The sequence below is a fragment of the Panthera onca genome, chromosome D4, assembly GCF_046562875.1.
Source record: "Panthera onca isolate mPanOnc1 chromosome D4, mPanOnc1 haplotype 2, whole genome shotgun sequence".
NCBI lineage: Eukaryota > Metazoa > Chordata > Mammalia > Carnivora > Felidae > Panthera > Panthera onca.
The window spans coordinates 46,544,976-46,689,154 of NC_138351.1; the positions used below are offsets into that span (position 1 = coordinate 46,544,976).

Consider the following 144,179-nt stretch of genomic DNA (forward strand, 5'->3'; position numbering starts at 1 on the left):
ATATTATGTTAACATCAGAAGTAGCAACTGACTTCCTATAAGACAAGTTGTACTTTGCCCCAAGGATATAGGACCTAACAAATACAGTTTCTTTTTTTTTGTTTTAATTTTTTTTAACATTTGTTTATTTGGGAGAGTCAGAGACAGAGCACAAGTCTGGGAGGGGCAGAGAGAGGAGATACGGAATCCGTAGCAGGCTCCAGGCTCCGAGCTGTCAGCACAGAGCCCGACGTGGGGCTCAAATTCGCAAACTGTGAGATCATGACCTGAGCCAAAGTCGGACGCTTAACGGACTAAGCCACCAAGGCGTCCCACAGATACAGTTCTAATGTCTTTATCTTTCATTTTTCTAGGGATAGATCTAAAAACAATAACCAGGAGCACCTGGGTCGCTCAGTCAGTTAAACATCTGACTCTTGATTTGGGCTCAGGTCATGATCTCACGGTTTGTGAGATGAAACCCCGTGTCGGGCTCTGGGCTGGAAGCATGGAGCCTGCTTGGGATCCTTTGTCTTCCTCTCTCTGTGCCCCTCCCCTGCTCATGCTTTCTCTCTCTCTCAAAATAAATAAATAAACATTAAAAATAATAAAAACAATAATCATACTTAATGTTATAATGAAGAAGGCAAATAAGTGAATTCTCTCACCTGGTGCTAGAACGAAGTATGTCAAGAAATAAAAATAAAAGCTGTCCATCTCTACAGTTGACTGGGAGACATCGGAGTGCAAATTACCATTGTTAGAGGACAAGTGAGCTTGCATTTTACAAGTAACGCCATGCCTAGCGGTCCATATGTGACAATGGGAAGCCAGAAACAGAGGTGGACGGGGGGTGGGGGGGGGTGGGGGAGACAGTGTAGTGTGAGAAAAAGACATAAACTGGATTCTAACGATCCTCAACCATTCAAGGGAGGAGAGAAAAGAGACACAAAGAATACACAAGTATACTGACCATTCAGTAGAAGGATAACAAGAGAGGATGGTGAGGAGCGTATTTGAGGAAATACATTGTGCTTAGAAGAGTGTCAGTGGATTCACGGACGATGTGGATTTAATTGCCTGCTGTGTCAGAAAAATAGATACCATCGGTGACCTTCATGAGAGCTGGTTTGGTGGAATTAATAAGCAGAAACCACCCCGGAGTGGATGGAAGCCTTAATAAGAGAAGTTAGTGCCTCTGAAGCGGAGAAGACAGCGTGGGATCTGGAAAATGTTGTGGGGTAGTTTTTCTGTGCGTCGTTCTGCCTTTTATGCCATATGGTTTCCTGTGGGTGATTTCATGAAATTGATGCACTGGCATGTTAATGTGTTAATTGCATTTATTTTGATTCATGATTTACTTAATTACTTTCAATGGTTTATCCTTAGTTATTACTACCTTGTATATCAGCAAGCTATTCATCTTTAAGAATTCACTAGGCAGGAATAGATAACTAATTCAATCCTTCATCAAAACATCTGTTACCACTGACACAATAATGTTTCCTGGAATTATTGGCTTTATGAATTCAGTTACTTAACTTTGATCACTGTGACATTGGTTTACTACAGCAGTTTTCTGCCATGTTTCATTTTCTAAGAGAGTTTGATATGATAAGAATTCTCTTATGTTACTCACCAGTAATTTTCCCTAATTTTGTAACTACTACAATCATTGGTGGATCCCAAAATAGCAAAATTATTATGGACATAAAGACAGACAGGTTTTCTTAAAATGAAAGTGGGAAGCTGGGTCAGGCATTCTCTTTGTTAATACTTAAGGCAAAGAAAAATTTAGTTAAAATCAGCTGAAAATACAACACCAAGAAGGAAATCCATAGAGCACAAGAGCGTCGTATATAATTCAGGAGTAATTATAGTAGAATATTATGGGGGCGCCTGGGTGGCTCAGTTGGTTAAGAGTCTGACTTCAGCTCAGATCATGATCTCCCGGTGTGTGAGTTCGAGCCCTGCATTGGGCTCTGTGCTGACAGCTCAGAGCCTGGAACCTGCTTCGGATTCTGTGTCTCCCTCTCTCTCTCTTCCCCTCCCCTGCTCACACTCTGTGTCTCTTTCTCTCTCAAAAATAAATAAACATTAAAAAAAACCCTTATGATAGTAGAATATTATGCATGAAGTCATGCACATGAAAGGCACCGAGCATTGCATCTTCCTGAGAGTAATGACTAAAAACATGGCTCGTATTTTCCTAGTTTTCTTCAGACAGCTATATATGACAATAGCGTTTGTCTCTTTCTACACAATTCTTACCAAGCTTTCCTGTCCTACCTTGCACTAACTGACCTTCAAAGGAGGCAGCCTAAAAAACCAGAATTCTATCGTGAATTCTAGAGATGGCTGACTGATTCATTCCTCATTTCGAAAAAGTGTCTTATTTATATTCAGTGATGAAACGGTGGCTTGTGTTAATATCTGAGCGTCGAGAATACACATCTAGGTGGAAGTACAGAAGGACATGATGTTTCTTTAATATTCTGGCACCTGCCCCTCCCCCAGCATTCCAGGACACTTTTCCCCTGCCCTAAGGGTTTCCTCCCTGTCCCAGACGGAAGTTCCCACACACCGTGGTCGCTCACTCCCTTGACCTGTCAGCCTATTTCTGTTCCGTTGCGGTCTCAGCTTAAAGTTTCCCTTAAGAGCAGCACATCACAAGTAGAAAGCAAAAACCAAATGAAACGTCTAGGTTTTGCAGAAACACCTGCAAGAGAGACTTTCTTTTAATTTCCACTGAATGTGATGTAATAGCAACTGAGGCTAAAAGGAAACAGAAAGCGGGATCCCGTTGAAGGGTGGGCGAATGAAGCTCCTTTCAGGGAAGACCGCCCCCTGGTGGCCATGTGCTATTGGGGCAGCGACCAAAACTGGGGGAAGGGTTTGGGATGCATGCAGAAATTCGACTTCTTCCTGAAATTGTCCCTTTAAGCTACGACTTAAAGGACTTAAAGGACTCAAATATTCAAAATATTAAATATTAAATATTCAAAAGTTTTGGAGAACTTAGCTGCAGGGCCAGAGGCACTGGCCAGGGGATTGAGCCCCCACCTGCCAACTTTCCATCCCCAGGCACTTCTGGCCAACCTGACAGGGGACACGGAGGAGACAGGGCCTGTTGCCAGGTGCCCACTGATGGGCTTGGCAAGATCACTTGCAGCAGCAGCGGAAGCAGCCAACGTTCTCCAGCTTCAGAAGTCAGAGTGTGCATCGGGCCATAGCTCCACCCTCTGCCGGCTGATTGCTGGGCTGCGGTGGTCAAGGCCCCCAGATGCCCAGTCCAGCACAGAAACACAAAACTCGGGGAACCCTGCCCACACATCTACACCCAGGCGCTCATCTGTGCCTGTGTTTGGGCATGACTGTGTTCTGATTACAGGTGCAAGAGGCTCGTTTCTTCAAAAAACCACAGCTGCACATCTGAAAACGTAAAGGTGTCGAAAGTCCGCAGCCACTGGGGAACATGGAAGGAGAAGAGAAATGTAAAAGGGTCCATGGGATCAGTGACATGTCCTCAGGGGGTGGAACAACACCAAAGGGCAGCATTGAGTCCAGGCTCTCCAGAGCCTTCAGTTCCGGACCCTGAGAAGATTCAAGTGGACATTGGGAGCACAGACTTCTCCTATGTGGACATGGCCAATAGTAGTGTCCCCAGCAGGGGTGACGATGACATCACAGCAGCCTGCAGGGTATTGGAAGGGAGGGGGGGGGGCTACTCCAGTGCCAGCTGCAAACTTCTGTCTCAATTGGCAGAAAAATCTACTGCCTTATGACTATTTAAAAGGGATTTTGTCAACTTGTCCTTAGAATGTCAAGTCAGTCCATTTAGGTGACTCATACCACAGCCCCTGTTGCCGTCCAAAGCATAGACGACAACCCTTTGGCATCTGAAGTGGAATTTGGAAACCTTGATCACCTCACCCTTCCTGCCATACTGATTTCATGCCATAGCCTTTCTGAATTCCAATGTCCATTTCTATCCTTCATTCCCTTAAGAGGTGCTTCCAGAAAAGTCATTATCTCAATTCTCCTTATGGTTTTGACCTTGGATCTTTCCTCCCATCAGGATAATTTATTCCTCTAGATTTATATTCTCTCTAAACCGTTGTATAAATGACTGTGATCCCAATGGGTCCATTGAGAAGACTGAATTCATCATTTCAAAAATCTTAGAATAGTTAGCATCCAATCAACCCCGGTGTTATCATCATAAAACATTATCATCCTTATTATTATGCAGATGAAGAGCAGAATCTTTTAGGACCATCCAATTCCCTTTCTCAGGGCAATACTGCCATTGAGTGAGTGGCTTTCTTAACGAGGTAGCGTGCTCGGGCAAGGCAAATATCTGCGATCCTGATCCTTCCACACGGGGTTAGCAGGTGGGGTCTGCTTGCCAGTCTCTTGTGAGCTGGTTGATGCGACCCCTGTCGTCTCTCCTCAGAGCTGATCATATGGGGATTAAGTGAAAGTAAAGTCAGGTGCTGGTCTTGCAGAGCTGAGGGCCGTCCATGGATCCAGGAGTTGGTCTTCTCTGAGCCTCTGGCTGACACAGCTCTTTTGCTGATTTGGGGGAACTCAGGGTGGCCTTCGTTCTTCTCTCTGCCAGAGCTCCCAGTCCCCGGTTCTGCTGCACCGAATCGCGCTCACTTACATTTTGTCAGCAGAAAGGTCACTTCTTTCACTTTCGTGACATTTGGACTTAACCTTTGTGAGGTTTTTGTTTGTTTGTTTGTTTGTTTTTGCCCATGCAGAACTGTCATGATTTGCTTTCTAGGAAAGTTGAAATGGGAAACAACACAACTGATGTTTTGAAAATGATAGAGAAAAATGGGGCAGCCCCTTGGCCTTTCTTTAACTTCCCTTTGTATTAACCTCAGGATGATGTAGAACACGACGCAGGAGGAGGAAGACAGACTGTCACCACTGTGTAAAAACTAAGTTATTAGAATTCTTTTTGTTGTTATCTTCATTTAATTTAAAATGACAGATCATGAATAAATAAAGGAAAAAAGACATATCTCTCTGACATAGTAGCCTCGGCCTCATCCCCTTCATTCTGAGCATGAGAGGGAGGAACAGACTAAGAAGCTAAACAGAAATGCCTAGACTGAATGAACACCTGAGAATCGCTAGTTTCTGGGCTGAAAGATTCCACTGAGAGGCATCATCAGTGAGTCCCCTGAGCCCAGCTCAGAAGTTTTGAGTCTAACTAGTGTTCAATGATTGAAGTAAAAGATTGAACAATAAAAGCTATGGTGGCAAAATAAAAGTATTTTCTTACTAAAGGTGAAATGATTACAGTTGGGTCACTCCCCTCCTTAGAGGAAACAAACTTTTGCCCTTGGCATCTGAGAGCTGTTGACACTTTGAGGAGGAGGTCAACACTGAGAGCTAGGGTCCCTCACAAAAACACTCCAGGGGTGGAGGGAAGGAATGAGGGGCATTAACTTTTTTGCTAACAAAGAAACCAGTGCCTCCACAGCAGGGGAATTCTAATGTCCTCGGGACAAGGTGAGCCTGCCCTTGGGGAGTGAGTCCAGGAGAGGTTGGGTTGAGGACACTCAGTCACTCCAGAGGAACATGTTAGTAGAGGTGATAACAACCTTGCGCGTGAGGGTTTGCTGAGAAAATAAAATGATCTGGGATTAGAATCTTCACAGCTACATGTCCCAGACCGGAACCGGGCTTCCTGCTGGGGACACTGGCACAGCCTGAGGAGCACTGTAGACGGGTTACGAAATGGCAGAAGGATAGTGTCTGTATTATTAGTCTTGACCCTGAGGCCCCAGTGAAGCGTAACTGCATGGACCTGCATCAATTATTTCTAGAATGAAGAGAAACATCCAAGAAACTCATTCACTTATCACCACAAGTCTCTAATGTGAATACAACAGTAGTTAAAACCCAGTCCTGGTTCTAAAGAGCTTATTTACCGTACGTGGTCTGGTCAGAACCTAGCAAGATACAAAAACCCATAGGAATGAAGGAGCCTGTCTCTGTATGAAGTAAAGAGGGTAAAAACTTAGTCCACAATCAAGGCCAGTTTCTTTCTAACACAAAGAGCAATGTTCATATATGAAAACATATATGTGAGCAGGTGTGTGTATGAGTACCTACATGCCTACATCACTCCAGTCTTTAGGACAAAGACGTTTCTCATTTGGTTGATAAGTGTCCATTGGGATGGACATATCAGAAGTTTATTGGGAAATAAAGCTTCCATTGCCAACGTAGTATTTTAGATTGATGACATCTTCTTACACAATAAGGAGAATGCATAAATGAAAACAAAAAAAGGAAGTAGAAGTGGAGAGGATGTTCAGAAAATGAAATTGTCCGCGTTCCCTATTTAAGAGCCATGCTTCGAGGCCGTGCTCAGAGAACCTCGGCCCCGAGGTCCCCCAGCCGCCCAGCTCAGCCCGGCCAGCAGCCCCCTCGGCTTCCCCATGGCTCTCCTGCGCCCTCTGCTGACCGCCCTGGCGCTGCTCACCTGCCGCCCTGGAGGCTCTCTGGGCTGTGCCCTGCCTGGGAGCCACGCGCAGGTTAGCAGGGACAACTTGGTGCTCCTGGGCCAGATGCGGAGACTGTCCCCTTTCTTGTGCCTGCGGGCCAGAAAAGACTTCCGCTTCCCCCGGGAGATGCTGGAGGGCGGCCAGCTCCGGGAGGCCCAGGCCGCCGCCGCCGCCGTCCTGCGGGAGCTGCTCCAGCAGACGTTCAACCTGTTGCACACGGAGCGCTCCTCGGCGGCCTGGAGCCCCGCGCCGCTGCACGGACTCCGCTCTGGCCTCCACCGGCAGCTGGAAGCCCTGGACGCCTGCCTGGTGCAGGCCACGGGCGAGGGAGAGCGCGCCCCGGGGATGCACGGCCCTGCCCTGGCCATCAAGAGGTACTTCCAGGACATCCGCGTCTACCTGGAGGACCAGGGATACAGTGACTGCGCCTGGGAAATTGTCAGGCTGGAAATCATGAGAGCCTTGTCCTCCTCGGCGACCTTGCAAGACAGCTTGGCCATCAAGGATGGAGACCTGGGGTCACCTTGAAGTGATTCTCATTGCCTGACGTGCCACATCATCCTGCACTATGCCTGCTCACTTCAAGAGACTCATTCCTGCTTTAGTAGAGAATTCATTGAATTTAACTCAACAAATACTTTGTGAATAGTATGAAGAAGATGTTTTAAAAAATTCAGCTTCAGGATTGTTAGTCTCTAAGAGATGACTTCTCTGATGCTTGGTTTCCCTTTTTTAAAAAAGTTATTTATTTATTTATTTATTTATTTATTTATATGTATTCTTTCTTGCATCTATCGTATTTATAGAATTCAGAAATTACAGACAGTGAAATGTTCATCTTTAAATTGCATTAAAATTTACAAAACATATTTACCCCTCCATGTTATTAAATTTGCATTTCGCTTTATATGTTATATACTTATCAAAGAGAACTTCTCGAATGTTTGTTCTAAAATCTAAACCCACATCATTGTAAATGATATTGAGGAACAGATAGTAAAATTTATTTACTCATTCATTCCATGCAGAGTATATGTCAAAACGGGAGTATCTAAATGACAAATGTGTAATTGTGGTCAAGAACTAGAGGTCACCTGGGGTGCCTGGATGGCTCAGTCAGTAGAACTACAACTCTTGATCTCAGGGTTGTGAGCTCAAGCTCCACTTTGGGCATGGACCTCACTTTTTAAAAAATGAAAGGGGCGCCTGGCTGGCTTAGTCTGTAGAGCATGCAACTCTTGATTTCCGGTTTATAAATTGGAGGTGTAGATATTACTTAAAAAGCCAAATTATGGGAAAAGCCTAAATGTCCATCAGCAGATGAATGGATAAAGAAAATGTGGTATATATATATATATATATATATATATATATATATATATATATGATGGAATACTACTTGACAATGAGAAAGAATGAAGTCATGCCATTTGCAGCAACATGGATGGAACTGGAAGGTATTATGCTGAGTGAAATAAGTCAGTCAGAGAAGGACAGATATCATGTTTTCACTCATATGTCGATCTTGAGAAACTTAACAGAAGACCATGGGGGAAGGAAAGGGGGAAAAATAGTTACAAACAGAAAGGGAGGCAGGCAAACCAAAAGGGACCCAAAATGCAGAGAACATTCTGAGGGTTGATGGGGGTGGGGGTGGGGAAGAGGGGGAAGTGGGTGACGGGCATTGAGGAGGGCACTTGTTGGGATGAGCACTGGGTGTTGTATGTAAGTGATGAACCACGGGAATCTACCCCGGAGACCAAGAGCACACTTTACACACTGTATGTTAGCCAATTTGACAATAAATTATATTTGAAAGAAGTAAAATCTTTTTAAAAAATGAAAAAAAAAATCTAGAGGTAAATAAAGCACATACAGTTTCTGCTGTGTTGAAACTCAGCCTTATAGGGAAGGAGACATAAAAAACAGTACTGATGTTTATTTTATTTCAATTATGTTAAAAATTACAAAGGGAAGCAAAGGAAAGAAAGTGATGTTCTTACACAAGAAGCTTTAGGTACAAAGGATGCTGGCAAGGAAGAATGATATTAGATATCCTTTCTAAGGTGCCTGGGAGACACGTGAGTGCTGAAGTCTTACCTGCAGTTGGGAATGTGGGTCTGGAATTTACAAAAATACCATGAGGGAGGTGTCAGTTTGGGATTCCTTACTGAGAATCTGGGGACGAGGCATGGGAATGAATGTGGTCACGTATAAGTAGAATGGACAATGAGATGTCCATTCAATGTTTAAAGGTCAGGCAGAGGAGAGTCTGGGAAGGGCATTGAGGCAGAGTGGCCAGTGCAGTTGGAAGGACACATGGGGACAAGACTTGACCATGAAGGGAATACGGGTCAGGGTGGTGCTTTGTAGGGCAGGTGTGGATGAACTGTCCCCATGGACCTGCAAACAGATGGGGCTGGTGGCCTTAGCATGGTTTTGGTTTAGTGGAATTAATGGGGCAGAGGCCAGATAGGAGCAGGTGGAAGAGAAAACACAAGAACGAGAATTAGGGATACCATGTATAGAAATTATCTTTTTTAAAAAAATTTTTTTAACGTTTATTTATTTTTGAGACAGAGAGAGACAGAGCATGAACAGGGGAGGGGCAGAGAGAGAGGGAGACACAGAATCGGAAACAGGCTCCAGGCTCTGAGCCGTCGGCACAGAGCCCGACACGGGGCTCGAACTCACGGACCGCGAGATCATGACCTGAGCCGAAGTCGGACCCTTAACCGACCGAGCCACCCAGGCGCCCCAGAAATTATCTTTATACGCTTGTTTGTGAAGTGGGGGGAGAGAAATAAGGTATTACTTCGAGGGAAACGTGGGTTACCATCTCTGTGTGTAAGAAATTGTCACAGTGGAAATCAGCAGGTGCTTCCTCTTCATTAACAAACTGGTAAAAAAAAAAATAAGGGAAAAAGGAAGAGAAGTAAGCTCTCGTAAAACAACAACAAATGATTCGTACAAGTCCAGGTGGTCATGCATTTTAGAAGTTGCTCAAAAAACTGAAAACGGAAGCTTGGAATCAGCAATAGTGGCCTTAATCAGAGAAATATGAATTCTGTTCAGCGATCAGTCTGACAGGTTTAAATTTGTTTTTATGGATTTTATTTTGTGCATGGTATTTATACTTTATAGAACAATATCTTCATTATAATGTATAACAACTTTGTTCTGTAAAAACATGGAACTTCTCAAAAGTGTTCAAAAGTGATGTGCTCAATTTCTATATCTAAGCTGATGCAAACACACACTGAAGAGAGGAGATGTTTTTTTCTAGGAGAGACCTACACTAGAAACAGGAAATACCTGTATTTCCCAGACTGATTCTGGGGTCAAATCTCAGTGAGTCATTTTTGTTCAGGACCCATAGACACATTAAGTTCCTGGGATGAGGGAGAGTCTCCAGGCACCTGACAGAAACTCTATATCAAAATATTCTAGCTCTAAGAGAGCTTTAAGTCTATTATTGTCTCTATTTGAAGATGAGGATTGAACTCACTTAAAGGCAAAAATAGATTGGGGCTCTTGGGTGGCTCAGTCAGTTGAGCATCTGACTCTTGATTTCTGCTCAGGTCATAATCCCAGGGTCTTGGGATCAAGCCCTGTGTCGGGCTCCATGCTGAGTGTGGAGCCAGCTTGAGGTTCTCTTTCTCTCTCTCTCACTCCGTCCCTCCCTCTCTCTCTCTCTCTCTCTCCTCCCCGCCCCCTCCCCTTCTCTCTCTCTCTCTCTAAAATAAATAAAATAAATAGATATTTTGACAACTCCAAGAATGTCACCACCACTTGAGAAGCTCCAAAGATGTAGCACACAGACTGGCCTCCCTTCATGCTTTGAAAACTCAGAGCACATGTGCCGACTACTAGAAAAATCTCCCAGAGTATCTTCAGCATCTACAAGTAGTGGCCTTCAAAGGCATGTCAGTTCATCTACAGTGCCTAATCACCGCCACTCTTGCCAAGATCCTGATACTCTTGATTTATTTGTAGTAAGTAATTAATTAGTTATAATAACATGCACAGGGGTGCCTGGGTGGCTCAGTTGGTTAAGCGTCCGACTTCTGCTCAAGTAATGGTCTCATGGTCTGTGGCTTTGAGCCACAGGCTCAAAGGCCAGGCTCGGGGCTGACAGCTCAGAGCCTGGAACCTGCTTCAGATTCTGTATCTCCCTCTCTCTCTGCCCCTCCCCCACTTGCACTCTGTCTCTGTCTCTGTCTCTGTCTCTGTCTCTCTCTCTCTCTTTTTTTTTTTTTTCGGTATGCATCCACATCTCAGCATTTAGTGGTCCTGAACAGAAAAGTGGAAAAACGCAGCAATTTGCCAGGAAGTCAAGACCGTCAATTTCGGGGATCCGCTGTGCACACCGAGTTCTTTTTCAATCCCTGCTGAGGACCGTGAGAAACAGCAGCACCAAAACCAAAGTATGCACCGAATTCAAGGTTCTTTTTGTTCCAGTTGCCACATTCCAAACTAGACCCAAGTGGATTGCAAGATGACCACATGAGAACCCTGTGTAAAACTTTTTCAATTTTTAAAAGCAAAAGCAATTACAGGAAAAGAAAATTCATTCAGAGGGATCGTGTGTGCTTACAAGTGTCTTCTGTGGCCTTTCTCCAAGTTTAACCACCAAGAACTTTGAGAGCTGGCAGGTGTGAGTACCCCTGGTGACTGTTCTTTTCACTTTATCAGAACCTGAGCTAAAAAACCGCATCAGCTGACGATGACAGCAGAGGGTGGCAGGGCTGGGGACCCAATATTCATTCCCAGGCTGGTGGAGAGTGAGTAAATGTGGTTCCAAAACTAAACGAGTGAAGTCAGAGACTCTTTCCAACCTTACCTGATGGCTTCTGGCCAAAGCAAGGAAGTACTGTGGAAAGTGTTGGATGGTGATGGTACAAAAAGGGAGTTGAGGAGGAGGAAGGAAAAAGCAGCAGCCCTCAATTAAGGTGGGGGAGAAGATATGGGGAGAGCCCTGAATTCCTCACCAAAGGCCAATTTCAGAGGGGAGCAGAGGGGGTTACAATCTATGCTTCGGCCAAGGGTGGCGGTGGAAAGTTAAGAAGGGACAATGGCTTGGGGGGGTGTGGTGGGGGGGCATCATTTAAGACTTAAAAAAAAGCAGGGGTGCAGGTGCAGCACCCCCACACACTCAGCAGTAGTCCCACAGGCTGTGACCTGAAACCTTCACACCTACTGTAGCAAGCCAACCCAAGCTGAAGGGCTGTTGCAGGGAGGGAAGGAGGGAGGGGAGGGAGGCAGGCAGGGAGGCAGGGGGAGGAGAAGGGGAGAAGGCAGAGACCCCAGGCCATGTTATCAGCAGCAAGGTGATTGTGTGATGTGTCTTTTCACAGTTGAGTTAGATGTGTGCCCCACCAGTTATGATGGGAATCAATTTAAATATACTTTCTTGATCCCAGAAGTTCAACCATGTGGACAGTGGTTACACTTGACAGGATGATTTGTTATAGCACAACTTATATATTTTAAATGGACAAAAAAAATTAGTATCGTTTCCAGTATCTTAAGATAAATTGCCTTTGAATGGGAGCTTCCTTTCCAGTACTTTGAGGTCTACAAGACGTATCTAGAAAACTTACTACTGTGAAAATGAAGACTGCTTAAATCGAATGGGAGGGGGGTAGGGGGAGGGCCTGTGGTTTTTCTTTTTGATTAACTGCTGTAACACTGTCCTTCGGGCGGCTGAGGGAGTTTCGTGTTTTCTTTAGACATCATTAGGTGCCAGAGCTCTTGCAGGATGACTTTGATGCTATATGAATTCTGCCATTTTGCTAGCACTGATATGGCTCTTGGGTCCACCGCTCCATTAATATTAATTTTTGTTACAAATCTTACAAAGGGGGGTGCTTCTGGGTATTTAGGTCCACATTCTATTTTAAGGCTGTATATTCAGTTTTCATAAATTGTTCTCGGAGGCCCAATTATCATCCCTGTCCATCTTGTAAGTGTCATGTCTTCGTCATCTTCTAGACCCCAGCTAACTGTGCCATCTCCTACTCCTTTCTGGCCTTCTTCCAGTTCTTCCAACAGTCGAAAATTGCGAGGGACTTTTACTCCCGAGCCCGTGGTGGCTGCCATCTTGCGTCGCTGTCGCTCCTGTCTCTGTCTCTCAAAAAAAAAAAAAAAAACATTAAAAATTATAAAATGAAATGTGTCAACATTTGGATGGACGATATAATTCAGTGAACCAATAATTTCCATATGACCAAAATCATGCAGAGGTAAAAGATTTATTGAAAGAGGGGGCACCTCGTTGGTTCTGTTGGTTAAGCATCTGACTTCGGCTCAGGTCATGATCTCACAGCTCATGAGTTCGAGCCCCGCGTCAGGTTCTATGCTGACAGCTCAGAGCCTGGAGCCTGCTTGGGATTCTGTGTCTTCCTCTCTCTTTGCCCCTTCCCCACTTGTGCACGTGCGTGCGCTCTCTCTCTCTCTCAAAACACACACACACACACACACACACACACACACACACACACACCACAAAAAACAAAACACATGCACATAAAAAAAATACGAAGGGGAAAAAAGCTTATTAGATAGCAACAGAAACACATTACTAACAGGGGAAAATTCATTCACTGTATTTCTTATCTCAGGGACTCTCTCTAAAGAAAATCCTGCATTTGTGTGATTGATTGTTTTTCCTGTGTGCTAAGGATGATATATTGTATAGAAAGGGAAGCAGAACTGGAATGGAGCTAAAGCAAACCACTGGGCTTTTATACTGGACAGGAGGGAACATTTTGGGCAAAGAGGTAGGAAGAATGGATCCAGGAGACCAAGGGCATGCTGGGCGTGCTCACCTGTGCCCTGGGCAGGAGATCCAGCACCCAAGGGTGAAGAACCCTATTTTTATCTTTTTCCTTGAACTAAAATAAGGTGACCTTCCAAGGTTGGTGTTGATACATACAGAATGTAAGATATTTCTTGAAGTAAATTTGTAATTATTAGCTCAAAGAAGGTGTATGCATGTAGGCAGAGGGGATGACAGAAAAAAATGGGGTAAACTTTAAGCCTGGTGGAAGAAGTAAAATTTGCAAGGATTGTAAATTATGAGTTAATGCTGACTTTTTTAAATTAAAATTCACACAGAGAAAATTTCTTATTGATGGCTGAATTTTGATTTAAAGAATATTTTGATTTCTGAGTCTTACACTTTCCCCATGTAATAAGATAAAGTAGATGAGTCAATAGTGATTATACTTTCCTTCTCCCCAGCCTCCTTGTCCATACTCCCAAAGCTGTTGACCGGATTTTGGCTGAAATAAGTCAAAGAATGATAAGACCCCATTTTTATTGTAACAGTTTTGGGAACACGGCCCAGTAAACAGTTGGATATGCTTTTATAGACAGGAGCTAGAAAAGGAGACTATGCATAATAAAACAGCACAGCCTGAGTCACAGACCTGGGGAGTTCTCATCTGATGTACATCGATCTTATTCTTATATTGCTTCTTATTTAAACTATTCCTTTGGTCATATCCACAAAAGAAAGATGGGAATATGTTCAGACAAGCTGAGATTTTAGGAAGCACTACGAAATAGCACATGTGTTTATAGCCACATCCATCCTAAGTGAGAAAATGCTTCGTATAGGAGAACAACCTGCAGAAAGAATGTGCTGGAGAATAGGGGATGTAGTCATGGCCATCTGACTGTGCAGATGGTCAACAAATGACCGTCTTGGCGGAAACGTGTCGAGCACTGGGAGAATCTGGGTTCACTGATCCAGAAGCTATTCTGTGTCATTCACACATGTGTGCTTGTGTATATGTGTGTGTGTGTGTGTGTGTGTGTGTGAACTAGATGAAAGCTACTGAGCTAAAGTGGCAAAGATCCTAGAGTCTTCAAGGAAATAGTGTATAAAAAGTATTTAGAATACTAAGACTTTGTCAGCTTTATTTGTGTTTGGGTATGTTACATGGTTCCTTTTTCCTGCCTTTGAAAAATGTTACTTTCTTAAGGCTTGAAGATATGGTACTCTTTAGAAAATGGCATGGAAAAGACTCTATTGAACTCCACCGTTGGTTGTGAATGCCTAAAATCGAGTTGAAATGTCGTAGTTCTGAAAACTTTTGAATGACGTAATGGGCAAAACAATGGAAATCTGAATTACAGTGAGATCAAATTATTTCTGCTCTGATTATTTGACGATGGATATACATCAAGTTTTCCAGGCTGTTTTTTTATTTTTGGTTTGTTTTCCTTTTAAGGGGAGAATTTCACAAAGTTTCTACCTTATAGCAATTTTCCCAGAATGTATGTAGGCAGGGATTTTCAATTCGAACCACTAGAGGACAGAATAGTATCAGTCACTAGAGAGGCTGCTCAGTGTGTCCATAAAAAACAAAGTAATTCTAGGTATTCATACGTCTTACTGCATCTGGTTAATTAACGTAGCACCAGGCTATGTTCATCCTTAACAACCACAGCTAATGCTTTGTTGTTGTCATTGTTGTTGTCTTTTGTTTTTACCAGCATTCAGCCATTCAAATATGCTTCTTACTTCTTAGCAAAGTGATACCAGGTGATAAAGTTATTAAAACCAGGATGGGAAAAATTACCCCAATTCCCTTAAAAGCCAATTATATTGGATGGTGTGATGCAGTCAGATTAGACAGTAAATAACAACACAGAACTGGTGTTAGCCTGACATCATCATTTTAAAGCCTGCCTTTTCCCTTTGTTTTGCATTATTTATTTATTCTAGATTCCCATACATATATTTGCTATTTAAATAAAATGACAGTTGGAACATTTTTGTACACATTGTTTATAAGCTAGTTATCACAATCAATAATGTGATCCGTAACATGGGTTTTCAAACCAACTTGTGAAAATTAATAAAAAGAAACCTCAATAAAATGGAGTCAGGAGGTTGGGCAGGGGGAACTCTCCTGCCTTGCCAGCCCTACCAATCAAAGTCAGTTGTGAATCCAACCCGAAGACATTGGCCTTGCAAGCCAATATTACTTTACTATTGGCAATAGTCCAGCCAGTGAGAGACAGTCACAATTCAGCCAATGGGAAGCCACTATACTTTGACCTCCTAGTTTACTCCAATGGACTTTTTGTTTATAACAGCTACCCTCCCCGGCAACGCCACTCTCCCACTTTTCTCTATAAAAGAACATTTCCTCTTTTTTTTTCCAAACTTGTCTACTGTTTTGCTATACCTTGCTGTGCCTGATTGCAATTCTGTGCTATTCCCAAACAAACCCATCGATTGCTGGCAAAAATTTAGCAGTTTTATTTTTAAAAATAATTTTTTTAAACATTTTATTTATTTTTGAGACAGAGAGAGACAGAGCATGAATGGGGGAGGGGCAGAGAGAGAGGGAGACACAGAATCGGAAGCAGGCTCCAGGCTCCGAGCCATCAGCCCAGAGCCCAATGCGGGGCTCGAACTCACGGACTGCGAGATCGTGACCCGAGCTGAAGTCGGACGCCCAACCAACTGAGCCACCCAGGCGCCCCTAACAGTTTTATTTTTTAAGGCTAACAAACTACTGGCAAAAATTCAGAACAATCTATTCCTATTTAACATGAGTCTGGATGCAGGTGAATATTCTTTACCCAAGTGAATTTAATGGCTATTACAGTATTCTATAAAATGGAGGGCCCATTGTTTATTTATCTAATCCTTTATAATAGCACATTATTATGGCTATTCTTTCTGCAGGTTGTTCTCCTATACGAAGCATTTTCTCACTTAGGATGGATGTGGCTATAAACACATGTGCTATTTCGTAGTGTTTCCTAAAATCTCAGCTTGTCTGAACATATTTCCATTTTTCTTTTGTGGATATGACCAAAGGAATAGTTTAAATAAGAAGCAATATCAGAATAACATCGATGTACATCAGATGAGAGCAATCATCTTTTATATAAATAATGCTGCAATAAAAAATTGGGCACACATTTGGACAGGTGTAGTTCTGTAATATAAATATCTAGAACTGCATTTTCTGGGTTCAGTGGTTCAAAAATTTTGGTAGATTTTACCAAATTAATCACCCATGTTTGAGAATTATACACCTCTACTGTGTATAGGTATGTGCTCTTACCCCAATCATCACCAAACCATCTTGTTTATCCGATTTTTCATTTATATAAATGATCGCCAGGGAGGCTGGTTTTTTGATATATGTATATTATCTACTTGTAGCTCTATCTGTTTTTCTAATTGGCACTGAGTTGTTAAACTTTTCTGAGTCCTTTTTATATTGAAAATGTTAGCATCAATCATATGTTTCAAGATTTGTTTTCGTACATCTTTAAATTTCTTGATAGTTCTTTATCGGGCCGACTTAAAAAAAAATCACATATTAAACTGTGTTGCTCTTTTCTTTTCTGGCCTTCGGTTTTCATATCACTCAGAAGAACTCTCCCATCTGGAGATTAAAAACTGTTTTCAAATTTTATTTTGATTTTATTATTTTTTTAATTTGAGGCAAGGAGGGGCAGAGGGAGAGGGAGAGAGAGAATCTTAAGTGGGGCTTGATCTCACAACTGTGAGATCATGACGTGAGCCGAAATCAAGAGTCAGACGCCTAACTGACTAAGCCACCTGGGCACCCCTAAAGCTTTTTACATACATGGTTTTTTCCCTCGTATTTAACAGGGTTTTTTCTCCTTTCTTATATTTCTATCCATAACGTTCAGTGATTTAGCAACTTTTATTGTACTCACGTAACAGCTGGGTGGTCTTAGAGAGGCAGTGACATGCTCCTGGCCACAGAGCCCTGTATGTCAAAGCTGCTATCGAAACCCAGATGATCTCCCTTTACAGCCAACCTGCTCATTTCCTTTTATCCCTTAAACATCAAATTTCATTTTGCGTATTATGGGAGATTTGAAATCTCATTTTTTTTGTCCCAAAGAGACTATTTTCCCAACAACGTTAATTGAATCAGTCAACCTTCCCTTATTTATTTCGAAAACAACCATTATTCTATTATCAGTCCTCACTTATACGTATCTGCTAGGGATCGTAAAGCAATTTTATTTGTTTTTGTTCCAGTATCAACTTTAAAAATTCCAATTTCTAAAATTCTTTTTAAGTAGAGGTTACATATGTGTCAACAAAAAAAATACCCTTTTTTGCCAAGATATATGAAAATTCAATTCAAATTATTATCGGAAAGCATAACTCCTTCCCAGGCTCTTCCATCTGGATTCTGCTCACCCATCCTGCACCCTATTCCCCCAGCCTCTGCACCGTGGAACCCCTTAGGATTCTCCTTTTACCTCTCTTTCTAAATCTAAATTTGAAGAGGGGATCTCTCCTCAAATCGTCTCTAACTACATGGAATGTTTGCCTTTTTTCTGATCCCTGCTCCTGCTCTGCTGGATCCATTCTTCTATCCATCTCACAATTATTTTCTTCCTATATATTATAAAAATTGCTTTCTATTGTTTTCTGGAGATCATTCCACTTCTGCATCACTTTCTACACTTTTATATGTGCATACAATGGAGCATGACAAAAGACCCCCAGACCAAGCAGAGAGAGGCACAATCTTCCTTACAGGGTACCTGAGAGGAAGAAGCTGTGAATACACATGCATTTGCTTTTTGTTTTGCTCCTATGAATATTTCAATGCGTGTGACGATAGCTTGTATAATATATTTAAATACAAAACCAAATCAGGACTTAAGAGTTGTTGAGGGAGGAGGGTGTAGGGGGTCTCCTGATGATTCTGACCCACAGGCACCATGGAATGGCACTGCTCAGGATGCTTGAGGAAAGATAGCAACATCTTGGTTCCCTTGTGTTCAGAGGACGTGGCATGGGCCCCAGTTTCTGTGGCTCGATCTCTGCTCTTGAGAACAGATCCTCTGAGTGTTAGATCCTCTGAGTTAGCATTAATAAGTATCATTTTTCAACCCAGGGGCTACCAAACCATATCGCTTGTGTGGGCACCAGATATGTTCAACATTTCCACATGGAGAGACGCTGCGTCTCCTTCTTCGTTTCCTCAATTTTCCTTATTCTCTTAAATTTTCAACAGGTTTTTTCATGGAAAGATAGCACCTGCTGATTTCACCCTGACATCCTCCCAGGCCAGGGGCTGTATTCTTTTGCTTTCAACAGAGAGGCTTATTCCTTGGGAAATTCTCTTAATTCCCACTGTTAGTGCCTCACTGCTCAGGAGGGGAACTTCTTTTTTCTCCTCCTCCGCCCCTACTACGTCCACCTGCTGATGAAGCCAGGGGAGGAGTTGCTCCATCCGGGTCTCGTCCCGAATAACAGGAGATCCTCTGTGCCGCGAGGCTGAAAACCTGCTGGCACCTCACATGAAGGATACGATGGCTTGGTCTTTTGTCAGTGCCTGGCTCTCTTCCGTCAGCTACTGAGGGACTCTGAAGGTCCCTCCTATTCTCTGGGAGTGACAGAAGCAAAATTCTCATTTGGTACAGAAGTGTTAAGATCCCCTTCCTGTCCAAATTCTACCCTCAAGTCTGAACCCCGCCCAGGAAGCAAGTGGGGCTGGAGCAGAGTTAGGACCCAGGTAGGGGTGTATCTATCTCTCGAAAAACATGTTTTTATTAGGTCTGAGTTTCACAGTTTATTGGATGTATATCCAGCATTTGATTCATCATCTGAATTGCCTCAACATATGTACATACTGTATTATATTTTACATTTTTTCTTAAGTAGGGAAGATACCTACTAATTTGAGCCTCAAATAGCACTGCCTTTGGATTCACACCAGCAGGGGTTTATGTCAGGGGTCTTAGAGTGGGCTCACATTTACATTAGATGACAAGGAACATCCTAAGAACCCATTCTGAGGAAGAAGAAAGTTAATTCACAACCTGGTGCAATTCTCATTACCCATCTTGGGAATAGAAAGTCAATTCTGATAAAGCCATGATGATGACACCAGGATCACCCTTGGCCTGACCCTTAAAATGCTGTATCTAAATGATGTGAAAGAGAAGGACAGTTGGCGTTTTATTGTTCTTGTTGTATTCGTTTATTTTTAATATGTCAGGCATTTGTTGCACACAGCAACCTGAGAGAGATGCTTTAGGGAAAGAAATCTTTCCTCCAGAACTGAGCCCTCTACCCATGTGTGTATAATGCGCATGTAGTTTTTGATGTCTAAGGCCTCAGATATGGGCCCAAGTGCTCCAAGGAACTTTGTGTCTAGAACTTAGAGATGAATCTGCTGGGGAGATCTCTAACATCCTTTCTGCCCAGGACCCTTGATTGTGTATCTTCTGAGACAATCTCCCTGTAGAAGGCTACGGCTGAAACCCTGAAATATCCGAACACCTTTCTTTGCCCTTCTAATTTCAACTCATGGTAGAAATCCGCCCAGCCAGGGGCGCCTGGGTGGCTCAGTCGGTGAGCGTCCGACTTCAGCTCAGGTCATGAGCTCACGGTCCGTGAGTTCGAGCCCCGCGTCGGGCTCTGTGCTGACAGCTCAGAGCCTGGAGCCTGTTTCGGATTCTGTGTCTCCCTCTCTCTCTGCCCCCTCCCCTGTTCATGCTCTGTCTCTCTCTGTCTCAAAAATAAATAGACGTTAAAAAAAAAAAAAAAAAGAAATCCGCCCAGCCAGAGGGATTTTGAGGACAATTTTGTTGGTTTATTTATTTCAGTTCCTGAAACCCACCCACCCACAGAGAATGCATCCTCTTTCTCCCCCAACCCTCCGTAGGCACAAATGGGTCCTTCAAGGTATTTCTCGTGTAATCCCATAATTTGCTCTGGAAATATGCTTATTTTCTTCCCAGTTCCATTGAGCATCTTTCCTTCCTCCCAAGGAATGAGAATAAATGAGGAGCTGTTACTACAAAAAGTCCATTATACTGAATAATATACTAGCTAAGAATCCAATTTTTAGCACTCTCAAACTAACTCCCTTTTGATCATAAATATTTTTATCCACATTGGTAACCACTTTGTTCATCTGGCATGAGCCCAAATGAATTTCTGTTATTTGGAATAATTCAAGTTTCTCCCAGGGAAATATTTTATTTATTACAAGGCGAATATGGAAACTTGGAATAAATTTCACTACAACAAGGTACACTTAGATCTCTTATGTAGAAAAAGTCACATGATTTATGGGTCAAGGGTAACCTTGTTCTTTGTTCTCCTCAAACCTTGCTCCACCCTTCCCAACCGGTACACATCTCCACCTTCAGTGGCTAAAACGTGTCTGACCAGGTTTCTATACTTCCAAGAAGATGGATTCTTCTCGCATTGAAGGTAAAACCATGGGACCGTTTTTGTGTTATGATCATTTCCCTGCATCACTGTAATGTGACTCTGGCTACTTGTCTCTAGATACTACATGCTGGCTATCTTCTGCTTACCCATAATATTTCAAGTGTACAAGCCAAAGAAATAAGGACATTTTCCATCAAATCTCTACTAATAGTGGGTGGAAAAACTAATTCAGCGGCCACCCACTTTGGACAGTAACAAGACAAGCGCTTTTTGGATACAACAATGGGAGGAGTGTTACACACCATACAACTATAAAAGTGAGCCATTTACACTATTTTCATGTATTGTTTTATGTCTATCTGCTATATTAAGTGTTTCTTAAACTGCACCAAAAATAGGAAACACTCAAGTTGGTGTCAGTGGTTTCTATATTACTCGGCGGTCGAAAGCGTGACTAATGGTCACCAGCAGACAGCGACTGAAGGGCCATGAAGAGCGGGTTCAGGAAAGGATTTTCTCGGGTGAGCAGAACAATTAGTTGGGAGAGGGGCTCCCACTGGCACTTCTGTCCTACATGTCATGTCTTATTGTGCTCTTACCATACAAGGATAAAAAACACCCTGTCATTAGAGAAAGAAAGATACTTCATTTTTTAGTGCAAGAAGTCGCTTACCCAAGTTGTCCATCCAGGAAGAGTAGAGAAACTGAAAAACAAAAGTAAGAATATGACCTCTTAGCAGACACGTTAACAAGACTTCCTCATCTGTAGGTAGAGTGTCTTCTTACGTGTATAACTGGCCATGACGATATGGTACTTATCTCTCTCTCTCTCTCTCTCTCTCTCTTTCTCTGTTAATGCTGCATTTAAAAAAATTTACTTATTTATTTTTATTTGAGAGAGAGAGAGCACACACAAGCAGGGGAGAGGGGCAGAGGGAGAGACAGAGATAATCCCAAGCAGGTCCTGCACTGAGCGCAGAGCCTGATGAAGGGCTCCATCCCATGACCCTGGGGTCATGACCTGAGCCAAAATCAAGAGTCAGACACTCAACCAACTGAGCCACCTTGGTGCCCCCCTCTGTTAATGCTGCACTTTAAATTTCCTTATTCATTCAGTATTTAGATTGTCCCTTTATGTGTTCAGGAATGTGCTAGGCAAAGAGTTCAGAAGCCATTTCCCCACCATGAAGTAGGTCATACCTTAGTTGAGAGAGAACTAACCCATCATTGTACAGTGTGGTCTGGGACGTGATAAAAGTTGTACTCTGGAGGGGCAGATAGATTTAGACAGATCGGACTCTGAGGGCTTTCTGTGAAAAATTTTAAGGAGTCCTAAAGAGCCAGAATGAGATTATTAGCACATATTAGGAAGCGAATCTGTACCTGGCCAAGGCAACAGCATGTGAGTTTGGGTTTTCTGTGGCCCCAGATGGAAGGTCTGTGTGTTATGCTTTCGGAGGTCAGGTGCTGAGAAAGCGGACTCTGAGACAAAAAGTGCCATGTGAGGAGTTTAGTAGGGAGTGCTACGGGCTCAACGCATGTGAGAAGAGCAGGCAGGATGAGGAACGGAGGAAAAGCCGAGGGGCTGTGAAGTCACAGTGTGGCTTCGGTCAAAACCGGGGTGGGGGAAGGGGCTCTGAGACTGCGATGACCCTTCAGGGGTGGAGTGAGGGGTCTGAGCCTTTATCCCTCCACATCCAGTCCTTGGATAGAGGGGAGAAAACTGGGGCTAAATGACTCATTTCAGCCAAAGGCAATTCCAAGAATGACTCCCAAGTCTCTGTATTTACCAAACATCTACATTTCTCAACAGAAGAGATTACTGAACCGTCTGCCATCTTCCACCTTGGAATCCTCTGTCTTTCACAAGTTTGATTTCCCTGTGTTCACACCATATTCTTCATCCAATAGGATATTGTTATGGTTGCAGTTTTGATGTCACACGATCATAGGCATGAGGAACAGACACGGTTACAGAAACAAAACTTGGGTTGGATCATCTTCCTGAAGAGACAGTTACTGTCACCTGGCGTATTAGAGTCTTTACATCCAGCTTCTTTAAGGAGGAGAAAGACCATTGAATCCGCTGCTGTGAAAAGGCAGTGATAGAAAAAAGAAAAAAAAAAAACTATCCTTACCAACTATCTCCCACCTGAGAGGCTCACTTCTCTCTAGGTATTATGGGAAAATATGAGATCAGTAACCTCAAAGAGACCATGTCTTCAGCTGTTAACAGTCTACCAAGGCTATCAAGAAACAGAGGCATGGGCTGTAATGTGGAGTCCGAGGACCAAAAGCATCAAAATCATCTAGAAATTGTTAGCAATGCAAATACTCAGTCCCCACTATAAGACTTAGTGGATCAGAAACACTGGGGTGAAGCCATGCCCCCTGTATTTTAACAAGCCCTCCAGATGATTCTGATACACACTGGAGATGGGGCTTCATTTAGTGCAGGTGATAAGTATCTTAAGCCAAATCTCTACAAGAAGCCATATTTAGGGGAGCCTGGGTGGTGCAGTCGGCGGGGCGCCCGACTTCAGCTCAGGTCATGATCTCACGGTTTGTGAGTTCAAGTCCCGCGTTGGGCTCTGGGCTGACCATGTGGAGCCTGCTTGGGATTCTCTCTCTCCCCCTCTCCCTCTGCCCCTCTCCTGCTCATGTGTGCTCTCTCTCTCAAAATAAGTAAAGTTTAATAAAAGAAAATAATATTCAAAAATACGAGAATGGAAATTCTATTACCCAGATAGTACTGCTGTGAACATTTTAGTGCAATTCTTTTCAGACATTTTACAGGCATTTTTATTTATAGAAATTATGATGGTACTAGTTATTTTGTAACCTGCTTTTTGATTTAATAATCTGTTTAGCTCATACATGTATATGTGACAAGGATAACTCAGATGACCCAGCCTATGAGTACAAATGAGCTTATCTTTACTCTGAGCCCCCAACCTTGTCTCTTCAAAATCAATGTACAGAAATCAGTTGCATTCTTATACACTAATAATGAAGCAACAGAAAGACAAATAAAGAAACTGATCCCATTCACAATTGCACCAAGAAGCATAAAATACCTAGGAATAAACCTAACCAAAGATGTAAAAGATCTGTATGCTGAAAGCTATAGAAAGCTTATGAAGGAAATTGAAGAAGATATAAGGAAATGGAAAAACATTCCATGCTCATGGATTGGAAGAATAAATACTGTTAAAATGTCAATACTACCCAAAGCTATCTACAAATTCAATCCCAATCAAAATTGCACCAGCATTCTTCTCGAAGCTAGAACAAGCAATCCTAAAATTTGTATGGAACCACAAAAGGCCCCAAATAGCCAAAGTAATTTTGAAGAAGACCAAAGCAAGAGGCATCACAATCGCAGACTTTAGCCTCTACTATAAAGCTGTAATCATCAAGACAGCACGGTATTGGCACAAAAACAGACACATAGACCAATGGAATAGAATAGAAACCCCAGAACTAGACCCACAAACATATGGCCAACTAATCTTTGACAAAGCAGGAAAGAACATCCAATGGAAAAAAGACAGTCTCTTTAACAAATGGTGCTGGGAGAACTGGACAGCAACATGCAGAAGGTTGAAACTAGACCACTTTCTCACACCATTCACAAAAACAAACTCAAAATGGATAAAGGAGCTGAATGTGAGACAGGAAACCATCAAAACCCTAGAGGAGAAAGCAGGAAAAGACCTCTCTGACCTCAGCCGCAGAAATTTCTTACTTGACACGTCCCCAAAGGCAAGGGAATTAAGAGCAAAAATGAACTATTGGGACCTCATGAAGATAAAAAGCTTCTGCACTGCAAAGGAAACAATCAACCAAACTAAAAGGCAACCAACGGAATGGGAAAAGATATTTGCAAATGACATATCGGACAAAGGGCTAGTATCCAAAATCTATAAAGAGCTCACCAAACTCCACACCTGAAAAACAAATAATCCAGTGAAGAAATGGGCAGAAAACATGAATAGACACTTCTCTAAAGACGACATCCAGATGGCCAACAGGCACATGAAAAGATGTTCAACGTCGCTCCTCATCAGGGAAATACAAATCAAAACCACAGTGAGATACCACCTTGTGCCAGAAAGAGTAGCTAAAATGAACAAATCACGAGACTATAGATGCTGGCGAGGATGTGGAGAAACGGGAACCCTCTTGCACTGTTGATGGGAATGCAAACTGGTGCAGCCGCTCTGGAAAACAGTGTGGAGGTTCCTCAAAAAATTAAAAATAGACCTACCCTATGACCCAGCAATAGCACTGCTAAGAATTTACCCAAGGGATACACGAGTGCTGATGCACAGGGGCACTTGTACCCCAATGTTTATAGCAGCACTCTCAACAATAGCCAGATTATGGAAAGAGCCTAAATGTCCATCAACTGATGAATGGATAAAGAAATTGTGGTTTATATATACAATGGAGTACTACGTGGCAATGAGAAAGAATGAAATATGGCCCTTTGTAGCAACGTGGATGGAACTGGAGAGTGTTATGCTAAGTGAAATAAGCCATACAGAGAAAGACAGATACTGTTTTCACTCTTATGTGGATCCTGAGAAACTTAACAGAAACCCATGGGGGAGGGTAAGGAAAAAAAAAGAGGTTAGAGTGGGAGAGAGCCAAAGCGTAAGAGACTCTTAAAAACTGAGAACAAACTGAGGGTTGATGGAGGGTGGGAGGGAAGGGAGGGTGGATGATGGGTATTGAGGAGGGCACCTTTTGGTGCACTGGGTGTCGTATGGACACCAATTTGACAATAAATTTCATATATTGAAAAAAAAGAAAAAAACTGAGAACAAACTGAGGGTTGATGGGGGGGTGGGAGAGAGGGGAGGGTGGGTGATGGGTATTGAGGAGGGCACCTTTTGGGATGAGCACTGGGTGTTGTATGGGAACCAATTTGACAATAAATTTCATATTTAAAAAATAGAAAATAAAAAATAAATAAAAGCTCACACAAAAAAAATAAAAAAATAAAGTATGTACCTTCCTCAATATCTCCAAGTTTAGAACTCTGGTTTTAAAGTTTTAAGAGAGCACACATATTTAAAAGCAAGCAATTTTTATTTTGTATGAAGCAGTTAAGACAGTAATACAAGTAGGATGTCAACCTAATAAAGCTAAATGTTTGGGGAAACATTAGCATGTACAGTATTGCTTTTAGCTTCTAGATAGGAGTACATATTAACTACTGTAAATTTCTACTTGGCCTCTTCTCCATTCTGTTCTCTTCAGTTCTTAGGAAAGAAATATCCAGGGGGAGAAAATGTTCTTTCTCTAATTCAAGACTGCGGACAGTATGTGAACTTGAATAAGGAAAGCCAGGAGCAAATTGTCGTCATGCTTGTTATCATTATTATTTCGCAGAGATCTCCCACAATGCCATTCGGGTTTGTGGGGTCTAGAACAGAGTGCACTCTTTTGAGTCAGACAGATCTGGTGGAGAATCTCTGCTCTGGCATTTACTGGCTCCGTGACTTGCTACATTACTTTGAGCAAGTTACTTCACCTTTAAAGTCTTGTTATTCTCATTTCAGAAAAGAAGATAATACAGAAACTATCTTGCTAGGTTAACTTGAGAATCGAATAATGTGTTAAATGAAGGATTTGCTTCTGAAAACTTCCTGGTTTAAAGAAAACAAAAATTCTACTGATCATGTGAAGCAAATGACCTGTATTTGCAGTCAAGTGTGGTAAATGCCTCTCCTCTCTCCACCTCCCTACCTCTAGGTGAACTTGAAGGTACACAGGGGTTGAAAGGTCACGTGGACCAAGACTGCCTCTGCTTCTCTGCCCTTTTCCTCTCTGGCAGTTGGCCCTGCCTCAGACTCAGGAGCCTATTCAGCTCATCCTCCTTCCTCTGAAGCCAAATCCGAAAGCACAGGCCAACAACGAATACACTTACTAACACTAATTAAACCGAAATGAAATGTGTTTTGTTCTTCAGCAAGTTTTCACATTAAGTGATAGATTTCATCTCGAATTATACAATGAGTCAAAAACAGAGCATGACGTAAAGTGGCAGAACTAGCCCCAGAATTTTGGACCATGGCTCTGCTTCTTACATTGGGTGAAGGTCACCGTGGCCGTGGGAAAGCCACCAAGTCTCAACTGAACTTCAGTTTCTCTGGCCCCGCATTTGTTCCATCATGGTTTCGGGGAGCTCCCGGCTGGAAGAGCTGGAATCCCTTCATCCCTAGCAGCTCTCATGAGTGGAAACCCCCTCCCTTGGTTGGCACGAGTGCCCTTCTGTGCAGCCTTCCTCCTTCTCCTGGCCACTCCCCTCCCCTCCAGGGGAAGGCTGGAGCAGTCCTGTTTCTTCTACCCTTCATCTAACACTTCCTTTTGCCAGCAAGACTCCTTCATGCGTATTTCTAAGAACTCTGACTTGTTAGGTACATTTTCATTTATTGTTTTAATTTGTAATGTTCACACGATTAAAAATACAAAAATATGCTGGAAAACCTCCCTCCCCCTGCTTCTTCCCCTAGCCTCGTTTCCCCAAAACACAGGTCATCATTGTAGTTTATTCTTATATATTCTTTATTTGTTCATGCACAAGTTAGGTCAAATAGAAAATTTGTTTTACATTTTATTAAAAAAAATTTTTTAATGTTTATTTATTTCTGAGAGACAGACAGAGACAGAGTGCGAGCAGGGAAGGGGCAGACAGAGAGGGAGACACAGAATCCGAAGCAGGCTCCAGGCTCCGAGCTGTCAGCACAGAGCCCGATGTGGGGCTCGAACTCACGAACCGCAAGATCATGACCTGAGCCGAAGTTGGATGCCTAACCGAGTGAGCCACCCAGGCACCTCTTGTTTTACATTTTAATGTCAAATACAGCACTTTATACACACTGTTCTTCATCTTGCCTATTTTTTTACTCTTTTCTTTCAGTATAGGAAGAGCATCCTCACTCTGTTGTCCAGCCAGGTGGTGTTCTTTTGCGTGACCATACTTCAACTGTCTCAAACTAAAAGAATTTGAGTGGTTTCCTGTCTTTTGATATTATAAATAATGCTTCAGTGAACAGTATTGTATGCACACCATCAGACACATATGCAAGCATTTTTATAAGATCAATTTCAAATTTATGGATCAAAGATGGTAATTTTAACAGATATCAATATATTGCCTCTACAGTGATCCTACCAATTTCCAGCGCTCTGGCAAATTATAGGAGCATCCCTCTCCAAAATCTCCACGAAAGTGTAGGCCTTCAGCTGTTATGAATGGCATGCTGTTCACTTTTAATTTGTATTTTTTATCATTATAAGTGAGGTTGAACCTGTTTTCATGCATTTGTTTTCCCTCTGCAATCTGCTGTTCGTGACCTTTGGCCATATTTCTATTGTGTCACCTGTAACAGATATTCAGTGTGTATTGACATTTTCAAGTCTGGCAATGCACATTATTCCTTGTACTTCTTAATGTTTCTACCAATTTCTGGAAAAGAAATCATTGGATGTGCTAAGTTAAGAAATTAGTACAGTGGAAACGTACCTCATTTACTCTGAGGAAAATAAACCCACTTGAAGAACCAAGTATGAAATACTGATGAATCTATTTTATCTCATGAAAATTTAAGATGAATGGAAAATACAAAGTGACATTACAAAACAAAGACCATTGTAGTCACTACGCATAATCTTAAAGGACAGGTAAATATACATATATCTACACACACGAAACCAAAGCAATTAATGACAAGAAGAAATAATAGTCTCTAGAACAGTCCTCCCGCCCCTCCACCTACCCTATGCTTCTAAAGTCTGCCCTCGGCTCATGCTCCACATTCTTCGAGGAATGCATTCCTCGTTTGCTTATCTTTCTTATCAGCTGGAGTGCAAAGAAGAGACACCGGTTGATTTCTCCTCGAACAATGGTCCAGGCACAGCTGCTGTACTCTTGGCTTTCCAGGTAATCGTGGATCCTTTGGAAGTACATTTTAATCGGTAACCTAACGTTCTCACTCCCCAAGATGCTGCTGTCCTGCTCTGCTTCCAGGCCTGTGAGTGTTTCTAGGTATTCCAGCTGTTGATGAAGCTCAGTGAGGAACTTCTCCACGTGGCTTTCCTCCCACCCACCCGAAGAAGTATTTGCCCTGAAGAGGCTGAAGATCTGCTGAAGCATCTCGTGAAGAATGGCCAGTGCTTGTCCTTTCTGGTACTGGCGAGGATTCACAGACCGCTGGGGAAGCAGGAAGTTTTTCCTGTGTGGCAGACACTGCTGAATTGATGAGCTTTGCAATGTACTCAAGAGTTTTAAACTCTCTCTGTTTACTCTTTGTTGGAAGAGAGCCAGTTTCAACTCTAGGGAGAAGATAGTAGAAGAGGCCAACAGCACCGACACAATTTCAAAGAAATGCTTGTTAATCATGGTGAAGGTCAAACATGCCACTTATCTCTGGGCAGACTTAGGAAAGCTCCAACTTTAGTGAATGTTTGCCTTTCATGCAGCTCAGATTGTTCTGGAAGGTGTTCTCTTTTGTTGGTTTTGTTTTCTGATGCTGTCATTACTCCAAGATTACATACTGGGTTTTCTGGTTCCCTTTTCATAGTGTTTATGGGACATTTCCTCCACTTTCCCCATTGTGTTGGCTGTTTAACGAAGTAACCAAAAGAACTTGATTCATTGTATGTGTTCCTTGGATAATTACAGACTAGTCACCCAATATGATTTTCTATTACTCTCATTATGTATTAGATACAAAGTTTCACTCAACACAATATGCTTTCTAAATATTTAGTCAAGCTTATTAAAGTTCTTTTATTGAGAGTATTTTTTTAAAGGAGTACTCTTTCATGGAGTAATATTTATCAGAGGCTTAGCAGCACCTATAGGGTACTTGGACAGGGGGTGGGGGGACAGGGAATTAAAATCTATACAGACTACTAAATTTAAAAACTCAAGTAGAACTGTAAATTTGTGCAAACGCTTGAGCAAATTAACCTTAAAATATGTATGAGCAATCTAAAATTGTTTTTTAATGTTTATTCATTATTTATTTTTGAGAGAGAGTGAGAGAGAGAGCAGGTGAGGAGCAGAGAGAGAATCCCAAGCAGGCTCCTCACTGTCAGCACAGAGCCTGACATGGGGCTCCAACTCCCAAACCATGAAATCATGACCTGAGCAGAAACCAAGAGTTGGACGCTCAACAGACTGAGGCACCCAGGCATCCCAAATTGTTTTATATCTTACTAAAGTAGTTCAATATCTAAGTTTCTAACCTATGAAAGTAATGTGAATGAGAAAAAAATTAGCAAAAGAAGGTCATTATAAAGTTATTACAACTGCAGAATATTAGAAATGGCTTATAGGTCCAATAATAGGGAAATGGTTAAATAAATGTTGGTATATCCATATAATTAAATGCCATGTAATCATTATAAATGATAAAGTTATATGTGAAAAGGTTGGGCAGTTGGCTGATGTACATTCCCTCGGGTACCACTAACTATGGTAAAGCAAAGCTACTATCTTTACATTAATAATGCCTCTTGAATTACAAATACCCAGTTCCACATTTTAAGTCCTCCCAAATATGCCTTCGATCTACCTTTCCAATCTTATCTCCCATTGTTGCTCCAAATATAAGGTAAGGGAAACTGAATTCTAGATAAAGTTAATGACTCACTATTTCCTTAATACACCTAGCAGAGGTGTGTGTGTGTGTGTGTGTGTGTGTGTGTGTGTGTCTTCTCTCTCAGAAATATCACCCATGGTGTTACCTCCTTCACCTCTAATATGTGTCTGTGCAAGGACTAAGGGTTACTTCTTTAGGATGTAGATTTCTTTTACGAAGCTATAATCTGTCTTCTGAATCCTCACAGCATTGTATACCTTTTTAAAAACACTTTTCTTGTTCTGTCTTATGCATGGCTATATATTTTTGTCACATTTACATTTATGTGAGTATGTAAGTATGATTGTCATATAGCAGGGTTACATCTAACCATGTTGCTATTTGTTTTCTAATTGTTCATATGGTTTTTTTCCTTCTTTTGGATTGATTACAAAACATGATTCCATTTTATCTCCACTATTGGTTTATTAGCTTTACCACTTTATTTTTATAGTACTTTCTCTAGGGTGTAAAATATATGTCTTTGGGGTGCCCGGGTGGCTCAGTCGGTTAAGCATCTGACTCTTGATTTCAGCTCAGGTCATGGTCAGTTTGTGGGATCGAGCACCATGTGGGACTTTGTGCTGACAGTGTGGACCCTGCTTGGGATTCTCTCTCCCTCTCTCTCTGCCCCTCCCATGCTCGTGTGCTTTCTGTCTTTCTCAAAGTAAATTTAAAAACTTAAAAAATATTAAAATATATATCTTTATTTAGCATATTACAATTTACTTTCAAATAATATTACACATGGCTTAAAGGATATCACAATATACTCTTCTCCATCCACTCATCCTTTGTGCTCTAGTTGCTAAACATTTTCATGTGTTTTAAACCCCACAAACATTGATACTATATTTATTTTAAATAGTCAATTATATATTTTAAAGAGATTTTTTAAATGAGGAAGCCTTTCTTCTATATTTACTCATTATCATACATTTACCAACATACCATTTCTGGTGCTGTTCATTTCCTTTCAGTAGATCTAAATTTCTATTTGCTATCATTTTTCTTGAATAACTATTATTATTCTTAAATCCTTTAATAATTCTTGTATCTCAGTTCTGCTGGTGACATATTCTCTTGGCTTTTTGTTTGTCTGAAAAAGCATTTTGCCTTCAGTTTGAACATACGTTTTTGCTGAGTATAGAATTCTAAGTTGAGATAGTTTTTCCCTCAGTACTGTAAAGATGTTGTTCCATTGTCTTTTGGCTTGCACGATTTCTGAAGAGAAGACTGCTGTCATCTTAATTTTATTTCTTTTGCATAATATGTCTTCTCTTTCGCCAACTGCTTTTAAGGTTTTCTCTGTACCATTATATTTCAGCAATTCGATGATAATGCACCTTGATGCAATTTTCTTCTTGTGTCTTCTATTACGAGTTTCCTAAGCTTTTTGAATCTGTGAGTTTATAATTTTTTTTAATTTACTTATTTTTGAGAGGGAGACACAGAGCATGAGCAGGGAGGAGGCAGAAACAGAGAGACACAGATCCAAAGCAGGCTCTAGGCTCTGAGCTGTCAGCACAGAGCCCGATGCAGGGCTCAAACTCACGAACTGCGAGATCATGACCTGAGCTGAAGTTGGGCGCTTAACCAACTGAGCCACCCAGGCGCCCCGATAATTTTAATTAAATTGGGAAAAGTTTCAGACCTTATTTTTTTCAACATTTTTTATCTCCTTCTGGGACTTTAAGTACAGATATATCAGACCATCAGTATGATCATACAGGCCACTGATGTTTTGTTCGTTTAGCTTTTTCTCTTTTATTTTTGATCATTTCTATGGCAATGTCTTCAGGTTCAGTGATAATTTCTTCTGCTTTATCTTATCTGAATGTTAATCCCATCTAGTATATTTATCACTTTAGGTAGTATATTTCTCATCTCTAGAAGTTTATTTTGTTCCTTTTTGATATCTTTCATTTCCTTCCTCATCACGTTCATCTTTTCTCCTATCTTCCTGAGCTTATGTGGTTTATATATGATAGGTGTTTAAGCTTCCTTCTCTGCAAATTCTGTCATTTGTGTCATTTCTGGGCCTTGTTTCATGATTATCTTTTCTACTGCTTATGGGTCCTATTTTCCTATTTCTTTGTATGCCTGATGGCTTTTGGCTGGATTCAGAACATTCTAAGTTCTACATCATGGGTACTAGATTTGTTAAGCCCTACATATACGGCTGGGCTTTGTTGTAGGACATAGTTGAATTACTTGGAATCTGTTTGATTTGTTTGGGGCTTGTTTTTCAACTTTGGTAGCATGGATGGAGCAGACTTTGTAGTCTAGGGTAATGTCATCTCACTACCAAGGGACCATCCTTATAAGGACTCTACTCACTGTTCCCTGTACTAGGAAGTCTTTGCACTCTGGCTGATGGAAGCAGGAGATGTTCCCAGCCTTGTGTCCACCTTGGGGATAGTTGGCCCATTCCTTTTTTAAAAATATTTATTTATTTTGGGGACAGCACAAGCAGGGGAGGGTCAGTGAGAGGGGGACAGAGGATCCAAAGTGGGTTCTACGCTGAAAGGTTGACGGCAGTGAGCCTGACGTGGAGCTCGAACTCAGGAACAGTGAGATCATGACCTGAGCCAAAGTCTGACGCTCAGCCCACTGAGCCACCCAAGCACCCACGCCGATTCCTTCCTGAGTATTCTTTCCCCAGTCTTGAGATTCTAAGTGACATGGACACTAGGTATTCTTAACAAAAAGTTGTGTGTGCAGGGCACGTGGGTCGCTCAGTTGGTTAAGTGTCTGACTTTGGCTCAGGTCGTGATCTCGCGGTTCGTGAGGTCGAGCCCCGCGTTGGGCTCTGTGCTGACAGCTCAGAGCCTGGAGCCTGCTTCAGATTCTGTGTCTCCCTCTTTCTCTGCTCCTCCCCCACTCACATTCTGTCTCTTTCTCTCTCAAAAATAAGTAAAAACAACAACAAAAAAAAAGAGTCGTGTGTGTGCATGTGTATGTGTACATGCACTTGAGTGTGTGCCTGTACACAAGCATGTGCATGTAGAGGGTCACGAACGACATATGAAGCCCATGAAATGGCAAAGCCTAGTGTGTGGGTCCCTTTTGTCTAAATCTAAGGATGGTATTAAGGGAATCTACTGCCAGCTTATAATACTTCAGAGAAAAACAGTGGAAAAGTATGACAATGAAAAAAAAGTGCTAAGTCTTAAGTATCACTGATTCAGACAAAGTCTTTGAAAAAAATAGAATAGGGGCGCCTGGGTGGCTCATTGGGTTAAGCATCCAACTTTGGCTCAGGTCATGATCTCACAGTCCATGAGTTTGAGCCCCACGTCAGGCTCTGTGCTGACAGCTTGGAGCCTGGAGCCTGCTTCAGATTCTGTGTCTTCCGCTCTCTGACCCTCCCCTGTTCATGCTCTGTCTCTCTCTGTCTCAAAAATAAATAAACATAAAGAAAATTTTAAAAAAAGAAAGAAAAAATAGAATAAACTACCAGTGGCAATCTATCTTTCACTAGAATGGACTTTGTAAGTGGTTTTTAAATTTGCTCAAATATACATTTTTATCTATTCACCTTTTTCCCCACAAATTTATTTAACACTATTGTCAATCTAAAAAACATTAATGCTGCAAAAAAAACCTCGCGATTACCTCTCTGTGTTCAAAACATACCACAATAGCTCATTAGTAAGAAAGGCATTAAATTTTTTTTTAATGTTTATTTATTTTTGAGAGATAGAGACAGAGCAGAAGCAGGGGAGGGGCAGAGAGAGAAGGAGACACAGAATCTGAAGCAGGCTCCAGGCTCCAAGCTGTCAGCATAGAACCCGATGCAGGGCTCGAGCCCACTAACCGTGAGATCATGACCTGAACTTAAGTCCAGAACGCTTAACCAACTGAGCCACCCAGGCGCCCCTGTAAGAAAAGCATTTTACATTTAACCAAAAGATGGCAGCATAACATCAATTACTTAGAGCCTGGTATCATCTTGCACTGTTGGCAAGAGAAATCCAAAAGTTCATGGCACCTAGTGGTCTAATAATGTGTGGTCAGCAGCACATTATTACTTTGACAAAATGAATAGTTCCCATAATGCATAAGATCATTAATTACTCTAAGTCATATGAAGATACTTGCTGGTTAGTATTGTGAAGTCTTTCCCTTTTCTTGCCTTGATCGCTTTAATGGACACTTGTTGCTTCCTGACTATTCACAGACATCACTTCTCCCTTTCCTAAGGGCTGTTGGTCAGCACAACCTGACTTCTCTGCATGCTCTCGGGTCTTGTGCTTCTGGCCAGAGTCCCCATCTGATACATCTAGCCCTCATCCAGGCTACTCACTACCTCACTTTCCTTGGACTCAGTGATTATTTTGAGCATGGTCATTTGTCACAATGATCTCAACACACCTCTGCCCCCTTTTTCTGAGCATCTATTTACAAAAATTTAACCATATTAATTTATCTGTCATCAGACGCTGTTAGTTAGAAGTGATCTTAAATGACATATAATCTCTGCTTCGTATACCTTTTCTGAAAAATCCAGTCCTAAAACCACTATTTGGGCAGAAAAAAGGTAAGAATTGTGCCAGCAGAGGTGGGGATGCATGGTAGTTCAGAGGGATGCCAGGGCTCAAAGAGGATGAGGCGAGCCTCCATATGGACAGCTGACCTAGCATGGGGTGTTGGAGCCTGAGAAGAGTAGAGTATCTGTGGGGGTACAGTTTCTGGAAAGAGTCATAGCCTAAGGTGAGTGACTTATGGAGGAAGGCAAAGTTCTTATGGAGAAAGTTTCAAAGTACAGCCATAGAAAATACTCAACAACTTTATTCTCTGTTTATTTATAAAAGTTGTATATATTTAAGGTAAACAATATGATATTTTGGTATACATGTACATTGTGAAATGATCACTATAATCAAGCTAATCAATGTATCTATTACCTCAACGGGGGCGCCTGGGTGACTCAGTAGGTTAAACAACTAATTTCTGCTCACGTCATGATTTCATGGTTTGTGAGTTCGAGCCTTGCATTGGGCTCTCTGCTGTCATTACAGAGCCCACTTTGGATCCTCTGTCCCTCCCTTTCTCTGCTCCTGCCCATTCACATGTGTGCTCTCCCTCTCTCTCTCACAAAAATAAACATTAAATATATATACCTCATATAGTTCGTATAGCTTACGTAAGTACTTACTAGTGTTAATGAGCTAAATAGAGGAATAGCCAGGCAGCCACATCAAAATGCCTAGATGCCATACTTACTCAGAGGATCAAAGTGAGCCCCATCAGTAATGGGACAAATTGAAATCATGCACCATCCCATAAGATGCAAATCAAAATAACAACATCCCTTCTGCGCTATTTCCACCAATGTAAATAACTTGGATTTAATCATGAGGAAATATCACTTAAACCAAAATTGAGGAACATTCTACAAAATAATTGCCCTGTAACAGTTCAAGGCTGTGAAAGTCAAAGAAAGACCAAGGAAACGTTCCAGATTAAAGGAGACTAAAGGGACCTCCGGTTTCCAGTTCTGCAAATGAGGAGCTTAGAAGGCATCACTCTGTCCTATTAAGTAAAAAGCTAAACACACTGAAAAATCAATCACTCTTTTTGGATCCATAAGACAGAGGAAGACACAGGGCAAACCAACGCCCCCCAAATTGGAGAGAGAGAGGCCGGAGAATCCAGGGACTAACAGTTTACTGAAACAGAGACTCATGAGCAGAAACCATTGTGGGAAACAGTGCGGGGGCAGGAAGCCTGAACTGTAATTGGCAGATTGCTAGAGGTTCCGTGAGACTAGAGAATATGCCAACTGAACACAGTGTGATTCTCAACAGTGTCCATTTGCTATTAAGGATATTACTGGTACAACTGGACAAATCTAAACATGAAGGCTGAGTATTACATTCTTCTAATGTAATGATGTTAATTTCTTAATTTTGATGATGACGTTATGGTTATGCAGGAGAAATGTTCCTGCTTATAGGAAATACACATTAAAGTTCGTGAGAATATTGGGGCATCAGACTGGCAGTTACTCTGAAATGTTTCAAAACCAAGATTCTCTCTCTTATATTGGCAACTTTTGTGACTAGTTCAAAAGGGGGAAGAAGTGTGTGTTTGCATGTGCATGTATTTTTTTAGTGAAATTATTCATTTTTGAGATGTGATCACTGAGGCCTCATAGGGCAGAGTACCCTTCTTTCTCCATACTATCATCGCCTATGCTGGTTTTCTGTCCCCTCTTCACAGTTTAATTGAGGCCAAGAATGGCAAAAATACAGGGAAAGAAAAGGCCACCACTCTGCATTATGAGTGTAGCATGATGCTTAAGCTCATGGGCTCTAAAGTGTGACAGCCCAGCTTTACTATCTGTTTGCTGTGTGCTCTTAACCAAGCGATGAACATCTCTGCGTCTCCATTACATCAATGTAAAGACAAGGGTAACAACAGTATCTCATGCAGCTGTTGTGACTTCTGGTTGAAACAATGTGCTTATCACAGTGTTTGGCAGATGCTCCACACTCAATACATGATATTAGTATGTTATTTGTATGAGGTATGACAGTATCAATAGATTGAAACACTCTTTTCCATTGACCCCCGGACAAGTACATTCAACATAGCTCTCCCAAGCTCAGTCCCCGCTCAGTCCCCTATTAATCAGCCACAGCTGAAAATAAGATGAAGCCTATCTTCCATCAGTGTTTTTTTTTTCCCAGTAAATGTCAATTAATCCAAAGAAAGAAGGATCAAGAGGGTGCATGCTCTAAAAGCACTTAGACAACATGTAGTGGTCCTCATGACATTAATTCAGTCAACAAATTTTTATTAATTGCTTATTATCTTCTTATCACTGTTTAGGCCTGTTCAGTGAGCCAGTGATAAAGATCCCAGGAATGAAGCTTAACTGGATTAGGTAGGGTGAGAAGGGAAAAACAGTGAAGTATAATCAAATTGTATAGCATGACATAAAAGTAGATCAGAATAAGATCAGTTGGGAGCATCTTCTCTTTCTACTTATGGACTGCCTGGTTGTAGAACTTCCATATACAGAACAAGAAAATCAGGTAGCCTAAGATCACCCCCTGAGGCACACCAGGATCTAAGGAATGAGTGGACGAGGATACCACAAAGGGAAATAGAGTGTCTGGATCAGTAGAAGGGAAAGCGGCTTTCAAGAAAGAAGGGTAGTCTAGCAGTGTCCCATGCTGCCGAGTGGATAAGCAAAGAAAGTACTTGAAAGCACACATTGGTGTTAATGACATGGAAGTCATTAGTGACTTTCGTAAACAGAATTTTCAACAGAGCAGTCTGGGTGGGAGCCAGATTTCACTGCTTTTAAGATGAAATGGAAAAAACAATGTAGGTGATGCCAACAAAAGTCTGATCACTACATGGAGGAGAAAAACCAAAAGAAAGCAATAATGGAATATTCAATCTTGGAGGGCTTTGATATTTTATTTTGGTTTTTGAGGTGGTAATGACAACCTGTTGACTAGATGAGGCCAGTGGAGAGAGGAGAAAGAGATGGAACTCATGGCAGGCTTGGTCTTTAGCAGGAAGGATGGAAGAAAGACTAGGTGTCAATATAAAATTATATTGACATATATATATATTTCATATTTAACATATATGCATGTATTACTTGACTAATATACCTGGTTAGTCACCAGATATATAGTGCATAGTTGCTTAGTCACCCCTAAGGTAATAATGACATCAATTTACCTTGCTTTGAACAGAAGCAGAGAAGGTCCACAGTCCATCCAGGATTGGGACTTTGCCAGGTGGTATTCAACTGAATGACAATGAAACAAGGGACTCTAAGATACGAGAAAGAGAGCAGTGGAAGTGTTGAATTCTGGAACTGATAACAGGAGAGTCTGGATTATACCTAAATGATCAAGTTCAGGGCAATATAGTCCACCTACACCCCTCTGATCATACTTCACAATTGACTTCCTATTTTCTCTAGTCTTCGTATTTATACTTGGTTAGATAACAATGCTACTTGTGTATCCACTCACATGGCAATATCCACTTACTTAATATATACTACATATGAAATACTTCTCGTAAAGCTTTATGTATTTGTAATTTATTACCTCCTCTTTTCTTCCCCTCACCCCCAACCCTCAGCAGGATTCTTCGGTAAAATACTGTAAAGCAACAGAGACTCTTAGCACATCAAACATATCAAAGTCATAAGAAGTGGTCCAGATAACAAGAGAAAGATTTTTGCTACATAGGATCCTTTCTGACAAAATTAAAAGACCTAAGCTTTTCGGAGATCAACAGGAAAAGATACACCAAAGCTCTTCAAAGATGCAGGCAAATATGGGCATCATGATTTTGAGAATATTTCATCACGCAGCCAGGAGTGAACTGGGTAACTGGGCAGGGAGGGGACAAGAAGTTTAAGACAGAGGGAAAATGAAGGGCAGAAGAGAGAGACGGAACCCTGTACAACCATGAAAGATGGTCTCTATAAACTGAAAAGCATCTCAGTGGGAAAAGTTAAGAAATTGTTTGCATGTCCTCTGAACTCCAAGTATGTTTGCTGTTGGTTAGTGGTAGAATTGTTTTCTTTCTAGTAGCAGACAACATCCCCATGATTGTCTAAAATTTTTATTTAACTACCATTATCGCACGACATGCTAACTAACTTGGATGGAAATTAAATAAAATTTTTATTTAACCAACACCTACAACTCTATGTGTAAGGCATTACTTTTGGCAAACTCTAAATATGAATTCATTTCATTGTTCTATGATTTAAGTGCTCTTACAGCTCCCATTGCACAAAAAAGGAAACCAAGACATGGGCATATTAAATCCAAATGTTGTGCAGTACTAAGAGAATATATTGATATTATTTATAATCTTTATAATAGGCTTGAGAGGTAGGTCTTATTATCTCCACTTTAAAATGAAAAGAAAAAAAACCCACCTGTGATTTAGAGAAGTTAAATAACATTTCCAACCACAGGGACTTTCACTTCTGATCATGAGGGACTTACAGGTCAAGAATTAACCTCCCAGAGTAAACAGCTAGAAAACTAGACAAAATATAGGCAACAGCTATTTGTAGTCACTGGATGAAAGGCAGCGGAAGACTGTGGTTCCTGAGAGATGGGAAGCAAATGAGGCTTTCTAATTGGAGGCAATTTCTAGACCGGGCACCAGGAAGGAGGATCCTCCCTAGACAATCTCTCTGAGTTGAAGAAACAGAGATTAGAGTTTGGGGAGGCCAAAGCCAGCCAGAACTTGCAGAGCAGAGCACCCAAAAGGAGGGAGCTAGTTATGGAGAGAGAGTTCCAGAAATTTTCAGGGGGTACTCTTGAGTCCTTGGTGAATACTGACCTGTGCACACATCAGGTGAAGCCCAGTAAGGCTCAACAAGTATAACATTCAGAGGAAGAAAACAAACATCATGGAGCTTGAAGCCAAAGAATACATTCAGGGTTGGAAATCATTCCAAGTCCCACCAGCCACCTAGGAGAGACATTCTTGAATCCATAGGGCATTCAATGAAGAACCCCCAAAAAGTCACTCTTAAATATGAGGCTAAATTAGTCCTAAAGTAAAGCCTAATCAAGACCTGTCTTGAAAGAGCTTAAGAACAAGACCAGAAAAAAACCAACTCATCTACAACCAATGACTGCCTACAGAACAAAACCCAAAATTCTTTAAAGAAATAAACCAAAATCCAGCACATTAAAACATAAAACTACAATGTCTGACATTCCATATAAACTATTAAACCTATAAGGATATAGGAAAATGTGTTTCCCGTATTCAGGAAAAAAAAATGAGTCAACAGAAATGGACTGAGAGATGATGGAATTAGCAGAGATATTAAAGCAGCTACTCTAAATAAAATCCACAGGGAAAATGAACATAAATACAATGAGAAGGGAAATGGAAAACAGAACAAAAAACTGAACCAAAGAGACACTCAAGACTTGAAACACACAGTATCTGAAAATGTCACTAGATGGGATTAACAACCCAAAACAAAGACACAGCAAAGATAGTTAGGTCATAAGTAGAATTCAAACCCAGCTCCACGTGACTCTAAGGTATTATCATGTTCCCTTGGTGCTTCTTATTTTACAGTGCCTTCAAAAAAAAAAAAAAAAAAAACCCACAGCTAACAACAAAAGTAGAAATATCATCCAAGGAGAGGTTTTGTGGGTAGAAGGGCAAATGTAAACATGTCACAAGGAAGAGAACAATTTGAGCATCAAGACAGACACAGGCTCATATTCTAGCTCTGTCATTTAGCTAGGTGAACTTGTACAAACCTCTACAGCTTTGAATTCATTGCCTCATCTGTAAAATCGGGATAGAAAGATAGCCTGATATATAACAATATATACCAATTATTGAGATAACATGTGAGAAGTTATTTATCATCCACTTGGCACACAGAGACATAACTGTTTTTCAATCGCTAGTAGGGGAGAACCCTGAAATTCTTACCTGGGCTTAAGAAAGTACATAAAAATCAATGATTGAAAGGTCTGAACAAGGCTCAGGAAAAGCTCTGTTCTCTCTCTCTCTCTCTCTCTCTCTCTCTCTCTCTCTGTGTGTGTGTGTGTGTGTGTGTTTAAGGGAGTGGTCCTGGGTGCCAAGAGGTCCTGGATCCTTTTGCACCAAACTTTTGCCGCATCTAAATCTAATGCACCAGATAATGTGAGCAAACATATTTCTTCCAGAATAGTATACAATGTCTTAATGGATGCTGCTCTTTTGACCTGAAAAAGTTAACAGGGATTCTACGTGGAAATCATTACAGAAAAAGATCTGCCAAAATATATATTTTAGGAAACGCGCCAGTCAACTTCACATTGTTGTAATGAATGCTGTCTTGTTTCCTTGGAACAAAATGTATTTGAAAGAGTCTGTGTCTTACGCTGAGATAGTCCTGGCTCTGAAATAGCACGCGAGCTGCACAGTACTTGGAGAGCCAGTCAACTGCAGTAAGCCGCCATTTTGGTAAATTAGGTATGTAACAGTAACACCGTAGACTAGTTACAAGGATTAAATAAAGTAACATATATGAATTGCCTAGTATTAGTAATATAAATTAGTTTGCTGTCCTTCTGGAGTCCTTTTTCCCCCCCCCTCCAATTCCTATTTATTTTATTTGATATGAAATCTTCCTGATACGGGAACTGAACTAAGGTTCCAAACCACTGGTCCCTGGTGTCAACCCTCTCAGGTTAGATTTGTCACTTCTTCCTTTCCTGAAGAAACATTTGATAGACCAAAAGAGACAAACACCAGAGAAGCCACTGTAACCACATGGGGCTCTGTCACATTTGGAATTCGTTACTCTCTGAGTTTTGAGAAGAACTCAACCGGCTTCAGTCCTTGGCAGAGCAAAGAGAAAAATAAATCAAAAGTCTATAAAATAGTAAAGAGCTATAAACTTTGCCCTTTGCCTTCTTACTCTAGCGGCCTTTTTTCAAGGCTGTAAGCAATTATCAAGTGACACGGTTGTCTAAAATCAATACAGCTACCTGTGTAACGACCAGAAAGCAGATATGAACAAGGGTGCCTGAGCTGGTCCAGGGATTAATGAGTTTGCTGAGTAACTTAGTCTGACTACCTGGTCACATATTTCTCTTGGCACAGTGAACAACTAGGACCAGAGGGATCCCTAGCGGGAAGGCTATGGCCTAAAAGCCTTCCCACTAGTGGGAAGTTTCCAGGGAACTCTTAGATTGAAGCATTATCAAAAGATGAGTGAGATGGGAGAATATCATGTGATCTATGGACTGCCATGCCAGGAATCCAAGTTCACCTCCGTTCCAGATAAAGATACTCTTGTGGCCTGAGATAAGAATTATTGCCTCAAATAAATAAGATGTTCTTCTAAATAAATAAATAAACTAAAAACTAAGATAAGGTATCGCTGCTTAAAAAAAAATCTTATTAAAGGTGCAGTAGATTTGTAAGGTTCCTTATAACGAGTAAACACCTATGCCTGGAGCTCAAAAAGGGAGGAGTATTTAACAGACTTAAATTCAATTTCAATTTTTTTGAACATAATTACACTTATTAACAGTGAGTCGATTTATCTGCATGCTCAACTTCCTGAGGGCACCTTAGTTTGACCCCATCTATCAGTGTCAAACTTCACTCCGACTAACCTGGGAAGCCAGGAAACCCAATCTGTGTGTTATATTCCTTGGGTCATGTGTGAATGCAAGATGAAGAGAGTCATTCTAAAGATAGAAAACTGGGAGACAGCTGCCCAGAGTGGCCCCTATTGAAATTCAAGAGAAGACGGCTTCGAAATGGACACACACTCAACAACAGGCAGCAACTGGGGCACGGGTGGAGCACGCTGGAAGGATGGCAGTGTCTATGATAAGCGTCCTGTGTGGTGACAGTTCTCCTTTTTGGGGGTAGGAATAAAGGTTTTTTAAAAGAAGTCTTTAGACACAGGAACAAATGTTCTCTTTGTCACTATGACTTTGCAGCAGATACAGTCAGGTCACATAATGAAGCCATTCATTAGCGTTGGGAATATAAACTGAGCCTCTTCCTATTCATCTCACCCTTCCTGAAGGTCAGAACAAGATTAAGATCACCCTGAAATGAACGGACTGCCTGGCCGGTGGTGTAATGACACTTTCAAGACCGTTTCATTAAATCAGTTTCTGAGGCCCTCAGAATGGTTTTTCTTTTTGAAACATCAGCAGGCATGATCTTTATGTACAGAGAAGAAAAGAACATTAAAACAATTTTTTAATGTTTATTATTTATTTTTGAGAGAGAGAGAGAGAGAGAGAACAGGGGAGGGGCAGAGAGCGAGGGAGAGACAGAATCTGAAGCAGGCTCCAGGCTCCAAGCTGTCAGCACAGAGCCTGATATGGGGCGCTAACTCACGAGCCGTGAGATCATGATCTGAGCTGAAGTTGGACACTTAACCAACTGAGCCACCCAGGAGCCCCAGAAAAGAACATTTTAAAAGAAAACACCTTATATCGTAGAAGGGGGAAAATGGACACTATGAAACGTTGCCAGTCAGCTGTTGTTTGGGATTGAGTGATGAATACAAAGCATTGTAGTACTGTAAGTCTTTGAGGTTATTTGTTGGCATTTCAGAGACCAAGGAGATCATTTTATATTCATCAGGTGGGCTTTAAAAAAAATGTGCGATTTTGAATAGTAGCTCCTGGCCATATCCTCTGTATGTTCACATTACCATCCCAGAAATTTAAGGACAGTGATTTCTTATTAAAGAAAAGTATGAACTACAATGCTTAATTTTAGATTTTAGCAAAATTGAACTTTTCCCTTTGTAGTTCATGTCTATTTAGCCATAATTAGAAGATCACATACTGGGGGTGCCTGGGTGAGTCAATCAGTTGAGTGTCCGACTTTGGCTCAGGTCATGGTCTCATGGTTCATGGGTTCAAGCCCTGCATAGGGCTCTGTGCTGACAGCTCGAGCCTGGAGCCTGCTTCACATTCTGTGTCTCCCTCTCTCTCTCTCGCCCCTCTCCTGCTTGTGCTTGGTCTCTCTCTCTCTCTCTCTCTCAAAAATAAATAAACATTAAAAAAAAAAGATCACACACTGATGTGAACAGAAAAAGCGCATAGATATATGGTGGGGAAGGAGAATGGTAGAAAGCAGAGGGCATTAAAAGACAGGCAATAGAAACAAAACATTTTGTAATTTATTGAGATAAGTACAGGCACAACTACGTTTTTTAAATAAGAAAAGCAGTGATAAATTTTCTGACTCTCAAAAATTTACATCAGATTTTATATTAGACTGACATGTTATTTTTCATTTTATTAAGAGTTTAATAGTGAAGACCATTGGTTCTCAGACTCAGTGGAACAAAGGTTTTGCAAGTGGAAGCTAGATGATCTGCTGTTAAAATCAAATACTAGCAAGCATTTCCCAATTCATATACAAATAAGTTAATGGAAGCACTTTCTAAATTGTAAGCATTTTCCTCATAAATTGGTCTTAAACCACTCATGTGGCAATGATTTACCTTGACTTCTCAAAATGGCATCTGATTTGCTCATAGCATACAATTAAAATAGTCATAGCAGTAATTCATGGTGTTCTTTTAATACCACCATGACTCCTAGATGTTTTGTCCTTTAAAGATGTTAGAAAACGATAGACTAAGACCATTGATCTATTGGTAGATAAGCAAATTTAAGCTTAAAGAAATAAAGAGAGGGGCGCCTGGGTGGCGTCCGACTTCAGCTCAGGTCACGATCTCGCGGTCCGTGAGTTCGAGCCCCGTGTCGGGCTCTGGGCTGATGGCTCAGAGCCTGGAGCCTGCTTCCGATTCTGTGTCTCCTTCTCTCTCTGCCCCTCCCCCCTTCATGCTCTGTCTCTCTCTGTCTCAAAAATAAATAAAAATGTTAAAACATGTAAAAAAAAAAAAGAACTAAAGAGAAAGGAATCCAGGTGTGTTTATGGGCCCCAAACAAAAATGGGAACTCTGCATATGGTCTGTGGAAAAGTGGGTCACTGCATGTAAGGCAATGTGGATATCTTTGTCAGTCTTTACAAAGGATAAAGTTTCAGCAAGCGCGACACAGTTAATTTTGAGACTTTTCTGGAAGGCAGTGCCTTCATTAATTACTCTTTATGTTCCTCCAAAAGGAAACTTGATCTTTAAGGACTTGTTACTCCTTTAAAATCTAGATTACGAGGGTTTGAAACGATCATAAACTTCATTTATTTAATAATGGAAATCGTTAGTCATTTTTACAAGTATTTACTGAGTACCTATCAAAACTAGCAGTGAAACCTAGAGATTCCTCATGTGATTCCTAAAGATAGGTTTTGAATGTTACATCTTTTTCCAAATGATCACTCCTCTTGTCCTTTCAGAGAGAAAGAACATGTTGTTAGCTTTTAGATTCTCTTGTAATTTTCCTGTAAGAAGAGGTGGAGAACAAACCTACATACCAAAACACATTAACAGGGAATTACAAAGGTTAGCTAAAACTCAACACCCAAAAAACCAAATAATCCAGTGAAGAAGTGGGCAAAAGGCATGAATAGACACTTCTCCAAAGAAGACATCCAGATGGCCAACCGACACATGAAAAGATGCTCAACATCACTCATCATCAGGGAAATACAAATCAAAACCACACTGAGATACCACCTCACACCCGTCAGAATGGCTAACATTAACAACTCAGGCAACGACAAATGTTGGTGAGGATGTGGAGAAAGAGGATCTCTTTTGTACTGCTGGTGGGAATGCAAACTGGTTCAGCCACTCTGGAAAACAGTATGGAGGTTCCTCAAAAAATTAAAAATAGAACCACCCTACAACCCAGCAATTGCACCAGTAGGTATTTATCCAAGGGATACAGGTGTGCTGTTTCGAAGGGGCACACGCACCCCCATGTTTATAGCAGGGCTATCAACAATAGCCAAAGTATGGAAAGAGCCCAAATGTCCATCGATGGATGAATGGATAAAGAAAATGTGGTATATATATATACAATGGATTATTACTGGGCAATCAAGAAGCATGAAATCTTACCATTTGCAACTATGTGGATGGAACTAGAGGATATTTTGCTAAGCAAAATTAGTCAGTCAGAGAAAGACAAATATCATGACTTCACTCATATGAAGACTTTGAAATGAAACAGATGAACACAAGGTAAGGGAAGCAAAAATAATACAAAAACAAGGGGACAAAACATAAGAGACTCTTAAATATGGAGAACAAACAGGGTTACTGGAGGGGTGGTGGGAGGGAGGATGGGCTAAAAGGGTAAGGAGCATTAAGGAATATACTCCTGAAATCATTGTTGCACTATATGCTAACTAACTTGGATGTAAATTTAAAAATAAAAAACAACAACAACAAAGATTAGCTAAAGGCAAGAGAAATGCCAGGGAAGACTGCAAATCAGCACACTGCCTTATTACTATTTTTAAAAACTCATCCATTCATGTTTAAAAAAATTAAAGACGGCCAAAATAAAGAAATGCTTTACTCTGATGCTGGCTACCACCAAAAAGGACGTTTTCAAGAGCACCCAAGGAAAACCCTAAGATTAAATTGGAAATGTGGGCTATTTATGCTATGGTCATAATGTCTTTCACGGAGATATTCTGGATTACATAACTTCAGAATTAAAGCAAAGTTGAAAGATCTGGGAAATTAAACAAGATATCAGACTTGATTCCTTGAATCTAGAAAGTCCTTCTTTTTTCTCATGATTTCTCTAACTCAGCAAATCACTGGACATCAAATTTATTTGTGGGGTAAATGTCAAAAGAACCAGGCCTGAAGTAGAACATGAAATGAGGAGACCCAGCCTCACGTATTCTCCAGAGTTTATCCAAAATTCTTGGAAGCAGTAAGATAAGGGATGGAAAAAGAGAGGGCAAACACCAAAAACTGGGAACTTACGTGGGCTCTATTATGAAATGATGAGGAAGAGGAGAGACAAGGAATCTCTAAGGTTTAATCCTTTCTGGGAACATCAGCATACTTTAAATCTTATGTGTGTGTGAGAAAGTCCTATAAAGGAATGCTTTGAAGAACAAAGCACATCATGAAAAAGAGGAGAAACAGAAGCGACAAATAAGAATTGGGGTTATGGTTTTTAACCAATACAATTACTTTAGTGTTTGATCAGGATATATGAGAGTAGGAAAATAATTCTGAATTTGTAAGTGTATGTAGATATTCAGTGATGACATTTGGTGAGCTTAGGTAAAAACTGCTCACACTCTTTACAAAGAGGGACCCTTGTCCTATGACCTAGGCAACGATGTTTTGTAGCAGGCTAGAAGGTGACTGGACCAGAGGTGGCACAAGACCTAAGGACTGCCCGTGGTAGAACCCTAGGACATGGTTTGGCACAGGACAGCTGGGCCATCAGCTTCTCAATGTTGGTAATTTGAGCTGGAATACATGGAGAAGTTAAATGTGAGGGGTGAAGATGAGACAGAGACTGAGTCCACAGAAGTGGGTGGTGGTACTTTTAAGAGCCCCTTCTAAGCCAAGGCTCTGAGAAAGAGAAAAATGAATGAAAATACAAAGTTGACCCGAAGAAGAAAATGGAGTTGCCTCTCAGAAGGGAGTAGGGAACCAACGAGCAATAGATATACAGGGAGTGACAGGTGGAGAGAAGAGGCTTTCCTCAGAGCTGTTTTAGTTCTTGACATCTTTTAGTTCCAGCCATGAATTCCTACACTGGACCCTTCTTCCAGAGGTAAGTGGGGCAAGACTCTGATCCTTGAAATCAGAGTTTAATCACAGCAGCTTTTATAGTAAGGTGCTTCTGAAGAGTTTATGCTGGGAAAGGAGTCCTCACTAAGGAAAAGGAACCGCAGCATTTCATACGTGCGTGTGTGTGTGTGTGAATTCAAGTTAATAAAAGCCAATCTCTTTGAAGTACTTTGTATATCAAACAACACTTGATAATTATAACAGATATCATCAGATGTATGTGCAAGGTGTTGTCCTGGGTATCATGACGATATACAAAGAAGTAAGACAGGTACTCTCCCTCCGACAAAACACTCTTAGGAGGACCTAAGTAAACTTAAAACACATCTTCCTTGGAATGGTTTTCCTTCACCATTTCCTGCCTCAATTAGATTGCCTTGTTATGTTTCCACACACACAAAAGTACTTCCCAGTCATAATCACACTTACAATGGCTTATCTCTTTTCTTAGACTGCAAGCCACAGGAAGGTACTGTTCCTGGAACATGGCACGTGCCTAATAAATACTGTATGATGAATAAATAACTGAAAAAAACTAAGCCATGACAGAGAAAGTTGGGTAAAGGACTTCGGTAATTCTCAAAAAACTGACAAAGCTTTTATGCTGTAACAATGCAAGTAAGAGTCATGTAATTCAAAATAATTGTAAGCACTGTACAATTATTTTGAATGTATTAAATTTAGAAAAAGTATTCATTGAAAGACTCTATAATCATTTGTATTTTACAAGGTGGGGTTTCTCTCCTTTTTCACTTTGTGGCCTTGTCACTAGTTACATTTGTTTCCTTTGTAAAAACAGGAAAGGTAAAAACCTTTTCTTCATTCTCAAGTGCTGGTCTTTCTTTCCGTATTAGATCTTGATCTGCCCAAGGTGATCTTTCTCTTTCTCTTTTCCTCCTTCGCCACTCACTCCCCACCTCCACAATCCAGCAATACACAACCTAATTTTTTTTTTTTTTTTTTTTTGACGAGTCTTCAAAGTCCAGTACAGTTTTAGAAATCAGGAAAGGTTTGCAAGTGAAAAGGCAGATCAGGAAATACGAGCAGTTATTTTCGGTCACCCAATTTCCATGAGTGCTCTCCTATAAATTACCTTAATGATGAGGTAATGAATTTGGAATCAGCAAGTCAAATCACTCATTTTTTCTGGAAAGTTAAGCATTTAGATATGTATGCAAACTACGAGGGTGGCCTGCTTCCCAGTAACTAACTACATCATCTTCCTGTAATACCCTCCCAGTTTTGTTTCCCCATGCACGCTTGATGACTCCTCTCTGCACAGATCTTTCGGGACTTTCAGATTTTGAATTTCAAATTTAGCAAATTGTCTTTGCTGACGTTTTTCTAATTTGCATTTCTCATGGCATTGTAGAGGCGCTATAAGGCAAATCTCCCACTGTTATTCTCTGCTATGAGACTTTGAAGGTTCTTTAGACTATTTAAGAAAAGGTGTCTGCTTTTGTTGCCATATACAGATTACATTCCTGATCTGTCAATGGAAAATGCCACAGTTCGGCACTGAGAGCCCTCTTACTGCCACAAAAGGCCACACATCTATCCTCAAATACTTGCTCAGATTGGCTAATCAACTTATGAATGAATACACTTTCTCATTTGCCAATGGGGCTTTGCTTTCAAAGACATATGATGGCAAGGTCTTTATATTAGGGAAATACTAGTAATTCTCCATAGCAACTAAATATATGATCATATATGCAATGCACAGGTAAAGCCCACTCATTTTCACTTTATGAAAACAAAAATTTTCTGCATCCAAGAATAATACATGAACTTCTCAATTTGAACTGTACATTGGAAAAACTTTAGGAAACATCTATCCCATTCCACAGAGCTCTCCTTCCTTCTCCCACAGCAAGATCTTGCTCACCCAAACTCCTGTTTCCCAAAGTTTGACTATCTTAAATTCCTTAACATTTTATTTAGGTTGATTAACTTCTAAAATATTACAACAAATTTATTCTTTTAAATGTATATGTATTTTTGAGAGACAGAGACAGAGCACAAGCCAGGGAGGGGCAGAGAGAGCGGGAGACACAGAATCTGAAGCAGGCTCCAGGCTCTGAGCTGTGAGCACAGAGCCTGACCTGGGGCTCAACCCACAAAGCACAAGGTCATGACCTTAGCCGAAGTCTGACACTTAACCGACTGAGCCACCCAGGCGCCCCATAACAAATTTCCTTTCAAAAGTAAACTATAATGTATATTTTTCTAGCACACATTAAATAAGTACACAAAATATTTATATGGGAATAAACACATTATGTTAGTTTCAGCGAAACTACAAATAATAGTCCTCTGGTTTGAATACGGGTTCGAACTGCAGCTGATGGAATAAGTACTCCCCTTCAATGGAAGCTCCAGGCCCCCACTTTTTTGCTTCTGTGTTCCTAGATGACAGAACTAAAAGACGATGGGCCCCAACATACAAGCTCCTGTCCATTTAGCTGCTATAAATATAAGGGTAAATGACTAGAATCCTATGAATTGAAACTTTATAGCCAGTTTAGAATAAAATACTTTCAATCACTTCAAAAGTAAACTTTTGTAGGGGTGAAGGGAGCGAGGGAGGGTTGGAAGGACTTAATAAACAGTATCCAAGGACTTTGTATAACTTCTAACCATTTCAAAGCAGTGTCATGTACGTTACCTAATTTGAATCTCATAAGCCAAATGAGATAGAAAAAAGGTGTAGGAGTTACAGAATCATTATTTGAAGGCCTAGAAGCTATTTCTGGACTTTAAACAGCCTAAGAGAAGCCAGACCTTTCCTCCACATAACACTAAAATATCACATTCCTTCTCTTTTGACTGGGATTAGCTAGCAAATGAATGGTTCATGCTGGATGAGAACAAAGTTCTGCCTTTTAACCAGAACTCAGTATTTTTTACTCATATTTAAATTAGACAATAACAACACAAAGCAATAAAAGACTATAAACATTTTAAAATAAAATTAATGACTAGTCAAGATCTCCCAACTATTTTCTTCTTGTAGAGTCCCTTCCAGTTTGCCTGCATGATGTTTTCACAGCTATATTTTGCTTTCCCCTTTTTTCTTTCTAATTTATCGTATAGTCTCTCTTGCTATTACTTCCAAATAGGATGACAGATTAAATGCTCTGCCCAAATTCATGTACGGTGTTAGAAAATGACAGGTCTGGGAGTAGAGCCTAGATGTTTTTGTTTTTGCATTTTATTCTGAAGCTGTTTTTACTACACTGTCTCACAAAGGAAGAGACGTCCCCATTTTTAAAAATCCACAAAAATCTAAACTTCAGAAACAGATCAATTAAGATGTGACCCTTTAGTTTGTGGAAAGATTTGCCACCGTAGCAGTCCTGTAAGTGTTGAAAATTCCCCTTCTGCATAATTAGACTTGGTCTCTAGCCTTGAGGAGTTCATAGATCACTTACAATTTGACATAAATTCTAAACAAGTATGTATATTGAGAGGGAAAGGATTTGGGTCAATATCAAGTCAATCAGAAAAGAAAAGACAACATCTTAGAAATTGTAACGTGAGCCAGTGGGGAAAAAATGATTGAATTAAAAACAACTCCACAGAAGCACATGGGCAGCGTATGGTGCTCCAGTGTGCAGTGATATGGGCTGTTTACGTAAGAAACCCCAGAGTAAAAAGAAAACACAATTACAAAATGCTGTTCCAGTTTTCCGTTAAGCACAGCTACAGTAGAAAGCAGGCTGCTTCCAAGACCATGCCCGAATTCCATCTTGGGAACTGTATGCGATGTTAAAAAATTTGCCCTGTGATGTGAGATTGAAGACAGGTGTTCTCAAAGTGTAGTACGTTGTCAAACTATCAAGATGCTTGTTAGTGAAGATCCTTCAGTCTCAGTCAAGACCCATTAAATCAGAATGTCTAAGGGGTTAGTTTGGGATCTGCATTTCTTCACAAGCTCTCTAGGCAGCTGATAATGAACGCTGAAGTTGAAAACCCCAGAAGTTACTGGATATAACAGTAAAACTTTGGATTGCGAGTAACTTGTTCTGCGAGTGTTCTGCAAGTCGAGCAAACATTTCTAATAAATTTTAACTTGATAAATGAGCAATGTCTTGTAATAGGAACAGTACACGATGCTGAACATCACATGATCACAACTGAGCCAATGGTTCTCTCTCTGAGGGATTGTGGGTGACCATCTCCCATGCTTGGTTGCCTGGTCTCAGGTCATGGTGTTTGGCAGAAATCAGTGATTTTTCAGAAGGTTGGAAGGTGCCCACACTGGCACTAGTGTATTTTTTGTCACTTCAAAGCACCTATGGATAGTCCTCTGCTTTTCCATAGAAAAGTTAGCTTAGGAATGCTTTGCTTCATTTTAGGTCAGGCTGCCTGCAGATATAGACCCTTTTCTCTGCTGCCTTATTGTCAGTTACACTAAATATGACAAGAGTTTATTAATACTGTACTGTAGTCAACATCTGTGCGAGCATATACAATTGCCCCCATGCAGCAAAAAGGTTGAAAGTTAAGGCGGTAAGAAGGAGATGATTATGGTGGAAGTTAAGAAAGAAACCATCAAGAAGTATGAACGAGGTATGCGAGTAGCTAAAATCACAAGATTTTAAAACAAGTCTACGTCTGCAACTCGTCTGCAGAGGAGGAGGAGAAAAAGGGTGGAGGAATCCCTCACTTCAAATGAGATTAGGGCGATGTGTAAAATGCGGGAAACACTGCAGAATTTTGTAGAAAAGCACCACAGGAATAAGGCTGTAACGGTATGAGCGATGAATCTGTTTGACGACAATGCAATGTCACGTTTCTGCGAAATCCTCAGAAGGAGGCAAAAGCAAGTGTCATTGGATAGGTTCCTTGTTAAAGTTCCACGAAAAGAAGAAGACTCCATTGAGTCAATAGATAGCAGGGATTCCATTAGTGATAGTGAAAGTCGTCCCAGACAGTAACCTTCCTCTCTCTGGTCCCTCTCACACCAGCCACGAAGATTTTCAAAGGTAAATGCAGGTTAGTTTATTTTTTGTACTTTTTAAAAATTATTTTGTATTATATTACAGTAGTGTAAGCATTTTTACATGAATATTTTAGGGTTGGGAATGAATCATCTGAGTTTCCATTATTTCTTATGGCGAAATTCACTTTGATGTACAAGGGCTTTGGATTACAAGCATGTTTCTGGAACGGTTTATGCTCACAAACCAAGGTTTTACTGTATTCGAATAGTAATTTCTTAGTCTGCTGCTCTGCTCTTCCTATGTCCTAAGTACTCTCCACCCCCAGGACCACTTGAAATCAAAACAGCAGGTTCAGGTATTTAGCAAATGACAGTAAAACATGAGGAGGATTGACTGACGTGAGCTCTGTGTTCATTTCCACACTTGGGTCGAGCTCACCCTGAACTGAGGTCAAGGGGCTGTGGATATCTCTGTTCATTGATGTAGATGAGGGTAAATGGAACTCTGAAAAAAGGGGAAAGAAGTCCAAACAAGCTCATGAAACCAGTTTAGAACAAAATTGTAGGTAAAAACAACAACAAAAAACTATTAAATAACAAGTTATGTTTTTAATGAAAATTTTAAAAGTTTATTTATTTTGAGAGAGAGAGAGAGTGGGGGGTGGGTAACAGGCAGAGAGAGAGGGACAGAGAGAATCCCAAGCAGGCTCCACACTCAGCACAGAGCCCGATGTAGGGCTCGATCCCATGAACAGTGAATCATGATCTGAGCCGAAATCAAGAGTCGTATGCCTAACTGACTGAACCACCCAGGTGCCCCAAAATAACAATAGTTCTTAAAATAAGCAGCATGTCCTAGTCCCTTCATTCTGCACCATTGCTTTTGCTAGCAAGACAGAGAAGGAATAAGGCACTGCGGATATCAAATTTCAGCGACAGCTATTGTGCAGGCAGTGACCCTCCGGGGCTGGTGCTCTGTGTGTTTATTTCTTCAAGAATTGAAAGAACAAAGCAAGGTAGTGAATACACAAACCATCAAGATGGGAACAATAAATCTGTAGATACTTCAGACCAGAAAAGAACTGTAATATTGCTCAAGGTACATAATTATCATATTGAGTTTTAAATGATGTCTTTAAACAGAATGCTTATAAAACTTGTGGACTAAAATTGCCATACTTTCATGCTACATGCTTTTGTTAAATTCATAGCTCAGATTAATATACTCTCAGAGGCTTGACCTAAAGGCATAGTGAACACTTTCTGAGGGTCAGACTTATAATTCCATGAGTAGCAATAAATGATGAGAGCCAAGGGTACTAATAGTTATTTTATTTCTTGAAAAGGCACAAAAATTAAAATAAAAATTCAATTATGAAAAATAAAACATTTTGCTAAAACTTCAATGCTTAAAATAAGAATAAATAGTATTTATTAAATATTCTCACTCTATCAATTGAATCTATAAAAGTTGCTTTTAAAAGAGATCCAAAGGGGGGAGGGAGGGGGAAGGAAAACAATTAAAAAAAAAATAGATCCAAAGACCAGGAACTCCAGGAATAAAGGAAAGTAGAGGAGTGAGAACTAACCAGGAGAGGAGAAGAATTTGAGATACTTGGACAATTAACTCCTTGGTCTCTCAAGAGCTCTTGTGTCTTAACATAGAATTCCACATATGCTATAGTTCTGGCATAGCACTCCACAGACTTCTGCCAGATTACCTGTGTCTAACTAAAGAAAAATTAACTTTTTTCTCCTTGGTAGTAAACTAATTAAAACTTGTTGGGTGCCTACTCGTAAGCGCGTATCAGGAATTTTACAGGCACTAACTTTTCAGACGTGAAGTAAGAATCATTTGGCTAAAAGATCTTAGCTCTTAGTCTCAAGAAGCCTTTGGGATTAGTGTTATTATCCTCATTTTACAATTGAGAGAAACATGGCTCAAAGGTCAAATGATTTGTCCAAGAACACACAGACAGGCAGCTCCAGTGTGAGAGTCTCACAGAGGTTTTATTTTGAAGCCCAGGCTTTTCTCATTATGATATACCGACTTCCATGAAACTGTGGACCCAATGATACCATATACATATATAGACTACTTAAGGAGTGAGGTTTGCAGGTCCAGAACTAAATAATAGTTTACTTCTTCATATTGGTACTTGTTACTTGTAGTATTGTAACAATACTACACGCTGTTAGTCCCAGTTTCACCTGTCATTTGTAAAGGGGAAAATATTATGATGTGACCTCTCTCTTGCACCGTAAAAATCAGGGTGGAGTTTCAACAGCATGTCCTGAGGGTCTACTGTGTGTCAGGCTCCAGGGGTACAGTGGTTGAACAAGACAAAGAAGGTCCCTACCCCTCGAGGAGCTCACGTTCTCATGCAAGGGATAAAGGTACTTAAATCAATGAGTATGTTCCAGGGAGTGAACCAATATTTTGCAAAAATAAAGCAGAGTACAGGGGTGCAGGGCACGTGGGGTATGTGACAGCTATTTTAGACGGTGCGGTCAAGGAAGGTTTCTCTGAGGAGTTCATGCCCTCCGTGAGACCCAAATGATGAGAAAGAGGCAGGCACGCTAAGAGGCAGGAACACCCGGAAAGGCCAGTGTGGCTAAAAGGGAGCGACACGGAGCACTGGCAGAAGAGAGGTCAGAGAGGTGAGCAGGGCCAGGTCATGGAAACCCACATCTCCAAGGAAAGGTACACATCCGTAGCAATACGTGAGGAGTGGCACACGGTGGCCATGGCTGCGGTCAGACAAGAGAGATGGCAATATGTTGGCATAGCAGGTTCTCAGGTCAACAGCTATGCCAGCATCTTGCCTCCTCTCCAGTTCTAAGTTACAGGAACAATACCGTGCTTCTTCGGTGGTTTACTTTTCCAAAATCTTCCCTTCCACCTGAGGGAAGGAAAACATACTCATTAATTAAAAATGCAAGTTTATTTCTGAACATCACAACAGTCTTCTTAGAGTGGTCAATTTTGAAGAAGTAGTTAAGCACAGGAAGGTTGTGGCTAGTTTCTTTGTTCGTGGCCTTTGATCTAAAATGAACCCTGAGAATGTTAACTCACCCCTTGTGAAACGACGAGGGAAAATTTCTGACATAAATTTTAAGCCCGTAAAGTCGAAAGTTGATGGGAGATAATTACAGGCTATTACCACCATATTTACAGGGCACTGTACATCCCAGTGACTCTTAGTACAGTTTAATTTTTGCTCTAATCACTCTATTGGTCAGTTTCTGTCACTCAGATGTACTTAAAATAACAAACTGCCATCCTGTAGGGTGTGGTTCACTGCTCCGTGTGCCCTTAAAAATCGTGCTCTTTTGAGCCAACGATTCGCAGCTAGGAACTTATTCCTAGTACATTTGCAAAAGCACCACGAAGTTATATTTGCCAAGGAAGTCACATTTGCCAAGGATGTTTGCTGCAACACTGTTTTTAAATAGCCAACGAACTGGAAATAACCTGAATGCCTATCAGTATGATTGATACTGGCTAAATTATAACTCTAAGTGATGATATGATCTCACACAGGATATTTTATCATCCTTACCAAAGCTTAAGGCATAAGAATAATGACACTGCGTAGGAGCAGTTCTGTGTACAGGGGACTGCTGAACAACATGGGCTTGACTTGCAAGGGTCCACTTATATGCAATTTTTTTTCAGTATATACATTATAGTACTGTGAATGTATGTTCTCTGTCTTATGACTTTCTTTAAACAAATTTTAAGTTGAAGCACAATTAAGATACAATTTTATATTTGTCTCAGGCATACAACATATTGATCTGACGATTCTATACGTTACTCAATGCTTACCACGATAAGTGTAGTCACTGTTTGTCACTATACGACACTATTCCTGTATCGCTGACTATGTATATTCCCTATGCTGTACTTTTCATCTCTGTGCCTTATATATTTTACAGCTGGAAGTTTATACCTCTTAAACCCTTTGATCCATCTATCTTCTTTGGCAACCACAAGTTTGTTCTCTGTATTGAAGAGTCTGGTTTTTGTTTTCTTGTTTGTTCATTTGTTGTTTAGCTTTCAGATATAAGTAAAATCATATGGTATTCATTTTTCTCTGATTTATTTCACTTAGCCTAATACCCTCTAGGTCCATCCATGTTGTCACAAATGTCAAGATCTCATTTTTTTTATGGCTGAGTAATATTCCATCATAAGTATATACAACAACTTCTTTACTCATCTACTGATGTACATTTGGGTTGCTTTCATATCTTGGCTATTGTAAACAATTCTGCAATAAACACAGGGGTGCTTATTTCTTTTTGAATTCGTGTTTTCATTTTCTTTGGGTAAATACCCAGTGGTGGAATTACTGAATCATACGGAATTTCTATTTTTAACTTTTTGAGGAACTTCCATCCAGTCTTCCACAGTGGCTTCACCAATTTACATTCCCAGCAACAGTGCACAAGGGTTCCCTTTTGTCCACATCCTTGCCAACACTCATTATTTCTTATTATTTTGATACTAGTCAATCTGGTTGGTATGAAGTGATATCTCATTGAAGTTTTGATTTGCATTTCCCTGATTAGTGATGTTGAACATCTTTTCACGTGTTGATTGGCCATCTGTATGTCTTCTCTGGAAAAATGGCTATTTAGGTCCTCTGCCCATTTTTTTATCAGATTTGTTGACTGCTTTGTGTTTTTTTGGTGTTGAGTTGTAGAAGTTCTTCATATATTTCGGATATTAACTCCTTGTTGGATAGATCATTTGTAAATATCTTCTCCCATCCTCTAAGTTGCCTTTGTTTTGTTGATTGTTTCCTTTGATGTGCAAAAGCTTTTTATTTTGGTGTAGTTCTAATAGTTTATTTTTTTGCTTTTGTCTCCCTTGCCTGAAGAGACATATCCATAATTATATTACTAGGATCAAAGTCCATTCCTTATAATTTTCTTAATAACATTTCCTCTTCTCTAGCATACTTTATTGTAAGAAGAAAGTACACAAAATATGTCTTTTTTTTTTAAGATTTTATTTTTAAGCCATCTCTACACCCAACATGGAGCACAAACACATAATCTTGAGATCAAGAGTTGCATGTCTATCAGCTGAGCCACCCAGGCACCCTACATATACAAAGTATGTCTTGACTTTTTATGTTATTGGTAATGCTTCCAGTCAACAGTAGGCTATTAGCAGTTAAGTTCTGGGGGAATCAAAAGTTATATGCACATAGTCGACTACATGGGCGGTGGGGGGGATGGTCGGCACCTTCAAACCCCACATTGCTTAAGGGTCAACTGTGAGTATGAAAGTATGTATACACACACACACGTTCTGAAGTATACATATACATTTTTCTTGAAGGATACAAGAGTGATTTATTATTTTAAATAGTAAAAATAAACAGATGACAGTATTATAAATTCTACTCGTTTTCTTCTTTAAATGTCTCCAATAAGAATACTGATAAGTGGTATTTACCCCAAAAATGAGTCTAAGATCTACCTATGAAGTATAAAACATTTAGTCATGTAGCATTATCAAGGTACAGATTAGAAGGAAGCACAAACATGGCTAAGTATCAATCGTATTTCCCAGAAGCAAAAGTTCAGTGTTTCTCCTAAGTCTGGAACTAGGTTTATACACACACAGTCATTCACTTACACGCATGCCATAGGTGGTGTATATTTCTTGTGGGAGGAGAGGAGGAAATAAGGATTCTATTGCACAAGACCCTGTAAAAACTTGTGCTGGGGCAAGGTGACTGGTGGAAGAGGCACTAACTGACCTCCCAGAATACAGTTCAACTTGATAACATGATTTATTAATGTAAAGGTATTTAGGAATTATTGGCTCATCAGGTATGGAACACTGGATCAAAATTAAAGGCAAACACAATATAGATTACAAATACAGGTTTAAAAAATCACTGAATCAAGAAGATTGAATTGAATCAAATTTCTCCCCAAAATTCATGTTCTTGTATTTCTAATATTCATAATTGAGAGGGAGATGTAGGTTATATCATTTTAGAAGGTATATACTACATATTTGAAAACAATAATTTCCTGTGATTTTTTTAAGGCTCATAATGCAAAAGAAAACTATATGCTAGCAATGATCTCATTTACCAGTCAGATCCAGCAGATCCAACAGATCCCTGAGAGGGCTATTTCATTATGCGGATCACTGAAGGGATCAAAGATAGGATGCACTACATTCCTCTTCCTATTTACTTGCACATTTTTAAAACGGAAGAAACCTACTTTGTAAGTTATCAAATAATTTCTCAATGTATAATTGAAAAGTCTAGAAGACCATACCATTCCTCTATTAAAGATGTTGTTGAAACTTGGGTTCTTTCCATCGATTTCTTTGATGTATCTAGTGGCTTCTCACAGGTCACTGGTAAAATGCACCTCCTCACTACATACACCTCAGACAAATCTGCAAAAATACAACCCATCTATGAATTATGTTACAGCTGGAAACCAGAAAAATATTATGGGTACCTAATTACAGCCTTTAGCAGTTAAATTTTGAAAAACACTCAGTAAAATGTCCTGGAGATCACAGGGCCTATTTATAATTAAAAAAAATTTTTTTTAATGTTTACTTATTTTTGAAAGAGAGACAGAGTGTGAGCAAGGGAGAGACAGAGAGAGAGTGGGAGGCACAGAATCCGAAGCAGGCTTCAGGCTCTGAGCTATCAGCACAGAGCCCGACACGGGGCTTGAACCCACAAACCATGAGGTCATGACCTGAGCTGAAGTCGGACACTTAACTGGTTGAGCCACTCAGGTGCCCCTATAATTTTTTCCTAAAAGAAAAATTTAAAATTTTTAAAAAGCATCTCAAACCTTTTTAATTTTTTTTTTTAACGTTTATTTATTTTTGAGACAGAGAGAGACAGAGCATGAACGGGGGAGGGGCAGAGAGAGAGGGAGACACAGAATCGGAAGCAGGCTCCAGGCTCTGAGCCATCAGCCCAGAGCCCGACGCGGGGCTCGAACTCACGGACCGTGAGATTGTGACCTGAGCTGAAGTCAGATGCTCAACCAACGGAGCCACCCAGGCTCCCCACATCTCAAACCTTTAAGGGTACAATTAACAAAATAAAGTTCAAGTCCAGAATTTTTCAAAGTATTTTAACTAACTTTAAATTCATTAAAAATCAATAATCTGATTTCATTTTGTGAATAACTGGCTTAAAACCATCCTGACAGAAAATCCAGTATGTCCTAGACATGTGGGGGACAGGAAGTAGTTGACTATATCAGCCCCAATTACTACACAGACACAAAGAATGAGAACAACTCAATCACGGCAACTAAAAAAATAATGTAACTAATACTCAATGTGTTTTTTCCAGAGCTGGAATTCAATTTAGTTAATGCCTTATTAAAAAAAAAGTTTTTTTAAAACACGCTGGAGGTAGGAGGCTGATTACGTATAAAGAGCTAGAATGTCCTATTTTTCAACTACAGTATTATGGAAAAATTTGTGGTCCAATCAAGAACATAACTGTGGGGAAAAAATAACATCCACTGAATGTGTTGGTATTGCTTTTGGGAACAGACAATTTGACAGAATGTGCTTAAAAGCTACTCACTAACTGATAGAAGCCAGATGTGTATTTGCCTTACATCTGGGGGGTTATAAGAGAAAGGAGTCAAGTTATAGATGTTAATTTATTTTCATTTGTATATAACTTACATATGTTAATTTACACATAGCAACATATAATTAAATATATAACTATATGTAAAAACTAAATATAAAAATATAAATAAAATAAATATATATAACTAAATATAAAGTGAAATTATGTATTTTTTAATTTAGGAATTTTAATGAAGCACAATTGAATATCTAGATCAGGCATCAGAAACAACCCCTAAACTACAACCACTAAAGCAAAGAGGAACTGGCAAAAAGGGTTAGTTTTTTATTCCTTGTTCTCTCCAGTGACCCCATCACTCCTGCTGGAAGGCCTCATACTCCCCTTTGTCTGTTCGGTGCACTGCACCCCCCCTTCTGCCCCCTGCCCCTGACATATACTGTGGTACCTACCAGACTTGTTCTCCCTCAAGTAGCCCCACTACCCAAAATTACACTCCTCTCCCCATTCTAAGCTCCTTTTTCCTCTTTGCATATGTTCTCTATGGGAATGAGAAAGAAGACACCTGCCTCTTTATTATAGGAACTTAAGACAAACAGCAAATGGGTTCATAGCTTTAAGCCTTCATGGGGACCTAAATTTTTTAGGGTATGGGCATTATACAAAAGTATTTGTTAGTTAGAAGATATGGAAGATATATATATATATTTTTTAATGTTTATTTCTTTTTGAGACAGAGACAGTGCGTGAGTGGGGGAGGGGCAGAGAGAGAAGGAAACAGAGAGTCTGAAACAGGCTCCAGACTCTGAGCTGTCAGCACAGAACTCAATGTGGGGCTCGAACCCATGAACCATGAGATCATGACCTGAGCCAAAGTCAGACGCTTAACCGACTGAGCCCCCCAGGTGCCCCTGAAAGATATTTTCAATAGGTGAATCTCTATCCTATAAACTCTTGGCCTAAAACAGGCTAAGATTAAGTCCTCTACTATTTTCTTAATGAGAAAGGAAGGTGGGAAGAGGGGAGAGTAGCACCTTTCTCTTTTGAGCAAACAGAATGTACTTTTACATTTCCCTCCCTATTTAATCCTCAGAAGAGTGGTTGCAGTTGGTATTATTATCCCTTATTTACAAATGATCAAGCTGAGGCTGAGTACGTTTAATTACCTCAAATAAACAGTCCAAGGTCACCAGCCTGCTAATAATTCTGCTAGTTTGACATCTGTTGGGCATCTATTTGATGCCAAGCATTGTGCTGAAGACTGGATCTCTGTCCATAGTGGGTTTCCCAAGTCGGGCATTGAAGAAATTCTGTATTTCCACTTAATTTGGTAAGTCCTATGATCAAGTTACAAAGTAGAATAAGCGAAAACATGGCATTGTGATGGATTATAATTACGACCTCACTTCTCCCTGAATCCGCTCCTGGCCACATAGCTTTGATGTATCCATTCTGGCTCTGGAGTTAGCGGCGTCATTCACTTTAGTCAACTTGTGATGTTAGCAAGATATGATGCGAGCAGAACTTCAAAAGCACTTGTGAGACCAGGCTTATCTGCTCTCTCTTGAACCTTAGCCGTCACTATGAGAACATATCCAGGCTACTCTACTGAAAAATAAGACACATATAGCACAGCAAAGTCTCCCTGGGCATCCCAGCCAAGGCCAGTGTTGGTCAGTTGACAGCCAGCCGACCCTGATGTGTGAGTAAGCCCAACCAAGATTAACAGAGCTGCTTAGCTGACCACTCCAATGTGTAAGCAGATAAACAGTGATGAACTCCTTTGGGTTTTCCGGTTGTTTGCTATGCAGCATTACTGTAGAAAGATGACTGGCATAAGTATAATCATTAAGACTATGTGCCCCGGATTTAGGCTGACTGGGTCAAAAGTATCCTTAGAGCAGCATAGGCTATGTTTGTTCAAGCCATCCATTTCACTAAGAGGCATAACACAGTCAACTGTTACCTAAGTTCATTCTGCAACTATGCTGGTAAATTACAGGATTTCTGTGAATATTTGTGAACACACAAGTAAACTTTGATCAAGTACTGTTTTGCTCAATTGTGAGCTCCCTGAGGGTTGGAGACAAGACTGATTTATCGCTCATCCCCAGGACACAGTGTGATGAAAAAGGCTTTTAGCAGAAAGGCCCATCAGTATCCATTGAATGAAAAAAGAATAAGATTTGGTTTATTTTACCAAGAATGGGAAGCCACTAGAGGGCTATAAGGCAGCAACATAAGACGTGTGTGCGTGTGTGTGTGTGTGCGTGTGTGTGAGATGTGAGTGTGTGTGTTTTAAGTTTCAACAATTGTTATCGCTTTGTGTTTAGACGGGACTGTTCTCTAGTGGTGAACAGATGGAAGGGACTGGAGCAGATGCACAGAGACCAACTAGGAGCCACCAAGGCTGTCCATTTAGAGAGGGTGTCAGTTTGGTTGAGAAGAAAAAGCACACAGATTCAAGATATATTTGAGGCAAAACAAAAAAATCTTGCTCGAGGACTTGAGGGCCTAAGGAAATGGAGGAACCAAGAAAAAAAAAAAAGTTTGCTGATCTGTGCTCCTGGATGGGCAGAGACTTTCACTGATACAGGGAAGTTGGGAAGAGACAAATATTTTAAAAATGTAGACTCCTGATTAGAGAGATCTTGAGTTAATCCTCATCTAAAGCCACCACCTGGAACTTCAATTTAAAGAATCTGTGGCATCAATTTACTTGCAGATTGATGTTCCTTGAACACTGAATTGTACCCCGTGACACCGGAAAAGTTCATTTGCCTTATGGGGCTGAAGTGGTTTGAATGAGGGCTGTGCTGAATCTTTGTAAGAGGGCAAAATACAGCCCCACCACGAAGACTTCTTGAGCTGTGTTAAACCTTGAAAGGAAATTAAGCTTAAGACGGAAAAGAGTGTAAAATCAGTTTTAGAGACTAAGGATGAATCCTTTCCTCCTTAAAAAATTATCTATGGACGTGAAGATTAAACTAGACTTTAGAACATTTCACTCACGGAAATATGAACTCTTATTTTGCTCCCTTATGCTCATCAAACTCCATATTCCTAGATTTTCATGTAATGCCATTACTTTTTAAAAATCCAATTGTTTAAGGTTATGATTCAATTATCTTTTTGAAGACTGCTTACAGCTGCCACATTATGGTCTATGTCAGTGTAAAAGCATTGGCTTGGATGGATGACTGGCATCTTTTCCTAAAGATTTTAGCCCTTAATCAAGCCCTTAAAATATGTGCTTTATTAAACTGAAATGTTTATTCTGCAATAGGGTCATGATTTGATTTATGAGTCATCCTTCTTTCTCTGGACTTCATGGCCATGGACTGTGTCTCCAATCATAGCTAGTCACCTAAAAAATGCGTGCTGTTGGCCTTACAGGGGCCAGGGTTGTGAGAGACTGGGGACAGATGTGTGCAAACCTGTCAACACTTCTGGAAAGAGACCGAAGCACTCTGATGGTGGGTGAGCGATACTTTCATGTGTGAAATGTGGAGAATGTGGTGCTACTGTGACTTATCAGCAATCTATGGTGGCTCCAAAGCCCAGCCAAGCACACGGGTACCCCTTTAACCACTGGAGAGCCACCACCCTTAAAGATCTGGTTCAGTGCATGTCTTAAAAAATGTTGGTAATGACTGAGTTTTCCACCGAATTCGTATTCTAGATCCTCCAAAGCCTAAACCAAAGGGAGGATGAATTTAGAATATATTAAGTGTCAAACACTTTACATCTATTTTGTTATTAAATCCTAACTCCACACTGAAGAGCTGTTGAGGAAAATTATCTCCATTTTATACACGAGGAAACTAAACCGCAGAAAGGTTAAGTGGTGAATTTATAATTACACTGCCAGTAAATGTCAGAGTCAAAATTCAGCATATTGTCCCTGAGCTCTGCACCATCTATGCCCCCATACTAACTTCCAGTCTCACCAGCCTTATTTTCGACTTATCAACATGGCCCTCCCTCTGGGGCTAGATTTACCTCCTCACCATATCCATCCCATGCCAGATGCAGGCCCAGCTGTAGTTTGTTCATACCTTTTCTCCTGTCCCTCAAATATCCCTCTACATGATCATTCTGCTTCATGATTCCAAAAGGATCCATCCCAAAGGAAGCATTTTCCTATTTGTCAATAATCTTTGGAGTACTGTCTAAACATAGAATTAAAATATAAAACATTTTGGAGTGTTTGGGTGGATCAGTCAGTTAAGCATCCAACTCTTGGTTTCGGCTTAGGTCATGATCTCACCATTCGTTGAGTTCAAGCCTCAGGTCAGGCTTCCATGCTGCCGGTGCGAAGCCTGCTTGGGATTCTCTCTCTCTCTCTCTCTCTCTCTCTCTCTCTCTGCCCCTCCCCTGCTCTCTCTCTCTCTCTCTCTCTCTCTCTCTCTCAAAATAAATAAACTTAAAAGTTTTTATTTTTTTTTAAATTTTTTTTATTAAAATTTTTTTTTAACATTTATTTATTTTTGAGACAGAGAGAGACAGAGCATGAACAGGGGAGGAGCAGAGAGAGGGAGACACAGAATCTGAAACAGGCTCCAGGCTCTGAGCTGTCAGCACAGAGCCCGACACGGGGCTCGAACTCACGGACCGCAAGATCATGACCTGAGCCGAAGTCGGCCGCTCAACCGACTGAGCCACCCAGGCGCCCCAACTTAAAAGTTTTTAAACCAAACATTTTTATTATCAGACTAGATGGTTACCTGTGAGTCAAATACCACTTTTCAGACATAAAGCACACACGGTAGGGGAAATCTCCCAAGTACTCCAAAAACCAAGGGCTCCCAAGTATTTCCGTCACCTGAAGTGGCATTCTCTTAGGAGGCAAAGTCCCTAGTCCTTTGCAAGTGTTGTTTCCTGTCTATAACGCCCTCCTAACATGCCCCTTGCTCTACCTGGGAAAGCAGAATTCATCTTCAAAGCCCTGCTCAGGCAGTGCCATGATGACGATGGTGATAATGATGACCAATGACGATGATGACAAATGCCCAATTCCAACCAAGGAACAGACTGAGGCATGCTAAGTTGTATTTACTGGAGCCTGTGTGTTTGGTTTTTGCTTTTCGAATTCTCCGTTGCAGGTAATTTTGGTGCTGCTGATGAAGGCACATTGGCCAATTGGGCTCGATGTCCGTAGGCTTTTGCCAAGGCTTTTGTCCTAATTAAAATCTAATGCCTTGAGCAACTAATGATGACAGGGCAGTTTTCTGATCCAGAGACTATAAGGCTCCGAGAAGATCTAGAATCCAGAAGGAGGCTTTAGGAAGGAATATGGCCTGACCACTTCAAGGAGACTGGAGTCAAGGTCATCGTGCGCAAGCTACCTGGGGTTAAGGGTGGAGAGGTAGACAGTCTGCCGGAGAGGACAATGGCTGTCACTTGCTTCTACTTTAGGCTTAGAGAGGGAGACAGAGAATCCAAAACAGGCTCCAGGCTCTGAGCCATCAGTACAGTGCCCAATACAGGGCTCGAATTCCCGAACCACGAGATCATAACCTGAGCCGAAGTTGGCTCCTAACCAACTGAGCCACCCAGGCGCCCCTCCATTTACATATTTTTAATTATATTTCTACCTGTATTGACAGGAATTATCTTTTACTAAAAGCCCCATGTGTTGATTACTAATGTCAGCCTGAGAACATTCACTCTGAAATGCAAGAAGCACACAATCAAAATAATTTCAATTCTTGATGACAGCCATTAATGGATTTAATTAAGACATGGCATTTTAAGACAAACACAAGCTACACTTTTAAGACAGAGATATAAGAAAAATCCTTTCCTTATTAATTTGCAGTTAGTTTTCTAGAGTCATAACTCCATTCCATAAAAAGGAATGGAGAATATTTTAACTAGGTTCAACTTTGTATCTATCATGTTGATATCCAGAAGAAAGTGCAAACTGTCCCACTTACTATATTGCAAAGTATCTGCTACTCCAAGGATGATGACTTTTTATAGACCTGGAACGAAAAACTGGCCCAGGTTATACTTGGAAAAAGCAAATAGGCGACAAGGTGCTTTCCAAACACAATGGAATGGTTACGATAGAACCGAGGATATTCGGATTTTTTAAGATGTTGGCAAAAAGAAAATGCAAACCAAAAAAATACAACTCACTGCTCTTCATTTAAAACAGTAGGTAACAGATAATGTAAATATCTTCAATAATAGATTACTGTCTTACATTTAAACCTTCACAATATTTATTACAAGGGAGGAATGTAGATTTTTAGAAATACTATTGCTTGAAATTATGTCTAGAAATGCTACTAAAAATTTACCTCGAAACATAATTCTCCTGACTCATTTGGAAACATTAAAAATATGACCACCTCTACTTAAAATGTATACTTTCCCCCAAAACCTGAATGTTAAAAACAACATTTATATTTCATATATGCAAAAAATAGCCACTTAAGGTGTATGATGGGATACCAATGAATGAATCTTGGGAAAATAGAACTCTTTCTTATAAGCACAGATATTTGCTTCTCACTAGTTTTATTACTCAGTTTATTTCTGATTTACAAAATTCCTTTTTAAATTTTTTTAACATTTATTTATTTCTGAGAGACAAAGTAAGACAGAGCATAAGTGGGGGAGGGGCAGAGAGCGAGAATCCAAAGCAGGCTCCAGGCTCTGAGCTGTCAGCACAGAGCCCACGCGGGGCTTGAACTCACAGACCACGAGATCATGACCTGAGCCAAAGTCAGACGCTTAACCAACTGAGCCACCCAGGCACCCCTGATTTACAAAATTTCTTAAAAGCAGTATAATTATGAGCACTTTCGTCCCAATTTCCAGGCCAGAGACTCATACTCCAATCTTCCTCCAGATCAGAAGCTGACTTTTCATTTCCTGCCAACTTCGTGATCAGTGACCAGAGGGATGGGTAGAGATGGTGGGCGGGCAAGCTGATGCCAGAGGCGGGAGCAGAGCAAACTCCTGTCCCTCCTGGGAATTTTAACGTCTACTGAGCCTCCAGCAGAGCAGAAGTCTTCAGTCCTTGCCGTTCACTAGAATCCTCTGAACTTTTTAAAACTACTGATGCCTGAACCCTTGCAGCACGGTGAAGAAACCAGAATCTCCAGATAGGGCCTGAGCACCGGTATGTTTATAAAAGCTCCTCACAGGATTATCATGTGCAGCCAGGGTAGAGAATCGCAGGTAAGAGGCTTTGAGACAGGCGGTCACATCATGATACGGTTATTATTGTTAACAAGCTGGTGAGTGTTGAGTGGAGGAAAAACGAAGCTCCGTGGTAAACTGGTAGTATCTGGAGAAGGCTCTATCTGTGGACACAAGAGAATGGACGCTGCACACCCTTTGGGTCCATTCAGATTTACTGTAAATACAATCGGCTCACATCCACATTATAGCCTACACCTGACGCCCTAAAACATTTTTTCTGGCAACAGACCTTCATATGGAATGAAGAGGCTATACGTGTGCCAACTCTCTTCTAGGTTTACCACTCCAAATGAACTCCCTACCCTTCTTCACCCGGGGAGCTGACCTATAAAGGGCTGTATAAACAGACTCCCCTGTCCTTTGACTCCTGTTGGGGCCAGTATTGAGAGGTCCTGACAGGAGATGTGAGGGAAGGATGAGAAGGAAATTGGGAGTGTGTACTCCCTGGGTTTGCTCCCTGTGGGAGCTCAGCGTAAAGTCACAGCCCCTCTCAAGGTGTCTCTCTGGCAGGTCCCTGTAACCACGCCTACCCGCTCCTGCATGCCCAGGGTGCAAACTGTCTCTGCACTTACGAGCTCGGCTCCTTCTCTGTCCTCTCCCTTGTGAACAGTTCTTTTACCGAACCCTATACAAATCATCCTAATTTGAGTGATCTGTTTCCTGATCCCTGACGGGTTCCTGACACGTATTTGTTGGCCAAGAGACGTGGGGCACCTGGTTGGTTCAGTTGGAAGAGGATGTGGCTCTTGATCTCAGGGTTATGAGTTTGAGCCCCATGTCAGGTGTAGGGATTACTTAAATAAAAAAAAATAACGAGAGACGTATGCAAAGATTCAGGGGTGTCATTAACTAGTTTGAAGAGATATACCATAGTCTCTCTCTATGAGAGACTATGTCCTCATAGAGATGCCACCTATGTCCTAGAGGCCTGTTACTCTGCTAAGTTGAAACCCACTAACTGTTGGATCATCAGGAGTCCAGGAAGAGGGGTGGAGGGAGGACACTGAGGGCACCTGGGGTGATGTCTAGTTTCCAATCAGTATAGAAATATTTCAGTATTTTAGTATAGCTGCAAACAAACAAACTGGAAAAATTTTGTATCATCAATAATAATTTGTAGTCGGTCTGTGTTTTAGAAGAATATTTGCAAATCTGTGAAGATAATTACAAACTACTTGGCAAAAAGCAGTTACAAAATAGCATAGCATCCCCATTTTGTTTCAATACACACCTAGACATGTATTTATATCCTTAAAGTAAAAAAGACTGAAGAAGCATATCAAAGTGTTAATATTGTTCAATTTCTGAGTAGTAAAATAATAAGCGATTTTAATTTTCTAATTATAAAAATGTGTATGTTTTTGGGGGCACTTGGGTGCCTCAGTCAGTTAAGCACCTGACTTCGGCTCAGGTTATGATCTCATGGTTCCTGAGTTCAAGCCCCACATCAGGCTCCAGGCTAACAGCTCGGAGTCTGGAGCCTGCTTCCGATTCTGTGTCTCCCTCTCTCTCTCAAAAATAAATAAACATAAAAAAAATTTTTTAAGTAAATAAAAATGTATGTGTTTTCCAAAATTCCTGCAATAATATTGATTTAATTTTTACAGCAAAAATAAGGTAACATTATTTTTTAAGATGGGGCACAGTAAAAAAAAGTCGTTACATTTAAAATGAATCTTAAAGACCTTTTAGTGTTTGTGGTGAGCATTTTCACCTAATCTCAACAAAGATTTATTGCTTAATCCTTATATACCAGGGAATAAAAAACAGAGACAAGCCCAATGCAGTTCAGCACTAATGGGCTAACAACCAAGTGGAGAGGGTGGAAAGATTAAAGACTAACGCATCATTATGATACAGACAAGAACAGAAATATCTAAAGATTCTAAAACACGGGGAAAAGATAGATGAATTTTGTCCGGAAGGAAGTCATAAAAAGTTTCACGGAGGAACTAAAGACTGAGCAGGATTCTGAAGACTGTGGAAAAACCAGATAAGACAGGATAGAACTTTGCTAAGAGAGAAGAAGTCCATGCAAATGATCTCACGCATGAAGCAGCCAAGACCTAACAGAATTAGCTCTGCTTTCTCCGAAAATAGAAACTTGTAAGAACCTTGACTTTGAGGGCAGGGAGTGCGCACTTATGAAAAACACACTGTATGACAAGGACTGTGCTAGTTTTTTTTTTCTTAATGTTTATTTTTGAGAGAGACAGAAAGAGAGTGAGCGAGCACACGAGCGGGGGAGGGAGAGAGAGAAAGGGAGACAGAATCTGCAGCGGGCTCCAGGCTCTGAGCTGTCAGCACAGAGCCCAATGCAGGGCTCAAACTCACGAACATGAGCCGAAGTCGGACACTTAACCAACTGAGCCACCCAGGTGCCCGTTTTGTGTTTTAAACTGCAACCATATTACAAATAAGAAAAACTGAGGCTCAGGTAGGTAAGGGCTACTTTAGCTATCCCAGGAACTACACCTCCATGGGTAGTTAATATTATTCTTCTGTTTATGTGGAATCTCTTAAAATACATATTATATCCTATCAGTTGCTCTCATTACATGGAAAGGATTATGACGAACTGCTGGTGTCCAGGGTTTTGGATTTACCCACCAGAGTACTTCCTCATGGCCACAAGAGTTAAATATTAACTCTCTGCTGATACCTGTCCGTGGTGTGTGTGTATGTAGGGGGCAGGAAGGAATGGAACATGTCATAAATGTAAATAGTTTGGGGAGCAACTAATCAGGAAATAATGTGTTCCATATTGGAATAATCACCTTAAAAGAGAAACCTTTAATAAAAGCAAATCTTTCAGAAGTTCAATATAGGAATTAAATTATGTTAAAACTACAGGATGTTCTGAACTCTGGATCTGGTAGAGTTTGTCAAAACTATTGATAAATACTTGCATTCGTTGTTTTGAAAGTATTTTTCAATGCTCACAATTTTAGGTCACTCGTTTTGTTTAGAATGGGTTAATTCTGGGCTTATTAATTTTTTGCTACTTCTCAATATGGAAAACAATTCTTTAATAAATGCCTACATGGACGAAAATCTGTGAGTATTTAATGTAGATATCAGACCAAGTGGCAGTCCCCTCCTGAATAGTGCAGAAATCAAATTAAACCCAGTCCATTTCTCACTATTAAGGGATTTTATTTGGGCATGAATTTATTTGGCCGAGACAAATTTAGTTTTTCTTCAGCATAAACCAAATTACTTTCTCAGATGTGTGCTATTTTACTCTACTTAGATCTCCGTTCTTTGAAGCCCAGGCATCCCCATTAAGAATCTTTTAATAATTCTATTATAGCTCAATTATAGTTCAATCCTAGACCACCTGACTTCAATGGGATATTCTCCATGAAAAAGCAAGCTTACTGGAGTTCCTTTAAAGTTTTAAAAAGTTAATTAGTATCTGCCAAGTACTTTGAAGATAAAGTGTGGCGAGAGTAATAATTATTTAAAAAATAAAGTCACAGGGACCTACCCTTCTATAAATCTTTTGTGTATCTTTATTATTTATTTATTTAGAGAGAACATGGATGAGGGGCAGAGAGGGAGAGAGGAAGGGAGGGAGGGAGGGGGAGGGGGGGAGAGAGAGAGAGAAAGAGAGAAAGAGAGAAAGAGAGAGAGAAAGAGAGAGAGAGAGAGAGAGAGAGAGAGAGAGAGAGAGAGAGAATCTTAAGCAGGCTCCATACCTGGCGTGGAGCCTGAAACAGGGCTGGATCCCATAACCCTGGGGTCATGATATCATATGGGGTCATGAAATCAAGAGTTGGGACATTCAACTAACTGAGCCACCCAGGCGCCCCTCTTTCTTACTGTTTTAATCCACACTTCCACATCCCCCCATATCAGGAGGCACTGCACATAAAAGCATGTAGTCTGTATTCTCTTTTAAGTTAATGCAAAGTCAGGCCAAAAAAAATGTACTTTTCACACCAGTTTGCTCTCCACAACTTTCAGACACTAAGCACACTTGAAAGCACTATGGTGCATCAAAGCCGTGCATCAAAATGCCATGAGAAGGAAACTGACCAGCTTTAAGTCCCAACTCTGATTCTGAAGACCCTGTGATCATGGCCTCGATTCTCGTAACTACCAAACCAGCAGAGGTGGATTATATCCTCTGCACAGACACCCTCCACTCAGCCTCAGCATTGCATCTGCACTATCCCAAATCACGACGCAGTGGAAATCAGCCTGTTTATTCTATGTATCAAATTGTCAAACATCATGATTGCAACTACCTGAGGAATTTGATCAATTCCATAATTATTAACATTTTAAAAGGCTTTTAAGAACATCATCTCTCAAAAAGCGCACATCTAGAGAGAGGATCCAATAGTGAGAACCTGTCTAAAAATCTAGAAGAACCCGATGATTTCCTTGTAGGAAATTATAAACTGTGGTGAAACTGGGGTCAGATGTCCACCCACCTGCCATTACCTCTGCATATTAAGCCTTCACACTTGCATACAGCTCTGTGTGTGTGTGTGTGTGTGTGTGTGTGTGTGTGTGTGTGTACTACATTAATTGAGTCCATGGTGGCTGTCTATGAAGGTCCAGGGCATTTGCAGAAGTGGGAAACACTGTTGAGTCCTAACACACCAGAAAACTCTTGCCTCTAGAAAACTATTGGGGTGGGGGGGGCTTGGCTATTGGAGAAAATGGTTCATTGAATTCAGCTTGTCAAACCCTTGACAGTCTTCCAACTACTAACTTGATTAGCATAAAATGATACTGGCAAAAGCAGAAAACTTAAATGCTTAAAGTTTCTCTCACTTTGATGATGAGTGTCAAAAATTTTTTTAAAGATTTTAAAGAAGGACCACCTTCTTTAAAGTAAATTGAAACATCTTAAATTCTCAGGTTTATTTAAAAAACGTTGATTTTCACATATTAGCATTTAATTAGCCTTTGTCTGTACCTAGCAGGCATTTCCAAAAATTATAACCAAGTATTCAAGAATTCAGTGAAAAACACATTGCTTGTAATGATCTGAGATACATAATATTAAGAGTACAAGGGCAGAACAGAGCTGTCTAAATGAGTAAAATTTTAGAGAGCATCTACTCCTTTAGGGCTCATAATTGCAGTATTTTGCCAGTGAATCTCTAATAATTTCAAAACGTCTCTATTAAAGATCATGCTTCTGAACTAGTAAATCTTAAAAGGAAAATTAAGCTAATTAATAAATTTCAATAATTTGGAACAATGCAGATTTGAAATTAATGTATTCCTAAATCCAGGAAAATGATGCAAAAGCTGTCTTGTGTCACCAGGATAACATTTGTTAACTTCCTCAAGCAGTACCTGCTAGAATTTTAACTGTGGTGACGAACTATTCTATAGTTTGCAGGGTGGCAATTTCAAAACCTTCCCATAAAGTCAGTATTCCTACATCTTTTGAACTCCTAACAAAGCAGAACATTTCCATATAAAAAGTCCAATAAAGCCATGAGTGGTCGGACACATTAATGCCAATTACAAAGGAGCCAGTAGAAAAGAAAACACCCACCAAAGTCATTCATGGATAGAGGAGGTCAGAGAACTCTTGGAAGGGTGAGAGAAATCATGGTGGAGCATATTTTGCCTGGGTGAGCACAGCTGGCTCTGGGTTGGTCCTTCTCAGTAAGCCAAGTCAATGCTCACTTTTAAAAGTGCCCGTTCTGGGCACCGGGATGCATTTTTTTTCCAGGAATTTTTATAAAGTGCACGCATATCTGTTTTGACAGATACACCATCCGTTTGTGCTCACGTGCAAATACGGCTTGTCACTTGGCACTTTGTGAATTTCTTCTTGAAAAGGAAGTTCTGCGTTGAGCAAATATTGTGATATACAAACAAGGGCTTTTAGGAGGTAGGGGTTGGAAGACTCACGAAAGAACAGTCACTTTGGCTAATGTTCTAATCATAGGTACAGTTACTGCCCAGGCCAAGAGAAAGCTGAAATGTCTTCAAGACACTAAACTAGAAGAAAAAATAGCAGAGATACTGTGGATCACAATTCAAATGGGTGGAGAATCACAGAATCTTAAGATGGGAAGGCTTAGATGACTAGATTGACTAGTCTAATTGCCTTACCTGACCAATTCGGAGATGTAAAAACAAGTTGTCTGTGAGACCTCTTAACCTACAAGGAATACCAAATCCACATTAAATGTGTATGATGCACCATTTGTTTATTCGGCTTATGGTATGAAATGCAATGGCGAGTAAGCCAGTAGGTGTAAGGGGTGGCCTTGGTGCACTCTTTTCCCTCTGTTCCTGGCACCAACGCAAAGCCAGTAGCCACAGGTACATAGGTAAAGTGTGAAAACTTAATTATTTTTCAATTAAAGATCCTTTGAGAAAGTTTTACTGTATGCGCTCACTGATCTTGTCCATAATGCTTTCACATGTGTTCATGTGGAGATTGCTTACGTTTTAAATAATACACTCCAGATCTTTCTCCAGTAGGGTAGGAGATTGGGGAGAATTTTTGGTGGCCATTCATCACGTGTTAGGGATTTTACACACAAGCTCTCAGTTAATCTTGATCATTGCCCTGTGAGATGCGATTTCACCTGAGACACAAATGAAGTTCCAAGAGGTGAAGTGATTGGCCAAGGATTCCAACCCAGTTCTGTCTTCCTCCAAACTCAAGGTGCTTTCATTTTATCATGTTTTAAACGCATGTTTAGGGGCGCCTGGGTGGCTCAGTTGGCAAGGTGTCTGACTCTTGATTTTGCTTCAGGTCATGATCTCGCAGTTCATGAGATCAAGCCCCGCATCCGGCTCTGTGCTGACACCAAGAAGCCTGCTTGGGATTCTCTCACTCGCTCTCTCTGTGCACCTTCCTCTCAAAATAAATAAATACACATTGAAAGAAAAAGCATGTTTAAAATATCTAATTCTTATCTAAGGAACAGTCAGGCAAGCCATGCCTCAGGGTTTTCTCTAATTATATAGCATCACTGCAGGACTTTTAAATGACCACTTTATGCCTGAAACACAGATTCAGAATAGAGGCAAAGTGTTGTCTTTCCTATTATCCCTTTTTTTTTTTTTTAAGAAAGACATTTGGATGTGTTTGTGGAGTCTTAGAAGCTTGCCTATCCTACATTCTCCTACAAAAGGACCTTGAGAGCTTGTTGTTCTAGCAGGGGAGCACAGCTACTCGTATACCCTTGACCGAAGACCGATCCTCTTCTATCGGGGAAGGTCGTCCTCTTCAACTGAGCATGCAACATCGGGAGGGACACACGTGGAGTGGTGAGGGAGGAAGGGGACATCCGCCTAGCCAGCCAGATCAGCCAAATCAACCCTGGCGATCAATGGGGTGACAGATGTCATGGCCAGATTGCCCTCACTTCCTATTATCCTGCTTCTTACCCTCTTGTTCCCTATCCTCTTTCCTCATGGTTCCCAAATAGTCTTCTCCTTCTATGGACACTTCTCTTATTACAGCTTCATTTCTCTTGTGACTTTTGGAATTAACCAGGACCATCAGCTGTTGGATCAAGTACTAAAATGGTGTTGGTCTCTCCTAATCATTCACAGTGGACATGCTCTCAAAACGCAACATGTAGCAAGCAGCATTTTTACTTCCCATGTTTCACTTGGATGCTGTTTCTACAAAATCTTGCCGTGTGATATGACAAGCTGCCCACACAACAGGAGAGCATGTATCTACATTGCTCTAAGGAGTAACCAGACAATTCTGAATCAAGATCTTCTGTGTGAGTGTGTGTGTAAAAATGAACATGTGTGATGGTCACAAAATGCAAGTTTTCAGTAGCTTCTCTAGGTCACCCAGCTCTAAAGTGGCATGGTCTATATTTTTTTAAATTTTTTAACGTTTATTTATTTTTCAGAGAGAGAGACAGAGCATGAGCAGGGGAGAAGCAGATAGAGGGAGACACAGAATCCGAAGCAGGCTCCAGGCTCCAAGCCGTCAGCAAAGAGCCCAACAGGGACTCGAACTCACAAATGACAAGATCGTGACCTGAGCTGAAGTTGGACACTCAACCGAGCTACCCAGGTGCCCCCGGCATGGTCTGTATTATAAAGCAAGCTTCACTCTAGTGCCTGTGCTTCTAACTACGTGGCTCCTTCTACCTCTCCCCTCAGAACTGACTATAAATAAAATTGTCAATGACCGCAGAGAAAATATAAAAACCCTAATGAAAGCAGACTCAAAGGATAAATGTATCATGTGTTGAAGAATGACTCCTAGAATGTATGAATTGCTCTGGTTTTCATTAATCAGGCACAAACGATCAATGTAGTTTCAGAAAACAAAAAGTGTGAATGTAGAGAAAGAGTAGGAGCTCATCGAACCACCAGAATCACATCTGTTACAGGACCCATTATAGGAAATCCATTTTACATCATGACTTATTACCCAATATGTATATAGCTAAAACAAAAGTTTTACAAAGCTATAACTATCATTCCTACATGCAAACACACTCTGCTGTTTTTCTATTTCCTTTCTTAAACAATGCTCATGGTGATCCACATAACTGGTGTCATCACACACTAATGGGTCAGACCCACACTGGCGGAGGGCTGTCAAATCCTGGGTAGCGGCTGCCTTTATCTCTTGTCCAAGGCAGACAGTATTGATGGATCACAGCATTCTTTCTGATGAGTTCGGCCAACCCTAAGGACCCTTGTGAAACTAGCATTGTAGGCAGCGACTGTCAGTTGGAATTGGGACAAAGACCTGACATGGTCGCTATCTTAAGTTCCAAAGGGACAGGTGCAGGGATAGACTGGTTATTTTTGTTACTTGCGCTCTTTGTATCCCTCATGCCTGTTTAGTGTCCAGGACACAAGAGACACTCAAATATCCAATGAAAGGTTGAACCAGCAAATGGTCACCAAGGGTAGAGGATAAACTTTGGCTCCTAAAATTCCTCTGTGAGTCCTTTCGCTCCCTCCCTTTGCTTTGTTGCTGTCTTAAAATGTAAAGCTTTCCAGGATTCAATGGTTTGGGGTAATGCCGTCCGAGCCCATCTTATAACAAGAGTTATCTGCACTCGTCTGCTTCATAATATCTGTTACTTTCAAAGACCATCGTTTACACTTAAAGAATTGCTGAAAAGGATCATGAGGTTCAAACCATGGTACAGTTCCTTGAAAAACAGGTACTGGAAGGACCAGGGCTGGATACTGGGCATATATTCTCTCCTTTCAACCTTTCAAAAATATGTTTCATACTATTAACCCAACCCTTAGAAAAGACGAGGTGAGGTCACTCGATTAGTAAATGTTTGGCAGAGCCAGGATTTAAACCTAGGTATTTCACTGTTGTTTTTATTAATCCTCAGCTGCTCCCAAAAATGGTGCATTAAATTACAAAGAAACAATGACCAGAAGCCTCGAGTCCATTTGTAGTGTGTGAATTTAACAGGTTATCACATTGCAAAAATAAAACCCAATACCTTTGTAGCATACTTCGTCATATAACCTGACTTTTTCTTCACCAAATCTGGGTGTTACTCATTGTTGGTATGTTTTCCTTGGCAGCAGTTAATCTTGGCTCAGACATAAATTCTTACTGTAGAGTAATTCAAATGTGTTAAGTCCTCTACTACACAGAGAAAAAACAAGACTGTGTGTGTGTGTGTGTGTGTGTGTGTGTGTGTGTGTGTGTGTCTGTGGGGGTCAAGTCCAAGGGGAAGTGTAAAATGGAAACAATATATGAATTGGGTGTGTATACAGGGCAATTATAAGAAGTTGCACACAAAACATTGGCCTCTTGGCTCTCTCTTACCAGAAGCAGTGTACAGAAAGGGAGTGGAAGAGAGCAGCATGGGTCCATTTCAACTTGCATCCTCCCCCATGCAAGTATGCACAACCTGACATCATCACAGAACCTGCAAGGTGTAATTTGCCCAATCGTGATGATGAGTCGCTGTAAAAGCAACTAAGAAGGTTGGCTGGGAAAGTATGTTTCTGCTGTAAGTTTACAGCAGTTGTTTTCAACTGGGAGCAATTTAGGGGACGTTTGGCAAATGTCTGTAGACATTTTTGGCTGACACAAGTTGGTACAGGCCAAGGATGTTGCCGCTAAACACTCTGTAACGCATAGGGAAGCCTCCCTGCACGGGACAAATCAAAGGGTCAAAATGTCAGTGGTGACAAGGTTGAGAAACCCAGGTTTATAGCACGAAGCAACCGCCTAAGTGATATAAACACTTCCAGCCGCCTCTCTGGCTTCAGTCACCTCATGTGCAAAATGGCAATGAGCAGAGTACCTGCTTCACTCGGTGGTTGGGAGGGTTAAGTGATTAGTTATATAGCACTTAGAACAGTACCTATGACACAGTAGTAAGTGCTCAATAAATGTTATCACCATCACCACCACCACCCCCAAAGCTTACCACTGTGCAGGGTAATATTTCCCAAAGTATTATCCCTTACTAGGTAGATCTGGGTGGGGGGAGGGGCAGAAAAGGGATTCTGTGGTCAAGTAAACTTAGAAAATAGTAGATTAACATCAGCCAAGTTTCTTCACTGCAGAACTTCTCGGAATCTTTAAAAGGTAAAAATATATGGCATGCAGAATTTTCAAAACTAACCAATTCAAGAGTCTTACCCAGAATCTTACAGGATCGAGCACAGTTTAGGGACAGGCCAGTGTGGTGATAGGGTGGTGGGTTGAGAATCTACAGACAGGATTTATTCCATGAGTCTACCACTTACCCATTCTGAATCCTGGGTAAGTCCCATGACTTTTCTGGGCCTCAGTGATCATCAACACAGAAGAGAATTTGGGCCCTTCTGATTTGCTGATGTGCCTGCACAATGAGCATCACTAGGAGATCTCAAAGTCACGCAGTATCAGATGACAGAGACATCAAAGTCAAAATCAAGAGCTGTGACAAACCCAGGACGATCATGTCTATCAAATTCTTGTTTTTGAAGAAGCTCAAATATCCAATACAAGAAATCAAGATGAATAGGCAAATGCAGCCTAATTTTTTAAGCAGAAAACAGAGCTGGCAGGGAAAATACAGATACAATAAAAAAAGGTCTTAACCATTCAAAGTATACACCAGTATAATTTATTATCTCTTATTAGGTACTAAATAAAATCAACAGAAAATATGACAACACAGGATTGCCATCTAAAGAAACTAAAACTCTATTTGAGGAGGAAGATGCAAATATACTAGGCATTCCATGAGTATTCTGACATTTAAACAAAGACCATGGGAGCAGAGTAATCTTAATTATTGCCATTTTTTTATGTCAAATGGACAATTGCAAAAGCACAAAATAAAATTTAAAAATGAAATGTAAACATTTATCTTGTTTGGGTTTCTAGCTGCACATTCTTATTCCATCCTTATGGAACAAGAATAATAACGTTCTTATTCTATTGTTTAGACATCACCTACAGATGTTAGGAGACATCTAAACTGGAGGGTACGTACGTGGCTTGTCATGCCCTGTGATCTTCACCCCTCTGAGTGCACTGCAGAGTCTGGCCTGAATCCACCATGCATGAGAGAGGTGACACCAGATGAAGAGATCTGTGCCTCGTATTGTCCAGGGCACTGTTTCGTTATATTGTAACGTTAAGCTATTTTAACTTGAATAACTGGATTTTCTCACCATGGAGTACACTATCAGATGTGGCTATGTGAGTAGCTAGTGTACCAGTAATCCTTTTAATATCAGTATCTGGTAAAGCCGGTAGGCCCTCTGTCAGAATAAAAACTTCAAAAAAAGTTTTTGCATCTATGGACCCCTTCTCACGTGAAATGCATAAAACACAGCATACTAGGTTACAAAGGAAACCAATTACATTGAAATATCTAAATATTAAAATGCACATATAGTATAGTCATACACGGGACTCTTAACATATTAAATAACAAGATCTAGCAGATGTCTTGTAACTAACGTTATGGCAAAGCTGGGTCACCCGTAGACAGTATTTCTAGATGTCAGCAACAACTGTAATATAATATAAATTACTTGTAATTTTTAGCGGTGATAAAATCACAGGTCCTGCTAAAATACTACTGCAACTTGTCACCTCCACTCAAAATTGAAGGAAATGCTAAATTCCAATTAGTGGTTAGCACGAATAGAATGCAAACACATTTTTTTTTTTGCATCCAAGTTCATGATCCCCTGAATTCTCTCTGTGGGTCACTTGTGATCCATGGACAACAGATTAGGAAGCTCTATATTCAGGTGAGGTCATAAAGGCTCAAGAGCTTTGGTGACTGAAGAGAACAAAAAAATGAATTCATCGCATTCTTTAATTTCTTCTTCTCTTTGGAAGTAATTCCAAAACGATCTCTCCCCTGTCACTAAAAACATTCAGGTATGCTTACAAAATACTTCCACATATGTAAAGCTCATTTGATTCTCCCAACAGCCCTGTGAAGAAGGTACTAGATTAACATTAATAATCTCATTTAACAAATGTGGAAAGTGAGGTGGAGAGCTTTTAGAAGATGTGCCCATGTCACATGACCAGAAGTTAAGTGCTCAGCTGGGCCTCAAACACAGAACTTCCCATATTAAAGTCTACACCTAGTCCATAACTCCTGTGAGGCACCTATAATGTTGGGGTCAGGGAAGACAAAAAAAGTGAAATGTTAAGAGTCTTCTATCCACAGCAACCTACTTAACTTCGTTACCGCTAGACTGAGCAGGCCCTGGTAACTGGTAAGCAATGTTAGCTCATTTCTCCCTGTTAACTCTCAAACACGACTGTGCATAAACTAGTGTCATTTTCTAGAATGCCACAGGTTCCAGCAATTATATCGGGTCCCTCTGACCCAAACAGAATGCAGAATTTGCTATAGTTCTTTTCTAGTTATCATGTTGTTTCTATTTTATTAGCCCTTTGATTCCAATGAGTTTTTTGGAAACATTTCTGATGACAAATTCTTTTGCTTTTTTTTTCTTTAAATGCTTTAAATTTCAGGCGACTTTCAATCTGTGTAGTCCTTGCTTTCCACTTCAGGCACAAAAAAGAGCGAAAGGCTTCCTATTTTCAAGTAACTTTAGAATACTCTTTTGTCAAATACCTCCCTTTCAAAATCCTTAGATTTGGATTTGGTGGTGTCCCAGAATGTTGTTCTCTATCACCTTCCTCTTAACCTCTTTCCCCATACACATAAAATTGCTTTCCTGGAATATAACTACTCTGTTCCAATGGGCCTCAAAAGAGGAACTATGATGGAAAAAACCTTAAGCTTTAATTGCTTTTGCTATTTAAAAGTCATTTTTCCATTATGAAATTTGTTTTTTACAGTTTCATTTTCTTCTCATGTAAATTTGTCTAATTTTGTCCTTAACATTTATGCTTTGACCTTTGCACCCATCTTAACTCTGTGTGTGTGTGTGTGTGTGTGTGTGTGTGTGTGTGTGTTTCTTTGCTATTAAAGTTCCTTCTATTTCTCTGCATTTTAATCCTGGTTTTGTCCAGCCTGCAAACTGACTTGGTTGCCTCTTTAGCCTTCTGCTTTTGCTCTTTCACTGTGTACCTACACAGGACTTCAAAAGCTGTAAAATGTTAGCCCTGAAAGGGGTCTTTGCTATTATCCTGCATAGCACTGTAGGGTCTTTAACCTCTACAAAATAAAAACTGCCGGCTGCCTCCTTTGCCATCAGAGAGAGCAGTGAAAGAGTTTGGGGGGAGGGGAGAAGGGAGGATAGTGATAAGGAGAAGGTTCAGGTCCAAGAAGTGCTAACCTGGATCTGGAAGGTGAGGCTGTATGTCTGCAACGCTAACATCTTCCTACAGGGAGTTCCCTTAAGTCCCCTAGAGGAGGTACAGTGACAGCAGACACTTAAAACTTTGTAGGCAGAGCTTTAAGATGGACCATGCTCAAGCGACTCTTAGGTAGCCCTGAAGTGTGCTCTCAGTTTACACATCAACAGCCCAGGCAACTTGTCTAAAGCCACGGTCAACACTAGGGATTCAGCACAGGAATACAGGCCCCTTCCTCTGCTATTCTCTGTCTGGGCTTGTACCCTTACTCCAGAACCAGCAAAGCACCACCTTCATCTTCTTCCTTGGCCTTGACTCTTTCTCTGGTGGGTTTAGTTACACGAACTCCTATCTCAACTCATGGCTTCATTGTGGCTTGCTCTGACAATTTCCCTTCAGTCCTCACTACTCCGACAGGCTTTATACCCACATAAAAGGTCAGGTGTGAGAACAAAGAAAAGGCAATTATTTATTTAATCTTCACAACTTATTGAGGAAGATGTAGTTATATTCATTTCACAAAAGAGGAAACTGAGGTTCAAGAGGGTGCAGTAACTTGTCCAAGGCTGCATAGTCAGTGGTAAGATACCCGCCCTCGGTACTACCCTTGAACACACAGTGTGTATTAGAACTTTCACAGGCAAAGAAATGCTATCGTTTTATTCATTCCTTGTTTTAAAAAATATCTGAACAGCTACTGCGGGTTGGGTGTAAATCTGGATTCCAATTCCAGTGTCATGGTTCCAAAAACACACAACAAAAAAATTGTCTACATGATTCTTTTGGAAAGATCTCCAGAGAAAATTTCCAATCCGTTCTGAATTATCAGGCTCGGTATCTTAAAGACACTACCTGTTTCTTTGGGGCACAAACATTATTACCTATATCATCTATGTCTTTTGCCAGACTTGGGCACGAAAGACTTTGAGCTAGTTCTAAAAATCAAAGAAAAAGATGTGCAATAACTGAGGACAAAAGACTCCCAAACAGCTTGTTAGACGAGATCCCCAAATATTCTGCTCAATTACTGTGAAGTATAGTAAAGTAAGCAAGTATAGAGAGGTGGGAACAGGCAAAACTTAGGTTTGAGTCTGGGAGCCACACTATTTCCTAGCTGTTTGATCCCTTTAATCTTGCCAGGCCACAGTTTTCTTGTCTGTAAAACAGGACCAATCATGGTGCCAAGACTGTGAGGTTACTGCAAAGATCATCGGAGGTAATACAAACAACGCATGTGGTAAAGCACAGGCACACAGAAAATAATCAATAGAGTGATAATTATCATTATTATTGTTCTGGCGGTTAGGGGAGTTGGACACATTTTATTTTAATATTTGCTTTTGAAAAAAGATCTTGACAAAGTCAAAACTCCAGAAATTTAGGACAATCATTCTGTGCTGGTTCTAGATAATATTTGGACAGGTGCTCTGAAATTACAAGTGGACAATAATAAATTCTGCTATTCCATTTATATTTTAATATTCCTAATATAAATCACGTTTTTAGGTTAGCGAGTACAACTGACACACAGTAATTTATCTATTATTCTGAAATATGCAGTTGTCTTATCATTTCTACTTCAATATATTTTGCAAAAGAAAATTTCGCTGACACTTATGATTAGTACAATGAACTCCACCTTCAGAAGGAAGATTTACTTTTCAAACAAATCTGCTTTTCAAATTATTCTTAATTGATACATAATTGGCTTTATGATTTCATTGGTTTATTTGTGAAAATGTGCTAATTAACTAAAGGAAACACAGAACATTAGCTTTTTCCAACTACTAAATACATTTATTTTGAAGGGAAACTAAATTTTGTTAAATCTTTTGATCATCTTTGTCATTTTGTATGATTTATTGCCATTTCTCCAGAATTTGAAAAACTATAGGCACCAAGAATAAAAATTATAATAAAAATTTAGTTTCTTTAAAAAAAATAAACCCAGTTTGTTAGTCTTTTGTTTTATATTTCTTTTCATATATTCTTTTGTCTATAAAGGTATTTTTAGTACCTTTGGCTGAAAAAACACAAATCACTGAAAGAAAATCTTTTGGTTAATCTATCTTAATATTTAACAAGATTAAGATGTCTTATTATATTTTCCCCTTTTATATGAATCTGGAAAACTTTTCAGACGTTAAAATATGATAAAATTTCAACTGTTTAATTATTAGGAGCACTAAGAATGTAACTTACCAGACAGACATCAGTCCAGGTACTAACTTGTAATTTTTTTACTTAGAACTATAATTCAAACTACTGTTTGTCACAACTAACAGTGAATATGCATATGGATAGTCATCTAAAAGGGATATTAATGTTACTCTTTTCATTAAAAAAAAAAATCCTAATCCCCATTCCAAAAACAAAAATAAATAATGAAGCAACCTAGAATCTTTTCAGGTGTTAGCAAATATGCAGCAGTGTTCTATATTAAAATCAGACTGTAAGCTGTAAGTTGTTTGTTTTGTTTTTGATTTATTATAGTTCCACTCTTACCCATAAAAAGGAAATCAGTTTTGAGTTATGGCACAGAATATGAAAAGGAAATGTCAAGTGACAATATTACCGGTTAGTTACCTAAAAAGCCACTCTAGTTAAAAGCCAGTTAAATCCTAATTTTAAAAGACTTCATGCACTATAGGTAGATTTTACCACAGAGCTCTCACACTTTATTCCTTGAGCCTACTGTTTCTTATCTGAGACTTTTTTTTAAATTAATGAAGTGGAGATAACAGGTAAAAGGTCAGGTTTAAAGAAAGAAAAGAATTATTCCATGGGGTTATTCAATAATGATTTTATGACTTGAATTTCCACTTGGGTATGCGCTGTAAGTCAAAAATCTCAGGTGATTTTAGTAAGATCTTATCAGTTTGGCTTTTTTGGGGAATGAATCCTTTCCTACATTTGGACTCCAAAACAATTTCACCTCATATGTATAATAATATTGGTCTTACATGTTACATTTAGATTAATTACAAAAGCACACATACCACAAGTTTCTGGAGCAGGCCTTTCTGAGCTGATTTGTTAAAAATCTTCTTTAATACATATCCAATTTACTAACAGGGCCAAAGTTCACCCGAAATTTGACAGAGCTAATTGAAGACATCGGTTGTCGGATGGCACTGGTTTTTAGGCAAAGTTCTTTTCCTTCTCTGCTCCCCTTCTCAAAACTGAGATTACTTCTAAGCAAAAAAAAAAAAAAAAAAAAAAAAACCAACCCTAAATTTACAATACATGGAAGTAAATCCAGCGGGGCATTACCTCTGTTACAGACGTGCTGGCGTAGTGGAAGAACTTTTACATGACCAACCCGATGCCATCTTGGTCACTTTAAAGTTTACCATTTTGGTACTTTTTGCCTATTCCAAATTGTAGAAGCTGAAGAAAAGGACACTGACACGCTGACACAGACACACACACACACACACACACACACACACACACACACAAACCCGAGAATGCAATGCAAACTATAACTAATTCAAAATAAGTGAAAAACCTAAAAGCATTCTTGAGCCATAGTCTCCTACGTGCTACCCAACCCGGAGGACTTCTAATCAAGTCATAGTCTCTTTTTTTTTTTTTTCCCCAATTAGGTTGAAAGCAGTTTGAATAAGGCTACTGCCTCTACACAAATGGCACTAATTTTCCCATTTGGGTATAAGTCTTTTAACTTCAGCTGTTATGCCCCTGGCAAGGAAGTGGAACTGAAATGGACAAGACTAAAAGATTTCCTGGGTTTGATTTGCTGTGGATCAAGCAGTCGGCTTTGCAAATGGCAGAGACAACAACTCTTCTCTGCCACTGCTAACTCTCAGAAATCGATGTAAAAGGGCTGGGGAAACAGACTGTCAGAATTTCTCTTCTGGTTCTGAATTCAGGTGGACATAGGTTTCTGAGCAGAACTATGATCAACTCATGTAGCTTCTTTTATTAACTTTCTCCTCACAGTCTTTCCTCCCGCAGTACCCAATCCGTGGTCAGAGGCAGCACAGATACAGAAATGGAAACTGGGCCACAAACTACTTAGCATACATGCCCCCCAGGCCAATAAAAATTGCATTTTCCCTTTGCTAAAAGTATAATTTGTAATTAATTCTTATTTTACTCAAAGGATAGTGCTATTTGTAATGTTAAAAATAACCTCTCAGAAGGAGCAGTTCTCTTAAAATGAAAATTACTTCTTTAATTAACGTTTATAATATATTTAGTTTGTAAATTGTCTCAAATGTTGAATAGCTTGAATGTTGATAGGTAGACAATATAGAGTAGTCTGTATATTTGATAAAGCCAAGATTATAGATTCTCAAATGAGATTTATTTTTTTCTGATGTCTGCTGTATTAAAACACGGAATAACTACATATTAGCTAAAAAGTCAATTACGCAATAAAGTAGAAAATGCTAGGGAATCTGATTAACGTGGATAAATTTTGATCCTAAACTCTTCTTTTTCACTCTTTCACTGTTGCAAAACAACATACATATATACCATAATCATGCGTGGATTTTTTTCACTTCATCTCAATCTTATCCAAAATTATTTTGATAATTTTCTGGACCCCACTGCTTATATAAGATGTGGGGGAAAAAAGTCTCAATAATCATTATCAAAGCATTAGGGCACTTATATTTTGCCAATGAAATATATGATTTACTTTCTATACTACTTATGTGTTTAAAGAGAGGACACAGTTTAAAAGTCCTCAGTGAAAACACATTTCACAATACAAAGATCAAATTTCATTGTTTCTTATTATTTAAGACTGGCCTACTCTAAATTCATAAACTTTTTTTTTTCTAGTCTACAGAAATACATCTGAACAGAAAATAAACTCTTGCTCTTACACAAATTTCTGAAATACTTGGGAGATTACTATTAAGGAAACAGTCTGTTAAATACATCAAGAAACTGTTAAAACATAATTATTGATTCTTTTGTTAATTTACTTTATGATTTCAAAGAATAGGAAAAGAACTATCAAAAACAGTCTCCCAGAATCATACCCTTATATGTATTCTAAAATGTCCTCAAAAAGGCATTTTTATTTGAAAGTAGATTTCCATCCTTGAAATGTTAATAATCAGGGATTTAATCTATTGCTTTTTTACAATTTAAGTTTGTTAAGAGACCCTATGGTGTTTATATGCTAAAACCACCAAATTCATCAAGTGAAGAAAAACTGTGGCAACTCTATGAAAAATTTAAGGATACCTGTCACTAAATGTGCCAAGCAAAAGACATCTTACCAACCTTTGTATTATCCCATATAGGTACCAACAAAATTTAACTATAACTTCAATTTTAAGACAAACCAAAATAAATATGTATTTTTTTAATCTGAGAAAAAATGATATGCAAGAAAATTCTTCTATTTGATCCACTTTAATACTGCTCACTTGAGTATTTGAGACTTACAAGTATGCATTCTCCTTAAAATTCTAACAGTACAATACATAATTTTATGCTACCTTTTTATTTTATTCCCTCAAGCATTTTTATAGCCTCTAGAATAGCTGTCTAGTTATTACATTGTACAAAAATGATATTCTTAACTTTTTTCCACTTGCATTTTCAAAAACTATGCCCAAATATGAAGTATAAAACCTCCCTTCTTAATCCATTTAAAATTTCAAAAAGAGAACAGTCAATGTTATCAGTTAAGAGCTTTGTCTCTGATACGTGCTTTTCAGGACTATAAAATTTCACCCAGAGAATAAGTCTGTATCTTTTAAAGGGCCTTCTGACTTTTCCCCACATCTGCCAATTACCGAAGAAATATCCACATGTAAAGTCCTAATATGACATAAATAAAAAAATAAACATCATCATAAGCTGACAATTCCATAAAGTCTGAGAATTCTATTGGATTAACGCAAATGAACATTTTTCATTTGGAGGCCTAAAATTCAACTTAAGAGGTTTTTTACATCCCAAGCTCGATTTTCATGAGGCTCTGTCACAGGTTAAGAAAAAAAGGAGGGGGGCAGGCTACAGTTCTTATGAGTGGGCTTAACCCAGTTATATTTTCATTTATTCCTTAAAATGCCTTCACTGAAGGATTAACATCTGCAAACAATGAAAAGTAATCAATATTAGCCTTGAAAAATGACTTAAAAGTCACTCCCTCCCTCAAACACAAAACTCCACAACAAACAAACCTAAATTTGGCTGTCCATTTTAAATCCTTTTTTTTTTTTTAACCAATTCAAGTAAAAGGTCTTTAAAACAAAGTATAAAATAGAAGATTGTTTACATTTCTGCCCGTGAGAGACACATTTTAATGCAGAGGTAATAAACTCCAGGGCAAAAAGGAGGATCATTTTCCTCATTTCACTTCAAAGCTGCCATGATTTCAGTGAAGGAAGCAAAAAGGCCCAATTCGAGAGTCCCGGGGCGGTGAGGGGTGTCGGGCCCCAGCCTCAGCTCCAAACCAAGCGTAGGTCTTGAGCTGTCATTTCCAGTCCTAACACCACTTGCACCAGAACAAAACGGTCCCGCAAGAAGCCTATTCAGGGGTCGCTTATGCTTAAGTTTTCCTTAACTTCTCCCCTGCCAACGCGGCGCTAGGTGAACACTTCTGTTGTGTGTTTCACGACTGCCATTGTCTCGCTGCAGGATGGGAGGCTCTTTTAAGTGAAACGCTGTTGGAAAAACCAGGATTTTACGGAGCATCATTTCCCACCTGTATACGGCGCAAATAAACTCTAATTCTACCAGGTGGGGATTTAAAAGTCGCCTGACTTCTCCCTCGAAGAGGGGAGAGAGCAGAGAAGTTGCAAAGTGAGAGGCATTTTAACTCGGGAACGGGCTCTCATCAAACATCGCTGGTTGAAAGCGCTCGCCCTCAACGCGCTCCCGGACACACACAGTTCCTCCTTCGCCGTTTAGAGGAAGAGAGCGGACCTGCGACTTCCGAGGTCAGGCTAGGGAAACAACCTATTTGGGCAGGAGGTGGAGAAGGTTCTGCGCAGAGCCAGGGCCGCCGTGGCTCGGGATGCGCCAGACCTGGCCGCAGCATCCACGCCCGGGGGCCCGCGGCGAAGTCTGCCGAGCGCCGGGCCCCGAGGCCCCCCTCTTAACTCGGCGAGGGACGCGCCCCCGCCCTGCTGCCTGCGCTTTCCTCGCTTACCGGCCGGTCTACGCGGAGGGCGGAGGCGCCGCCCACCCTCCAGCCCCGGCCGCCCCCCGGCCGCCCCCCGGCCGCCGCCTCACCGTTGGGGTCCGCGCGGGCGCCGCGGCCGGGGACGCGCGCCTTTCTCCTCCCGGCGCCGGACGTGGAACCTGCGCGCCCGGGCCGCGCCCCAAGTTGTGCGCAGGTCGAAGCAGCTCTCGGAGCTCCTCCGGGGAGGCGCTCCCCGCCCCCAAGCCCGGGCCCCGGGCGAGCGCGGGCGGGAGTGGACAACCCCGCACCTCAGTCTCCTCCGCACCTCCGCCGCGCCCATCCACACCTGCCGCCGCGGGGCCGCGGCGGTCGCGGCTCCTCCCTGTCTCCGCCCCTCGCCCGCTCCCCCCTCCCCTCTCCGCTGCCTCCGCCGCAGCCGCCGCCGCCGCCGCGGGGAAAAAGGGGGAGGAAAGAGGCTCCCCGACCCGGGAGCGCGAGCGGAGGCGCTGCGCCTTCTCCTCCGGGCTGGGGCGGGACTCAGGTCTCTCCACTGCAGCGCGCCTCCTGAGCGCCAGAATTTGGTGGGGGAAGCGGCAGTCACGGCAGCCTCTGTGGCCACCGCAGCCTTTGGCGGGCGGGAGCGTCTCGCATAGAGTCTAAGCTAAGGCGGAGAGAGGGTCCCACCTGCGTGAGCCGTAGACTCCCCCATGCACTCTCGGAATCCAAACTTAGCAAACTGCACAACGGAAGTGCCTCCTAGGTCGGACCCTTGCATTTGGAGGGGGGCTTCTAAAATCGTGCCCGGTAGCGTGGGCCCCGCGGTTTAACTGGCTTTAGAGCGAGGTAGGGGGTCCTTCCATCTGGGGTGACCGCGCCGGCATTCGCAACCCTGTGGGTGCTTCGAGGCCTTTCTCAGATGCCATCTCCACCACGAATTTTTTCCAGGTGCTCACCCGCGGCCCAGATTTGATTTCGCCCTGTTTTGGAGAGCCAGGGCTCTCTGAACCTTTCTACCGGCCCCTCCTTTGGATGGGAGCGCTTTGTGAAATGCGGTGGGCCATCTCTAAACACGTTAGTTTTTGTTTTTTGTTTTGTTTTTTTTTTTTTCTGTGTGGACTCCTGTTCAGTACGAGCAGAGAGATGTATGCATTCCTAATGCATTCCTAATCCTTTCCACTTGGGTTTAAATTCTTTGAAGGCAGAGGCTACAATAAGTTGCTCGTCTCTGAAGTTTTCAAGTAAATACTGAAAGGTACTTGGCAGGGTGGTCGCACCACGTGACCTAGCCAGAAATTCTGGCGGTCCTCCTTATCTGTATCCTCCGAGAGCCCAGCGTGGCGCCTTGCACCTGGGTGGCGGGGTGTGGGTGCGGGTAGAGGGTAGTTGTGTTTCGGTGTGGGAATGTATTTGGTTTTGGCCAAGGTCGGTCTAACTACCGCAAGGAAAAATTCCACGGGGGGTGAGGGGGGCGTGGCGTAGCAAAATTCATAGTGGTATTTATTGATGGTGGAATATGTCTCTATGTAAAAAATCATTCATTCAAGCACAATGAAAAAATTCATCAGATGCTTCCCAATGAGTTGGTATTTCCTAAAGGCTCCTTTTCTTAGGCTCCTTTTCTTCTACCTATATAAATCCAATGCAGTTGGTGTATTACGTAAATTATATTTGCATGAGTATTTGAGAGAAGGACTGTATGAAAGATTCAAGTTTTACATTTCCTGTATAAAATACAGTTGAATGAAATGTTCATGTACGACTTATCATTTCCTACACTTAAGTGTATGTTTTGAGTTATGAAGTCAGTCGTATTTAATGATTACTACTGTTATGTAAACAGAGTCATAGAAAGTCACGTACGCTTCAGCTTAAAACAGGTTGAATTAAAGAACTCTCTTTTAAAGAACTGAGAAATCTCAAGCCAGCTTGACTATCTTGACCAGGAAATAAGCAACAAAAATTAACAAGGTTATTGCTATTAAAATATTCCTGATACTTTTGAAAAATGAGTTTTCAAAATGTTTAGTCCCAGCGTAAAGGAAAAAGAAAGTATTTTACAAATCATGAAAAATGTGCCATATGATGTAAAGACTATGAAACTTAGAGCTAAGTGTTCTTAAATATACATATAAAATATGTAGATATATTTATAAATATATGTATGGTTAGCGAAACCCGTTTGAAGAAAACTCAAAAAAGCTTTTGGCATTCTTTGAAGTGAAAAAATACTACTCTAACTTTATCATGGAAAATATAGTATTATTAAACTCAAATAGCTGTTTTAAACAAAATATGTAAGAAGAAAAAAAAAGATTTCATAACAAATGAGTTCCATTACACAAGACTGTGTCCAAAGTCCAATAGGAAAGATATTGAATATGCAAGCATAAGCATTTTGTTTGTGGAAAACATTTTTCAACTTTTATACAGAAGTCCAGAATAATGGTATAGAAAAGATTATACAATTGCTTAACCAAAATTATATATTATAATGAATAGAAAAGAGCCAACAGAGGGATAATTCACCGCAAACAGTAAATATCAATCCAAACAAAAACTATTTTAAGCCCATAGAAAGAGAAAGAATTATCTTTTAGACTTTGATTTGAGACAAACAAGATGTTTGCCCCAAGACAAATACACATAATATCACACAGTAAACCCAGAGTTAATAGAACATAGCCATAAATGGCCCACACGGCAAAACACGTAAACATCTTCAATTTTATACCAAAAGGGCTGGCCCAGGGTACATCACATAAAACATTTTGTTCACAGTTTACTCCATAATAATTACAGCATTGTCTGAAATTTGGGAATTTCCACTTTAATGTTTACCTGCAAGGGAAAGATGAACTGTGATTTAGTTTCTAGCTGTATCTAAAGATGAGCACCAAGGCCGTATTTTCACCCACCATGTAAATAATCTCTAAATATATTACTTACAAAAGTTAATTTATTGTTTCAGTTATTAATAATTTTTGTATTTAAAACTGTTCTGTGTTACTTATCACATCTTTCCAAATCTGTTGACTATCAGGGACTTTCAGAAGAGGGTGGAATAGAATCTTTACCTCATTTAAGGTTTTTTAAAAGTTAACACAAAGTTATCCATGCCCATAAGTATATTTCACACACACCTACCCCTCACCTCCTCACACAAATCAAGTATAGGACATATGGGAGTAGAAGAATTAAGATATCTTTTAAAAATATTTTTTTACAATAATTATGAAACACATCATTAACAGAAAGTCTACAAAATGTACTTTCTATTCCATTTTTAATTAATTTATTTAGGAAAAAATCTCCCCTATAAGCAAACCCAAATTCTAGTGATTACTATTGGTATTATTTTTGAACATTGACACGGTACAAGAATCATGGGGAAAGAATTTTCTTTTAGAGGCCTCTCTGTCAACCTTTAAAAGTTTTAAAAGGAAGTTAGCAGATAATTTCAGTTGAAGTGGTTCACCCGTCTGACAACAATGACAAAGCTTTTAATGTTTTCTTTTTACTGAAGAAAAATCTTTCTCAAAAGACAACAGAGGCGCCTAGATGGGTCAGTGGGTTAAGCCTCCAACTCTTGATTTCGGCTCATGTCATGATTTCACAGTTCGTGGATATAGCCTAGCGCAGGGCTTCAGGCTGAGAGCGAGAGCGCAGAGCCTGCTTGGGATTCTCTCTGTCCCTCTCTCTCCCTTCCCCCTCTCAAAATAAATAAACTTTTTTTTTTTTTAAAGACAACAGAACAGAGGCTCCTCGGTGGCTCAGTTGGTTAAGTGTCCGACTTCAGCTCAGGTCATGATCTCACGGTTCGTGGGTTCGAGCCCCGTGTCAGGCTGTGTGCTGACAGCTTGGAGCCTGGAGCCTGCCTGGGATTCTATGTCTCCCTCTCTCTCTGCCCCTCCCCTGCTCGCTCTCTCTCAAAAATAAATAAAAACATTAAAAAATATTTTTTAAAAAAGACAACAGAGTAGATATCTATACAAAATATTCATGTTGGTTGAAACTAAATGGTGAGAGGGACACCTGGGTGGCTCAGTCAGTTAAGCATCTGACTTCAGCTCAGGTCATGATCTCACGTTCATGGGTTTGAGCCCCACCTCAAGCTCTCTGCTATCAGCTCAGAGTCTGGAGCCAGCTTCAGATTCTGTATCTCCCTCTCTCTCTGCCCCTCGCTGACTCCTGCTCTGTCTCTCAAAAATAAATAAACATAAAAAAATTTTTAAAAACCTAAATGGTGGGTATACAGATCTCTGACGTTTTGAAATGTTTCATAATTAAGAATAAAAATGGAAATAAATAAGAAAATATAATATTGAAGTAATTTAAAAATTACTTGTGATTTTCCATTTGTCCTTACACAATTTTTAACCCTTTAGTTATCTTTCATTGGTAGACATTTTTTGCTGGCTGTAATCTCATGCCTGCTGTTTTCTGAATAAGAGTTCTAACTGTGGAGAGAGGTGGGAAAGAATCGTTTTCGTGCATGTAGAAAGTAGAAAGTGAATATTTTTAAAAGAAACAATGCCACGCTTTTTAAAGTAAATTTTGTAGTTAAAATAGGAGCAAGCTGAAAATGTTTTGTGACATTATATCTTTTGTTCCATGTTGAGTATGGAATGTTATTTTGCATGGTGGCATTAGTCTCTCTAAACAAGTAATCAAAAGACATACTTCATTTTACCTAATTTCTATAAAGTAGAAACAGTGAAAGAAATATTTATATTATTGAAAGAAGCTGAATATGAAAAAAGCCATGTCCAATTTCATTCTTTATATGGTGTTTTATGAGAATATTTATAGAAAGACATGGTTTTCATTCCCTTAAACACCAAATGACATATTCTTGGCTTGTATAATTGTCATTAGGTATACATGCAATTTTTAAATGCTAAATCAGTGTTCATAAATTTTCAGCATTGCCTGTTCGACCTCCATTTTAGGAACTGTCATGAAACTTCTTTTCATTGAAAATGCAATCAATGACACCAGCAGCTAAAAAAAAAATTTCATGAGTTGCTAACACATAGAAAGTTAATCTTTGGCTCGGAAATAAATCTTTCCGATCAGTGGCCTTATTCATCTTCGACTCGGCCATATTTTGAAGAATCAAAAGATGGCAGTGGTCTGTATAAGGAAGAACAGTGGTTCTCCAACCCACACGTGGATGATACGGGTGTATCTGTGGGCTTGGCATCAATTATCAGGTTTTGACAGCCTAATTCTCAGTACTTGCTAACTCCGATTCCGTCTCTTGCTCCTCTCTTGAAAGCAAGCGAAAACAACGTTTTTAAAGGGATAATCTTAAATTTGCTCTAACTTAAAAAGATAAGCCATTCACAGACATGAATTGTAATCCACCTGAGATCTTACAGAGACACGCCAACATGGTAAGTGCCACCAATAAGATAGAGAACTATATGTAATGCAAAACTCAGATCACGGAATCTTCTTCTAAGGAAAAAAGTCAGTTGACTCTCTTACCGAACGCCCCGGTGATATCTTCCTCTTCCAGTAGGTTTAGGCTCTGAGTGGTGAGATGAAGTAGCTCTAGGATATATGAGCAAACAGTGGGAGGAGCTGTTCTGAAGTGCTCTGCGGTAGCGGTGTATATGGACCCACTTCTAGAGTCTTACTACTCAGTTCATTCCCCAGACTGACAGTATCAGCGTCATCTGGAAATTTGTTAGAAATGCAGGATCCTGGATCCTACCCCAGGTCTTCTGAATCAGAATCTGCGTTTTAAGAAGATACCAGTTGATGTGGGTGTGTACTAACATTTGGGAAACACTTTAGCATGAGCATTAGAGAAATGCATGGTTGACATAAACATTTCCTGTTCTGTGGTTTGGGTCTCCTGGCTTTTCTTGCTGGAGAAAAGGCAGAAATCTTCAGGTCACTAACACTCCTGAAATTTTTGTTAAGGTCTCAAATAGGAAGCATGACTCTCAGGGTGAGGATTTTAGAAGAACATTTAAAAAGTGGGCCACTGGAATCGTAGATTAATAGAGACACGGGGTACCTTGAGAAATCATGTTTTTTGCCCTTCTTCATTCTGGGCAATTTTCTTTTCTTTTCTTTTTTTTTTCAATATCTTTAACACCACATCAAAGCCTCCTAGTGGGGTCAGTAGGTGAGTGTCAGAGGCTGAGAAACCTACTGAATATAAAATGTGACTGTAGATTTCAATTTTTCCAAAAAGAGAGTTCTTAGTGTTCATCAAATTCACAGAGGGTCTGCCCTTAACCGTTTAAGAACGACTGATATATCATACCCTCCTCTAAATCCTATTTCATTGGGTTTTTCCTCTGATGTCGTTTTTTTTTTTTAATATCACTTGAAAACATTGCCTATTTGAATTTACCTTTCATTCTTTCTGTTTAATTATCTGTAGCATATCGTCAGTACCCTTAAAAAACCTTAGGACTAGTGCTTTGCCTTTCCATCAGCCATTATTCTAGACAAGGTATTTTCAGTTGTGAAACTATTTCTAAAGTGGAAGAAATACTTAAGAATCATCTTAAACTAGCTAACACTTCTGGAAATCCTGTCTCTGAATTTGTGTGTCTCTCCCAAGAGTGACAGGGCAATCATCAAAGAGTTCTGAGTATACCCTAAATTCTAGCCATCCTTTCCTTATTTAATAAAGAGAATTGGGGGCATCTGGGTGGCTCAGTCGGTTAAGCATCTGACTCTTGATTTCAGCTCAGGTCATGATCTCACTGTTCATGGGATCAAGCCCCGTATCAAGCTCTGCACTGGCAGCTGGGAGCCTGCTTGGGAGTCTCTTTTTTCCTCTCTGCCCCTCCCCAGCTCACACAAAGGCTCTCTCTCTTTCTCTCAGAATACATAAATAAACATTAAAAAAAAAACAAACTGGACTAATTCCTACAAGGAATGTATTTATTAGAAAAGAAGAAAGAAGTGAAGGAATAATGGACTCTGTTTCGAACCATTTTGAAAAACTTAAGTAACTTTTCTCTCCATTGGGAAAAGAAGGCACAGTACATTCTATCTGAAGTAAGGACTACTGTCATCAGCTTAGCATTATTGGAATTATTTTAGGGTAGTAAATATTATATTTTAGTCTTCCCCTTATTCAGGCGCTCTAAGTGGGTGCAGTAGAAGTGTATTTAGGCTTCAGAATGAAAAGAATCTCCCGTTTTACTCCTCACTCTGCCTCTTACTGTGGATAAATGCCCAACAGCTTTGTTCCTCAGTTTGCACCCCAGTGAAAATGATGAAACTACTGTAATATCTACCTCATATAGTATTTATAAAAATTAAACAAAATAATACATGTGAATTAATTAGCAGAGTGGAGGGTATACCACCTTTCTTTATTAGAGAGAGAGAACAATAAGTAAAATAGAACGTTCTATTTCCCTTACATTGGTCTATAATGGTGGGGCTGCACACCTACTGTGTTAGGTGCTATGTAGAATGCATCAAAGACATTCAGATGTCTTTGGGCTGTTGGTTTTAAGGCTGAGAAAGCCAGCAATGTTTGGAACCACATCAAGGATTCCAACCCATTCCCATTCCCCATCCACTAAATAACTAGTTAATAAAGGCCATGCCAGTATGCATGTTGGATGCAAGAAAAAACAAGTCCACAGCCAGGGAAACCTGGCACATTCCTTAAATCCCTGTCCAGCCATGGCAAGAGAGCTAGCAGATACCAATTAAGACCGAAATCATTAGTGTATACGTGTGTTAAAGAAAACAAAATGCAATTACCTTTATGGCCACTACTCACCCTCCATGAAACTATCTGAAATGAGAGCTAGCTGTCTTCAGGGAGACATGTTGGCATACCCAATGTCCTGAGGTAGGAGGAATTTATGTTGTTAGGATATATCTTAAATTTTTTTTAATGTTTATTTATTTATTTGAGAAAGAGAGAGAGCACGCACACATAAGAGAGAGAGAATGAGAATCCCAAGCAGGCTCTGCAGTGTTAGCACAGAGCCTGATGCGGGGCTCGAAGCTACAAACTGTGAGATCGTGACCTGAGCCGAAATCAAGAGTCAGATGTTTAACCAACTGAGCCACCCAGGTGCCCCTTAAATGGTTTTAATTGAGGATGTTTGAGAGGGTCTTCCCCCCTACCCCGTTGGCTATTTTATAAATCTCTAGTACCTGACATTCGCATGAACATATTCTTACAGTGAGACCTTCTCACCAGGGAAGCTTTCCCAGATATGGTCTTAACCTCTGTTCTTTTCTGTTCAGTTGCTTGGTCTTCTGTTTTCCCACAGTTAAAAAATAAAACAAAACAACTCTGTAATATGATTTGCACCACATCTCCTCGGCTAGCCTTTCAGGAACAAGCAGTGTGCATTATTTGTCTTTGTTTTGCCAGCCTGGCCCATTTCCAAACACATGGCAGGTGCCCTATAAATGCAAGAATGAATACCCTGACCCAGCATTTCCCATTTCTAAAACTTGGTATCCCGCATTAGGAGTTTCATGAAAAAATTGAGAGAAAGAGAGAGAGGCCAAAAGAGAGAGAGACAGGCAGAGAGAGAGAGAGAGAGAGAGGAAGACAGTCAATTAAATTTGAGAAACCTTGAGTTTTAAAAAGTTAAGCTTTTTTTTTTTTTTTTTTTTTTAATACATGACTTCTCAGAGCCTTTAATATTCTAACATGCATTGTATTTCCCAAACATTTTTGGCCACCAAACCCATTTTCACTCTTCCAGAATTTAGCAGGGCACAGTTTGCAAAACTGAGCTCTAATCCAAACAAAAGCAATTCACCCATTCAGCAATGGTTCTTGAATGCTTTCTAAATTACAGTACGTAATACCCTTTCGTCAAAACACCAAAAGATTCCCAAGTACCAGATTTTCAACGACATCTAATACAATGGAATCCCAACACAATGAAGCGATGCAGACACCAGCCGTGGAGTACGTTGTAACAGGATTTCACCTGGGTTGGATATGAATCTGACTGGTGCGATTTTACCCAAAATAAGCCAGCCCAAAGGGCAAAAGAAAGAAAACGTCCAGCACGATATTTTTGTCAGACAATGGTGTCAGCACAGCAAACACCGTAATCATGGTCCTGGTTCTAGACGTCTACCACGTACTCTTCAAAGAGCTTTCACTCACCATCCTGGGAAGACAGAATTGGTGGAACGCACATGAGAAAGGTGGTCGCGTGGAACAAGTCCCTGCAGGTGGTGATCCGCCGATGCCATCTTTTCCTCCTCTTGCTCCTCCATCTTTCCTACCCCTCCTACCTTCCCTCGGTTGGTTTTCATGTCTCCCCCACTCTACTCTCTTCCGCTCCTCAGAATACGGCATGTTCCCCGCCTTCTGTTGCATCAGGGCTGCTGGATTTTGTGAAATCAACACATAGACGATCGCTTTCATCGAAGGTATTATTAAAAATATATCCCGACTAGTCTAACATGAGCGCCAGCCAACCAGGGCTGAAGGTGGCCAGAGCTCTGGAGGCTAGAAAGCTCCCCCATCTGTCGGGACTTACCCCACTAATTGCTGAATGAAGGGACGGGAAGATGTCCCCAGGAAAGAGGCCAGGGATGCAGAAGGGGCATGGGATGGGCCACGGGGTACTGGCTGTTTACGTCTAGTACAGAACTACATCAGGGTTTAACAAACCGAGTCATCCCAGTGCATGCTACATGTGCGTCAGTCCCACATTCAATAACCTTTTCTTCTGAGTGCTTACCATATACTGGGCATTATGCTGGGCCCTGCGGATAGGGCCAGGAGCAAGATTTTTATTCTAATTTTTTTTTTAGTGTTTATTTATTTTGAATATGGAAAGAGAGAGACAGACAGACAGAGCATGCTTGGGGGAGGGACAGAGAGGAGACAGAATCCGAAGCAGGCTCCAGGCTCTGAGCTGTCAGCACAGAGCCCTAAGAGGGGCTTGAACGCACAAACTGTGAGATGGTGAACTGAGCCAAAGTTGGACGCTTAACCGACTGAACCACCCAGGCGCCCCGAAAAAATTGGTTTTTAAGTCAAAAAAAGAAAACTAACAGTACATGAGACATGAGAGTGTCTTTCATTCCTGATGAAAAAGAAAATGAATTTGTATCCTTTTTACTCCAAAGTTATGAAGACATGGTTATTGCTTATATAAAATATAATGATGATCCCTTAAAAAGTCTGTTTTTATCATCTGACGTACACATTGAAATTTATTCCACTGTGTCTCTGGCTGGTTTGAAGAAGAAAAACAAATCACTGAATGGTTTCCCCCAGGCAAAGTTCAATATCCACTCACATCTGACCCTCGCTATAATGCTTTAAGGTGGAATCACAGTCCCTATTACCATGGAGAAGCTAGGCTTAACTAGCTTAACTAGCTTGGTTAAGATGACACAGAGGAAGTGGCAAAGTCAGCGTTGGAGCTCAGAAGGCTCCAGGTTCCAGGAACTACTGACCAGTTCATCTTTGTTAACAAAAATTAATCACATTTCCTTAAAGTCTCTGAAATCAACACTCAGGACCATCTTACATCACCACTAATTGAACACATCAACATAAGAAAAAAATTGAAATGGAATATACACATAAACAATTTACCATATAACTAATTATGTCACTGGACCCTGTTCACCTGAATTGACCTTGAAGTTGAAATGGGTTCTAACATGTATAAAACACATGCCAAGGCTGGTATAATTCATTGTATGCCTGTTGAATTTCTAACATCAGAATGAACTTTATTGTCTAATGTGAGTTGGAAGCAATCTAGGCATTTTCATCCAAAACAATACACCCCCAGACAGATGTATGTACCACCCCATTTTGACTTGACTCCATTTTGTTTGTCTGCTGCTACTTTTCCTTAAGAACTGAAACTCGATCTATGGACATGCATATAAGTATTTGCTCTTGTTAAAAATTGGACTGTCCTCACAGAGCACATTTATTTTCTGTTTTCTCCGGTGGATAGTTTGTTCACCTTTTTCCTTCTACAGATCACTCTTAACACAGAATAAGAATGCAACATGAAACAGAACAGGAAATGAAAGCAGGATATAGAGGAAAAACAGAAAATGAAAACTTTTATGAGAATGAGAGAGTATTTTTAAAATGTGTGTGTGTGTGAGTGAGAAAGAGAGAGAGAGAGAGAGAGAGAGAGAGAGACAACAGGGGGTATACAGGCATACAGTTTATATAATAGGCATACAGTTTTCACTCTGGTGTAAAAAGATCTAAGACAATGAGAGGAGAGGATAGTAGAATCAGCAAGACGACTGATAGTTCTAAAACAACAAAGGGTATGGACTCGTTCTCTGAATTCCAGAATTCATGAAACTTGAGAAAGGACCAAAAAAAATGCTATTGTGGGTAAAGTCAGGAATAAGTATACAGGATGGTGATAATTATTATAATATGTAGAAGTCACCAGTTTTCAAAAAAAAAAAAGAATGATGTGTTTATTTTAACCATTGTTTGTTATCTCTTTTCAAATGCTAAATGCTATGGAGGTGTCATTATGACAGCTGAATGTTTCGATACCCTGCTCTGTTGTTAATGAGTTCTGGTTAACAGAACGCTAAATAAATGCAAATTGCCAGGTACCAGGTAAACCAGCTTTTATTGTAGTTTTTAAGATGGAAAGATATTTTTCTTTATATTGTAAACTTTTGGAAGTTTAAAAACTTCAGTAAGTGCAGCCTGAAAAATAAGGTAGATTCAAAAGTGATTTACTTGGATTTATAAATGTAAAGTGGGTTATATAATGGAATCTAGAGATATTTGGGGAGATTTCTAGTTTTAAGAACAACAACAGATAACCACCAAGAGAGGCAAAGCAAAGGGGCTGAAAGTATCCACTAGTTTGTCATAGCATTTCCTTTTTTCTTATATTTAAGCTCTTGAAATTGATGTATACTAATTCGATTATGTATAAATACCCATCATACTTCCAAAAGAATCAAGGAGAAAGGTGGGTATATACTGATTAAATTATATGCATTTTCTATAGGAACAATTTTTTGCCTTGGCCCATAGTTAAATATGCAAAGAAAAAGTGAGTTTCTGAAATCAAATTCTCCTAACCAAAGTAGTTTTAATTTTCTCATTTTATTTAAGTGCATCTGAGCAATAAAAAATGAGGTAATTATTGATATAGAATGGATTTAGTGATTTTTTTGGTAACTTTTTATCCAGTATCTTGGAATTAGTATGTCAAAGCTTTGCTCAAATTATATTAAATCACTGACAATATCAGTTAACCAACTCGATACATTCCTTACTTGTTAAGATATTGCTATCTTTGGCATTCAGGAAAGTACAGCTTGCTAAATGATATGACATCATTCTTTTCCTGTACTGGCACATGACTGCTGGTTTGCTAGCTGAGTGTCTTCTCAGAAATCTGTTCTTCCCATAATTTTTGCCTTGTCAGTTTATTTTAAATAAAATCTTTTAAGCCACATTTACAGTACAAGTTCAGTGTGAAAGAGCTCGAATCCTCTAATCATGGACAATTGGAGATGGAAAGGGTCCAATCAGGCTATCCAAAAGCTAAACCCTTACCAAAATGGGATTGCTCTATAGATAATGCCATTTGTCTCTATTTCTTCATGTTTAAATCTTTTGGAAATTATCCAAGATTCCAACAGCTCTCATCATCGGGGATGTTTTTCCATTTTCTTTTCTATTCTGGCATAACTTTTATCATATGTAGTCAAAACATGTCTTCCTATTTGTACACATGTGTACTTTCGTCTGCTTTGTTTGTAGATATGAGAAGATTGCCTAGCTTTTCAATGACAAAGTAAGAGAACAGAAGAAAGCCTGAGGGGCACCTGGAAATGGGACTTCGAAGCAAATCTGCTTAACTAGTGTTGCGTTTCACGTTATGCTGCTCAGCATTTATGTCTTTGCCACCAACAGCACTCAAGCCACCTCTCCTCCCGAAATCTGGAAAATAAAATTGTTTTCCTTCAGCAAATCAGAATTAGAAAGTCAGGAGCTAGCACGACACTGCCATCAACAGAAGTGGACTACTCCCGAGGAACATAAAAGAGGATGGTCAAGACAAGAGTAAGGAACTTTCCTTAGCCAACTTTACATAAGGTAAAAGGTGAAGGAGAAGGAAACAGAACAAAAGTTCAGGGGGAAGTAGATAGAATGGGTGCTCAATTGGTAGACCAAATGGAATCCCACAGATGAGAACAATCCATTGGTAATTAATTACTCATTGGGCATCTGACGTCACTACTCTGTACTCAGCACTGGTTAAGAACACAGAAATATAAGCTAGGACCCCTCAATAACTTCAATAACTTACTTCATTTCTAGGTGGGGGACACACTTAACCTAGGTAAACAATGGTTGACAGTTTTATTTTTTGTTAAAGATCTCGAGGGTGAGAGGAGTTTAGTGAAGTGAGCAATCAAAGAAGACTAGTGGCCTTTGGGAGCCAAAGTGGGTTAGATTTCCACTTGGCTTTGTTCCCAGACACTTCTTTCTGTCACCAGTGATAACACTTATTTACTATTGGGCCCTTGTCATCACAGCCAAATATGCAAAGAGTGATTTCTCTGGAATAGCTTAGATTTTAAAGGATGATTTCAAGGAGAAAAAAATCAATGTAGGTTACAGCACAATTAGATTGCTAGCTGCTACAAAATTCTCTTTGTAATTTCTTTTCTAACTTTTCTCTTTATTCACTGTAGAAGGAAAAAGTACAGAGAGAAATGCTTTGAATCCAAAACTATACCATTGTATAAAACTATTTGCCAATGAACTTGGCTTACTTAATTATTTGGAATAGAATCAGAGAAAATTGGACTGAGGAAATCATAGAAATAATTTGATTTAATCTCCTCATTTTACAAATGAGAAAATAAAGACTGATGAAATTCAATGAGTTACCACGGTCACAGAGCTAGAAACTGATAAGACCCCATGTCTCCCAGTCAGGGTCCACCATACTGTCTCTAGTTGCAGTATTTTTGTGCTTAAAATGATACACCTCACATGTTAATAACCTACAAATTTGGAAATTTCAGTTTATGTTATGGTAGACAGTGCTTAACTTGTAGCCAAACAGCCCTGAGCTGGAATCCTGTTCAGCTCAACTCTAATTAGCTATCGGACCTTGACAAGTTCATTTACTCACTTGCCAGATGGCTGTTGGGTACTTTCTCTATCTCTCAGCCACTTTTTTACATCCTGGGGATAAGTAGCAAACAGAAACTTCTATTCCGGTTAAGGGAGAGTAACTACAAATGGATAGACATTTATGATATCAAGGGGGATATGAATCAGAGAGGAAAAATAAAGCTGGCTAAGGGGTCAGAGAATGACAGAAAGTTTTATAAACGGTATTAGGAAAGGCTTCTCTGCTAATAATAGTTAATACAGAGTTCTCAGTATGTGCTGAGTGCTTTATGTAGAATGGTCATTAAATGCTCACATTTATGCTCTGAAGTTGGGCCTATTAATATCTCCTCTTTATAGATGAGGAAATGAAGTCCCATAGGGGTTAAGTAAGTAGTTCAAGGCTGTCCAGCTAGTAAGAAATAAAGCCAGAATTTTAGTCCAGTTCCTCTGTCCCCAGAATGTCCTTTGACCACTACCCTTTGCTGCCTTTCTAATAGGTTAACAATAGAGCACAGTTCTGAGTTGTACTTTCCCAGCCTATATTAGACTTGTTTGAGAACCATAAGATGTAGTATTTAGTTAAAGCTTAGCCCTGTGTCTGTCACAAAGTAAGTTTATCAGTCAGAATTCTTCGGCTTTTGGCCAGCCTCCTGTTCCTTGGGCCTCCTCTCTGCCCCACGACAAGACTCTTAAGGCTTTGCACCTGTGTTCAGAAACCCAACAAAAGGTATCCTAAGAAAAACGAAGAATGTATTGTTTCGTGTCAGCAAATTGCACGGGCAGGGGTAGAAGGAACCTCAGTGATAACGAGGGTCAAGGACTCAAATGCTCAAATGGAGACTTTCTCTTTCCCTCTCCTTCTATCTCTGTCCAGGGGTTCGCTTTATTCTTTCCTACTCGAGAATGACTTTCTCCTTGATGGAAAAATACGGCCACAGATGGCAAACTTATATCCCGTTAGATTTTAAGAGCAAATTAATGGGCCCTTGCCATAGCTAAGAGCTTTACCTGTGCTGATTCACAACAAGTAAGCCTCACAACAACTCTGTGCGGTAGGCACAACTGTTAGGCCCAGTCTCAGATGAGGAAATGGAGGCATGCATACTTAAGTAGCTGATTTGCAGCCACTGGCTAGAAAGGGACACAAACTTAGGCCATCTGTTCCAAGGCCAGGCCCTTAAGTCAACATATTCTGCCTGACCTGAGTTTTAAATTTAAATTAAGAAAAAAAAAAAAAAGGTATGTATATACTGGGGACAGAATTCATACCACTGGCTCCAACCAGACCATTCTTGGGATCTAAGACCTTTGATTGATGCCATGTGAGCTATTGCCATTTACTTGGCCAGCCCCCTGTTGCCTGCCCCCCCCCCCCCCCCCCGCCCCATAGGACTCTTCAGGCTCTGCACTTGTGTTCTTGCTGACAGCTCAGAACTCAGGGACTGGAAGATCATGACCTGAGCCGAAGTCGGACGCTTTATGTACTGAGCCACTCAAGTGCCCCGAATCATTCTTTTGAGGTTGGTGCCTCAAGATATCAGGAATTGACCAAGGCTTCTTATGTGTAATCTCAATCAGTGCGTTTCACATTTTACTCTTGAATATTAAAAAAAAAAAAGTGCACAGGAGAGGTAAATGAAGCCATCTTCTTGAGCTGGAGGAAGGAGAAATTGAACTGTGATGGCTCTAAAACCTTCGGGGAAGGCACCTGGGGATGGTGGAGACCAGTTACATCCAAAGAGCTGGTGGTTGATTCCCTAGGAATCTTCTCTGAGACTTGCACAGTAAGTAGGTTTAGTTCTCTGTTCTTCTTTTTATGGAGCTTCATCTTGAATTGCCTTCAATTTTGCATTTGCTAAAAATGTGGACTATGGTCCAATTTGGCAAAGTACTTTTATGACAGCACAACCAAGAAGGGCTCAGAAATAGGTGTTGGGAGGAAAGAGGAGTAATTGATTTTTACAGGAATTCTGCAGAACTGGAGTCCATATCTGTAATTGGAAACCTTCCTTTACTTCATGCCTGGTAGGTCTAGAACAGTTCTAATTTAAAATTCTTTGTTACTCTTCCAGTCCTGCCTAAGAGCCTACAACACTGAGTTTGCTTTTCCTTATAACATGAACTGTCAACAATTACTTTTGTGACAATCATGACTATTAGTAGACTAAGTGGAAAATTTTTAAAAATAGCTGACCAGATATCCAATTCAGGAGAATGTAACTCATCCAGGGTTGATCAATAGTATAGACTGTTATGGTTTTTTGTCTGTAACATGCCTATGAAGCAAGAACAGACCAGGCAAGTAGCTCTCTAGCAAGTCACATACAGGCAATACACAGGAAGCTGGAAGATCATGGAGAGCTTCTCTGAGATCCATTAGATCCTGAGCTCCATGAGATCTGTATTCTCAGTGCTCACCATAGTGCCTACCACTGAGTAGGTTATTCTCTGTGTGGCTTGTTGAATGACTTGTCTTTGCTGAGACACAGTAAAGACAAATAAAAAGAGGGTGGTCCAAGTTCAAATGAGAGAACGTGAATTGGTGGGTGGGTGAAAAGAAAAGGCCAGAAAGTGATAGGAAATGAGACTTGGAGTTGGTGGTCTAGACAAGTTAGGAGAGCTAAGGGAGCAAGGTGGGCGTTATGAGGTACATGAGGACCTTGGCTGAGAAAGGGCCAGAAGTTTCCTCCTCTGCAGAGGCCAGTGGTGGATGCTGGATTGGAGGCAGCCGTGCAAAGGGGCTGGACACTAGCTCAGGACAGTAGGTTACTTGGGGGTTTATTTTCACCAGCGCTAAGCAGGTGGCTTTAAAATAACTTCTCATGGAAAGGACCATTTGACAATATAAAAAAAGGAATTTGGAGAAAGAATTGTATAAGGTCACTGAAATCCAGCCATTATCCTAATTCTTGATTTCTATCGTTCCTGTATCTTGAACAATGACAGGATCAATTTTTACCCTGAAGCCAGTCACTATCAGGGTAACCATAATGATGATGATGACAACAATGACAATGGCTGACATTTATTGAGGACTTAAATACCTGACACTCTTCCGTGTCATTTAACGCGTGTTATTTCATTTAATAACTCTACAAGGAAGATACTATTCATATTCCTCTTTTACCCATAATGAAACTAAGGTGCAGAGAGATGAGCTTGTCCAAGGTTGCCCAGCTAATAAGTAATAAAAGATTCCAGAGTCCATGCACTTAACCTTCAAGTTTTAATTTAAGCTCAGATCCAGGTGGGGCCTGGGAGTAGCATTGATGACTTAGGGTAAGCTCCCAGAATGCCTGGGGTAAACCCAGGTCAAGTAGGTACTGATCCCACTTCACTCTGCTTCCAAATCCCTCCCACATCTGCTTTGTTTGTAGAAGCAAGTTTTCTTACAACCTATTATCATCATCACGAGTAATTTAATGTTACAATTATGAAAAAATTAATGGCAAAATTGGAGACAATCTGGGAAATCTGAATATAGACTGGGTATGAGATGTTTAAAAAATTGTTCTTTATTTTAAGAGTGATAATAGTATGTAAGGAAATGTCTTTAATTTTTAGAGATGCATACTGAAACATTTAGAGGCTAAAGTTCGTGGTATCTGAGGCTTCCTTTAAAATAATGGGCAAAGAGAAAATAGTGAAGGAAATATGGTAAAATGTGGGGTGACTGATATGTAGGACTTTATTATAAAGGACTTTGTAGTATGTTAAAGCTGTTAATAATAAAGTTAAAATAAATGTAATAGTATGTTTCCTGATTTGGATACTATCACACGTTTTCAATTCTTATTGTAATAGAGAGCACATAGTTTCCACATACAGGGACTATAATTGCATCTGCTTCTAGACTGTTCTTAGAACTCTGGAGATAACATATACAAATCACTCAGCACATTGCCTGAAACACAGCACACAGTACGTATTAAATATTTTTAGCAGCAGTCATGTCAAAATTTAAAAAAAAAATTGTGCTCATCTTCATGAGGAGTCTCCACACTGTAGTAGGGAAAAGTTACCATCTAATGCAAGGTTACACAGTATAGCTTCATTTTCATCTTTCACACCTCAGGCAGAGGCATCTTGTGGGTCTTTCTCTCAAACCAAATGGAAGTTGGTTTTTCTTTCCACAACAACCTTCATTCTTTTGATTCGAGAGTCAGAAGGCCATTGGACAATTTCTCAATTGTGACTAAGCAAATACAAAGGAGATAATAAAAGCTGGGTTTGTTGAGCAGGCCTTGCTCATTCCAGAATGATGCCTCACGTTTGGGTTAAGGATAGTGAAGGCCCGAAAGAAGTTGCACTGACATTTTCATCACATTTCTTTAGCCATGGTCTTTCATGCCCAGACTTCTGGATTTGGGGAAGTGCCTTCTCTCTACGGAGAATGTTCGTTTCCGAGGTGTGCCTTTAAGGGAATTGAAAAGGACCCTGAAGAGAAAGCCTGCCTTTGACACCCCCTCTCTCCCTCCTCCGTGAGTCTAAAGGCTGGGCTTTCTCATCTCCCAGCTTAGGTCCCCTTTCACTTGTGATGCCCTGTTAGGTTGCTTTGTTTTGGTTTCTCTGGGAGGCCTGCCAACCCCATTCTCAGAGAAGGTTTGAAGTGATTGAGATCAAACGTTTTAAGACAGTGTTACATTTCCTTTTCTTCCCCAAGCTTTTCTTTGTTTAGCTTCATGCCCCGTTTTTGTCTTAAATCTTCTCTTCTGTAGTGCTCTGCATCCAAAGAGATTGCTAGGTTACAGAATCACATACTTTCAAAACTTTTTTATTTTAGAGAGAGAGAGGGAGAGAGCATGGAAGTTGGGCAGTGGGGCAGAAGGAGAGAGAGAGAGAGAGAGAGAGAGAATGAGAATTTCAATCTGCTCCATGCTTAGTGCAGAGCCTGATGCAGGGCTCAATCCCAAAACCCTGCGATTATAACCTGAGCTGAAATCAAGAGTCTGACACTCAACTGAATGAGCCACCCAGGCACCCCCAGTATTATATACTTTTAAGTGATCCTAAAAGTCATCAAATCAAACCAGCTAATATAGGAATCTCTTTTACAACAACTCCAGCCCACGCTTATATTCAAATGAGACTAGCACGCACTTCATAAAATGGAATTCATTACCACACAGGGTGCTAATTTAATTTTTAAGAAATTCTTCCTTTTGATTTTGGAACTGTAACTAGTCTTAGTTCTCTATAGAGATGCACAGAATGTCTATGTGATGGGAAGCTATCGTATCCCCTTCTCTCCTACTTGTTTTCTCTTTTTTCAAATTAATAATTCCCTTTTCTAAGCATGAAGGAGACATTGAGATGTGAAAGTAGAGGGTAGCCATAAAGACATATAGACAGATGGGCTTCACTGAATGAATGAATGAATGAATGTATTTATTCACTCATTCACTCATTCAATGAATAGCCCAAGGCACTGTACTAAATCCTGGGAATATATTATGCTATATACTGAATGTTTGTGTTCCCCTTGAAGTTCATATGTTGAAGTCCTAACCGCCAATGTTGATAGTCTTAGGAGATGGGGACTCTGTGAGGTGATTAGATCATGAGGGTGGAGCCCTCATGAATGGAATTAGTGCCCAAAAAAGAGAGACTCCAGAGAGCTCTCTCAGCCTTTCAGCCACGTGGAGACACAGCAAGGAGATTAGCCATGTTCCAACCAGGAAAGGGGTTCTCACCAGACACCGAATCTTTAAGCACCTTGATCTTGGACTTCCCAGCCTCCATAACTTAAGAAACGAGTTGTTTATTTATTTCTGAGATTTTATTCTGTTGTTTCTAAGCCACCCAGTCTATGGTATTTTGGTTAGAGCAGCCCAGATGAACTAAGACACACAGCACTGTCCTCACAGAGTTTGCTACCTTGCAAGAAATAGAGACGGAAGAAAGATAATTAACCAAAAGCAACTGTAGGGTAAAATAAAAGTATGTAATGGGCATTTTTCCTAGGTGGGTGGTCAGAAAGTATTCCTGAGAAAAGAACTGTTTGATGGGAGATCTGAAAAAAGGGCAAGAATTGGCCAGGCAAGAAAGTATGTTTGTGGAGGAGACAGGGCTGGGGTGGAGGGGGAGGAAGGCAGAGTCAGCCTGGGCTGGGGAAGTAGAACTCGCCATAGATCTGACGTGGGGAGAGCTGGATGCACCAGAGGGATGGGAGTGTGTGACTAGAACTTTGTGAGGAGAGGAGAAAAATCTTAGAAGATGAGGCAGGGTTTTGGACTTTATTCTGAGAGTAATAAGAAACCAGGAGATAATTTTAAGCTGAGAAGTCATAGGATTTCCAGACATTTTACCATTGTGGCCTCCCTCTTCTGGCCAGACTCCAGTTATTTACCATTCTGCTTCAGATGTGGTGCACAGCGTTAACCACATGCTCCAGACAGGGTCTGGTGAGTTCAGAGTGGACTGAGCCACCCACCTCCTTTGTTCTGGACATTGGACTCATGCATCCTGAGAGTGCATTTGTTTGGACCGTCACCGTGTCATGGTGTTATGTTACATAGACCCTGTGGTTGACAAAACCGATACCTGGTTTGGGTTGGATTTTTGACCCTAGACGGCCTGCGAAGGAATCTCAGGTCAAGGGAGATGTCCAGGATTAAATTCCTCCACTCATTCTGCATCTTATTCAGCCTATATATGTTAAAATTTTTTTTTTACATTTATTTATTTTTTGAGAGACAGAGAGAGACAGAGCACAAGTGGGGGAGGGGCAGAGAGAGAAGAAGACACAGAATCCGAAGCAGGCTCCAGGCTCTGAGCTGTCAGCACAGAGCCCGACGCGGGGCTCGAACCCACAGATCACGAGATCATGACCTGAGCCGAAGTCAGACGCTCAACCGACTGAGCCACCCAGGCGCTCCTGTTTTTCCCTCTTTTCTTCTATCATTTTTTCAAATTATAGAAATAAACTTATAAATACAGAAAACTATAGCAAAACCAATAGAGTAATAATACAGAGATAACCACTGTTGTCACTGCTATTTATATATCTCAATATAATTCTCTATACTTTCTATGCTTGAGCTCAAACTGTAATGTAATATTATAACCTGTTTTTTTTCTCATTATTATTAAGTCACAATAATTTAGTTTCCAATGTCATTAAGTGGTCTTCATATGTTCTTCTTGCTCAAGGACATTTAAGGTTTCTGTTTTTTTTTTTTTTTTTTTACATATAAAAGTATATCTTTATATTTAAATATTTGCTTGCATTTCAGAGTTAGAACACTAGAAGCATATTTAAAGCTCCTTTGATAAATATTTACAAATTGTTTCCCAACATTTTTGGCTAATTTAAATTTGTACTTCTATTTACATTATGAATTCTTAAGAAAAAAAATGCTGATTAATAGGAGAAAATAGAATTGAACTATTCTTTTAATTTTCATTTTTAATTACCAGCAATGTTAAAGACTTAAGAATGTTCAACTCACTGATGTTTCCTTTCATGTAAAATGTAATTATCCTTTTTCTATGTATGTGTGCATGGCGGTCTTACTGCTTTTCTTAGAAATTTGTGTAATCCTTTTTCACATAAGAATTTAAATCCCCAATTTGCCATAACACTTATAAGTATTCATCTCAATCTATTTGGAACTTTAAATTGTTTTTGCGATGGGGTGCCTGGGTGGTTCAGTTGGTTCAATGTCCGACTTCAGCTCAGGTCATGATCTCGCGGTTGGTGAGTTCAAGCCCCACAACAGGCTCTGTGCTGACAACTCAGAGCCTGGAGCCTGCTTCAGATTCTGTCTCCCGCTTTCTCTGCCTTTCCCCCACTTGTGTTCTGTCTCTCCCTCTCAAAAATAAATAAACATTATTAAAAAAATAGTTTTTTTGTAATTAAAAAATACAGATTAATCTTTAAAAAATGCATCCCAATCTTTATGCATAGCATTTAAGTGGTACTATAGTAAAAAAAACATACAGAGGTTTTCTTACCTGATTTACTTTCCCTTTCAGTTTGACATGACTTAAAAAAAAAGTCAAGTGAAAAAGAAGCTTTCATGGGCTTCACTCTAAATAAATCTTATATAAATCCTTTCAAATGCAGTTAGAAGTAAGTCAGGAAGAGTCTTATTTCTCTAATAAAACTAAGGATTTAAAAATATAATTGAGGGTATGAGTTGGGACCTGCAAAGACTGAATTCCAAGACTTGCTTTAATACTTTAGTGTGTGTGTGTTTCATCAAACAGAGAAGAAATTAATAAGATTCATATGATTCTTTCGTCTCTGGTACATGGTGGTAACTTCTCAACCACCATCAAAGGATGTTAACTTATTATTTGTTTCAACTTTTGTTCAAATTCTATTTTTAGCCCAGTTTTCCTTAGGAAGGATTTTGGAATCCCATCATTCTAAACCTATTTTCCCATCTGTAAAATGGGGATACAAATGCTCTTATTGCAATGCTTCTGTCAAACTAAACACCAAAGTGTATGTAACGTACTGAGCCTCGAGCCAGCACCTGGGAGCTGTTGGGTTAATGCTGTTCTCTGCCTCTCTTCCTGTCTCAAGCTAAGGACTCTGTAGTTCCCAAGAAAGAACGTATGTGCCTCTTTGTCCAGGCATCTCACATTGACATTAACCCCAATAGCATGCCAGAATATCTGAATGCAAAAATAAGTAATGGTTGAATTTTGCATACTATTCATTGATTCAACAAACATTCTTAAGAATCAAATGTGTGGCTAGTCTTGTCTAAGGTACTGGTCTTACAGAGAGTAATAAAACTCTCTTTCTGCATTGATAAGGCACTATTGGAACATCACGAGTAAACACGGAGAAATAATCATCTACTTAATTTTACCTCTAGCTCTACTACCTATTCAGCTGCTCTAACCCCAGATTTCCCTGGAAACAAGAAATAATCACACTGACCTCTTGGCACTGACGTACGGGTGAGATCATCTTTGCAAGTGTACCATGTGATAATCCAGAAGAATCAGGGAAAATAATGTATGTGTTAAGTCAACTAAGTATAGAGACGGCTTATGATAGCACACCGTGGTACTGTTTATTGCCAGAAGAAATGGTTTACTTGTGTATGATGCTGACAAGATATTCCAAAAAAGAAAATACAAATAACAAGAGTAAACCATTTGGTCCCAGAAGAATTGCTGACTCATCTTTCTTGCACAGGGAGGGCAAATTATTGACCACGTAACCCTGTGAAATATTCATAACATCAAGTTTCTTGGAACAACACTGCTTTTAATAGTAAGTAAAATAAACTCTTATGAATTTGTTAATGGTCTCGAGATTCACATGTTTTCTTGTATAACTACTTTCTATTTTCAAGATGTCTATTCTTAAAGCTTCGCAAAACTGAGAAATTACATTTTAGAGAAGAATGGCAAGAGAGGAGATTATCTGTCACCAACCTGATTTATTTTACTTAATAGAATAAGAACCTATGTTTTATGATCTACAAAATGCTAATTGCCAACATACAGGCCACTGAATCTTTTTTAAAAAGGGGGAATTATTTTCTCAAACTAGGATAAAATTTTAATTTGAAGAGTACTTATAAAATAAATAGAGACCTGATTTTCGTTTCTCTTAATTTGTGCATTCCTAATCTTTCTCCAGAACCTTGGGTCAAATAGATTTCAGAACATTTTTGTTCATTATTTCCCAAAGTAGACCTGACTCAGACACATGAAATAATTTCAGTGGAGTTTCTTTCTTCCTGAAGAAATTAACCACTTACACATCAGGTGAGTGTTTGATACTTCCAAAAGATATTATCACTATTCAATTAAAAGCTACATCTTAAGTGAACTGTAGCTGTGCTTTCGTTACCATTATGCTTTAGACCCTCTGGCTCTCCTCCCCCAGTGTACATGACCATTCTGGAAGCTGTTTGTGCTATCTGATGCATAGACTATCATTAGTAAAAAGCTCATTTATAAATCTTGATATTTAGGAGGTCAGGCAGAATAGGAAAATGAAGAAGAAAAAAAAGTAAGGAACAAAACAGAAAAGAAAGGAAAAGGAAAAAGAAAGGAGGAGACAAAAAGAAAGGAAAAACAAGGAAAAGAAAAAGGAAAAAAATCTTAGAGTGATCTAGATGTGTTTTGATTAATTTGTATGTTTTCTGAATCTTCTGCAAAGTACTCCATCACTGCCCGCAGCAAATGTGTTTTTTTCTCAAGGCCAGGTTGAAGGACATTTGAAAAAGCAACCCATAAAATGATAGAAATCTTTTGTCCTGGCATTTTCTAAGCGTGGGCAGTCCATGCCCTTTGTTAGGTATTTGCTGGATCATTGTCCTGTTATAACTAAAAACCAAAGTAAACATTTGCACAAATAGCATTACTAACCACCCTGGTCACATCTTTAAGGTAATAACCTCTTTGTGCATCAAGGCAGGAACCATTATCATTTCCTACCCCCACTGATTTTGCTCCCTCGTATAACTTGCAACATACACACATGTAATGTGTAATACAGGTGTAAATAGAATTGCGTGGTACAATCAGAATTTGGCACAGTGACTACGTCTGAGGGAAAAATGATTCCAAATGATCTAGAAAGAATGCTATGTAATTTGAAACTGATTTTAACATGTTCTAAAGAGTAGCTGTAATTTGATTCACACATATATTTTTGCTTTCTGTAGTTTATTAAATATTTATTTTGACCTTTCTCCCTTTGTTCTCTTAGTTGCAACTTCTTTCTGAAAAATCGAAAAGTAGTGCTGATTATTCTTCCCTTTAATTCACATCTTTCCCTCACAATTCGTAATTTGTAATATTGACAGGTGTTTTTAACAGTTAAGAGTAAAAATAAAGTGAAGGCTAGGAAAGGTTGAAAAAATGTTGGAGGAACTAAGTTTTATTTTATGTTTTTAGTATTTTTTAATGTTTATTTATTTATTTTGAGACAGAGAGAGAGAGAGAGATGAGATGAGATGAGAGAGAGAGAGAGCACGCACATGAGCAAACAGGGGAAGGCAGAGAGAGAGAGAGAGGAGAGAGAGAATCCAAGGAGTCTCTGAGCTGTCAGTGCAGAGCCCCATGTGGGCCTCCATCTCACGAACTGTGAGATCAGGACCTGAGCAGAAATCGCGAGGCAGATGCTTAACCGACTAAGCCCCCAGGCACCCCGGAGGAACTAAATTTTTAAAAACTAAGCCAGTCTACATTGTTTATCTGCTAACATTATGAGAAGACTTCCCATCATGTTCAGAGCATTGGTTTTTGTTTTCTTTCGTTTTGCAGAAGGTCATAGGAAGAGATCTCTAAGACTATCTTTGATCCGATTAAGTATATCTTGGTTCCTTCTTACTACATTAGTATACTTACCATAATGTACCAAATAAGCCAAAAGTATATTTTATTTCGTTATTTGGACCGTGTGTGTATGTGGTTTCAGTTGCTGCTGTTTTATAAGGGGTTTCAACTATGCATGAGGGATAAGAGAATAGCTTTTAGTTACAGGTCATGATGGACCAGCCACCAGAAATTGTCAGTGCATTTTGAAAGGTTAGACTTTACCAGGGACCTTCTTGAATGCTGGACAATAAGAGGAAAGAATGATCTATAAATGCAAATAAAACTCTGGATGTCATAAAGGCATGATAAAAACCTTTAGGAAATGTTCTTCTGTTTCATTTATTTTTCATTCAGTTTGAAGTTAGCTTCATTTTGTTTTATACTCATGAGACTTTCTTAAATCAACCTGGGCTTGCTTTCTTTGTTTCTCCCTTTCCCAGTGACCACGGTGTGTCTCAAATAGAAAGACAAACTCTAGAGACGTGAGATAAAAGGAATAGCTTCTTCTGTGCACGTGCACAAGTACATTTGAAAAAAAAATGTTTTAACAAGTCCACATAACCCGAGCCAAAAATGAATGAAGGAAAGAAGAACGCAGGCAGAACAAAAAAGTTCAAGGTCAATTACACACACACATACACACACACACAGTTGGGTCTCTGGAAGTTCTTTGGTTACCTTCTTACTGAGAAAATTATGTTGGCATTGCTTTTTGTGAAAACCACATCATACCACAGCTCTGATGCTTGTGATGTCAAATGTCGACATTTGTACACGGGACACTGCATGCATTTTAAGGATTCATGGTCTGCGGTGCTGTACTGAGAACTTTTAAATTCCCTTCCTGGGGCGCCTGGGTGGCTCAGTCGGTCGGGCGTCCGACTTCAGCCCAGGTCACGATCTCACGGTCCGTGAGTTCGAGCCCCGCGTCGGGCTCTGGGCTGATGGCTCGGAGCCTGGAGCCTGCTTCCGATTCTTTGTCTCCCTCTCTCTCTGCCCCTCCCCCGTTCATGCTCTGTCTCTGTCTTAAAAGTAAAATAAACGTTAAAAAAAAAATTCCCTTCCTGATTGTATACGCATCGTAACAGCAACTGTAATGGCCACGTCAATAGTCCATTGCAACTGAGAGTTGTTTCTTTTTGTGTGTAAAATCCATACACGTATCTACTCTCCAGCGGACAGCGTGAAATAGTCGTGAAGAATTCAGATTCTGGATGTACGCTGCTTGGGTTTAAATCCTGACTTTGCCCTTGGAGGCTCAATGGCCTTAAGCAAGTGGCTTACCTCTCTTTACAGCAGATCTCCCATCTGTAGAACAGACATTTGAAATAGTAACAATTTCATAGGGTGGTTGTGAGGATTACATGAATTAATACCTGTAAGATGTGTAAAACTGTGCCTGGTCCATAGATATGTCCAATAAAAGTTTATTATTACTGGCCAAGCAATCACGCAGCACTTGGGCACTCAAACTCGATATCGTTGTTGTTCTTGTCTTCTAATACCTTTTTTTCCCCCTGAATATAGTTGACACACGGGATGTTGTTTCTTGTTAGGGAAATAACGGCTGTGTATTACCATGTATTCTAATTTTCTACTTCACCTACGTCTTCGTTGTTTATGAGTCTCAGTCTGGCCCGATGGCTGAGGAAAATGTTAGCCTTGTGCAGTTGGATCCTCTGTGTTGTTGCTGTCCCAGATCTGGTCTTCTGCTTCCCTGACTCGCCTGGCCCTCTTTAATTCTTGCAGGCTGATTCCTCATGTTTGACTTGGATTTTTAACCACATACATTGGTAAGCCATTTGGCACCTGCAGCCTCCTCTTTTTAACTATTCGTCTGCCAGAACTATGATCTCCAGCGTGTTCTGAGCCTCGTGTTTGACCTGTTAAATGACTCCAGCACCCCTGTGTGCACGAACTTTGATGCCAATTTCGTCCTTCAGCCTTGCCTCCACTTCCTCAAGCTCCTTGCTCCAGGCTGAGAGCAGAAGGAGGCCTTAGAAAATATGAGTTTAGTAGCTTAAACTTCAAACACGAAGAGAGGCCCTCCATGATTCATAAAGGCGGGCAGTGATTCATACATTTTAGTGGACACCTGAGTCATTTGTGGGTGTGTTGAAAATGCAGATTCCCAGACCCTTTTCCAAAGATCCTGATTAAGTCTGAGCTGGGGATGATGAATCTGCACTTTACTCCACTTGCGAGGTGATGCTGATGCAGGCAGTCCAAGAATCTTAATTTGAGAGGCACTTAACTTGGATAAATCTCTGCCCTTGAATATACAGTGTGTTGCATTGATCTCTTTTATGAACTTTTTTTTTTTTTTGTATCCTAGACAGTATTGTGCATTGGGTCCACTAATTGTGTTTAAAAATAAATTTACAGTGAAAAGGAAAAGATAACAGTGTCCCCAGGGCTAGAAATTTTTTAGACTCTGAATTCTTACGGCACCCAGCTAGGTGGCCAGTGATGTTTTTGTCAATATCTTACCTGTCAGGAGACAGAAATGAGCCCAGACTTTCCCCCAAATTAACTCTTCTATATTATTTTTATAATATTATTATTATTTTAAGCTTATTTATTTATTTTGAGAGAGACAAAGACAGCGCAAATGGGGGAGGAGCAGAGAGAGAGGAGAGAGAGAATCCCAAGCAGACTCTACTCTGCCAGCACGGAGCCCAACTGGAGCGCAAACCCACGAAGCCAGGAGATTACGACCTCGGCCAAAATCAAGAGTTGGACTCTTCACCGACTGAGCCACCCAGGCACCCTCCTTCTACATTGTTTTCAGGGAATTATCTGCTTGTCTCTTTAGAATTTCAGATAATTTCAGAATTAGCCCTTACCTGCACGCCTGACTTCAAGCCTCATGCTCCTACCACTAACCTCAAGCCAGGGCTGGGAGAGAAGAATGGGGCTTTCTTTCTTCACTGCACAAGGCTGAGACCTACCTTCCCCGGGGCTTAGTGTGCCACCGTGGCCCAGCCAACCCTGGCCTGTTCTGGAAGTGGTCCAGCCCCAGCCTCCTGCCTGTGGGACCTAAGTGCCCAATCCTTGCCAAAGCCCCACACTCTGGCTGTGAAGAATTTAAACTGCCGAGGCAACGTTCAAATCCATTCTTCGTTCCTGGCTTCTCCAGAAGAGAAAGGCAAGGTCTCTGCTCTCTAGGAGTTCATCAGCTAGCCAGGAAGTCAGAAAAGTAAATGACAAAAAGGCAGCACGACTTACTTGTGCCATGGCTGAGGATGGTCGTGCATGGAGGTGCTCGTCTGCACCAACTGTGAACAGACAGCATCCTTAGAACCTGTGAGACTTTCTTAAAGTTCTCTGTCTTCATGGGGCGCCTGGCTGGCTCAGTGGGTTGAGCGTCCCACTTCAGCTCAGGTCATGATCTCACAGTTTGTGAGTTCGAGCCCTGAACTGGGCTCCGCACTGACAGTGTGGAGCCTGCCGGGGATTCTCTCTCTGTCTGTCTCTCTCTGCCTCTTCCTGCTCATGTTCTCTCTGTCTTTCTCAAAATAAATAGATAAATTTTTTAAACAGTTAGAAATAAAAGTTCTCTGTCTTCATGATTGAGACTCTAGGTCACCAGTGCATTTCCAGAGTCTGACCTAATAGCAACATCTCCTGAGCAGTTTCTTTACAATTTACCAAATATTAAAAAAAAAACAAAAAACCTTTAATGTTTATTCATTTTTTTGATAGAGACAGAGCGTGAGTGGGGGAGGGGCAGACAGAGAGGGAGACGCAGAATCGAAGCAGGCTCCAGGCTCTGAACTGACAGCATAGAGCCTGACGCGGGGCTTGAACTCACAAACCGTGAGATCATGACCTGAGCCAAAGTCGGATGCTTAACCGACTGAGTCACCCAGGCGCCCTGTCAATTTACCAAATATTTAAAGGCTCTTCCGTCTCTCCTCAATGGAAAACAATTACTCCTTCGTTTATATCTCAGAATACTCTACCTCTACATCCCGTGGTGCTTAGTAAAGTTAAGTTTGCATCATGGCTACTTAAATACATGTTTTCTCTCCCTTCCAGATTAGGGATGCCCTGATAATATGAACTGCTCATCTCAGTGCCTTGCACCGAGCACCATACATAATTGATGCTTAATATATATTTGAAGAAACGACTCAACAAAGAAACACCTTCTGATGAGAAGTCCTGAATCTGAGGCATCAGAGATTGCCTTGATCCGAATCATTTCCTGTTGTTTTACATAATGTAATCCTCCACCTCTGGCCTTAAAATAAAAAAGAAAAACAACCTAGCGCGCCTGGGTGGCTCGGTTGGTTGAGCGTCCCACTTCCGCTCAGGTCATGATCTCATGGTTTGTGAGTTCGAGCCCCACATCGGGCTTTGTGCTGACAGCTCAGAGCCTGGAGCCTGCTTCGCATTCTGTGTGTGTCTCTTTCTCTCTCTGCTTCTTCCTTGCTCACATGCTGTCTCTCTCTCTCTCTCTCTCAAAAACAACAACAACAACAACAACAACAACAACAACAACAAATCCTCTAAATTCTGGAAAGATTTTAGCAGATTTGAGAAGTTTTTATTTACACATAGTATGTTGAAAGACAAATACCAAAGATTTTAATCATTTCATGCATATATTTTAGTGAATGTTCTGTTCACAAAAATCCGCTGGGTAAATCTGAAGGCTGAGTTTTATCATTTGTTGAAGAAAAGACACAATAAAAACTGGCAGCGGTCCTTTCTCCAAAACTGCTTCATTAAAGTACTTTACCTTGACCTCGAAGACGAAATAAAAATACACGTGAAAAATATCAAATACATAATATTTACTTAATTGTTAAGATCACAGGTTAAAAAAAAAATGAAAGCAAAGACAATTGGACTTTGTCTTTGGACTTTTGGACAATTGGACTTTCCATGAACTGCTCACAAATTGCTTTATGTGGATGATCTGTTTAATACTTAACAGCTGCTGGGTGACATTGGCGTTATGAACTCTATTTTCCAGATCAGAATCTAGGGCTCAGGGGACCTAAGACCCATGGTCAAGATCACTTGTTAAATATGTGGAGGAGCCAGGCTACGGGTCCAGTTTTATCTAACTCCATGTTCCATCCTCTTTAATTATGCTGGTTATGTAGCAAGATGTAGCTGGGCCACCAAAATGAGGTATCAGGAGTGTCTCATTTTAATACATTTTTAATGCAGTATAAGTAAAGTTAATAATTTATGCATCCTGCAGACGTACTCTTTTAGTGGCTACATTATTGTTCAAAGCTCTTACATGTTATGCAGGTTTGGAATGAAGATGCATAATTGCACTAAATGGCCTTGAAAATGCAATATAGAACAGATTAGATTTAGGACCTCTGAAAATCCTCAGAGAAGTTCTAATCCAATTGAAAAGCACTAAGGTCACGGTTTGGAATCTTCTGAAAAGGGTGTGCTAAGCTACTGGGACCTGTCCTACACAATAGGGGTTGGAGTTGATGAGATGGGGCAGGGAGGCATTTAGATTATTTGGTAACTTATGTTTTTCTTTCTAACATTCATCTTTTTTATTCATAAAATGGGAAAAGATAGTATGTGCTTTGGGCAGATGTAAAATAAGGTGATGTACATAAAGTGCTCATCAGAATATCTGCATACATCGTATCTATTTTAATTATGGTTCTTAAAGCACAAATGTAACATTCATTCAGCAAACATCTTTCAAACATCTGAAATGTCAGGCACTATTATAGGCAGATAAATGCAACTGTGACAAGACAGACAAGACTGTTGGCTGATGAAAATGTAAGCAACTGTATCTATCTATCTATCATCTGTCCATCCATCTATCTATCTATTGAGTGGGAGAGGGGCAGAGAGAGTGAGAGAGAGAGAATCTCCATGTTCAGCGTGGAGCCTGATGCAGGGCTCGATCTTACAACCTTCAGATCATGATCTGGGTGGAAATCAAGAGTCAGATGCTTAACTGACTGAACCACCCAGGCGCCCTATAAGCAACCATATTTTTTTGAAGAGTAATTGTATTGCCATTAATGCCAAGTATGTTGCCTATCAATCAGACAAGTTAGAATTATTATCTCCATGTATGGATGAAGAAACTGAGGCTCGGAAATAATAAATAACTTGGCCAAGGTCAAATAGCTACTGACTAAGGGACCTGCAATTTATACCAGGGCTTTCAGTTCCAAAGTCTATGTTCATTTTACTGTTCTTTAGACATTCTTCTAACTAGGTCCTTAGCTCAGGCATTTCCAGCTATTACTCCCTGTATTTGCAGAATGAGTTTTTGGAACATAGTGATTTGGAAACTAATGGCTTATATAGCCTGTTACAATTAGCTGGGGTAAAGGTAAAAACATAGCATGCATGCCACCAGTCTCTCTCTCTCTCATTCATCAACCCATTCATTCATTCATCCATTCACTTATTTAACGAATGTTTACTAGTTATATTTCATCTTCTAGGCTCTACTCTAGACTCTAGGGATATAATGTTGAACAAGTCAGACATAGTCTCTATCCTCAAGAAACTTACATTCTCTTGGGAACAATTGACGAAAAGAATAAATGAGCACATAAAATAATTACAAGTTGTTATAAACTTATGTATAAACCTTGTAAAGGACACAAGCAATGAGCTGATATCTAGAACAATAAGGAGGGACTACCTAATAAGATAGCATGGTCTGAATAGCCTCACTGAGTAGGTGATAATCAAAGCCCAGACCTGAGGTTGAAAAGGAGATAGCGACGAGAAGGAATAAGAGAGTGAGCTTTGTTATAGGATGTGGAAGTGTCATGTTCCAAGGATTCAGTAAGACTTTGGATTCCGGGAACCAAAAGATGGCCCATAAATCCAGAACTGCCAATGTAATATCCTGAGAGATATTTCTTAGTCTAGTCGATTTATATGCTCAAGCTTATCACTTTCTTTTTTCCAGCACTTTTCCCTGTCCCAGGGATCGACTATCCCATTTTTCCCAGATGCTGCCTCTCATTCTTCCCTCTGGAGGTCTCTTCTCTCAAATCTCATGTAGGATGGGGTATAGTATTTTGACTTCTGGTCATGTCTTCCATTCCCAGATGTGTCACTCAGGATCCCAGTAGGAAGAGACTTCCTCTCAGCTGTTTTAATTGAAATGATTTAATAAAAGGATTATTTACAGAGGGGTAGAGACAAGAGTAGGAGGAGACATTAAGAAATTAAACAAGCAACATTGAGAAGGTATTCCAATGGAGAGGAAGTAGTGTTATGGGAGCCTAAGAGAACTAGAGCCGTAGAAGAGGGACTGTCTGACTAGAGCTGTTATCATGGAGGAAGGATGCTATCACCATAGCATGAAAGGGAGGGAACAAGGAAGAAACAGCACTGCCTGGGTCTCCTCCTGGTATCCCCTCACTGACTGAACCTAACTGGAAGACAAGAGGCAATGGCATTCAAGTGACACAGTCTACAGAGGTCAGTTTTCCAAGACCCACAGCAGGGCAGAGAGGAGTAGAAAAATTTCTAAAGAGATACAGTCAAAATTCAAAGATCCCAAATAGTTTAAAGTGAACAACACCCAGCCAAACACACCCATGGCAGTCACACCAAAACTGCAGCATCTAACGGTGGGAGCCTGGGGAAGAAATACCCTGATCTCTCTCCCTCCTCCTTCCAGTCTGCAGCCGGCACCTCCCATCAGCTAAACACAATTGTTTTGACTGCTATCAGCTATCTCATCTATTAGGTCCGCAGAGTTAAAAGAGGGGAAATTCCAAACTTTTAAGAACATTCAGCCATCTTAAATAATAACCACCATGAATGTTCACGAGAATGAAAGAGAAATGAAGTCTGATCTTTCTTAGCTTGTCTTTATCTTAATTTATTTTTAGAGCTACCCATGCCTAATAGCTCTCGTTCCCTGTTCCAAAAAGAGATGAGGCATTTGGGCTTCTCGTTAGCCCAGTGCCCAGAGATCCTAATGATTGGAATTTAGCTTAAGCCCAGGACTAATTGTGAAAACCTGTCATCTCAGCGGAAACTGGAGACTCCATCGGTTGCTCTAGTTACAAATGTCTTCTTTTGGAAAAAAAAAAAAAAAAAAGTGGAAGAGACTTATGGAGGTGGCTCTATGGCAAAGATGTAGTTTTCTTATTTCCCAGTTTGCTTTATTTTTTTAGTGGTGCCAAATACCTTACGTGCAGTAAAGATGGTCTCTGATGTTCCCTCTTTAGCCTTTAAGGGATTTCCTGATGCCAGATTAAACGAATCACAGGGTAGTGATCAATGTTTCATGAAGAGCTGCTGAAATCAAGCCACACGGACTGCTCTGCCATGCAGGTAAGGGTGGCTTGAGACGGGGGCATAGCTTGGCATATTTTGAGTGTTGATTAAATCCAACACTTTAATAAACAATGTGGAAGAGATGTGGGATCTCGGTCATGCTGGCGTTTGTAACAAGTTGAAGATTGGACTAATCTAGAAAGCTAGTATTTGTAAAGTATCTGTTATGTCTGACACGTTTTTAAGCTTCATTAATTCTGATACCAGTTCTATACCTTTAGGTTCTGTTTCTCTTTACTTCCCAGATAAGAAAGCAGAGGCCACAAGAATTTTGCTATTGTTTTTTGTTCTTTAATTGCTAAACTTTCTTGAAACACTCACTTTCTCTGTTCACCATGTACTCAGTCTGTACTTGCAGTCTCCCTTCTGCTGTCACCAAGGTACAAAATTTTGTTCAATCTTCTTGGGAGTTGATGGACCTGAACATGTGCTCTCTCTTGAAACCCTCTTTTGCCAGATTTCTCTGATGCCTGACTTTCCTGATTTAATTTCTATGGCATGGGTATAAATTTTATATACCATGTACCTTAAACAAAGTTGACATTTTATTTCATTCTAACCACACCTACTCACTTTCATGTTCATTAATGATGAAAAACTTGAATTTATCAGATCATGATCTTTGAGGGTTTTCTGTCTTTTTAGTTTTTTGGGGGTTTTTTTTGAGGGTTTTCTGTTTTTAAAGCACAAATCTCTTTGATTCCTGCCTTCTGCATTCTCTTTTCCTTCTCCCCAGACTGATCTAAGCTCAGAGGGGCTTATCTTTGCTTCTCATCTGGGAGAGAGAGTTTTTGCTGGAATTTTCCTTTGATGGCATTCCTGTTCTCTTGCTCTGCAAGTGCATGGTGACTGCTTCTGGAAACTTGGTGGTCTGCTTCTGCTGACTCACCCCTACCTCATAATACTTGGCACTGTGACCCTTTCAGAGTTACCCGTGTCTTCCTTTCATTCATGCTGTGGCTGGCCACACTTCAGCTTCTGCTAACAGCTCTCCTGGCCTTTGACCTGTTATCTTTTGTGGTAACCCCTTTCAGAAAGCCTACTTCTCAGCTGCCAGCTCTTTTTTTTTTTTTTTTTTTTTTTTTTTTTTTTTTTTTTTTTTTTTTTTTAGCTGCCAGCTCTTTTGATGTTTCACAAGACACACACAATGTTTTGGGATCTCTTCTATATCTCAAAGAAATCCGAAGAGATTGAGAGGTGGTTGGAGAGAGTGGGGAGGGGCTATCGCAATCCACACTCTGCCTAGACTTGTCCAGAAAAAAAATTTCCACCTTTTTCTGGCTATTCCATATTGACAGAAGACCCTTGGGAAATCTGTCTCCTTCCAGGGTTTGAAAGACGAGCTTACATTCCCTTGTTTTTCAATCTCCAAACTCATCTGGGCATCTCTATCTCTCCCTGAGATTTTGACCCTGAGATAAGAGCTCACACTAGTATCCAAACTCTCTTGCTCTCCTTCCCTATTCCTCTCCAGACCTCCTCTTTCTTCATCTCCGAAAGGATTCCTACTTTTCTTTCTACGGTGCAAACCTGCTCTTCAGTGAATCATAAGTTCTCACAGATTCTGTAGTTTATTATTTTTTTTAATTTTTTTTAACGTTTATTTATTTTTGAGACAGAGAGAGACACAGCATGAACGGGGGAGGGGCAGAGAGAGAAGGAAACACAGAATCGGAAGCAGGCTCCAGGCTCCGAGCCATCAGCCCAGAGCCCAACACGGGGCTCGAACTCATGGACCGCGAGATCATGACCTGAGCCGAAGTCGGATGCTTAACCGACTGAGCCACCCAGGCGCCCCACAGATTCTGTAGTTTAATGAAGAAAGTATTCTGAGTCCACCAGACTCTTAGCTGTGTGTTAGGGGGTGGAGAGTTAAAAAAAACAACAACAATAGTCTTTCTCTTTCAAAGACAGTGTCTCTATCATTGGCTTTCAAGAACTTCTTTTGGAACTCAAAAAAGAATAATCTCTCTTTCTTGCTGAGATCCACCTCCCCCACCCCTTTATTCTTTGTTTTCTTAACACATTAAGCCTCAGCCTCGGGGTTTATAGTCAACTGTGCATAAAAGGAATTGGCAAGAAGGAAAAATTCAATAACGTAAGGTAATGTTTCAAAATCTTATTCTGTTAGGTTGTCTGCTTCTTTTCTGGCTTCTCTGCCTTCTCTCGTACCGTCTACATTGATGTCAATCAAGGCGTTGAACTAGTTCTTTCCATATATTTTCTTTTAATGCCTAAATACAGCTTTGTACTTGTAATTTTTCACTTCTTTGGGGTCATGTGCCCTTTTGAGATTCTGTTAAAAGCCAGGGACTCCCCCCCCCCCCCAAAAAAAATACACTTAAGCATATGCATATTGTCCTAGTCCATTTGGGCTGTTATAATGAAAAAACCCAAACAACAAAAAACGGACTGGGTGGCTTAAATAGCATACTTATTTCCCACAGTTTAGGAGGCTCACAGTTCAACATCAAGGTATTGGTACATTCTGTGTCTGATGGGGACCTGCTTCCTGGTTCATAGACCACTGTCTTCACGGAGTCATCACTTGGTGGAAGGGGCAGAAATGTTCTCTTATAAGGGCACTAATTCCATTTATGAGAGCTCCACACTCATGAATTAATCCCCTCATAAAGATCCCACTTCCTAATAAAATTACATTAAGGATTAGTATTTCAACATATGAATGGGGGGGGGGGGCACAAACATTCATTCCATAGCCCATATGAATTTTTTCATTATTTGAAGAGATTCATAGTTTCTTAAGCCTATTCATAAAACCATGGAGGACACAATTACCTGGGTTAGGACCACTTGTCTCTTCATTGCTAGAACCCCAACGTCTAAAAGAGCACTTGCCACAGAGAACGTACTCAGGATCAATTTTTCAATTAAATAAATGAAAAAATTACTATCTCCAACTCTTAGCTCTCTCCTGAATTCTAGCCCACGTTACTAACTTCCATTCAGATGTCACATCAGAATCTCAATTTCCCAAACAGAACCATTACCCTTCATTTTTGTCCCCTATTTGAATCAATGGCCCTGCTCTCCTCTGATTATTGTGACTCTACCTTTAATATGTTTGACTCTTTTCCTCTCCCTTTACATTCAATTGACTTCCAAGGCCTTTTGATTCTCTCTCCACAATATCTTTCAATTTCCCGCAATGTACTGCCACTCTATGAAGAAGGTATTTGGGGAGCCAGCTCAGCACGACCCATGACCTTCAATCCTTCACTCACAGGATGAGTTTCAGGAAGTTGTGGTCATTGCCTGTCCCCATGTCCAAAGTTTATTGGACGCTGATCAAAACTGTGCCAATCACATTCTGTCTTTTAGGAATTTGGAGTTAGTACTGAGAAGTTTGAATTCCTTTTAGATGAATTCCTTGCACATAGAATATGTAAAAACTAGAGTTCTGAGACATTCCATTTCAATTAGGTGGAGTAATTAGCAGAAAAACAGGATACACTGAAAGAAAAGGATAAAGGTCAGAGAGAAGCAGGAACCAGTAACTCAGATTCCAGGGCAAGTATCACTGCTTCCTGACTTCCTAGCACCAAGTTCCTTTCTATTCCTGAAGTCTGGCTGTATCTCTCTCCTGTAGGGTACACTTTTTTATACAAATAAAAACCTTTAAGAAAATCTCGTGATTTTTTGTGTGCTTTCTCTGTGGGGTTGTGTGTTAAAATGGAGTTTGTCTTGTCTCTGTTTTAGCCAAGGCAAGATAATAGATGCTATATTTCATTGTGAGTTGAGAGAGGAACCTATCATATCTGTAAACTTTTGACACAACTCTTGAGCTTCCTTGCTCACATGAGGCTATAAAAAAGCTGAAAGAGTAGAGAGCAAGAGAGGATTTGTGAAAGGCTTTCCTTCTAAGCATTCCGACCTCCCAACATTGGGGCTCATGATTTCTAACGAGCCTCAATGAAAACTGGCTATGTGTTCATTTGAAGAAAGATCCCGTCCATGAGAGAATGCCTGCAGGGCGTTGTAAGAGACCCAGGGAAGGTCAAGAGCAGCCAGGCAGAGAAAAGGCACAACCATGTTAGGACCTTGCAGCTTAGTTGCAGCTCAAGCACACATTTTGTGCTTGAGAGCTCACAATTACTGGCCTCTGTGTTCTACCTGTTCTGCTCTGTCTTTCTCAACATAATATCTGATGGTCACTGAAACAGCAGATGTAGATGTGAAGGCAGCTCACCCTGCCAATGGGTTGACTCCCACCGTCTGGCCAAGATATCCTAGTGGGAGGTACTTAAGAAAGAGAGGAGAGACAGTCCAGTCTTCTCTTCTGTAAAAGCAACTCCTGGCCAGAACTTAGTTGCCTGGTGACATCTATCTCAAGAGGGGCTAGGATATATTGATGTTAGCTGGGATGCTATTTGATCAGCTAATACTCTGTAGTTCTTTCGCTGATAAAAGGAGGTGAGAACAAATACCAAGACCAATTGGTCATCTCATCCATGATTCTCTTACTAATTCAATTGACCCTACATACTGATTACTCTCCTTGAAGTACAGTTTGATCATTTCACATCCCCAAAAAGTTTCAACAATCTCCAAGTCTCTACTGAATAAAGTTCAAACTCAGTTCCCCTTAAACATAATTCTTAGTGTTTTGTTAGACAAATACACCATAGATGTAATTATTCATTGTTCTAGTCTTAAACATTTATATATTTTCCTTTCTTTTGGTATTATGAACAACGTTGCCTTAATATCCTTATAGTTACGTGACTGTGTTACATCTAAAAGGACATTTAAAAAAATTTTACTCATAGTCCATACAGCACTTAACATGTAGCACAAGATACATGTTTATTAAATGCTTGCTCAATGAGTAACAAATGAACTAATTCTGCATGGAAAAGTGAGCTAAGAGCCGCAACATCTCAGATTTATGAATTGACTTCAAATAACTCAGCAAATCCTAACTGAGAGCATCAAAAGTGAAACAAGAAAGAAAGAAGCCAGACCACTAAAGAGACTGAATACCTTAATTCAATTGTGTTAGTTCAGGGAATTCCAGCTGCTGTAAGGAATAAACCCCAAAATATCAATGGCTTAACACAAAATAAAACATTCTTACTCAGGTAATAGTTTAATACTGATCTTCATGTTTGGAGAGAGGAAGAAGGTGAGAGAGTGGTAGTTTATTCAGAAGCCAAGCTGAGAGAGGGTCTGCTGTCTTCGACAAGTGACTTTCAAGGTCATTCTGGGTGATACTATCGAGCTAGAAGAGAGGGAAGGACGGATGGTGAAAAAAGGCACACCTGTCTCCTAATGGCCTTAGCCTGAAATTAACTAATTACATGGCTCTGTTTAGATGAAAGGGGGGCTGGAATGAGTAGTCCGCAGAGGGGCAACTTTGTCCCAACAGCAACACTACACCAAGAAAGGGAGCACAATATAAATCTTTGGAGGGTAGCCATCTGTCTCTCCCATATGAGCATTAGATGAGTAATCAAAAAATGTCTTGAAATCAGAAAAGATCACATATATGTGGGGGGAAGGGGAATTGCAGGGAGTGGACTTGCCCGTCTTTCCCATTCTACTTCCCTCTCACCGAGAAGCGCTCATATTTTCTCTATTTCCTTTAAAATTTACTAAGAATCTCAAAGACAGCCTCTTTCTTCTACTTAATGCTTAGATTGGAAACAAATGCAAGAGCAGATAACCTCTGCCTTTAAATTTTCTGAATTCGAGAGCTATCGTAAAGTGAAAAGAGCCTGGGCTTTTGAATCACACGGATTTGGGCTTAAATCGCAGCTAGCTCACTGCTAAAGAGGTATTTTTGGTAAAAATAGTTCAACATCTCTCAACCTCAAGTTGCCCATCTGTAAAATAGGGATGAGGCTTTGACTGGCATAAGACAATAAATTTAAAATGCTTGCTTTCAGAGTGGTTTGCTTTTTTTAAGGACTTGATCCCACCCAGAATGGATGGGCCAGGCAATCTTTTCAACGTTGAAGAATTTATTTTCCTATTTCACCCTCTCGTATGTATTCCATAACTGGTTCCTTGTTCTAGTCTTTCTCCTCCCCTGGCAACTGATGCAGTCATTCATTCTACTGTTTTCACCATATCCCTTTAGTTCAATGCCAAATCTAACTTCTCTCTGCTAACAAAAGCTTCATCATCTGAGTTTGTTTTTACCTCTCTTTTAGCCAGATTCACTCATGGTCTCTGCTGAGTAATGCATTTCTCAACTTAATCTGGGCCCTGGAAATCCCTTTCTTATAAATCCCTTTCTTGAATTTCCCTATTGGATTTATAAAACAAATCAATATATACTTACTCCCTTCCCCTGATTCAATCCCAAACCCCCTAACACTATTGTCCTGAGCTCTGCCCCCATCCCATTCCGAGCCTTCTCTTACAGTCTACAAAGAATTACTTGCTAGACTGCACACATCAGACTCATACTCTGCTAAGGATGTCTTGCGGGGAATTCATTGAAAGTCCTTCTCGCATGTTGTTCTAAGAAATACGGTTCTTACTCAGATCATCCTGTCGTCAGCTCGGCCTCAAAAAGGGCTGCTGTAATTTCGACTTTGCCACCATCATCTTTTCTGATTGTTCTACGCTGATAAACAAGTAAACACAGGCATTGCTGTCACGGGTGCAGGGACAAGTCCTAGCCTACAGCAAGCTTTTCCCTCCTCTCTTTTTTCCTTCGTTTCATTTACTAGCTGCAGAGGGCAGAGAATAGGCCTCAGAATGTGGACCACACTGACAAATATCCTGGGCTTGGCGGGGCACTCCTAGCATCCCTGCCTCGAACCATCCGTTTCCAGTGAGAATGGTGTGCTTTATCTGGAACTCCAAAGTGTGGTCACTGCAGGTTAAAATGCATAGAGCAAACCCTTGTTTATTTCTGGGTAGCCAGCAATCACAGCCACATTTCATTTTGGTGAAGGCCACTGTATGTGCTTCGTGAGAGGTAGGCACACAGGCCTAGGTGTTTCTTTTTTAAACAACCACTTGACAGCTAGAGCATGTGACTAATCAGATGCTCCCACCTGGGACTTGGGATCCTGACAGATGACATAAAGGCTCCACGATACTCACTAGGATTGTGATCGGTGACATTAATAGAACAGCAGTGACAATAGCTGTTGCTCGCCACGAGGGTCCAGGCTGCAAGTGCTAACGCCAGTGCCCTCGCCAGTCTCTTCCTTTGGCTTGACCGTGACTGTCTCCGTTAGTATTTTCTGACATAAATCCTTCAGTGTTCCTGTCCACACAGTAAGCTACTTGATAGCCTTCCATTAAATTTCACTTCTGTTCACACTAGCCAAAGCAAGTGTTTATGTTTATTTATTTTTAAAGTTTATTTATTTCTTTTGAGAGAGAGAGAGACAGTGCCAGCAGGGGAGGGGAAGAGAGAGGGGGAGAGGATACTGAGCAGGCTCCAAGCTACCAGTGTGGAGCCTGATACAGGGCTCGAACTCACAAACTGTGAGATCACGACCTGAGCTGAAACCAACAGTCTGATGCTGGACTGACTGAGCCACCCAGGCGCCCCAAGTTTCTGTGTTTATAACCAAGAACTCTAACTGTTCAGTGTATGGTGTCTGATGTAGAAGATCTCATGACACAGCTAAAGAGAGCACAGACTTCTAGTTACATAATCTGGGCTGTCATCCGGGCTCTGTTACTTAACTAGCTATGTATGTTAGGGCAAGTCACTTAATGTGCCTCCTTCTTCATTTATAAAATAGAACTAACAAACCTTTTCTGGATGTCTGCACTGGTAGGCTTTCTTTAATGTTCCTTCGCCTTGACTCATGTAAGAATTCTCTGAAAAAGGACGCTATTATAAGCTGTGTTCAAAGATTTTGCTCCAAAATGCCGCACTTCTCCCTCTGTTGGTATTCTGTTATTCAACATTTGGTAGTTAACTGCACTCTCTCTTCTGTGAACTTTCCTCTCCAATACCTTCCATTTCCAATACCCAAATGCTTGCTTCTGCTTCTCGCCCTGTGACTTAGACTCCAAAGTGTTATTCATACTCTCTGAGAAAAATACTCCCAAGCATGGAGTTACCAGCAATAAATGATCTATTGGTTTGGAAAACCACTGGATCCCCTTTTTCGTCTCCTGCTTTCATTGATGAGAATCCCAGACTTCCACTGCACAGAGCACAGTGAGCGTCAGTGAAGGTGATTCAAGTGGAAAAGCCTACTGATCTACAAAATAGTATGTGGTAACTATCCCTCAACAGAGGGTTCTCAAAGAACTTCAACTCCCAACTTCGATCTCCTCACCAAAAGGTGACTGGCCCTGTGTAACCAATAGAATGTGACAGAAATGATGCTGTGTGAATTTTGAGGCTAGGTCATAAGAAGTCTTGAGGCTCCCACTGTGCACTGTTGGAATGCTTAATCAGGGTGAGTCAGTCACCATGAGAGAAGGTTGCTCATCCTGGGACTGCCATGCTGTAAGGACGCCCAGGCTAACCACCTAGGGAAACTGCCAGGAGAGAGAGATTCTTATCTGTTCCTGTTGCACGTTTCATCCTGGCAGTCACCCTGTGGAGAAGAACTGAGGAGCTCAGATGACAGCATAAACCCCCAGTGGAGCCATTCCAGCCTCTAGCTGAGACCCCAAACATCCCAGAGCAGAGACGAGCTATCGTCTCTGTGCCCAGCCTGAATATTTGACCCAGAGAATTATGAGCATAATAAAATGGGTATTGTTTTATGCTATTAAGATTTGTCGTGGTTTGTCGTGTAGCGATAGATAACTGAAACACACTGTGCGTTTGTGATTAGATGAATGAATGAAGTCTTCACTTGAGCAGAGTTCTCTGGTGACAATTAATGGTGAATGAAAAAGACTCCACTTTGCAAGATCCAGTAACGTGGCTCAGGGTGTGGTTAGCAGACACATGGCTCATGCCACCATAGCCACTGAAGACTGCTAAGAGATCCCAGTAGCTGATGTCCCACTGGGAGCCTTGTCATGGGAGGGATGCTGTCATGGCAGGGAACTATGCAGCCAATGCTGTGGGCACACGTGTTGGAGTCTATCTACCTTCCCTGTCTCAGAGCTTCACCCTTTCTTCCTGTTCTTTAGGAGACCTCTGAATTAAAAACAAATGCAAACTAATAATACTATATATTCAAGATTAGGCCGTGTCTTTTTCTTTTGGGGACTTAATTTTACGTCAATCTTTCATCTAAAAAGATGCAATGAATTAAGAATATTTTTTAAAAAATAAATGGGTGATTGAATGAAAAAGTAGGTTATAAAAATGTGTGTAATAAGAAGCCTACTGAATACATATAAATATACATAACATACATACATATAACGATAACATAAACAAGTATTGTGGGACTACAAATAATTAAAACTTTTCGTGTTATGCTTTTCCATTTTTTCCCCACTTTCCTGAAGTGCATACAAATCATTTATAATCATAATATAAAAATGTAACCATAGATATCTGGCCAATCTAAAAAAATCTAGCAGGAAGTACAAAATGGGCACTCACCAATCTGGTGCATACCTGGTGGGTATTACAACCTTGATCATATAAATTGCTATGACTTCAAAAAAAATTTTTTTAATGTTGATTTTTGAGAGAGAGAGAAAGAGAGAGAGAGCAGGGGAGGGGCAGAGAGAGAGGGAGACACAGAATTCAAAGCAAGTTCCAGGCTCCCAGCTGTCAGCACAGAGCCCGATGCCAGTCGGGCATGAGATCATGATCTGAGCCGAAGTCGAATGCTTAACTGACTGAGCCCCCCAGACGCCCCAAATTGCTATTACTTCAAAGATGTCCAGAGACAGGTTATTTTCTAGATAATGACTTTGCTAGTACCCGTAAGAAATCAGGAACTGAAGGTATTAATGAAATACACTATACGTTTATTCTAAGGGAACACCAACTCCTCAATTTATGGAAATTTGGGGGTGCCCTGAAGCCATCTTGTATTTACCACTGTGCCAGCAAGATTCCTGGAAACAGAAAACAGACCCATGAAATCTTATTACTCTAGTTTTGGGAACTGCAAAGGCAGAAAAGGAGAGCTGGGGTATTTCAAAAGTGATGGCTGCAGGAAGGAGCTCCGCACTGAAGGTCCAGGTTGGGATTATTAGAAGTTAGCAACTTAGAGGAAGGGCCCTCTAAGACCCAAACCTCTGAGGAGAAGACTGTGTGACTGGTGCTGGTGTCTCAGGAGTCCAAGGGGGACCCTCACAGCTCTTAGACTCATGTGTCTGAGGAGGTAGCACCAGCACGCTCATGCTGGTACCTCCGAGGGGGTGAAGGCCAGGTCTAGGAAGGGGGGACATTTACAAACTGGAACCAAATGTGTCTATGGAACCAGCCGCTGCTTCGAGGTGGAGAATCCGTTACAGGAGCAGTAAACACCCAGGGAGGAGCCAGTCCCTTCCTCCTCCTCCAGCCTTTCCCTGTCCCTCTGGGGCTTCCTGTTGTCAGAGCTGGGGAAGGAGAACGGAGGTTTGCAGGCACCTGGTCCCAGCAATGAAAACAGAATATAGAAGGGTGAGAAACGCTAACCTCCCACTGCTCTGTCTCTAACGATGAGCTAAGAGCGCCCATTTCAGATATGCTATATTTAACCAACATTATGTCTAACAGTGTGCTGCAGACATCCATTGATGGATCACTCTATGTGTATCATAAGCCATCTTTGTCCTGACCGCGTCAACCAATAGGTAATTGTAAACAAACCCTTGCATGGTGCCTAAAAGCTTTCAGACTTGAGTTTAACTAGAAAACACTGGCTTGAGTCTTCATTGCCAAGGGAGGATCAAACTTTCCACCCTTAATTTTCTGGGCTTCCCCCCACCTTTCTTCTCAAAAACATAAAATAAAATAAAATAAAATAAAATAAAATAAAATAAAATAAAATAAAACAACAACAAACAAACCAAAAACTGTAGCTAACTTAAAAATCTCTGAAATTCTCTTTTTAGCAAGCTGACCCTCAACAGGATCCCATCAGTCTAGATTGGGTGTCTTTATAAGAAAGAGCTTCAGGGCGCCTGGGTGGCTCAGTCGGTTGGGCGTCCGACTTCGGCTCAGGTCATGATCTCGCGGTCCGTGAGTTCGAGCCCCGCGTCGGGCTCCGGGCTGATGGCTCAGAGCCTGGAGCCTGCTTCCGATTCTGTGTCTCCCTCTCTCTGGCCCTCCCCCACTCACGCTTTGTCTCACTCTCTCTCTCAGAAATAAATAAACATTAAAAAAAAAAAAAAAAAAGAAAGAAAGAGCTTCTGCCTCTTTGTTGTCAGAAATGTATTTTCCACATCATACCTCGGCTTCTTTACAACACTCCTGGGAGAAATTCTTGCCCGATTTCACCACCAAGAACAGATGTAATTCTTCTGAGCAGTCAGTCTGTTTTTACCTTACGGACTCTGAACTGTATAACCAACCACATTTTTTTCACTTAGCTGCTGGCAAACCTACTGCCAAAGTGCCTCCTTATTTTTATTCCCTACTCCAGTGTACATGTGGGTCACGAACATAAGCACTTTTTATTCTATTTCTGTTGAATCCTTGTCTCTGATTTTATTTCCTTTATGCCACTTTTAACTTGTGCCACTTTTGATATATACCCATTGTAAACCTCCTGATGTGCACTAGGGAAAAGACAGAATATAATTAACTATATATAAGGAAAAAAAAATAAAAGGAGCTCACAGGTGTTCCTGGGGAAAATATCCAATGAGATCAAGCAGTGTAATTTGAAGCAATAGGCTGAGAAAAGTAATTAAGAATACATAGAAATTTGAAAGCATTGAGATGTTTGAGACTAGTAAAATGATTGTATCTTTATTGCTGACACTGCAGAAAATGTGATATGAAACCAGAACTCCTAATACAGTGCTCATAGTTGACATAGCATTGATTTTGCTTTGTGGATATCTTTGTACATCCCTCTGGGATCTTATTTATTTAACAAGATTGTATTTCATTTTAAACGAGAAAATATTTTTGAGTAGGCTCTTCAAAGGTGTGCTATAACCTTAAAGTTTCATTTGGCTATGTCCAGAATCCAAACTTTTTTTCCTTCTATCAGAACATACGCCCGTTTTAACATTAAGAGCAATGGAAAAAAGTACTTGATGGCCACCTTTGCTAGAATATTCACTCATAATTGAGGGTATCCCTAGGGACACGATTCATAGGTAAATATGAGTAGTGACAAAGGTAAGATTAACGAAATACATGACGAATGTCCAAATATTTTCCTGCTGTGTCAAAGTATCGCTCTCATCTGGCCCACGTTTCTTCCCAACTGCAGCTTGGAGGTAACTGATCATAGGTGACTCCTCTGTAGAGAAAAGAGAGGGTCTCTGTGATGAACTTGGATTCCCAGCCCTCATTCCCACAGATTTTACTTTAAGGAACCTAAACACGTTGCCATGTAGGATGAATCCTGGCTAGACAAATATTTTCATGTCTTTCTGCCATATTCTTGCCGTGGGGTTATTTAATGTCTCTGAGCCTCGGGCTCCCAGGAAAATAATACCCGTCATTGCAGATAACCAACAGGATTTAGCTAACTAATGTCTGTGAAAGAGCCTGGCTCAGAAAAGGACTCCAAAAGTGGTGGTGTCTATTATTATTAACCGTCTCCTACTTGGGAGGAGACAGGTTGTAATATATCCCTCTGGGATTCCAATTTTCTGCCAGAATAGAACAAACAACTGCTTGAAAGGAAAATCCATCTTTTAAGCAGCCTGTTGTTTTTAATTACCTGAGACCAATGTTAACGGCCACAGTTTGGATTGAAAAAGCTGGCTGCTGTTAAGAGGGGATCAATCAGCTCTCTGGGGTGCGAGAAACAACGGCCCCTGGAAATTTTAAGCGACATTGGTAGAGTCCTTAGAGCAATTTTGGCTCTTTACAGAACGCCACATAAGAAATGTTTGCTGTGGGACGCCTGGGTGGCTCAGTCGGTTGAGTGTCCGACTTCGGCTCAGGTCATGATCTCATGGTCCGTGAGTTCGAGCCCCGCATCAGGCTCTGTGCTGACAGCTCAGAGCCTGGAGCCTGTTTCAGATTCTGTGTCTCCCTCTCTCTCTGACCCTCCCCCGTTCATGCTCTGTCTCTCTCTCTGTCTCCAAAATAAATAAACATTAAAAAAAAAAAATTAAAAAAAAAAAAAAAAGAATTGTTTGCTGTCCTGTGTTCCTCTGAAATTTATGTCCTGGCTTGCTTGGTAACTCATCTAAGAGGTGTCGCTGGCTGAAAATAGCAGTGGGTCTGCTGTGTTCTTGCTTGGTGGGAGCAGACAGGAACTGAGTCCTATACGGGCAAGGCTTAGCGTGGCAGTGGGAGGCTTGTCCCGCTGTTTACAAAATGTTATAAATACGGCCTTGCCAGAATTGCCTGGAGAGAGCTCCAAACTACTTGCTGAGCAGCAGCAATACTTAAATGCCCATCGCACACCCAAAGGGATGCCTTGTTTCCAAAGGGGCCCCTTCACACAGACACGTACGAGACCATCAACTGAGAGAGACGGCTGGTTCATTTATGTGTGAAGCTTATGGATTGTAGCATGGCTGGCATGCTATGGGGCACCTGGGTGGCTCAGTTGGTTAAGCGTCTGCCTTTGGCTCCGGTTGTGATCTCGCGGTTCATGAGTTTGAGCCCCGCATCTGGCTTTCTGAGTAGAGCACGCCTCAGGTCCTCTGTCCCCCTGTCTCTCTGCCCCTGCCCCACTCACACACATTCTCTCTCTTTCTTAAAAATAAATAAATAAACTTAAAAAAAAAAAAGAATAGCTGACATGCTCAACATTTGTCCTTAAAATTCCACTCAGGGACTTCTCAGATTGTGTCCAACCCTCATCCCTCGCAGTATCTTTTGCCGTGTTTAATCTCGCAGTGTTGTAGATCATCTGGAGACAGCGCTGGGAGCTCCTGGAGAAGACAACGTTTCTCTTTGTATTTTTATATCTATATTGTCTTTTATGTCTATATCGCTGAATTTTGTCTCTATAAAGTACATAGATGTCTCACAATTGTGAGTTAATTGAATTAAGCCGTGTGTTCGTCTTGATGGCCAGCGTGTGCAGGGTTAGAAATGTTTTAGACATTGGTTACCTTCTACATTTGCTTACTCGAAACTTAAATTTAGAGGAGCTTAAAATGGAGATTAAAAAATACCACGTCCAACCCACAAACATTACACATAATGGTTCTGGGAGGCAGTGAGGTTAAACACATTACCTGAGGCCACAGCTCTGACCGTCCGCAGAGGCAGGACCAGCATCAACGATCTGACTCTTCATTCAATATTTTCAGATGATACGTAATAAAAACATCATTTTCAAACCAGAAACCCTTTCTCTCAGTGTCAGTGTTTCCATTGGTTGCTCATGGCGACTGAAGTTTCAGTGGGATTTCATCTCCTTTGTGGGAATGCACAGGAGGACCTCCCTCATCTCTCTATCCCACTCCTTAAAACTCTCCGCTCCCACGTTCCAGAAAGAAAATAAACATGCTCCCTGAGGATCCCATCCTGAGAACATTCATTTCCTTTTTGTCAAAATCAATTGAAAATAAAATGTAAACTAAGGTGGTTTTGTCCCCCCTCTTCTTTTGGGGTAATTTTCTCTCAAAATTAGAATCCACTCACCACTGCCTCAAAGTATTGAAACAAAATACTAAAGCATGTTTGCGACCGATCTCGTCAGGGAGATGTGGAGGTTGGCTTTTCCTAAGCAGAAAATGGTCTCATCGGGCTTTCAAACTGAAGGCATAAAAGTCAAGCTGCAATATCAGCTATATTAGGGTTTGAATCCTTATACAAAGGTGGCAAAAATACGCCTATTTATACAGAAGTTTTTCACAGAGTTTCAACCTAGAAAAAATTCTTTTAAGAGAAAAAAAGTTTAAAATAGACATGACTTACAAACTTTAAATAGAACTGACTTAGAGCAAACTAATAACCAGCACGTATATTTTGAGTTTATTATGTATCAGATGTGTTTCTGATAGCTTTGCTTTTCTCAATTGATTATTAACTGTCAACTACCACGCCTATTTTACATAAGAACAATAACATCTGGCACCGTTAATATCTTCTGATATTAACAGCTATGGGCCAAACGCTAAATTAAGCACTTCGTGTACTTTTTATTATTTAATTCTCATATAGCCCATGAAAGATGAGCATCATCCCTCAGTGAAAAGCTGAGTTTCTGCAAGGCTAAGTCATTTGCCCAAGGCCATATAATGAGTGACCGGTGGAGCTGAGAGGCAAACTCACTTCTCTCAAGGGCAGAGCCCATGCCCTGTCCGCAGGCAGCAAACGCCTGAAGACTGACGGGGATTTGTGAGTCTCTAATTGTTAAGGAGCTCACCCAACCTCTCCCTGGCTACCTTACCACTACCTGTATCCTGAGGGTGCTAAGTGGACTCTATGTTTAGGGATGGCAGTCACCATATTGAACAAGCTAAATTACATCAGCGTCACGGGGTCCATAGATCTGGAGCAGAGGTCAGAGTGACTCCCGATGTTACTCCTCTGTGTGTGTGTGTGTGTGTGTTTCACAGAGGGGATTGTTGAAATCCCAGAGGTGGGCCAAGAGGACTAGAATATTGAAATGTTACTCAGGAACCTCAGGGCAGTGCCTGCTTACCAACCACGATGGAACTATTTTCATATTTTAAGAAGTGATACTTGTATAAAGCAAGTGAATATCCAGTAATAAATTTCATGAAACACAAAACAATGGAATCTTGACAACATAAAGTAATCACAGTACTGAGAGGTAGTAAAACACAGAAACTAGGGGTTTAGTCTCTGGAGCCTGACTGGATTCTTTTTTAAATTTTATCTTAGAGAGAGAGAAAGAGAAAGAGGGGGTGGGGGAGAGGAGCAGAGGGAGAGGGAGGGAGAATTTTAAGCAGGCTCTACACTCAGTGTAGGGGGGAGCCCGTTGTGAGACCCAACGGGGGGCCTGATCCTGTGACCGTGGGGTCATGACCTGAGCTGAAATCAAGAGTCGGACCCTCAGCCAACTGAGCTACAAAGACCCCCCCAAACTGGGTTCAAATTATTGGTTCCTAGTCCTATGACATTGACAAGTTCCACAGCCTCTGTGCCTCAGTGTTTTCATCTGTGAAATGGGTGCCATATAATACTTACCTCCTATGCTTATAATGAGTATAAGAGGCATAATTAAAGCAGGGTCATAAGGAGCATATTTGGCACATAGTATGTGTCCACTAATTTTGTAAGGCTCTATATGTCTTTAGAGAACAACTTCATGCATGATTTCTTTTATGGGGGGATTTTAGAAGAATTTCTCATAGTAGTTTATGACCACTGAGGTCTTTCCGCAACTATGATATTCATATTTTTAGTATTTCCTCTTGGAAAAGCTGTTTTCCTGCATTCTTTGATTAGAAGGTCTTATGGTTAATGATGGGTCTTATGGGTAATGATGACTCCATTAGCTACATTAGTGAAGAATAGTAAAGACCATAGATAACTGCAAACAACAGTTAATCCTGGAGCTCATTCCTATTTGGCTCTAAACAAGTGCTTTCTAGGACTTTCCCCTCGCACATTAGGCTTTATTTTAACTCCTCAAATATTTATTGAATGCCCATTTGGGGTCTTCTACTGTACTATGCAAGAGGTACAGAAATGAATAATATAGACTCCCTGACGTGGGGGAAATCAGTTTAGCATGAAAACAGACCTGCAAGCAATTCTTTTCAATAGGGTTTGATAAGGTGGATGAGCTATCACGTCTGCTTGGGGAGTCATGGAAGGTTCCATGGACAAGGTAAGTGTCCTCTTTGGGGGCCAGGAGTTGCTGCCAGTGTTTCTTAAGAAATAAAAACTGGGCGCCTGGGTGGCTCAGTCGGTTAAGCGTCCGACTTCAGCTCAGGTCATGATCTCACGGTCCGTGAGTTTGAGCCCCGCATCGGGCTCTGGGCTGATGGCTCAGAGCCTGGAGCCTGCTTCCGATTCTGTGTCTCCCTCTCTCTCTGCCCCTCCCCTGTTCATTCTCTGTCTCTCTCTGTCTCAAAAATAAATAAATGTTAAAAAAAAAATTAAAAAAAAAAAGAAATAAAAACTGACAGATAAATCTAAATCTCTATTTCTTTTTAAGTAGGCTCTCTACCGAATGTGGGGCTTGAACTCGCAACCCCCAGATCAAGAGTCACAAGCTTCCAGATCAGTTTTAATCCTCTCACACGTGTAGAGTGGTATCGATACGCTGTTATTTTATTTGTGCTTTTAAATTCACACAAGTCAATATACAATTTTGTAATTCCTTTTCCCTCACCCTCATCATTTTTAGATACAGCCGTGATCATTTTAATTGGTCGAGACCATCTTATAAACACAGCACAATTTACTTATTTTCTGACCTATCGCTAAGCATTCAGGGTGTAGCCAGTTGTTGTTGTTGTTGTTGTTGTTGTTGTTGTTGTTTCTGATGCAAAAGTGTCTCAATGAACGTATCTCTTTGTGTGTATAGATTGGGAGTTTTTTGCTTCTGTTTTTATTTTTTTTAACGTTTTATTTATTTTTGAGACAGAGAGAGACAGAGCATGAACGGGGGAGGGGCAGAGAGAGAGGGAGACACAGAATCGGAAGCAGGCTCCAGGCTCTGAGCCATCAGCCCAGAGCCCGACGCGGGGCTCGAACCCATGGACCGCGAGATTGTGACCTGAGCTGAAGTCGGACGCTTAACCGACTGAGCCACCCAGGCGCCCCATTTTTGTTTCTGTTTTTAAAGAAGTATACCCAAGTGGAACTGCTGGGTCGCAGGATAAACACATCCTCAATTTTTCTGTATGTTCATCAAGTCGGTTTTCAGGGTAGCGTTAAGTTACACCTGTGCCAACAATATGTGAGCGCCACACCTCCCCCAGGTGAGGGCCAACAGCTGCTATTCTCATGCTCTTCAAGCCTTGCAACAAATGGGCAAAAAGGAGATCTTGCTGTTTTATTTTATCTTTCCCAAATTATAAGTGAAATTGAATGATGTACAGACACTTCCTCATTATTTTTTTTTTTTTCCTTTCAATGGTGGGAATCCTCCCAAAGACACGACTTCATTATTTTAAGACACGGGGGCCCAGGGAATGTTAAGTTGGATAGCCAGTCCTCTTACGGAATTGTGCCGTAAGGAGGCTTCCTTCTCTCAAAGTGTGGTTAATGATCATACCTGTACAGCCCTCGACATATTGTAAGCAGTTAGTTTATCTTAGGTGAGTGAACTAATGATGGCAATAATTTTAATTATTGCAAATCGGATAAGCAAATCGGAGAAGGACCAGTCAACCAGCTACTTTAATGGTTTTTAGATGTGTTATTTATCATAGATATTTATGATACACCCATGACTAACATTACTGGGGACCCATATCTTTTAAAAATAAGTTATTATTCTCAGCATTCCTGATTCTTGCTCCTCCTGATTTAGCAGCTCCCTTCCTGACAGAAGTGGTCAGCCCCCTCATCCCTAGAATTGAGTGTTTAGTATTCATTCATTCATTCATTCATTCAATCAATATATTTTTTTAAATTAACGTTTATTTATTTTTGAGACAGAGAGAGACAGAGCATGAACGGGGGAGGGGCAGAGAGAGAGGGAGACACAGAATCGGAAGCAGGCTCCAGGCTCTGAGCCATCAGCCCAGAGCCCGACGCGGGGCTCGAACTCACGGACCGTGAGATCATGACCTGAGCTGAAGTCGGATGCTTAACCGACTGAGCCACCCAGGCGCCCCATTCATTCAATTAATATTCAGTGAGTAGCGACAGTGCCAAGCACTCGCACTGCCCCTCAGGAGTTTATGGTCAAATCGAATTTAAAATAATGGTTGTATATGGCACCTACAATAATCCAAGCATGTGTTTGGCATTTTATACGTATCTAAATTATTTCTCACGAGAATTCAGCAAGGTCCTTGATGGTCACCTCCCTTTATTTACAAAGGAAGAATTAAGGTTGCATGAACTGTCCAGGATCACACAGCTTGTAAGGGCAGAGCCCGAAGGCCGTGCTCACTCCTACTCCGTCTCCTTCCTGCCATCCTGCAGCCACATTTGCTGGAGGCAGCATCTTGTGGACAGCTTCTTGCGAACAGCCATCCATTGCTTCCTCAGATCACAGCAGTGTGTGTAAAAGTCTCTTCCTCATGACTTGTACAGCTCACATCAGTTTGCTCCATCAATGGTTCAACATCTTGATTAAAGAAATTTCCCCTCAAGGGGCGCCTGGATGGCTCCGTCGGTTAAGCATCCGACTTCAGTTTATGTCATGATCGCACGGTTCATGAGTTTGAGACCCACATTGGGCTCTGTGCTGACAGCTCAGAGCCTGGAGCCTGCTTTGGATTCTGTGTCTCCCTCTCGCTCTGCCCCTCCCCCACTTGCACTCTGTCTCTCTTTCAAAAATAAACTTAAAAAAATATTTAAAAAAAGATATTCCCCCCAAGGGAAAAAAATTAACTAAAAAATAAATTACTGTTACTTTTCTTCAAACTATTATTAAATCATTTTCAACTACATTTGAATAAAGAGTTTGGAAACCATTGCTTTTCGATATTGCTTCTCTGCTGCACCTGTTTGGAAAGCCTGTCTTATTTGTCATGGACATTACTTCAGGACTTTTTCCCACATATTCACAAATTTTTAATTAAGGAGGTATTCCTAATTTAGTCTCCACAGTGAGTCCACAATGCTAAACTTAGAAGAACATAACCACCATATTTCTTTGTTTTTCAAAATGTCTTTAGTTTTTCTCTTTTGTTTTTCACTTCATTGTAACAAGTCAAACAGTATAGAAATGAACAACCTTATTTATTTAATCCAAAAATATTTGTCAGGGGCCCAGTATATTCTAAGCAATTTGATGAAGCAGGTGGATATAATGAAATGTATAGGTAAGAAATCGGAGAATCACACCCACTCATTCAACAAACACTGCATCATATTATGCTCCGAGGATACCAAAATGAGTAAAATACTACGATTGCTTTTTAAGAGCTTACTGCTGGGTAAAAGCATAAAGATAAATATAAGATGATCTCCTGGAGAAGAACGGAGCACAGAATTTTAACACATCCCTTGTTGGCAGGGGCTGAGGTAAACAACCCAGTGTGCCAACCTAGTAAGTCTGATAAAATATTAAGCCCCACAACTGAGAGTGGGATATTCAAAACAGAGGACATAAATGGACTAACATCAGAGTCAGATCTTGTCTCTTAGCGACTTTGAAGTTTATAATACAGTATTGTCTAAAATCACTACTCTGTCAGTAGATCTCCAGGAATTTTTCATCTACTTGTTGCAAGTTTGTGCCCTTAAACACCATCTCCCCAATCCCCTCACCCGACCCTCCAGCGCCCGATGACCACCGTCTATTCTGTTTTTACCAGTTAGGCTTTTTTAGATTCCACCTATACGGGATACCATATAATATACTGTATTTGTCTTTCTGTGCCTGACTTATTTTACTTCGCACAATCCCCTTAAGTTTCATCCATGTGGCTGCAAAATTGAGGATTTCCTTCTTTCTCTAATATTCCATTGCGGGCATATATTTTTATATAGGTTTACATATAGGTTTATCCATTCATCCCTCGATACACTTGCATTGTGTCCATAGATTGGTTACCGGGACTAACGCTGCAAAAAGCATGGGAAGATCTGAAATGTTCCCACCACAAAAATGAAACGATAGCTACACGAAGGTGATAGGGTGTTGGCTAATGTTACAGTGGCAATCATATTGCAATCTATAAATGTATCAAATCAACGCATCGTACATCTTAAACTTACACGAGATTATATGTCAATTACATTTCAATAAAAATAAATTAAAAAAAAAGTCAGAGAGGCAAATGTCTCTGAGGGAAGGAGTGGAGGCCAGAGACTGGGAAGGCACAGAGTTGGGAGAGATGAGCTTGAAACACATACTCGTAGTGGGTTCAGTCAGAAGCAAGGGTAAGGGTGTAAGGGCGACAAAGGCTTCTTTTCAGGTGATGTCAGTTGTGGAACGTGCAGCTAGCATTGGCCAATTAAAGATGTCCCAGCAGGACCACACGGACTGATGACAAGATTGGCACAAGGTTTGTTTCTTAAAGAATGAGTAGTAACCTGCCAGGCAGAGGAAGCATGGTACATTCTTGAAGGAGGGCAGGAATTGGCCAAGCATTGGAAGCTTGAAAGGACCCAGAGGTCTAGGTGATGGTAGAAGATGTGGCTCCAGCAGAGGCCAGGTAGGGGCATTGGCAGGCAGGGGCTGCTGGGAAGGCATGATAGGGTGTTTAGAGGCCACCAAATGGCTTTGAGTTAGGAAAGAATAAGGTCATGTCTGTGTTTTAGTTACCAGGGGGGGCTGCACCGAAGCACACTTACATCGATCCTGAAACAGCCCAGCAAGGAGAGAAACAGAGGACCTGAAGGAAAGCATTCGAGAAGCGGATGGAGAGAAGAAAGGCTGAGGAGTTGATAAACGTGTCGGGATGTAGGCAAAAAAAAACATACATCTAAGTATTTCCTGCCGTTCTGAAATCACCAACTGCGGGGACAATGTGAGAATGAAATTGAACATTCCTTTTTATACCACTTCGTTTGTTTTGAAGAATTTAACCAGATTGAAGAGAATATTAAAAGTGCCGCGTGAGAAGCATTTTTCTTTCAATTCCCCCGAAGGCCAGAAGAATATAATCACGTAAAAATAAAAATTTAGCACACAGAAAATTTTCAAACGATGAGTAGGGGCTGTGTCTGTCCCTGTGTGTTCTGATTCAAAAAATTTTTTTTCTAACCAACTGGAATTGATTTTCAATGAGGCTATAGGTCCGATCATTGTGTGAATGTGTCTTGGGAATTTTATCTCCTATTTGAGAAGAACAACATTTGTATCCTCTGTCCTATTTGTACAGGCGGTGGTGTGAGTGACTTATTACTCCGCTGATAAAGAAAGAAAATGATAAAAATAAATAAATTTCTTCTTCGAACCTGAATTTCAAATCCTAACCTGGAACCACCTTTCCTCTGCAAAAATGACAGAAATAAGCCCCAGCGTGTTCTCTTTGACGTACAATCGTAAGTTGTCTCTTACGGAAGTATTAATTTCAGAGTGTGTCCCTGGTTTTACTAAGAACATAATTTCCTGCATCTTTCTTTCCCTGAATCTAGCCTACTTCTGTCTTGACTGTTTTGTTTTCCACAAAGTTCTGTT

At 40.5% G+C, this 144,179-nt stretch overlaps 2 protein-coding genes and 1 pseudogene across 3 annotated transcripts; 1 reads left to right on the forward strand and 2 right to left on the reverse strand.

Moving 5' to 3' along the window:
* The first annotated feature begins 6,438 nt into the window (after positions 1 to 6,438).
* LOC144614053 (interferon omega-1-like) lies at positions 6,439 to 7,039 on the forward strand. The gene has a single exon (XM_078436154.2). It carries the CDS (start codon positions 6,441 to 6,443, stop codon positions 7,032 to 7,034), a length of 594 nt encoding a protein of 197 aa, XP_078292280.1. The 5' UTR covers positions 6,439 to 6,440; the 3' UTR covers positions 7,035 to 7,039.
* Positions 7,040 to 11,026: 3,987 nt separating this feature from the next.
* On the reverse strand, positions 11,027 to 88,585 carry LOC132663447 (ubiquitin-conjugating enzyme E2 variant 1 pseudogene; annotated as a pseudogene). The gene is made up of 2 exons (XR_013551757.2): positions 88,269 to 88,585; positions 11,027 to 12,638 (listed from the first exon to the last, which is right to left on the reverse strand). The product of XR_013551757.2 is annotated as a ubiquitin-conjugating enzyme E2 variant 1 pseudogene (transcript).
* On the reverse strand, positions 27,312 to 29,480 carry IFNE (interferon epsilon). Its single transcript, XM_060609673.3, has one exon. It carries the CDS (start codon positions 29,129 to 29,131, stop codon positions 28,505 to 28,507), a length of 627 nt encoding a protein of 208 aa, XP_060465656.3. The 5' UTR covers positions 29,132 to 29,480; the 3' UTR covers positions 27,312 to 28,504.
* Positions 88,586 to 144,179: the final 55,594 nt, after the last annotated feature.

Coding starts and splice junctions, on each gene's coding strand:
- LOC144614053 (XM_078436154.2), top strand. CDS start 6,441: ATGGCTCTCCTGCGCCCTCTGCTGACCGCCCTGGCGCTGCTCACCTGC.
- IFNE (XM_060609673.3), bottom strand. CDS start 29,131: ATGATTAACAAGCATTTCTTTGAAATTGTGTCGGTGCTGTTGGCCTCT.